General features: G+C 36.9%; 1 protein-coding gene across 4 annotated transcripts; it reads right to left on the bottom strand.

Moving 5' to 3' along the window:
• Nucleotides 1-40221: 40221 nt before the first annotated feature.
• On the bottom strand, nucleotides 40222-102227 carry LOC131077829 (E3 ubiquitin-protein ligase At1g63170). Of its 4 annotated transcripts, none has more exons than XM_058015400.2 (7): nucleotides 101982-102227; nucleotides 100692-100860; nucleotides 100566-100614; nucleotides 99781-100401; nucleotides 41603-41728; nucleotides 41102-41408; nucleotides 40222-40997 (listed from the first exon to the last, which is right to left on the bottom strand). In XM_058015400.2, exons 2-7 carry the CDS (start codon nucleotides 100789-100791, stop codon nucleotides 40797-40799), a joined length of 1404 nt encoding a protein of 467 aa, XP_057871383.1. In that variant the 5' UTR covers nucleotides 100792-100860; nucleotides 101982-102227; the 3' UTR covers nucleotides 40222-40796. The 4 variants fall into 4 exon arrangements, with proteins under 4 accessions (XP_057871383.1, XP_057871384.1, XP_057871387.1 ...); XM_058015401.2 differs by lacking the exon at nucleotides 101982-102227 and adding an exon at nucleotides 101564-101917; XM_058015404.2 differs by lacking the exon at nucleotides 101982-102227 and having other exon boundaries at nucleotides 100717-100854.
• Nucleotides 102228-144179: the final 41952 nt, after the last annotated feature.

The following is a 144179-nucleotide window of genomic DNA, read 5'->3' as shown; positions in this document are numbered from 1 at the left end:
TTCAAAAAAAATCCATCAGGTTGTTCAATGTATACTTCCTCTTCAAGATCTCCATTCAAAAATGCACATTTAATATCCATTTGATAAACTTTGTAGTTCTTGTGTGCTGCAAAAGCCAAAAATAATCTGACTGCCTCAATTCTAGCTACCGGTGCAAAGGTTTCATTGTAATCAACTCCTTCTTTCTAAGAATATCCCTTACATACTAGTCTTGCTTTATTTCTGACAACCTTACCATCTTCATTAAGTTTTTTTCTAAATACCCATTTGGGTCCAATTACATTTTTATCTTTAGGCCGGGGAACTAATGTCCAAGTGTTGTTTTTCTCAACTTGTTCTAATTCTTCTTCCATAGCTTTAATCCAAAATTTATCTTCACATGCCTCATTAACAGATGATGGTTCAATTTGAGAAATAAGACATGCCTCTACATTTTTCAATCTTCCTCTTGTCATAACTCCTTTAAACTTATTTCCAATTATCTGATCTTCAGAATGATTCAGTCTTACATATCGGGGTGTCTTGGTTTATTGTTGTTCCTCAATTACTGTGGAATCCTCAGATGATACCGGGGTAACTGGATCTTCATTCTGTATTGGTGGATTCAGAGTAGGTTCATTTATCAAAAAATTTGTTGCCGGTTCAAAGTCTATATACCTTGAAGTTCCTCTGAATTGTTCATCAATCTTTACATTTGAACTTTCAACAATTTTCTACAATCTTTTGTTGAAACATCTATATGCTTTTCTCTTAGATGAATAACCAAGAAATATTCCTTCATCACTTCTAGGATCAAATTTGCCAATATACTCATCTCTTCTGATATAACATTTACTTTCAAAAATTCTAAAATACTTAAAAGTAGGAGTATTACCAAACCATAGTTCATGAGGGGTCTTACCGGGTTCACCTTTGATGTGAACTTTGTTAAATGTATAGACCGTTGTACTGACTGATTCTCTCCAATATACATGTGGTAGGTTTTCTTCTGATAACAAACTTCTTGCTGCATCCAAGATAGTTCTGTTTTTCCTTTCAACAACTCTATTCTGTTGTGGTGTCTGAGGTGCTGATAGCTGTCTTCTGATTCCATTTACTTCACAGAATATATTAAATTCCTTAGATGTAAATTCACCTCCTTGATCTGATCTTAAACATTTGATTTTCTCGTCGGTTTCATTTTCTACCATTGCTTTGAATAGTTTGAACTTTCCAAGTGCTTCTAATTTTTCTCTGAGAAAAGTAACCCAACACATTCTAGAATAGTCATCAATGATTAGCATGAAATATCTATCACCTTGTAAGATTTTAGTTCTAGCTGGACCACATAAATCAGTGTGAATTAAATCAAGAGCATTATTGGATTTTTCTGGAATACTTTTGAAACTAGCTCTAACTTGTTTTCCAAATTAACATTCCTTACATACTGTATTCTGAGGTTTGACAATTTTAGGTAAATCTCTAAGTGCATTAGTAGTACTGATCTTTACCATGCAATCATAGTTTACATGACAGAGTCTCTTATGCCATAACCAACTTTCATCTATATGTGCAATTAAGCATGTCTTTTCATTGTTATTTAAATGAAAGATATTACCTCTAGTCTGATTACCGGTTGCAATTTCCAAACCAGTTCTATTCATGATTTAGCATTTTCTATTTTTAAATTGTAACTGAAATCCTTTCTCAACTAATTGACCAACACTCAAAAGATTATGCTTTAATCCTTCAACATAGTAGACATTGTCAGTGTTATGCTTACCATCAAGAGATATTGTACCCTTACCTTTGATTGAACAAGCTTTGTCATCTCCAAATCTCACTAAGCCTCCATTGTATTCTTCAAAGTTCAAGAATTTACCTATGTCTCCTGTCATATGATGTGAGCATCCTGAATCAATGATCCATTCATCCTTTACTTCAACTTTAGCTGCCAGGGCCTGTACTATCGGTTGAGCAGTAGGTGCCAGTTGATCTTCTGTTATAGCAACAAAAACCCATTCATTGTCTATTGGATCCTCATCAGAATCATTAGTCACACCTTCATTACCAATGTAACAAGATTTGTCTTTATTCTTCTTAAATCTGTATCTCTGATATTCAGGGTTAGGCTTGTATGTTCTTCTAGCTTCTTCTCTTAGTCTAGCATGTCTATCAGGGCATCTTGAAGCCATATGACCAATCTTATTGCAGTTAAAACATTTAAAGGGTGCTTTACCTTCATACTTACTTCCAACTGGACCTTTAGGCATTTTCCTTGCAAATAGTGCTTCAAGTTCTTCAAGTTCTTCATTTTCTTTTCTACTTTCTTCAAGTTCTCTTGCATAAAAGGCTTTCCAAACAGATTTGTCAAATGATGGAGTAGATGATGTTGATGCTTTAAAGGCCAAATCTATCTTTATAGTAGCAACAGGACCAAATTCTTCAATTTCAAAAGTTGAAAGTTTCCCAATCAATGTATCCCTAGTAACTGATGTATTAGGCATTGTTCTTAACTCATTTATAGCAATGACTTTCATTTTATATGTCGGTGGCAATCCTCTTAAAACTTTTGAAACAATTTCATCCTCACTTAAGGTTCCTCCACAACATTTAATTCCCAAAACAATTTCATTTACTCTTTCCATAAAAGCATAAATCCTTTCATCTTCTTCCATTTTAAGATGTTCATACCTGACTCGGAAGCTTTCAAGTTTTGCAATTTCAACTGTGGAATCTCCTTCATTCAGTATTTCCAAATGATCCTAAATAGCTTTAGTAGTAGACCTATCTGATAGTCCCATGATTTGTTGATCTGATAATGCGCTCAAAAGTGCTTCTCTTTCTTTGAAATCATTTTCCTCATCTTTTGTCAAGTTAGTTAGACTGGGTTGACCTTGTACAGTAGTGTTAGTGAACAGATTTGTCTTTTCTTAACATGATCAATTTTAAAGATTGTCGCCTTCTTTTAAAGACAAGTGTTTCACTAAATAGTTGGGTAAGTGTTGTATAAATCACTTCCCTTTGAATTTTCCGTAGGTACAGCTCCCTATTTCAGTTATTCAAGGAATTATTTTAATTAATTTAATTTGAGTAGTAGCTTTTGGAGCATGGTAGGGGGAGTGGGGTTTCATGTATAACCAAAGTTATCACTACAACTAGAACAACATAGTCATTTCTCATAAACATGATTTCTTTTAGAACCATTACATAAGAATTTCATTACATAAATCACATCATCATTTACATTCTTGTTGCAATTATTATCCATGAACAATCTAAAGAAGCATCCTCATCCATGCAAGAAGAATCCAAAACTAGTAACATCCCAATGGTTTAAAATCACCAACCACCCGACCATGTGGAACCAAAGGAACCACCCCCCATGCTAGGAGATGACACAAGGTCCCAACACACACTCTACATCTAGGCTGACACTTAAAACCAAAGAGACTAACCAATACAAGGACACTCAAGCAAGAACCAATCACAAGATAGCACAAATAGAAAACTCCCAGAGGCACACAAATCATCAAGGCATAAATACATCTCAAGAAAAGGACACATGTAGGAGTGGAGTGTCATCAAATGCTATCCTCCCCCATAATATTGCCAAAACACAACTCTTCACGACATAACCCCGATAGACATGTGGAGCCATTTCTACCCAGGAGAGAATCAAGGGAGATTTGACTTACCGTCTTCACGACCTTCTCATGCTTATCCTAAAACATCCTACCTAGGAATCAACCATGATGCTCAAACTATTAATTATCTTGTTTAAATGAGATCTAATTACCCATTCCAATTAATTCATTTTTAATGTTATCAATTTTTTAAAACAAAGGAAAACCCCCATGTGCCCTGGCAGTCTAGACTTCATGAGATGTGGATAAGTATTATGGTTTGGAATTAAATGATACAATTTGTATTCTTGATGAGCCATGTTAAAAGGAAATGGTATAAATATTATGATAATGGTATTAGACTTAAATGATGTCTTAAAATAATGCATTAAGTGGAAGAAATGTTATACCTTGGTAGGATGTATGAGTATGAGTGATATTGGAAGGTATATTAGGACATGTTTATGTTTGGTGATTAAAGTTTTTGGAAGTGTAGTATCATACATCATAGACAGTGATCTAATAGTAGGATTAAAATATTATAATGCTTGGGATGTAGTTGAATGTTCCTTATGAAAATAGTGTATGGATGTTCTTAATTAGTGAATTACAAATCTTATTAATGGAAATTTCTAGTAAGTGTATGGATAGATGGTAAAATGAATGCTTGTCTTTAGAAAAGGATTAGAATGTATCATGTGTTATGGTTTAAGATTATATCTCCATTTGGTGGATGCTATTAGTTGTTATGGAATTAGGATATTGTATCTTAGTTTGTGTTGAGATGAATTTGTGTAGTTACTTAATTTGTAATAAGATTATTGTTGGTTAATTGATATAGTGTAAGAGATTTTAGGAGTATTAAATGAGCTATGGGTTAAATGTTTAGGAAGACTTTGTGATTATTGCCTTATGTACTTTAGGAATCATGATGAAGTAATAGGCATGCTAGGAGTATAGAATCATAAATGATTATATGGAAGGTAATTGTAAATAGAAATTATGTTAATGCAATGTAAGGGTTAATCTTGGTATGTAAATGGTGATGTTTATAGTTAAAGGTTGGTTAATGGTAATAGGAACATTTGGACTTGGTGTATAAAATGAACCTAAGAGAAAAATAGAAATAGTTATGCATTGAAAGATAGAATCTCATATTAAATGAAAGATTAAGTAGGTTGTATACCATGAGTGTTAGGTATCGATATGTTATACCTGTGCATGTATAATGATTAAGATTATGAGGTATTGATCTGGAAGAAAGTAAATGCTTATTTCTTATGTAGGTAGATTAAGTAATGGCGTTGAGATACCCTAGGGAGTTAGTAATAATGATTTATTGTATTCCGCTTGCGTAATTGTTTGAATAGCTTGAGTGAATTATTCTATGTTCATAACATTTAAATGGTGTTTGTGTGCTCGCTTCATTGCTTAAGTGATGTTATGTATTGTATTGTTAATAAAAAAAAATTAAATTAGTGTGTATTTAGCTATATTTCACTGGGGTATTTTGGCGGGCATTACAACTCTTTCCAAGCCTTTGCGGATGTTTCTCAAGGTTTCCCCTGCTCATTTATTGCTCATAGTTAACATTTTGATCTGATAGAGAGTGTTTTGACACCATTCCAATGGCAAGGGCGCCTGGATTTTGGGGTTTTCATGCCCTCTTTGACTGCAACAATATTGTTTCCCATCCTATGGATTTGCTCCATCACGCAACAATCAGATCTTCCATCTCATTCTTATTCTTTACTCCAGTTGTAACCCAACCCTAGTCAGTTAGTTTTTGAATTCATGCTCAATCAGAGTTATGCCTAATCTATAAAGGCAAAATTGTAACACTTTTTTAGGGTCCTTCCCCCTTTAATTCTGATATAGATTTTATGTTCTCATGTTTTTGTGATTGTGCCTTACCTCTACATCAATAAAATCTTCTTTACCTCCTTTTCTAATTCAAATTCCTTGTGCAAATTATCATGCCTTGTATTTGAATGTGTTCTTTCGCTATTTTCCAAATCATATGACTGTATTAATATCTCGTGAATGTTGTTTTTTGTGAATCTATCTTTTCCTTTGAACATCTTATGAATCCTAATCTTCTTGTGTATCTTTGTGAACTGATAAAGAAATCTATGTATTTTTTTAGTATTCTTATTGATATCTTGTGTAGTTATAGGCATAGGAAGACCAACTTTGATCTTGGTGCATCACCTCCTTTTACATTATGCATCTCTTTCTCCCTTTTCCTCTGCAAGCGGTTAGATTAGGTTTATGAGTAAGTTTTCTAAGTTTTGGGTTGGTTCAACACTGCACCCTAATTGGAAAGGAAGTCGACCTTCTCTTGAGATTCAACCTCACATGTGCAAGGTCCCACACTAGGAGGTTTTTTCCATTTTTCACAAGGTTGTTGGACAGTAGTGTTCAACAAGGGTGCAAAATTTTGTGACTATAATTTTTGGCATGCCCAATGTGACCATTTCAACTATTTCAATTCAAATTATATTGTTGCTTGCTAATATTTTGTGTGTGTATCAACAATTTTTGCCTTTAGAGGCAACATTTTCACATACCTAGTGACTCTGAGAAGAAATCTATTGATTGAGTAGTCCTATGCCCAAGCCAAGATGAATATTTGGTGTGTTCTTAGCTCATAAAGCCTTTGAGAGGCATCCTTCAAGCACATGGTGACTCTGAATTCAAATCAGGGCAGCTTTGTTGTTCTCAATTTCAGCATGGCCAAAATCGTGAGGCAACCCTACGAAACTAGTTCGTTTTGTACCTCACGCCCTCCGGGAGAACTTTACCGACTCTGTCGGTTAGCTCCTTTAGCTTCTCGCTTTTCATTTTTATTATTTTTAAGTTCTAGTAGATTTGTAGTTTTAACTGCAGGTCGGACTTTAAAGTCCGACCAGCAGGGTTTTTCCTTTTGAAGAAATTGCACATCGAAAATGAAAGTCTGATGTGCAATGTTTTGATTATGCCCCTATCGATCGGACTTTAAAGTCCAACCTGCAAGTAGTCCTTCTCTTGCAGATCAGACTTTAAAGTCTGACCTGCAGGGTCTTTGCATCTGCATCTGCACATCGGACTTTAAAGTCCAATGTGCAGGTTGATTTGGCAGTAGCATGCATGTCGAACTTTAAAGTCCAACTTGCAAGAGGATTAGTCATGAAAGTCAGACTTTAAATTCTGACATGCACGGCATGCTTAACCATTAATGACGGCATTAATGGTTAATTTTGGGGTTATTTATTAATTTTTTGAGGATTTTTTTCCTCATTTCATTTTGTGATCTTCTCCTCCATGCATGCCCTCCTGCTCCTCTCCTCGTGATTTCGATCTTGATCACCTCGCCAGTCATCTGATTTTCTTCGGCCGCGTGGATTGAGGTAGGTTTTTTATGCTTTCGGGCATTTCCTTTTGCTTCGTCGTTCATATTTTCTCCCGCATCTTTCTTTTGAGTTTTCATTTGTTGGAGCACATCAGATTTTAAAATCCAATTGCTCCTAACCTTCCCCTCGAGGTCAAGGGCACATCAGACTTTAATGTCTGATTGCCCTTTGATCTTTTTGTTTATTTTCCTACATCTTCCCTCGCCTACGTGTCAGGTTTCAAATCTTGACATGCAGGTGAAGGAAAACATCTTCGCATATCGAACGTTAAAGTCTGATATGCGAGAGATGCCCTCTTGCTAACAAGTCAGGTTTTAAAACCCAACGTGTTAGCAGGAGGGTTAGACCTCACATATCGAACTTTAAAGTCCCATATGTGAGGTGAGTTTGTTCGATTGATATGTCGGGTTTTAAAACCCGACATGTCAATCGGTTATCCTTCCCCAGCACATCAGACTTTAAAGTCTGATGCGCTTGTCTTTTGAATGGTTTTTTACTTGCACATCAAACTTTAAAGTTTGATGTGCTAATGAATTTTTCTCAATTTGCACTTCGGACTTTAAAGTTTGATGTGTCGATAGCTTTTCCCCAACTTGCACATCAGACTTAATTTAAAGTTCGATATGTAAGGAAGATGTTTTACTCCTGCACACTGGACTTTAAAGTCCGATGTGCAAATTTTGACTCCTAATGTGCGGGTCGGAATTTTTTCCCCAACCTGCCAGTTTTAACAATTTTGCTCCCAAGCCTGTTTTGTTTCCGATTTTTCAATTCGGTTGATAAAATTTGGTTTTAGTGATGATCATAACTATCAAAGAAGATGATACTCAGCGTTGAATACAGTAATTTGCAAATGTCAAGGCCCCCTCATGACAAATCAGAGCCTTCTTCGAGTCAGTTGGAATCGTCACTGGGTAAATCATCAGCAAAGAAGATGAAGTACAAGTATGATAAATACTTGAATATGTACTCGGAGAGCTCAGTAGATTCAAACATCAAGGAGATCAAAGATACAGAAATTGGTCATGTTAATATGCAGGAGTTTATTGAACGAGTTGAGAAAGCTCCTTCTCGCCTAACAAACTTGATCAGATCTGAGCTGCATAAATATGCTTCCTTCCCAGTTGCAGCTCATGATCCAGATTTTGTACTTGCAGTGGCGGATCACTTTGATCCAAATACAAGACAGGTTAAGCATGTTGATCAAAATGTGGTCATGACTTTGGACAATGTTTTCTTCAACAGTGTTTCCAAAGGTTCACCGGTCGAAGAAGTGGCCGACATTTCTCAAGAAAGTGCCCAAGAGTACTATGAGAAAAATGAGGTAAAATGAGAGAAAGTAATTAATACAGTGTACCTCTTTGCTGCTAGAAATTCTACAACTTCACGATGGCCTAAATATTTCCATAGAAGTGACTTCAATGAGGATTACAATGATATGGTCACCATGTTGGCACGGGTGAAGGGTTTAAAGGATTCTCACTAATTTCAAATCTGGATGTGCTATTATACAAATATAATCAGAAAAGGAGTTGCTAAGATTGATTGGGGTGAGCAGATCAGTGATGCACTCTGTGTGCAATTGAAGGAGGTCAAAGTGACATTGATTTTCTATATGACCTCTTACCTGATATATGCAGTTGCTTCCATGAAGAATTATCCAGGTTTTTCTACCAAAGGTGATAGGAGATTAGTACCTATCTAGGAATACTATGATCAACTTAGAATCAAAAATAAAGGGAGCCATTTTAGAAAATTCAAGGATGCTTTCTTTGTTGTGTGAAAGTGCATGTTTGATAAAGGCCTGCAGAAGAAAAGATTATCAGAGGCTGCATATAACAAGGTGTCTCATTTTGGATGCGGTTTTCTTCAGTTTCCAACATTCACTTACATCCAGATAGGATGTTTCTCGGGTGAACCTTTCATTTTACCAAGGTATCCTTCTGACAAGATCATCCTCATGGAGTTATCTCGGCAACTGATCTATGTGCACAAAAATAAATCGCATGAACATAAGACCGGATTGAAGTTCCCAGAATCTATTGGCAGGTACCCAGTTTTAACTAGCCCCAAGGCCAAGAACATGGAGGAAGAGATGAGATGGAACACTATGAGAAGGTTCAAAGCACGAAATAATTTTGATTTTCGTCACATGAAGAATAAGCCCAAAAGAAACTACACCCATGTTCTTAGGTTTGAGGATATATGGGCGGATTGTTAAGATGAAGAAGACATAAGAAGAATGGATTTTAGCCATCTTACCCTAGAGCAGATTGAAAATCTGGATTTGGAAAAAATCAAAATGACCATGGAGGACATTGATGACATAGTACACTCGTTCTATTATGAAAAGAAGATTATTGACTCTCCACTTCCATCAGTGCAATGGATGAAAAAGGAGAGTAAGTCTATCACTCAAAGAATCTCCCCCATTTTGGCAAATACCAATGCATTGTTGTTGAAAAAGAATCTTAGAATGAAACAGCTTCCTGCTAATTCTCAGGATGATGATAATAGTGATGGCCCGGTTGGTAAGATAGCTACGGCTGAAACAAGAAACAAGAGCTTAGAAGATCCATAAGTGCCATCCTCAGCCCCTATAACGCAATCTAAGGGGAAAGGACCCAAAATCAAGTTCACAATTAAAGGGTCCAAAAAAGATGAATTGTCTTCAGCAGTGCAGGAGACAGTCACAAAGGAGCTAGAACAGCAGCCTGCTAGAGAGACTAAGAAAGAAAAGGAGCCGGAAGAAGGTGAAATTCCTCATCAAGAGCAAGCACAGGATGAAGAACAAGCACATCATGGTGAAATTAATGTCCCTGCCACCTCATAGGCACTGACCCATCCAAAAGTTGTTATTCATTCTATTGAAACTGACTCAGATCAAGAGGATGAGGGATTTGATGATGAGGAGTTAGATTTTGACATGTCACAGTCAGAAGCTGCTCAACAATTTTTCACATTATCTAATTTTTCCAGTTTGGATGATATTCCTTCAACCACTATTGAATCTTCAATGTTGGATTTTCCTAAAGCTATGGAGAAAGCATTTGCGAAACAATAGATGATGACTTTACCTTCTAGGGCGGTCATAACAGAAATTCCACCTCTGGTAAGTACTGAAATTATTTCCACTACACCTTCCACTCTCCCCTTTGTGGTTGTAATTGAAGAGATGTCAACAGCCACAGCTGTTACTACATCACCAAGCATATCGTTGGATACTTCAGCATTGATACCAATAACAGCATCTACAAACGCTGCAAGTTCAAGTCGGTTTGCTCTTGAAATACCGAGTGATACTCAACAAGAAGCCACTACTCCACCCACCAATCTAGAATTACCACCTTGGATGGAGGCAGTGGCACCCAAGAGGAAGAAACATGTAATTTTTCCTGATGAGTTTGATTTTGAGCAGTTGGTCCCTCCAAAGCCCAAAGGAACAAAGAAGCCAAAGATTGTCTCTTGGGTGTTAATAGATCCAGCTACTAAAAGGAAATATGTTGAGGTCATGGTACCGCCGTCAGATAAGAGTAAAGATAATATACAACTTGAAGACTATACCATGCAAATTGTAGAGCTAGGAGTAGAGATGCATGAGAGTGTTAAGATGGATTCTCAAATGTCTTTTAAGTCTTTGTTACGGAGGTTTGATCAAGAGAGGGATGAGAAGATTAAATCAAAATAGAAGTGTGAGAAATTGATCAATGTTCTTCTTAAAGTTACACAATCTTCCCAGGAAATTGAGCCCATAGGTTCCTCAATGGACACTGAAGCTCTTAAGAAAGTTGAACAGGTGGGAGCCAAGGGTCGAGTGGTGGATGAATGGATTGCATGGTTGAAATCAGAAGGGTCTCATCTTCTAGGTTCAACAATTGGGTTATTGGCCGATTTTGAAGTAATCCAAAGTCGCATGCAAAGTGTCAAGACTTCATTATCTCAAGAAATTGAAGATATTGAGAAGAGTACAACCCTTTGGAGAAAAATGGAGGACTTTAGAATAGACATCCTTGTTGAAAATAAAGTGGTTCCCACAAGAGAAAAATATATCCAAATCTTGTCACTATTGTCTCACAAGAAAGAGACAATAAGATTTATGATTGCAAAGTTGGATCAAGAAAGGAAGGAAGGTGGTGATGAGATTGATCTCATTTCTGCCAGAATTGTTGGCCTTCCTTGTTATCTATATGATGACAATCACAATCTCGTTACTAGTGACGCCATCACGCAAAAGTTTCTTTCTCTAATGGATCACTGTACGGAACACGATTTTTCTCTAAGTGCATTTGATAAGTTACTGGAGATTCAAGTCAGTTTTGAGGTCCTTGCATCCATGCTGAAAGATGGAAAAAAGAAATATGTGAAGGTTGAAGATGTAATTTCTCATGTTCGTGTGATCACAGATTCTACCCCAATGTTGGACAAAGCGGAGATGGAGGCCATCCTGACTAAGTTCAAAGAATTCCACAAATCAAACAAGGAGGAGAAAGATGAATAAAGTGTCCCCTTTTGACATTTTCTTTTCATGTAGCTGCATTGTTAGATGTTGCAAGTTTTCTCACAACTGCATAATTTCTTTATGTTGTAGTTGTAGTCAAGTGGGACTGTGCAAATGAATTAGTCAATTGTGCCCACATTTTTCTCCACTCTTTTCATATATAAGAAGGACCCTCATTTTAATATTTTTATCTTTAATTATACTAAGCAAAACTCTGCCGAATTTTTGCCTCAACTAAGACTTTGAGCTTTTGTTGTGAAGATTTGATCAAGCAAATAAAGAAAGCAATTTTATTTGATCTCAAACTTTGTGTTGTGTCAAAAATTATTTATATGAGTTAATGTTCTTATGTTCATTACTTATATATGTTTTTGAATTCCTTGATATCGGAGATATTGTTAAGTGGGTAAAAGAGCTCTCGAATTGTGAAAGTAGACTTTGTGCTCCTTGAATATTTGGGAAATTTTCTATTGTTAAGTAATTAGTGGTAGGATTTGTATTGTTATTGTTTCTTGTAGTTTTAAGGATTGAGGAATTACACTTGAAGACTTTGAGCTGCAAGTTGAATTCCTTACCCATTGTGATAATTAGTTTAAGTTAGTGTTACATTCAAGAAAGACTTTGTGCTTCTTGCTTGTAAAATTTGGTACAGTTTGTTGGATTAATTCGTTCATTTCTTTAAGTAACACAAGTGATAGGTAAATTGTAACAAAGTGGAAGGATAATACATAGACTCTGAAAAAAAAGAGTTATATGCCCGAAACTAACCTATAGATTTTAATTTATTTTTAATTAGAGAAGAAATTTCAAAGGGAACCTCCCCTTGATGAGAGGAGAGATTAATTTCTCAACATAGTTGTGTGTGAATTATATATTTTTATCATTGGTAGGCTAGTGACAAAATATTCACCCAACGATTTTTTGGCGACTCTGCTGGGGAGCGACGTGCAACCGGTATTTTCCTTTTGGGTTGCAATGTGCTTTTCATTGTAATATCCATTTTGTTGATTTTCTCAAAAATCCTAATCTAGCTGATCGAAGTTACACTCGTGGGCAATGATTAGCAGGAGTTGTTGATCCTACTTTTCAATTGTTGCAGCAACATAACTTTCCTTTTGTGGCACCTCCACGAATGTGTTCTCCTTTGCAGCGGACAGAAAATTTTCCTCCTTCTACACGGTGATCTCCTATACCAAGTGAGGCGTCAAGTTTGCAAGTCTTATTTGTTCCACTTGCAAGTCATTGTGTAATAACACCATATAATCCATTAAGGATGGCTACTGTTGGCCCTTGGGGTACCTCTTTTGGTCCATTGAGATTGATTGCACCTTTACATAAACTTCCCAAAGGCACGCGGAAAAATTTTCTTAAGTTTTTAGGGGATGGTTCACAACACCTGGACGAACGGATTGTTGCCTTCTACATCGCATGTGGGGTCCTAGGTGTTGATCATGAAGATGTTTCAATGAGATTGTTTATTGAGACTTTGCATGCAACCACTGCTGATTGGTTTTATCATCTTCCAAACAATTGTATCACAAATTGGGCAACTCTCAGAACATTGTTTGAGGCAAGGTTCGAGTCTGCCGAAGATGACCATGCATTATTAGCACAGTTAACTCAAATGAAAAAAGAACCTCAGGAACCTATGCATGAGTTCGTAGCAAAGTTCAATAGATTGCACAATCGCATTCCATTTGCTTCACAACCCACCGCTGGAAATTTGAAATGCTTCTTTATCAACGCTCAATTGCCAGAGGTGAGATTTCTTTTGTAAAGGAATAATCCTACAGATTTGGTCGCTACATAAAAGATGGCCATATCGGTCAAATATGATCTTATCCTCACCGGTAAGATAAGGAGAGATCCTAACAAGGTTGGGAATAATCAAATTGATTATTCATCTTTTTCTTCAATGAACTATGTTGATCCCATGATACAAAAGCTAGCAAATGAGTTATTAGCGCTTAAGAAGAAAATTTCCTCACAAGAAAATACTTCTTATCGTGATGTCCCAAGAAGGACTTATCCAAATCATGCTTCCAATTATGCCATGTGTAATCAAAATAAATTGCCTCCCACTCCAAAAAGGCTTGCGTTGGAAGTAGTGCCCCAAAATTCAGCTAAAGGTTATTATGAAGCTGAACAGAATGATTTTCCCCCTTTTGGTGAAGAAGATGTCAATTTGCAATATCAAGAAGATGATGTAGAGTTGTCTAGCAACTCTAATATCAGGTTTATGCAATATCAAGAAGACGATACGCCAGACGCACGTGATGGGGATGTCTTTGCAGTATTCACCCGTTCGCAAGCACAAGCAGCTTAGCCACCTGTCAATGCAGAGAGTGATGATTCTATTCAAACCAAGGATTTTCAATATTTGCCAGTTACTATTGCTAAGCGTGGGACTCCCGTACCAAATCCCTCAAAAGACAACTCTATCTCGAAGGACGTCGTGAAGGATAAAAGTGTAAGTGCTTCTTCGACTGCTGTCAATTTTTCTGCACCTATTAATTCTTCTACATTTGCATCGAAGACTAGTGCACTTAATGTTTTAAGTTCTCAAAATAAGAACCCAAATCAATCTTTGATGAATTCTTTTCAGTCATTTGATATCTTAGACCATGTTAGGAAAACCAAAATACAAATGTCTGAGGTTGAATTTTTGAGATCTAATCCAGATCAATTTGACTGTTTGGTCAAGTTTGTTAAAGAAAAAGATGCTACTCCTAGTAATCTTCCCAAGTCTAACTTACTTCAAAACAACTTAGTGACTTCCCCTTCTCCTATACAAAAGATAGAACCATTCTATATCTATTTGTTGATAAATGGTTATAAGCTTAGTAATTGTGTAATCAATTCAGGGGCATCTGATAATGTTATGTTGTAGCGTCGTAAATTGTACGCACTTGCTAAAGTGGTACAATTTCACACCTAGTTTAGCACCCGCCTTGGCGCATTTTGCATTTTACATTGCATTTCCCCTTTAGCACTTAATTAATTAAATTAATTAGGTCTAGGGTTCTATTTTATCATCTCCCACATCATAAAGTTGGGCCCTTTCATTAAAGTGTGCCCCTTTCATTTTATTCTTCCAATACATCATTTAATCTAAAACCCTAATTAGGTCCTATTTTGAACTTTAAGGCCTGATTTCGGGGGTCAAAACATCTTGAAATCAGCTGTAACTTCGGGATTCTCTCTAAAATCATCATATCCGACGGCCCTGAAAATTTGGTGAAAAGTTGTCGGGACCATGGCGCTCGGAGAGGACCATGGCGCCCGGAGTGCACATGGTCCCGGACATTTTTCCCGAAATTTTAGGAGCGCAATCCAATCATAAAATAAAGCTTAACCCCAAGAAATTGGTGGGAGGTTCAATCTTTAGGTTGGCCAAAAGTTGAAATTAAGACCTAGGGTTTCCTATATAAGAGCTCTCTTTCTTCATTTGAAAGGATCCGGATTTTTGGTTTCAAGGGACCTTTTATGTAGCGAAAGAGCATATCTTTGGAGACTTCAACAACATTCAACATCCATCCATCAAGCATTCATCAATTTCATTCATCCATTTAGGGCTTTGAAGACATTGAAGAGCAATAGGGGATTACCGACTGAAGATTGGCTTGTACCCCTCCCTTGGGGTTGGGTATGATTTCATGTTGTTTTCATGTCTTTGCATAAGCCTCATTGTATCATTTGTATTCATGCTTTAGATCACTTTTCATCTTGATTTGGAGCATTTACATTATCATTTACAAGCAATTAGGGTTTACTTTCTAGGTTGCTCTAGTTTGCTTACTTTCATTTTAGGATCTTGCACACACACAAGGTCTGCACACACAACTTTTACTATACAACTTGGCTATTCGTGGAGGTGGAAATCACCAAAGCGGGGGTTTGACTAAGGCAAAACCCTATATATCCGCCTACAACCCTTTTCAGATATAAGTGCAGATTTCCGAATTCGAAGGACGCCGCAAGTTGCAGATCCGACGGAAGCAGACTGAGACGGGACAACACACCAAATTACAGAGCAGAAACCTAGGACAGGGGCGTGGGGTGCCCTAGTCCTGACAAGACAGGGGCGCTAGGTGCCCTGGTCCCTAGGACAGGGGTGCTGGGCGCCCTGGTCCCTCAAACAACAGCAGTTTTCAGCACTTTTCGACAGCTTTCAGGTTGCCAAAACGAGCAGTTTCAGGTGCAGAATCAGGTCAGTGGCGCATGCGCCCCGTCCCGAACATTTCCACTCAGATTTTAACCCCAGGTACACATCTGCATTCTCCTTTTATCCTTGTGTTTACATCTTTTCATCACTTAATCTCAATCTTGCAATCTTGTTACTAGTTCATACTTGCACTCTAGGGCTAGTAGTTGAACTTGTATCATTTTATATATCATTTGCAACAAAGGAATAGAAATCCTAATAGGTAGCCCGTGGCTCTCTCTTCCACAAAAAGAAGTAGCCAATTGTGTGATACCTCTAGGCTCTTTCGTATTCCACAAGTGTGTGATTGAAAGTGAGATTAGGGCATGTTTGCTTAGTGTCACTTTTTCCCTCACACATTTTGGTGAACCCGACATGAACTCCAATCTTCTCTAATTCTGATTTATGTTTTCAAATTTATATTTACAAGTTTTAATTTCTTGCAAGATTCAAAAATTTAGAGGAAATTTTTGCTAAAACCCTAATTTTTCAATTCAAAGTTGAACTTGTGGATAGCTTAATTGGGATCAATCTGATTTAGGAACTCATTTGAATCATAAATTTCATTTTCTAAATCTACATTATAAGTGCTTGCATTAAACATTTCCTTCTATTTTGCATGTCTTATCATTTGAAAGAGGAAAATTGTTGTCATGATGCATTCATTTCATAGATGCGATAATGGGTTAGCTTCCCTTGTTTCAATTTTTCCTTCTCCTAAAGAACCTCCCCCCATATATAACAACATTTTAGTGCCTAAAAGAGTTGCTACCAATCCCTTTGAGACTCTCCCATGCTCTAAGGATGAAGACTTTAAGAGTGACCTTGACAATTCTCCTAAAATGTGCCCTTCCTATTTAGCTATCCTAGAGGAAGAGAATGATATCATAAACACCTTTCTTAATGTTACTTCACCTTCCCTACATGATGCCTCTCTAAGTGAAAAGGTATTGATGGACATTGACTTATTTTCTCCTAAAGTTGGTCCTTTCAATGGGGGCATGTTAGTGCAACAAGAGGTTATGAACACTTCTTTCAAAGATCTCCTTCCTAAGCATGAATCTTTGGAGAAATATGTTCATGTTCCTCCTAAAAAACACTCCCTTCATGAGGATCCTTTTGTGCAAGAAGATGACATTATCCCTACATTTCCTAGTGATGGCATTTCCTTTTCCAACAAAATTCCCACTAGAGATGATGAATTAATGATAAATGCTTACCCTTCTCCTAAAGTTTGTCTTACCCATAAGCATCCCTTAGAGAAAGAAGATGAAATAATAAGCAATTTCCTTAACTCTCTCTCCCCCAAAGATCATATTGAACATATTTTGAGGAAAGAGGATGAGTTTAACACATCTATTGATCCTCTCCCTCCTAAGGATGAGGAATTAATAAACAATGTTATCTCCTCTCCCGAAATTGACAATACTTCAAACATTCCTTTCAACCACTTCACTACTTGGGATGAACCATTAGAAGAAGGTGTAGATTATTCTCTGCCCCATGAGAGAACCCTAGCCAAAGGGGATGAAATCAAGATTGAAAACTCCCTTGATAGTTTCTCACCTTCCTTGAATCTCAATTATTCTCCCTCTCCTCAACTTGGTTCTACTCATAAGGAAACCCTAGTTCAAGGCAAGATGGTTAACATCTCTTTCAAAGATCTCCCTCTCAAGAGTGAGACTTTAGAGAGTAATGTTGATCCTTCTCCTAGAGAGTTTATTCCCCATGTAGATCCTTTGATGATAGAGGATGATATGACCTTTCCTAGTATTACTCTTTCTACTAGAACATCAATGCCTACCCCTTGTCTCTCTCCTAAAATTGATTTAATCTGTGATAAGATTTTAGTGCAAGAGAAGACTATCAATAATTCTTCCAACACTTTTGTTCATTCCTCTAAACCATCCTCAGTCAATTTGATACGTGTGAATGAAACACCTAACAAACCTCTCTTCACTGTCCAAGGTGCTTGTCCTTCTCAAAATTCTCAACCTTTAAATAAGCCTATCTTAGTGGTTCAAGGTGGTCATACTAATGATTCTTTTTGCACTCCTAAGAAACCTATTATTACTGTGCAAGGAGGTTATTCTACTAAGATCCCTTATGAGTATGCTAAGCAACTGACTAGAGAGAGTTATAATGCGGTTGCTCATACCTATAATACTAGAAATAATAGGCAGCCTAATCCTCCTCTTGTTACTCTAGTTTCTATTCCTAATCCTCAACCAATTCTTCCGCAAGCTCCACGTATTTCACAAGTTCTTGGTAAGGAATATGATCTCATAGAACAACTTAAAGTTACCCCTGCTAAGATACCCCTTTGGGATTTGATCCAAACTTCTTCCGCTCATCATGGAATGTGACAAGATGCCTTGAAATATTTGAATGTTCCTCCACCTAATACATCTAGTAATATAGTATCTTTGGTTAACTCTGTGATGAATCCTAAAGCTCAAATTGTGTTTACTCAAGATGAGTTGCCTACTAGTGAAATTCAACATCAATATGATCCCTTGATGATTGTGGTTATCATAAATGACACTGCTATAAGACGAACACTGGTAAATAATGGTTCTGGCCTTAATGTGAGTAGCATTAATCTATTGCATAAGATGAATGTGGATACATCCCTTATTGAGCCGGACTCTCATCCCATTCGAGGCTTTGATAATGTGGCTAAGTCTTCATTAGGTATTATCACCTTACCCATCACAGTGGGACCTGTTACTTTGCCTACTCCTATCCATGTTATGTCGGGAAATCTAACATACAATTTGTTATTAGGGAGACCTTGGATTCACAGTATGCAAGTTGTCCCCTCTACATTGCATAAACAAGTTAAATTTATTTATAATAATAAGACATATACCTTAATAGGTGATACTAATTTTCAAGCTTGTTTGCAAACATCTACTTCCAAAGGGAGTTCTTCTAAGCCTTCCTCTTCTAGTGATGACTCGTTAAACAAGATACCTATGGACGAATCATCATCCTCTGATAATCAAAATTCTTTGGATGAGCCTAAAGTTCCTGAAGAAGATTCTTCTCAACTTGAATCTACACATGAGAAGGCTTTTGATCCTGAGAAGGTTCTCGCAGAAGATGATTGGGGATCTCTTGATTTTAATCCCACCTTTGTAGGTGAGTATAGGGTTCCTCCTAGAGAGCTTAAAGTTAAAAAGAAGGAAGAAACTAGAGATCAATCAGTCTTACCTGAACCTATGAGCAATAATTTTGTGGCCGCTCCTCAAACTTCTTCTCCCCACACCTCTAATTCTGAAGAATTTGATTCTTTGTCTTATGAAAAACCACCTTTTCTTTCTGAAATGGCTAATCGTTATGGTCATGGTTTTCACATTTTGGCTAAGAGTGGCTATAGTGGAAATGGTTGTGGCACAAATGAACAAGGAATTAAAGTTCCTTTAGAACATAACATGCATGAATATTCATTTGGACTTGGATATAATCTTTCTAAGCCCACCAAAGCATCTCAAAGACCATCTCTCAATGTGAATGCTATATTTAGTAGTGATGATGATCTCACTTCAACTAAATCATCTTCTACTTCTATCAACTCTCATTCCCCTCATAAGGAAATCTTGGCGATGAACAAATCTCTTTATGAATCCCCTCAAATTTCTAAATCCACTTGTGAATCTTTATCTCCTATTCATCATAAAGTCCTTTCCTCCAGGGATAAGGCTCTAATAAATTGCACTCATCCCTCTTCTAAGATTTCTTGTGACTTTTCTTCTTCAATTTTTATCATTTTATACATGTTTTTGATCTCACTTATAGTTGAGCATTTAGCATGTCATATTCAAATACCTCATTCAATCTGTCATGTCTTTAAATAACATTAATGGCTATTATGTTGCTCATCATTATGTGACATTGGTAGCTCATTTACTGGGGGCTCATTGTCATTCATGATGGTACAATTTCAAGTGCAATCATATTTTTGAAGCAACATAATAGCCTAATTTTTCTATGTTATCTCTTGTTCCTATGGGGACAAGAGTGATTTCATACATCTCCTCCTTTTATGGTTAAAATTTCCCTTTGGGGTAATAGTGTGGAAATATTGATCATCTTTTCTTTAGAATCCTCTTTTCCTAGATATGGGAGAAGATGTGTATTCTCTTTCTTATCCTACCCACTTCTTGTGAGGAGCATTTTGCATACACTAATGTCTTGCTTGCATGAACTCATGTGAGTATGTAGTATATTTTGCTTATGTCTAAATCTCTCCCTAGAAGATTGTGTAAGTGCCTCTCATTGTCCTTATCCTTTGGAGGCAATGATCTTTCCTTATTTTTATCTAAGGATCCACTTTTTCCTATTTCGTGGATGGTGTGAACTTTATTACTTGATGTTATTCCTTGTATGCATTTGTTGTTGTTTGTTCAAGGATTCTCTCTTACAAGAGGTGTAAGTCCTTGACTACAACCTCTTTTGCACTTGGTAAAATACATCCATAATGAATTCACTCTCCCAATTGGGTTAAAAGAGAGCGTCATCCTTCATTAAGAATCACTTTCACCTCGCAAAAGAAGGAAGTATTGCATTCTTATTCTCTTCTTTGTCTTATTCTAGAAGATGTTATATTTGTCTAAGACAATTCCTCTCGGGGATAGGTGTCTTTTGTACAAAGATCTCTTCTCCTCTAAGGATCTCCTTTACACATACTACAAGAAATCCCTTTTCAACTATCTTATCCTTGCTTAAAGAGTGCAAAACTCTCTTGCTTGGATCTATGACATTGTTGCATTTTTGGGGTATCTTCTTTTGTGATGAAGGTAGGTATCCTTGTTCTACTTTGCTTATGACATAAACATTACACTTTTTGAGCAATGGGTCATTCTCGGAACCAGAGCACAGACTCTTAGAGCGAGATGCCTCCATTTTTCTTTTATGCAAGGTGATTATTCTCAGAACCAGAGCACAGACTCTTAGAGCGAGATGTCACGCTTTTGTACTATACATATACAGGTTGTAGCATACTCGGGCATAGACTCCTATGAGGTGCTTCTAACCTCCCTTACACACACATGCACGAGGTTGAGTGGAACTAGCGGCATAAGGCTAGACTTTCTCACTCTCCTCCCTTACATGGATCACCTAGACAGACTCTAGGGGCTAGTTTTCCATGTCCTTTTTCCCATGGATCACCTAGACAAGATCTAGGGGCAAGAAGTCCATGTTTTCTCTCTCACTATTCTTTTCATGGATCACCAATGTGTGTATTCATGCTTTTTTCCTTTCTTTTCTTCTCTTTGCATTTTGTTTCCATTTACATCCTTCATCCTGTGTTAGAGAACTCTCAAATCCTCACACTCTTTGTTGTGTTGGAATTGAGATTTAGTCCTCTTTCTTACCAAATGATTCTCCATTAGTTTTTGATCTCATATCAAATCTTCTTGTGAGCATTTGTCATCAATATTCTTTAACAATTCGAAGTGGTAAACATGATACCCTGTTTCAACTCACTAAAATTAGCAAGCCGAAACAAGGGGGGGCATATAGCTACCCTCAAATTTTCATCACCTTCCTTAGTAAGCATTAGGTGATTTTGTGATCTAACGTGTGTTTTGTAGGGTGCGGTTCCTAACTGTGTACTGCAGATGCCGCTGGGGGCTTTGTTCGACAGACTTATGGATATATCCTTTTTCAAATAATGTTTAATTTTCTGTACTTTAGCTTGCATATGCACGTAGTACTCATATGACCGCTAAAGTGGGGGCTAAATGTAGCGTCGTAAATTGTACGCACTTGCTAAAGTGGTACAATTTCACACCTAGTTTAGCACCTGCCTTGGCGCATTTTGCATTTTGCATTGCATTTCCCCTTTAGCACTTAATTAATTAAATTAATTAGGTCTAGGGTTCTATTTTATCATCTCCCACATCATAAAGTTGGGCCCTTTCATTAAAGTGTGCCCCTTTCATTTTATTCTTCCAATACATCATTTAATCTAAAACCCTAATTAGGTCCTATTTTGAACTTTAAGGCTTGATTTCAGGGGTCAAAACATCTTGAAATCAGCTGTAACTTCGGGATTCTCTCTAAAATCATCATATCCGACGGTCCTGAAAATTTGGTGAAAAGTTGTCGGGACCATGGCGCCCAGAGAGGACCATGGCGCCCGGAGTGCACATGGTCCCGGACATTTTTCCCGAAATTTTAGGAGTGCAATCCAATCATAAAATAAAGCTTAACCCCAAGAAATTGGTGGGAGGTTCAATCTCTAGGTCGGCCAAAAGTTGAAATTAAGACCTAGGGTTTCCTATATAAGAGCTCTCTTTCTTCATTTGAAAGGATCTGAATTTTTGGTTTCAAGGGACCTTCTATGCAGCGAAAGAGAAGATCTTTGGAGACTTCAACAACATTCAACATCCATCCATCAAGCATTCATCAATTTCATTCATCCATTTAGGGCTTTGAAGACATTGAAGAGCAATAGGGGATTACCGACTGAAGATTGGCTTGTACCCCTCCCTTGGGGTTGGGTATGATTTCATGTTGTTTTCATGTCTTTGCATAAGCCTCATTGTATCATTTGTATTCATGCTTTAGATCACTTTGCATCTTGATTTGGAGCATTTACATTATCATTTACAAGCAATTAGGGTTTACTTTCTAGGTTGCTCTAGTTTGCTTACTTTCATTTTAGGATCTTGCACACACACAAGGTCTGCACACACAACTTTTACTATACAACTTGGCTATTCGTGGAGGTGGAAATCACCAAAGCGGGGGTTTGACTAAGGTAAAACCCTATATAGCCGCCTACAACCCTTTTCAGATATAAGTGCAGATTTCTGAATTCGAAGGACGCCGCAAGTTGCAGATCCGACGGAAGCAGACTGAGATGGGGCAACACACCAAATTGTAGAGTAGAAACCTAGGACAGGGGCGTGGGGTGCCCTGGTCCTGACAGGATAGGGGTGCTAGGCGCCTTGGTCCCTAGGACAGGGCCGCTGGGCACCCTGGTCTCTAGGACAGGGGCGTTGGGCGCCCTGGTCCCTCAGACAACAGCACTTTTCAGCACTTTTCGACAGCTTTCAGGTTGCCAAAACGAGCAGTTTCAGGTGCAGAATCAGGTCAGTGGCGCATGTGCCCCGTCCCGAACATTTCCACTCAGATTTTAACCCCAGGTACACATCTGCATTCTCCTTTTATCCTTGTGTTTACAGCTTTTCATCACTTAATCTCAATCTTGCAATCTTGTTACTAGTTCATACTTGCACTCTAGGGCTAGTAGTTGAACTTGTATCATTTTATCTATCATTTGCAACAAAGGAATAGAAATCCTAATATGTAGCCTGTGGCTCTCTCTTCTACAAAAAGAAGTAGCCAATTGTGTGATACCTCTAGGCTCTTTCGTATTCCACAAGTGTGTGATTGAAAGTGAGATTAGGGCATGTTTGCTTAGTGTCACTTTTTCCCTCACACATATGCCATCAAACATTGCCAATACCCTTGGTTTAACTTTGACCAAAACATTTGGAAGATGTTTCTCTATGGATAACAAGCAAGTCCCCTTGATAGGGCAGATCAAGGATGCACAATTTTCTTTTATTGCATTCCCAGAAAAGAAGATTAAGATGACGGTATCGGTAGTCGATGTGTCGGCTTCCTATGGCCTATTGTTGGGGAGAAATTTTTGTAGAGATGTGGGAGGAGAGTTAAACATGGATATGACTAAAGCTCATATTCCTATTAAGGGATTTATCCAAAAGTTACTTCTGGAAAAAGAATCAAAATACACCGTTGTCAAGTCTGATGACCAACGGGCTCAGATTCTTTTTGATTCGTCAGGTATGGGTAATTATTTCCTGCATGTTGATGATGGGTTAGAGGTTGTTCCTGAGATTGAAGATCTCATTCCACTCAACGAGGTTCCAGTTGATTGTGAGAGTATTGTTACGGAATCAAAAGGATATTCTAATTCACAACAAGAAATTATTGATTTTGATACTATCAGCATTGGTAGTTCAGATGATGTTTGGATGCTAGAATTTGATGGCAGTTATTCTTCTACTGGATTAGGAGTCAGTGTTATTTTAGTTTCTCCTGATGGAAATTTTTTCCCTTTCTCCTTCAAATTGTAGTTTGACAACACAAATAACACTGCAAAATATGAATCTCTTCTTTTGGGGATGAATGTTGCCCAAAAGAAGGGGATTAAAAATTTACATGCTCAAGGAGATGCTGAGTTGATAGTTTGTCATGTCAGGAACATATACCAGACATGGAGCGATAGGCTACGGCATTATCGTAACCTTGTATGGGATCTAATAGAGGCATTTGATGCTTTTGATATATCTGTTGTTTCTCATGAATTTAATGACAGGGCAGACTTATTAGCAGTATCAGCAACCTTTTTGGTTCCTCACTGAGATTTTTCAGGATCAACATACATTGTTGAATTGGTCTTTCGACCAAGTGTTCCTGACAACTCTGATCATTGGCAAGTGTTTAATGACGATCATCGTGTAATTAATTTCTTGCAAATGGTTGACAATTTTGATGATCTGCATTTTGAAGGTAGTCATTGCCCTTCAAATGATGCAAGTGAAAGTATTGATACAGAAATAGGAGAGAAATTTCTGCAATTGAAAGGAAACAAGATCCCTAAGGGTCTAGTTTCTTTAGAAAAGCTTTTTGACAAGCATGACCGCTATGTAAAAAAACAACAAAAATCATCTGCAGGCTCAATGGAATATGAGCAAGTAAATATCAGAACTGAAGTCAATCCAAAGATGATCAACATTGGAAAGTGGTGTTCACAAGAAGAAAGGCAGAAATTTGTTGCATTATTGCAGCAATATGTTGACGTCTTGGTCTACTCCTATGAAGATCTAAAGTCTTTTCACCCTGAAGAGATCTGTCACGACATTCCATTAAAGTCAGGTATCACGCCTTTCCGTCAGAAGCAAAGGCAATACAACCCAAAGATCTCTGATACTATCTTTGTTGAAGTTCAAAAGATGTTGAAAGCAAGGATAATCTTCCCCATTCACCATTCTTCTTGGATAGCCAATATTGTACCTGTACGTAAGAAGAATGGTGAGATCCGGATATGTGTTGATTTTCAGAATTTGAATCAGTCATCCTTAAAAGATAACTACCCTTTATCTGTCCTGGGTCATGTCCTACAAGTTGTTACTAGATCATAGATGATGTCCATGTTGGACGGATTTTCGGGTTACAACCAAGTGGAGGTTCTTGAACAAGATCAACACAAAACTGCATTTACCACACCTTGGGGCACTTTTGCATATCACAGAATGCCTTTTGGGTTGATAAATGCAGGAGCGAATTTCCAACTTGCAATGGACTTGGCCTTCTGAAGTTTCCTTGGTAAGTCCATTGTAGTCTATTTGGACGATTTGACTATTTATTCTAGGAAACGTCAAGATCATTTCTATCATTTGCAACAAGTATTGGGGAAGTGTCGTCAGCATGGAATTTCCCTCAATCCAAAGAAATTTGTTTTTGAGGTCACCGAAGGTAAGTTACTTGGGCATATTGTTTCAAAAGAAGGTATAAAAATTGATGTTGAAAGAGTAAAAGCTATTTGTGATCTTTCTATGCCAACAAGTAAGACTATTGTCCACTCTTTCTTCGGCAAAGTAAATTTCTTATGAATATTTATTCCAGACTTTGCCGAACAAACTCGTCACATAGTTCACATGATGAAAGGTAATTATCTTTTCAAGTGGACTCATGAAGGAAAGAAAGCTTTCCATCATATCAAGGAGGTCATGGCAAATGCCCCAGTCTTGGTATGCCCTGATTATACCAAAGAGTTTATCATGTATAGCTATGCATCAGATCATACCTGTTCGGCCATACTGATGCTAAAAAATAATGAAGGTGTAGAATCACCCATTGCATTCATGAGATATCTGCTAAAAGCTCATGAATTGAAGTACTCAGAAATGGAGAAGCATGCTTTTGTCATGGTTAAAGCGGTGAAACATTTCAGGTTTTATATTCTAAATTCACATGTCATCGCTCTTGTTCCTAATGTTGTTGTCAAGTCAATTTTAAAGCAACAATAGTTTGGAACTAAAAGGGGCAACTAGGTTGCTAAGATTCAGGAATATGACATGGAAATCAAGCCCACTAAGTTGGTTCGTGGAAAAGGTCTATGTTAGTTGATGGCTGACAAAAAATCAATTGATGAAGTGGTGATGGAAAATGAAGGTATGAATCAAGATCTTCCCAAGGTTCTATTTGTCAGCACCACCGATGAGTGGTATTCTGACTTGGCATATCTCTTAACATATGGAGATTGTCCTGAGCACTTGCCACGTAATGAAAGGCGAAATCTGAAGCTTAAAGCGGTGGTTTTTGTCCTATGGGACAATGGTTTGTATAAGAAAGGTTTAGATGATAATTTCCTGCGCTATGTGGACAAACAACAACAAGTAAGATTACTTCAAGCTTTTCATGATCTTGCTTGTGGTGGACATTTTTCTGCCCCTGTCACTGCACACAAAATCTTGCATGCTAGATACTATTGGCCAACATTTTTTAAGGATGTATACATTTGGGTTCGCAAATGTGAGCAATGTCACCAATTTGTGGGTAAGCATACGCTAGTTGCACTCCCTCTTAGGACAGTCATAATTGAAGAGCCCTTTTAACAGTGGGGATTGGATTTCATTGGACCTGTCAATCCAACATCTAGTGTGGGTCACATATAAATTCTCACAGCGACGGATTACTTCACTAAGTGGGTGGAGGCAATTCCAACAAAGCAAGCTACTTCGGTAGTGGTTTGTCAATTTTTGAAGGAAAACATCATTTCAAGGTTTGGTGTTCCTCATAAGGTAGTAACTGATAATGCTTCATGTTTTTCATCTTATGAGATCATTGACTTTTGCTTAGATTATGGTATTACCCTTTCTCACTCATCCGACCATTATCCGCAAGGAAATGGTCAGGACAAGTCAAGCAACAAGAATTTGGTTACTATTATGAGGGAGCTTGTTGATGAGAGACAACGGACTTGGCATAAATCTCTTTATGATGCGCTATGGGTGCATCATATAACTCCAAAAAGAGTGATTGGTATGTCACCTTTTCAACTTTTGTATGAGTTGAATGTCAAGTTTCTTATCACTGTGGAACTTCCAGCATTGAAGCTCGCCAAACCCGTTGAGGATGAAACCTATCAAGATTCGCTTGATAAGTGGATTATGTTTCTTTCTCAGTTGGAAGAAACAAGAGCAGAAGTGGTCGATAGGATTGTTGCACACCAAAGCCAAGTGAAGGTATTATTTGATAAGAAAACAACTTCTCATGAGTTCTCAGTTGGTGATCAAGTCTTGTTATGGGACAAGAGGAGGGAACCAAAGGGTTTGCATGAAAGTTTAACTCCTTATGGAGAGGACCATTCACAATTCATGAAATATGTGGTGAGCATAGCTACTTACTTGCATATGTGGATGGTACCCCATTCTCGCTACCTCACAGTGGAGAACATTTGAAGCTCTTTACTCAATGAAGAGCAATGTAAAAGGATGTTGTACTTATTGTAAAATTTGTATAGTTTTTTTCTTTTTAGTCTTTTTTGTCGCCTGACTCTATAGCCCAATGGATACAGACACTCAAAGTTCTGGATTCTACAAGATTCAAGTGGTGCAGCTTGCTCCCCAGTCATTGGCAACTTTGTTGTCCTCAATTTCAGTGCAGCCAAAATCGTGAGGCAACCCTACGAAACTGGTCCATTTCATACCTCACGCCCTCCGGGAGAACTTGACTGACTTCATTGGTTAGCTCCTTTAGCTTCTCGCTTTTTGTTTTTATTGTTTTTAAGTTCTTTTCGATTTGCAGTTTTACCTGCAGGTCGGACTTTAAAGTCCAACCTGCAGGGTTTTTCCTTTTGAAGGAATTGCACAATGGACTTTAAAGTCAGATGTGCAATGTTTTGATTCTGCCCCTACATATCGGACTTTAAAGTCCAACCTGCAGGGTCTTTGCATCTGCACATCGGACTTTAAAGTCCAATGTGTAGGTTGATTTGGCAGTAGCATGCATGTCGAACTTCAAAGTCCAACTTGCAAGAGGATTAGTCATGCAAGTCGGACTTTAAAGTCCGACATGCACAGCGTGCTTAACCATTAATGATGTCATTAATGGTTAATTTTGGGGTTATTTATTAATTTTTGAGGATTTTTTTCCACATTTCCTTTTGTGATCTTCTCCTCCACGCATGCCCTCCTGCTCCTCTCCTCACGATTTCAATCTCGATCACCTTGCTAGTCATCTAATTTTCTTCGGTCGCATGTATTGAGGTAGGTTTTTTATGCTTTCGGGAATTTCCTTTTGCTTTGTCGTTCATATTTTCTCATGCGTCTTTATTTTGGGTTTTCATTTGTTGGAGCACATCGGATTTTAAAATCTGATTGCTCCTAACCTTCCCCTCGAGGTCAAGGGCACATCAGACTTTAATGTCTGATTACCCTTTGATCTTTTTGTTTATTTTCCTACCTCCTCCCTCGCCTGTGTGTCGGGTTTCAAATCCCGACATGCAGGTGAAGGCAAACATCTTCGCATATCAGACTTGAAAGTCCGATATGCGGGAGATGCCCTCTTGCAAACAAGTTAGGTTTTAAAACCCGGCATGTTAGCAGGAGGGTTAGACCTCACATATCGGACTTTAAAGTCCGATATGTGAGGTGAGTTTGTTCGATTGACATGTCGGGTTTTAAAACCTGACATATTAATCGGTTATCCTTCCCCAGCACATCGGACTTTAAAGTCTAATGCGCTTGTCTTTTGAATGGTTTTTTACTTGCGCATCAAACTTTAAAGTTCGATGTGCTAATGAATTTTTCTCAATTTGCACATCGGACTCTATAGTCCGATGTGCCGATAGTTTTTCTCCAACTTGCACATCGTACTTTCAAGTTTGATATGCAAGGAATATTTTTTACTTCTGCACATCGGACTTTAAAGTCTGATGTGCAAATTTTGACTCCTAAGGTGCAAGTCGGACTTTTTTCCCTGACCTACCTGTTTTAACAGTTTAGCTCCCAAGCATGTTCTGAGTCCGATTTTTCGATTCGGTTGATAAAATTTGGTTTTAGTGATGATGATAACTGTCAAAGAAGCTAATCCACAGTGTTGAATGCAATAATTTTTAAATGTCAAGACCCCCTCACGACAAATCAGAGTCTTCATCGAGTCAGTTGGAATCTTCACCGGGTAAATCATCAGCAAAGAAGATGAAGTACAAGTATGATAAAAACTTGAATATGTACCCAAAGAGCTCAGTAGATTCAAACATCAAGGAGATCAAAGATATAGAAATTGGTCATGTTAATATGTAGGATTTTATTGATTGAGTTGAGAAAGCTCCTTCTCGCCTAACAAACTTGATCAGATCTGAGTTGCATAAATATGCTTCCTTCCCAGCTGCAACTCATGATCCAGATTTTGTACTTGCAGTGGTGGATCACTTCGATCCAAATACAAGACAGGTTAAGGATGTTGATCAAAATGTGGTCATGAATTTGGACAGTGTTTTCTTCAATAGTGTTTTCAAAGGTTCACTAGTCGAAGAAGTGGCCGACATTTCTCAAGAAAGTGCTCAGAAGTACTATGAGAAAAATGAGGTAAAATGCAAGAAAGTAATTAGTACAGTGTACCTCTCTGCTGCTAGAAATTCTACCACTTCATGATGGACTAAATATTTCCATAGAAGTGACTTCAATGAGGAGTACAATGATATGGTCACCATGTTGGCATGGGTGAAGGGTTTAAAGGATTCTCATTACTTTCAAAACTGGATGTGCTATTATATGAATATAATCAAAAAAGGAGCTGCTAAGATTGATTGGGGTGAGCAGATTAGTGATGCACTCTCTGCACAGTTGAAGGAGGTCAAAGTGACATTGAAATTCTATATGACTTCTTACGTAATATATGTAGCTGCTTCCATGAAGCAATATCCAGGTTTATCTACCAAAGGTGACAGGAGATTAGTACTTGTCTAGGAATACTATGATCAACTCACAATCAAAAATCAAGGGAGCCATTTTAGAAGATTCAACGATGCTTTCTTTGTTGTGTGGAAGTGCATGTTTGATAAAGGCCTGCAGAAGAAAAGATTATCAGAGGCTACATATAACAGGGTGTCTCATTTTGGATGTGTTTTTCCTCAGTTTCCAACATTCACTTACATCCTGATAGGATGTTTCTCCGGTGAACCTTTCATTTTACCAAGGTATCCTTCTGACAAGATCATCCTCATGGAGTTATGTCGGCAACTGGTCTATGTGCATAAAAAGCAATCGCAAGCACATAAGCTCGGATTGAAGTTCCCAAAATCTATTGGCAGGTACTCAGTTTTAACTAACCCCAAGGCCAAGAACATGGAGGAAGAGATGCAATGGAACACAATGAGAAGGTTCAAAGCACGAAATAATTTTGATTTTCGTGGCATGAAGAGTAAGCTCAAAAGAAACTACGCCCATGTTTTTAGGTGTGAGGATGTATAGGCGGATTTCCAGGATGAAGAAGACATAAGAAGAATGGATTCCAATCATCTTACCCTAGAGCAAATTGAAAATCTGGATTTGGCAAAAATCACAATGACCATGGAGGACACTGATGACATAGTAGACTCAGTCTATTATGAAAAGAAGATTGTTGACTCTCCACTTCCATCGGTGCAATGGTCGAAAAAGGAGAGTAAGTCTATCAAACAAAGAATCTCCCGCATTTTGGCAAATACCAATGCATGGTTGTTGAAAAAGAATCTTAGAATGAAGCAGCTTCCTGCTAGTTCTGAAGATGACAATAATAGTGATGGCCCGGTTGGTAAGACAGTTATGGTTGAAACAAGAACCAAGAGCAGAGCAGATCCACAAGCCCCATCCTCGGCCCATGTAACGCAATCTAAGGGGAAAGGACCCAAAATCAAGCTCACATTTAAAGGGTCCAAAGAAGGTGAATCGTCTTCAGCAGCACAGGAGGCAGTCACAAAGGAGCCAGAACAGCAGCCTGCTAAAGAGATTGAGAAAGAAAAGGAGCCAAAAGAAGGTGAAATTCCTCATCAAGAGGAAAACCAGGATGAAGAGCCAGCACATCATGGCGAAATTAATGTCCCTACCACCTCATAAGCACCGACCCATCCAAAAGTTGTTATTCATTCTATTGAAACTGACTCAGATCAAGAGGATGAGGGATTTGATGATGAGGAGTTAGATTTGGACATGTCACGGTCAGAAACTGCTCAACAATTTTTCACATTATCCAAGTTTTCCAGTTTGGATGATATTCCTTCAACCACTATTGAATCTTCAATGTTGGATTTTCTTGAAGATATGGAGCAAGCATTTGTGGAACAGCAGATGATGACTTTACCTTCTACGGTGATCATAACAGAAATTTCACCTCTGGTAAGTACTAAAATTATTTCCACTGCACCTTCCACTCTCCCCTCTATGGTTGTAACTGAAGAGGTGTCAGCAACAGCAGTTGTTACTACATCAGCAGGCATATCACTGGATACTTCAGCATTGATACCAATAACAGCATCTAAAAACGTTGCAAGTTCGAGTCAGTTTGCTCCTAAAATACCAAGTGATACTCAGCAAGAAGCCACTACTCCACCCGCCAATCCAGAATTACCACCTTGGATGGAGGCAATGGCACCGAAGAGGAAGAAACAGATAATTTCGCCTGATGAGTTTGATTTTGAGCAATTGGTCCCTCCAAAGCCCAAAGGAACAAAGAAGTTGAAGACTGTCTCTCTGGTGTTAGTAGATCCGGCTACTAAAAGGAAATATGTTGAGGTCATGGTACCGTCATCAAATAAGAGTAAAGATAATATACAACCTGAAGACTATACCATGCAAACTATAGAGCTGGTAGTAGAGACACATGAGAGTGTTGAGATGGATTTGCAAACGGCTTTTAACTCTTTGTTATGGAGGTTTGATCAAGAGAGGGATGAAAAGAATGAATTAAAACAGAAGTGCGAGCAATTAACCAATGTTCTTCTTAAAGTTACACAATCTTCCCAGGAAATTGAGCCCATAGGTTCCTCAATGGACACTAAAGCTCTTAAGAAGAACAGGTGGGAGCCAAGGGTCGAGTGGTGGACGAATGGATTGCACAGTTGAAATCAAAAGGGTCTCATCTTCTAGGTTCAACAATTGGTTTATTGGCCGATTTTGAAGTAATCCAAAGTCACATGCAAAGTATCAAGACTTCATTATCTCAAGAAATTGAAAATATTGAGAAGAGTACAACCCTTTGAAGCAAAATGGAGGACTTCAGAATAGACATCCTTGTTGAAAATAAAGTGGTTCCCACGAGAGAAATATATATCCAAATATTGTCACTATTGTCTCACAAGAAAGAGACAATAAGATTGATGATTGCAGAGTTAGATCGAGAAAGGAAGGAAGGTGATGGTGAGATTTATCTCATTTCTGTCAAAATTGCTGACCTCCCTTGTTATCTATATGATGACAATCACAATCTTGTTACTAGTGACTCCATCACGCAAGAGTTTCTTTCTCTAATGGATCACTGTACAGAAACGGATTTCTCTCTAATTGCATTTGATAAGTTATTGGAGATTCAAGTCAGTGTTGAGGTCCTTGCATCCATGCTGAAAGATGGAAAAAAGAAATATGTGAAGGCTGAAGATGCAATTTCTCGTGTTCGTGTGATCACAGATTCTACCCCAATGTTGAAAAAAGCAGAGATGGAGGCCATCTTGACTAAGTTCGAAGAATTCCACAAATCAAATGAGGAGGAGAAAGATGAATAAAGTATTGCCTTTTGACATTTTCTTTTCATGTAGTTGCATTGTTAGATGCTGCAAGTTTTCTCGCAACTCCATAATTTCTTTATATTGTAGTTGTAGTCAAGTGGGACTGTGCAAATGAATTAGTCAATTGTGCCCACATTTTTCTCCACTCTTTTCATATATAAGAAGGACCCTCATTTTAATATTTTTATCTTTAATTATACTAAGCAAAACTCTACCAAATTTTTGCCTCAACTAAGACTTTGAGCTTTTGTTGTGAAGATTTGATCAAGCAAATAAAGAAAGCAATTTTATTTGATCTCAAACTTTGTGTTGTGTCAAAAATCATTTATATGAGTTAATGTTCTTATGTTCATTACTTATATATGTTTTTGAATTCCTTGATATCGGAGATATTGTTAAGTGGGTAAAAAAGCTCTCGAATTGTGAAAGTAGACTTTGTGCTCCTTGAATATTTGGGAAATTTTCTATTGTTAAGTAATTAGTGGTAGGCTTTGTATTGTTATTGTTGCTTGTAGTTTTAAGGATTGAGGAATTACACTTGAAGACTTTGAGCTGCAAGTTGAATTCCTTACCCATTGTGATAATTAGTTTAAGTTAGTGTTACATTCAAGAAAGACTTTGTGCTTCTTGCTTGTAAAATTTGGTACAATTTGTTGGATTAATTCGTTCATTTCTTTAAGTATCACAAGTGATAGGGAAATTGTAACAAAGGCTACTTGAAAAACAAGAAAATTACCTTGGTTTTCAATTCCAGCTTCTTTGTTCTTCAGCATCTGGTTAGTTTGCTCTCCCTTGAGGGTTTCGACTTGAACAACTATCACATTATGGGAGAAAATCTCAACCATAATGAGCCCACCAGTTGTGATAGTTGGAAGTGTTAAAGGAAAATTTGGAGAAGGTTGCATAAATATGGCTTCACTGATTATATGGAGAAATTGCATGGGAGCAAGAAGTCTGTTTCCCGTGGTTTCGCCAAGGGTTGGAAAAATAACAGAGTTGCTCTGTTTGGGTAGACCTGGAGAGTGGATGAAGATTTGGTGGCTGAGGTGACCGGTTTGCAGAAGGACGGCATCAATTTTTACAAAGACCGTAAGTTCTCGGTGGAAGCCATCAAAAATTTTCCCAAGAACGAAGAAGAAAGGGCTCTCCTTGCCAAAAAGGATAATACTTCCTATTATCTCCCTAACCAAGTAAAATCCTTTTGGCAGAAAATGTTGAAACTGTTAATGGAGTATCTTACCGTTGATGGTAGGTTTTCGAAAGTCTATAATTACCACTTTGTTATTCTTAATCACTTTTGCCATTGCTCTAAGATATCTCTGCCCTTCTATTTGGCCTCCTCCCTTAATGATAGTCTGGCTGACCATGCTAAGAAACCTAATTCCTACCCCATTGCTCACCAAGGTCTTATTTTGTTAATATATGAGCATCTTAAGGGTAAAGTTAAGGCTAATAAGGATGATCCCTTTGTGGAGAATGCCCATATTTCTGAGGATTATGACGATTCTGACTTTGATGGGGATTCTTCCAATCTTCCTCCTAAAAAGAAATTAGGGTTAGTAAAAAGGCTGAAGAAGATACTGAAGAGAAGGTTGTTTCTGAGCAGGAGCAAGAGAAGGAGTTGGAAGAAGAGGCAGAGAATGAGCAGGAGAAGGAGGTTGAGGGTGAGGAAGGAGAGAAGGATAATGAGCAGAGAGAAGAGGATATTGAAGAGTCAGAGGCGAAGGAGAATCCCTATGATTCGGACAACAGGGATGATGTTCAGCAAAATATGGAGGGCAACCCTAGGTCTGAGGATTCTGCCCAAGACATGGAGAATGCGGATTCAATTCTAAATGCTGCTAGAAACAGCACTCTGGAAATGTTCAATTGGTGGTTGATAACATTACCAGCATTCAGGAAAAATAGCGAGAGCTGGATTTCAAAATTGATAATTTGATTAAGGATATCAGCATTAAAGGAAAAGAGGAAACTGCGGAGGATAATAGTGAAGCAGAGGATGAAAAAGAAATTCCGAACTGGTCGGAAGGTGAGACTATAAAGGGAGATTTGAAGCACCTGGAGGATGTGGTTAAGGACTCTCAAAGAAAAGGGTGAGTCTGATAATGATCTGATAAACAATCGGATTCAAAAAATTGAGAGTGCTCTGAGGAAATTCATGGAGCATAGCTTGGCTGTGTTGAAGGTGTCTTCTCATAACATGAATGTGTCGGTTGCTTGCCTGGAGAAGGATAAGCAAAATAAAGACACTATGATTGTTGATGACAAGTCGGCTTCTAGATCTACTCAACATTCTTCCAGACGCAGAACTAGGTAAAATGCAAAAGAGCTGGAGCTGAAGACCAAAGGTAATCAACAGGTGCAGGAAAATAAAGACCTGAAATAGGCAGCAAATGCGATGATGATGCTTGTCAGTGATGCGGAAGAGACCATAAATATTTTCACCTGAAATGTAATTATTTTTTCGGTATGCCAGTCTCTCGCTGGCCTTTTGTTGTTCTTTACTCTCGCTGTTGTCTTTTGTGTTGTTCTTTTGCAGCCTTTCTCTCTTTGTTCTGTCCTCTCTAGTTTCTCTATTGCTTTTCTTTTCGATATGTAAGTGGGTTTCAAGTCCCTTAAAACCTAATTTTCCTTAATCAAAAACAAAGTGGAGGGAGAATACATAGACTCTAAAAAAAGAGAGTTATATGCCCAAAACTAACCCACAGATTTTAATTTCTTGTTAATTAGAGAAGAAAATTCAAAGGGAACTTCCCCTTGATGAGAGGAGAGATAAATTTCTCAACATAGCTGTGTGTGAATTATATATTTTGTCATTGGTAAGCTAGTGACAAAATATTCACCCAACAAGCTTAATGGTATGTTTTCAAGACTTAGCAAAGCAGACCTATCTATCCTTCAATCATTTCATTGAATCAATCTTGCCTCCTTAGATGCTTTATAATGATTATATATCAAGGGTGTACATTTTATTCACCCCCATTTTATGGAAATGCAAGTTGTTATTCCCCTCCTTACCAACAAGATCAAACTAGAATTGCTCCTAGTTTCAACCCAAACAAATTTGCTCCTGCAATAGGTGGGTACTTTCCTAATTCTTGCCACCAACCCACCCATACGCAACCTTCTTTTTAGCCCAATTGTCTCCCAAATGATGAAAGAGCGAAAATTGCAGAAATCAAAAACCTATTGCTAGAGTACTCCAAGCAGATGGATGAGATTAAGAGGCAAAAACAATTTGATTTGCAACAAGAGGAGCTAACCTATCAAGCCTATCTTCATGGGCAGGAAATGGAATCCCAAAGACAACAAAATGAGGAGTTCCTTGCAAGGCAATTGGCCTCTACTAGGAAGGAAGAAATAAAGCAACTAGCATCCATTGAGATGTGGCCAAAGAAAGTTAAAATGGATGCACGAGTTAAAATAACATGGTCTTTCCACCTACCATAAGATCAACATAATCCACTCACCAACATAAGTGCTCCAAAAGAACAGATCCAATCATAAAATTCAAAAAATTATATCCGATACAATAAGTCAATCTTACAAGATATCTCAATCTACAAACAACATACAACCTTGAATCAGATTTACCACACCTTCATCTCCTTTTGTATAAGCAATTCACTGGAAGCATAAAGTCGTGTCCCACTTGTGAGACATTTAAAAAAACAAGTAATAGGATGCAAAAATCATTGAACGCCCTTGAATGAATCTTTTTCTACAAATAAAAGACCTCCACTTGAAAGTATAGCACTTGTCACATGCCAAGTAAGGTTCAAAGAAGACCAAAGGGGTTCAAATGAATATTATGTAACGTTTTTAGTTAAAATGCATAAAAACACCTTTGATCAAATGTACCTTTGAATAAAGAGCCTTCAATTAGAAGGCCCTTCCTCCTTTTGGTCACCCATATTTAAAAAAAACTGTGTCGACTCAATGCATGTTTATTATTTAATTTTATATTCATTTTCTTGTTTTCTAGAGTACATAAGTTTTTTACGAAACATAAAGGTTGAGCATGCTCAACGCACATAGGAAAATAGAAAAGGTTATTTAAAAAAAATGAATACATCAAAAAAATGATCAATATGTTGCTTAATGTGAATTAAAAATAGTATTATAAAAATGAAAAAAATAAAAGATATGTTTATACATAATTTAAGTGAGTGTTTTAAAAAATTAATATGTCAAAGGCAAAAAAAAAATTACTCAGCTAAAAATTTCAAATTAAACAAAAGAAAAAAATATGAGTGTCTTTAAAATCTACAAATGAAATCTCAAAAATGCTAGTAATTCACACCATCTTCAAATTCTTAGTAGTTTATTTACAGTAGTGAAGAAAAAAAAAGGTAAAAATGTTGAACTAAGTGTCTCACTTAGATCAAAAAGTGGAACAGAGTTATGTTTCCACCCGTATATGATGACAACGCATGCTTATAAGAAAGTTGTATACACAATTACAAAGGCTAACAATATTAATTTTTAAAATTATACAAAGTTGAATTGTGATGGTCAAAATGCAATTTAAATGGTTAAGAATCTTACTTACAATTTACAATGCTGAAACTAAACTTATCAATGTATATATCATTTTTTAAAGAGATGGTTGAAAGACAGAGGTTGAGATGGAAAACAATGACACTCAAATACTATTGATTCTTTGGCAAAGCTTGTAAGTACTAATAAGTTTATGTTTGCAAAGATGCCTTAGGTATATCATTTTCTTATGCCGAGTCCAGAGGCGAGGCATCTCTGCAATCTCTCGGAACTGTAAACTCGAACTTGACCGAAGCTAGCAAAGTCTTGGCAGACTCTGCAGAGCCTGTAAGACTCGATAGACTCGCCAAGTCTCGAGCCCAGGACTCTGCTACCCAGTCAAGGTAAAAAGTCACAATTTTAAAAAAAACACATTGAAGAATTTGTTATCGCTGGTCGTATAAACTCTTCCCTGGTTGCCATTATATTTTTGTTGAGTGGTATTTGAAGACATTGGCTGATCGTGAACCTACAAACAAATCATGGTTGCAATGAAGTGCGATTATGGAGTTTGTGTAGCAGTAGGGTCATGGGAGCCAAGGATATTCTTTGTTGATAAAATCATTATATATATATATATATATATATATATATATATCTTTGTTGATAAAAAGATTATATATTGGTCAATGATATTCTCGTGACTATAATCAGTCTCCAAGTCTGCTGCACCTTATATCAAGTCACAGACTTTTGTACTTGTTTTGTGTGAAATTTGCCTATATGTGCACATTATATTGAATATCAAAAGTGTTGTTGTAAACATTCATTTTCAACATCGTAACCTGGAACAAACACCATGTTTTGTTCATCTATTATGAGGAGTTTTCGCTGGTGCATTTGTTGTCTGATATATCTTCGTATTAAGGGCGACATTTAGTTTTATTCATTCTATGCTTTGAATGGCAGTGTGTTAAAAGGGATTATTGTTACATCTACTCATTCTGATTCTATAATATCTATTAGGGTTGAAATTAAGGCATCTCTTTTATGACAAGAATCACTATAGTTGATATTTAGCAAAGCATTGTTGTTAATAACACTTCGGATATGAATGCCCAAGTGTCATAGTGAATGTCAATTTGGACTTTGCAATGAACACACTATAGACTGGCAAATCAACAAACGTAAACATATCATGCAAACCATTTGACAAAATTACCAGCAGCAGGGTAGTTGAAAAGTGAAAAAAAATGAATCAAATAGCGTGGTCTCTTACAATGGTATAACTGCCGCTGAACCTGCCAGCCAGTGGAGTTGAGTGTTGAACTTGAGTTGCAAGACAATTTGCAAAGCATTTAAACTTAGTAGATGGAGAACATGGGTTCTTTCTCAAAAGATTTCAATGATTCAAGTGTGTCCAGGTGAGGAACTTCCATAAAGAGAATTTAGTTGGACGAACTGGAATCGTGTGGCAATAGAATTGGAGTCCGTGCAATTTCCAGACGTGTTATTTCTTTCAGCTAAAAGTTTGTGTTTATACTTTGATTCAGCTAAAAGTTTGTGTTTATACTTATGTTCAAAGTAGCTTCTATTTTCATTAGATTATTGAATCTTTAAAGTTTATTTACTGAAGGGTACATAAAACAAGTTTTAAGTCCTTAAAAATCTCTGAATTTCTTGGGTTTTTCAATTTGTCAAGTACGAGTTCGAGTCAAAAATCAGCTTGCCGAGTCCAGAATGTTGTAGCTTTAACATGCTTTCCATTTGTAGAAACAAAACCTCATGAGGTATTTTTTAGAGAATATGGATGAGCTTGTTTCTAGTTCATATAAAGTATGATCTTAGGCTAGTAAACAACTACAAGATTAGTAGCAATGAACTATAATAAGTTACATGGTACCTCTGCAGCCACAAGCCATAGATAGTGTTCGGTTGTAGCGTGAAAAGATGTACACAGTTCAAGTGTAAATGGTCCACAACCCTTGACCAAATGTAAACGACGACTTATTATATACAGTGATTATTCTTGTGGTGAAGTTATGTTTGATATAATGTGTGATATGTTGATGTCATCGTATTGCCAATTTTTGGTTGTGTGACTATTGATATTCCATGCGACATTTTGACAATTAGATGGTTGACTTTGCATGATGATTGTAACAGTTCATCGCTTAGCAAAAAATCACTTGCATGCCTAATATGTTGCATTAATCACGTCGAATTAATGATGCACTTAGCAGAATTTGCATTAACAATACTATTTACAGCAGTAGTTAAAAGTCTAATCAAATTTCAATCAAATGCAAAAATTGCTTGTGTACGTCCATCAAGTATCCATGACCCATATTGCACTAATGGTACAATCAGCAGAATTCACAACATTAGTGCCACCTGCAGTAATCAGTGACTAATAGTAAAGGATAACATTCAAGCTAAATAGCAATCAGCACTGTTATGTAAGGAATTTTCTTTATTAGTTGTTCGGGAGAAAAATGCTTCTTTCATTCTGAAGTTCTCACTTCCAAGATGAAACTTTTTTTAACTCTGTTGTTAAACTCACTACACTGTATAGATCAAAATATTGCATCCCAAAGTGGTTTGAGGTTCCCTAGGCACATATTACGACAGTTGCAACCATAATTCTCCAATAAATAGTCACATGTAAATGCACAGCTCCGTGTCAATGTGCATGTTGAGTTTGATGCTCCCCACTTCACAAAAAACTAAACTTGGCCAAAACTCAGCAAAAAGGCTGATCCAAATCAAGTCTTTTAACTGCAAATAGGAGTTTTAGCAGCCGAATCAGATACTTCAACTCGAAGAGTCTTGCCGAGAGTTGGTAAATCTTGGATAATCAATCCATTTTGACTCGTTGCAAATTTTATGACCAATCCGAAGAGTCTCAAAATTGAAGATTCTCAACACTATGCTCCATACACCCCGTAGCCTCACATCCATGCAACAATTGGCATTCTGTACTTTACCAATCTTATATAAAATATCATAATCAGAATCATAGAAAGTTGGATACAAAGTCAATATCCAATTTTGCATCATTCTAAAAGTAAGCACAAAAACCATAATGAATATTAACATGAGAAATATGATATAATAATAGAGAACCTACGAAAATATGCAGTACATAGAGAAACCAATTTCAGATAATAATACTTTAGAGAAAAACTCAGAACGAGGAAAAATCACGAATACAGCATTGTTGGCCTAAACAATAAATTTGAATGCAGAATTTTGTAAACAAAAAAAACAGATAATGTCTATCCAAATTACACACAGCATCTTACTAAATACTGCACACGATTTCAAAAATTTCAAAAACTATTGACACGCTAGCTTGCACTCTGGAAATATATAACCTTTAGAATTTGTCTAACGGCCTTATATGGCCACCGTTAATTGACCCCAATTAGTCATGGCTTGGATTGCACAAACTTTTGAAACTGCTGCGTGGTTGCAGTTTAACTGTTAAATTTCTTCATGTGGTACCCTGCAAATCAGATCCATATGCTGCACCTTCCCGATAGTGAAACAGTGGACCTTTTGTATTTCAATTGCACTTTTCCTATTAGCAGCTGAAAACAATGCTGGTCTTTCTTACAAGATTTTTGGTAATTCCTTCCTAAGTGTTTTAGTTGTAGGCCATCTGCCTACAACATGGCCAAAATATGTTGGATATGACTAGAAAACAGTCAAAATTGATGATTATGTCCTGGATTTTTAACCCGTCTGTACAACATAAAATTTAAGTAACTAGTTCTCCCTGATTCACTCTACCTCAATCCAATATTTATCCATTTCCATTCTGTCTTATATCTCCAACAGATTCTGATGCTGATTCACTGGATTCTCCAATTTCATGTTTGCAAAGAGGACAAGATGCATTTATTTTCAACCACTTGTCAACACATTCAACATGAAAGTAGTGTGTGCAGGGCAACTCTCTCAGATCCTCATCATCCTTATATTTGCCCAAGCAAATACAACACATCTGCATTTTGACGATAGGAACACATGAGCAGTTCTTGGTCTACAATTTTTACTACAAAAAATTAAGTTCAATTTATATTTCCAATTACATAAAATAGCACATACCGCATCTTCGCCCGAAACAGACCTTTCTTTCTCAGTACCAACTGCTATAATGCCACCCTCACCTGAACTCTCTGAGTGATTTTCGCTGTCATCTTTGCTTCCATTTCCTTCAGTTGACTTTTTTGCTTTGAACTTATATTTTGGCAAAGCACCAATTATTTCAGGTGCAGCTCCTCTTGTTTGGGTCTGATCCTCCCGAAGTCCAAGGAGAGATATGATACAGGGTAAGCAGCAGCATATTGTTGCACATAAAATGAAAGGCATAGCATAACCAATACAGCTTAATGTAAGAAATACAATACACAGCCTGCACAGAATCCACAAAATCTAGGTTGTAAGAAGCTTTACAACAGCTTCAGTGGCTTTTAAATTAGTCCATTAGCAGTTAAAATTAACATAGATTTGGTTCTTGTGAAGAGATGTAATTAAATATACAGAAAGGTAATTAAATATACAGAAAACACATACTACATAAGTAGAATTTTGAAGAGCTATTCTTGCCTGTAAAGATTTGGAGCATCACTTGAGGACGAATGACCACCAAATATCCACACATTACCAACAACAAACCAAACAGCAAAGAAGCAATCCAATGCCATTTTGAACCGTTCTACAAATACATTAAGCCTGCAACATCACAAGGGAATATCAGAGATATATGATGTTTTATCTGCCTTTAAATATTGAGAGATGCTTTTAGATTTTCACACAGCCCTTTGATCTCCAAATAATACATTAGATCTTTGCAGACAGTAAGAAAAGTTGACACAGTCTTTGAAATGATCCAGTCAATTCACAAAACATTTATCTGAATTTGATCAAACATTAGAACAAATTCAGCCTAGACATGAAAAATCCTGATCACAAAAGAAGATGTATAACTATAAATCATAACATTCTAATTAAGCAGTCGCGATGCAAACAGAACATCCATAACCCTTCATGTGCTACACACCCAAACCCTGTGAGGACCACCACTGCCAGACCCTGGCAGAGAAGGTGAATTAGTTATCCATAGATAGTATGCTTCTGGATAATCGTACAGTTCGAGAAAAAGCAAACAGAAGTGGACCCATCTCAAATCAATTAAACCATGTCTGTAAATGTGAGGTACATGTTAAATGGAGTTACATTTAAACTACCCTTCAATGTGAAAGAAAGACACAAACATATAGATGACCAAACTAATGACTGATTAAATAATTACATTACAGAAATAATACAGCTGAAGTTAATTCATCTATGCATACAACTGAAGTGCTGAATTCACCATCTCTACTCAAAATAAAAATACATAAACAGTGTTTTGTATCAATATAGATGAGATCCTGGATCCGTCAAATAGGTAGCTTATAAGATAAACAAAAATATCGAATGGTTATGGGAAACAAATGTGATGCATAGTTAAGTAAAGGTAGCGCTGGGAAGATTAGCCAACACGTCCACAGGATCCTCAATTATTATTTCTCCTAAAACACAAACACTAGTTGGTAAGGCTTCTAGCATAGATCAATGCACAATGTACACAGGATACCTACCACGTCTAGTACTAAATACCAAGACCCTATCGGTACCCTGAAATCTTGCAATGAGGATAGAGTTTTCCTAGGGCAGCTTCCAACTCATGTATTTGCTGAGATGTCTAAAAATAGAAAATATATTACTTTGGTGCCAAAACTTACTTCTAATGCTAACAAGTATCTGTAGAACACCTGATATTCGGCTAATATTGGATGTGATTGCAAGGAACTTATGTTGCACTACAAATGGTTAATAAAATGAAAAAGTGACCAGTTAAGTTATAAATTATTAGCATAGGCAAAACTTTCCATCTTCATAAACTGGCAAAATATTTGAACTCTCTATAATGAAAAAGGCCCATAATCCCATATTTAAATCAAACAAATAACATATCAAATGTATGCTTATTGATAAGTATGTCCTTCACAGATCACCAATCACAGATCACCAAATAATTGGCAAGCAGCTTGAATATGAAGCTGACTATAGCATAATAGCATAGGGTGAACTGATATGTAGAAAATTCAAGCTATGTAATATTCAAGAGCTTAATAACACAAACCATAAACAGTAGCCAGGGTAAAGTACAATTAGAGAAAGCACTCTTAAGCCTGATAAGAAGGACACCTAAAAGGTCAACCATATAATCAAAGGTTCAAAAAAGGGCCCATAATACAAGTCATTTTACATCTAGAAAACACAATGAAAAATTCCAGCTAATCAGAAAATGAGTACTTTTCTTGGTTATTTCATAATCATCTTATAACAAAAACGATTGGGAATCTCAAGAATGAATATAGTAGACAATAAGACATTAATAAGTATTTACCGATTAGGGTTCGGGTAGTGGTAACACATTGCCACAGTAACAGAGGAGTCCCAGTTAGAAACCCAAGGACACGCTGGCCCAGATTATGGTAAAAAATGGAGGAACCACTTGGATGAAGTGTGAGCTAGTGATGGAAGTGGAAAACAATTCTAAAAAAAAAGTTGTTCATGTTTGCCCTAGGTTCACCCAACCCATTAAATTCAAAACAAAAGATTGTATTTACCTTGCTCTAGTAACAATCATTTTGGGCCCTTTACGTAGCCAAAGCTTCCAAACACCAACAAATTTGATCCAAATGTCCATTTCAACAGAGCAAATATCTTCTTTCCTATATGACTTCCTGCTATTAATAATTTAATACTACTCGCTGTGCTTAGAATTAGAATGGAAAAAAAAAAAAAAAAAGAACAAAGAATTCGAACAGAAGGCAATTTTATAGATAGCACTTAAAACAGCATCTGGGAGGTATCCCAAAAGAGATTGGACAGACAAAATGATCTAGAAAGGAGGTAAAATTTCTCCCAAGACTCATTAGTTGAATGTACTCAGCAGGTATTGACCGAGCTTCTCACCCAGAAACTCATAGATACTCACACATTGATGAGAAGAACTCATCAACTGCATAAAAAATATCAAGCATAGCTTGAAAATCCCTCATTTTTTAAACTTTTCTGCTTATTATTGTTGTATTTAGCCCTTGTAACACATTCTAATCATTTTTTAGTTGCCTTCAAGTAATCACTGACGACTTTGAAGAATTTCTTAACTGGAATTCCAAGGTATGTGATCAGGCTTTTTGTTTGTTTTAGGCTTTTCTTGTTTCTTTTGTCTATTTTTCTATTTCTTACTAAAAAAATCGGATCCTATTTAACAATAGAAATGTCAGATTTAACCTAATCCAATCAAGGAGTTTAATTAAAACATATTTTAGTGTTGAGGTTATTTTTATCAGTTGAGAACATTGAGGAGGCATATACAAGGTTATTGAAGAGTCGGACCAATTTGGAGCATCCAAGAGAGGAACATGGTTTTTGTACACAACTTTAAAAAACAGAGTTTTGGCTCACATTGGCAGGCTCGCCCCTGTTGATAGTTTGGTCACCCTAACAAAAGCTTGGTTTGTTGAATTTTGATGATCAGATATGTAAGCAATTAGATATGTTAATTGGGTGCTCACCTACATATTGTCTATTCATTGATTGTATGTGTTCATCAATTCAATTATATATGTGTTGGTGGAGTCCCTTCATTAAGGGTCACCACTTTTGGTCCAATAATTATATTATGTTATTATATAACATAATTATATTTATATTATTGCATCATAATAATATAATATAATCTTCAATAATATAAAATAATTATATTATATTATATTAAATAATCTCAATAATAATAATAATAATATTAATATAATTATTATGTCATAATAATTATATTATCACAAATATTATCCCAATATAATAATTATAATACCTATCAATATAATTATTATATCACAATAATTATCACAACCTTTATGTTATCTATGTCAGCCTGTAGGAATCTGATCAACACTTCATCTTCCTCAGACTGGAAGTGATAACCGACGTTGCCAATCTCCAACACTCCCTCTCAACTAGGGAGGATACTTCCAGCTACACAAAACATATCACCTCATAGTGATGTTGACCACAATGGCTACATCCATATGTGGAAAGGAAAGATATCACCTTGATATCAACCATCATGACTCATCCATAGATATCACCTCACGTGATATCAACCATCACGGCTTATCCACGGATATCACCTCACGTGACATCCACCTTAGATATCTCCTCATGTAATATCCACCATTATGGCTTATCCATGGATATCACTTCACATGATATCCACCATTATGGTATATCTAAAGATATCACTACATGGCATGTCCACCGATTTCACGTCACATGAAATCCACCATGAATATCTCCTTTATGTAATATCCACCATTATGGCTTATCCATGGATATCACGTCTCATGATATCCACCATTATGGCATATCCATAGATATTACTACTAGAGATATAAACCATTATGACATATCCATAGATATCACGTCTCATGATATCCATCATAATGGTATGATCAATCAATATCATAAGATCGTCACCTTACGATAATGATCAAATGTACAAGTGTTCAATATTGAGAGATCGTCACCTCACAATAATGTTCACAGGGGCTCATCAAGCATTGAACCAAAATTGTCATGGAGTCGCACACATGACATCCACCATGAACCATATCAAAGGGTGTAGATAAGAGCTTTCTCCTTAAGTCTCTCTCAAAGAGAAATGCAATCACAAGAGTTTACACTTTAACATGTTTTGAAAAGAAGAATAAATTAGTGAATAGCATACCTTTCCACCATGTCTCTAACATAGTGATACTTGATCTCCACATGCTTTGACCTTTCATGAAATACCAGGTTGGAGTCTGCATCAATCTTGGTGTATTCCAAACTCACCAAGTATTCATCTATCTAGGAATATCATGACTTCCAGCCTACATAAATGGGACTCCATCTCATGAATCATAGTCTTTTGATTGATCACTAGAGAAACCATCTTGGCATGGTCCACTCCCTCTGAACCAATATAAACAAGATCCTCGGATATCAATAGAAGCACATCCTCTTAGTTGCTCCCTCTGTTACGGAAGCATCCCCTGCTCACATGGTCCCATTCATGGAAGATATCTTGCTTTAGGAGACTATTGTCATAAGATCAAGTGATGTCCACCATTGATCTACTGTCATAAGATCACACCCTAGGCAAGAATATGATCATCTTGGGATTTAGAACAAAATCCCCTTTCAGTATGCTCCCTCTCACTGAGAGAGCCCTCTTGTCTCAATCTTAAGAATTATGAGCAACAAAGAAACAAATCTCTCAACAAGACATCCAGGCGCATTTACAATTGTCCTTGAGATCATAGTTGCCACTGCCACGGCCACTGACCTTGACTATGCATCTACAGTTCAAGATTTCAGGTTCTTTCACAAACGATGTACTCTTCATTGCAAATTAATTCAACACTTTCATTGGCACTAAATTCAACAGTTTCTTCACTTGGTCCACAAAGTTCGCCAATGTCAGGGGCAACGATATGCACTTGGTCCATAATGACTGTAATATTAGTCAAATCTGATTCTTTGTCACTCATCGTCTCCTTGTCAGTGCCCCCACCGGTTATGGGCTGATGTTGATTGTCAGTCAGAGCAATCAATGTCGGCTTGTCGCTGCCGCCATCAGTTATGTCATCCATCATCGTCTCTTGGTCGCCGCCCCCTCCAGTTCTGGGTTGGGCCTCATTGACGATAATATTTTTACCGTCTAACTCTTTGTTGTTCATAGCCTTGACGAGCCATCATTGCCTCCTCATCGCTGAAGGTCACGAAGCCGAACTCAAGGATCTGGCCAAACCGGCTAAAAGCATCACGAAGGTTGTGATCATCGATGACCCGAGCAAGCGTCGCGATAGCACTCGAGGTCGCGGAATGGAGACTAGCAATGAGGCGATGAGCCAGAGGCTTCACCATTTGATGGATATCGCCCACCCACACTCGAGCATGCTATCCATCCTTGACTTGTGCATTTACCAATGTTGGTGCATACGAGCCGTATTCATGAAGACTCGCCCAAAATAAAAATCACGGAGGCTACGTTAAACTCCCAATCTTCAAAAGATACATTCTTCATGTCAGAAAACAAGGCAATGACAACATTCCTAGATGAGCTCGGCCCAGGAGAATACAGGCGCTATTCATCTGTTATCGGAATATATGCATCATCACAACATCAACAAGAAGTATCAACCGATAACACAGTCCCAGATGGAATGAATATGGAAGTGACTTCCTTTTCTTCTCTAAACACCCCCAATAAATGTAGCGATGCCAATAATGGGAGAGATGAGCCATCTCTGTGAATATATTACAAATGCGAAGGCAACAACAATAATGGAGAACCTCCAGAATTTGTAAACTCCCATTCACGAATAAAATAACCCATATCCATACTGATAATGAAACTTACAAATGTCCCCAGCAAAATCATTAACTCTGACTGATATTGGGTCATCCTTCTACAATACTAGGTTGCTTGACCATGTGGTGTTTCGTCCAGGCATGGTCAAGATTTCTGAGCATTTTCGTTCTCCAGTGTGCCTTCAGACACTTCGCCCATCCATGATGCTCACATCTATTGCCAGCTTTCTTCCGACCAGGGTTTCGACAGATACATGTCTGCCAACAGGAGATAATAGTTAGTTTCCATATACCATGCACTCCCAAGGCTTCTGTTCTGTTTGCTTTCTTCCGTTGCTGTGAAGGAAACTTACATCTCTGATCAAATTTCGAAACCCGCTCTGATACCATGTTGAATTTTGATGATCAGATATGTAAGCAATTAGATATGTTAATTGGGTGTTCACCTACATATTGTCTATTCATTCATTGTATGTGTTCATCAATTCAATTATGTATATGTTGGTGGTGTCCCTTCACTAAGTGTCACCACTTTTGGTCCAATAATTATATTATGTTATTATATAACATAATTATATTATTATATTATTGTATCATAATAATATAATATAATCTTCAATAATATAAGATAATTATATTATATAATCTCAATAATAATAATAATAATATTAATATAATTATTATGTCATAATAATTATATTATCACAAATATTATCCCAATATAATAATTATAATGCCTATCAATATAATTATTATATCACAATAATTATCACAACCTTTATGTTATCTATGTCAGCCTGTAGGAATCTGATCAACACTTCATCTTCCTCATACTGGAAGTGATAACCGGCGCTGCCAATCTCCAACATGGTTGCCCAGGCAAACAGTACTAGCAAGAGAGGTGAATACAAACAATATAAAACTAGAAAGAATTATAAATATATTTCAACTTCCTGAGGTCAAAGATCTTGATTTACATTACTTGGGAAGTTCAAGCATTTACTTGGGCGATTTACTTGGGTTAACCTTCATGGAAAGAAAAATTATGCAGGTTCAACCATTGTTGGAACAAACCATTGAGGCAGAGCAATTTGTGGACAGATGGAATCACTCTCATCACTTGTAGAAGTGTTGTAAGGATTCGATTTAAGCTGAAGTTCATTCATATTGATTGTACCCGATTGGTTATAGTAGATTCTGGAGAGTATTTACTCATCCAACCGAAGTTTTTCCCCTTTTTGGGTTTCTCTAGACCAAATTTTGTGTTTTATTTCAATTTCTAGACTTACTTTTTCTTTAATTTTGCTACTGTATTTCTTGTTTAGCATTCAATTGAAAGATGCTCTGAGTAGCTAACCTTAGAAAGCCATAATTGGTGAGCCGTTTTCAAATATCTAGAGCAGTTACAGATCAGATTTGCATCAGAACAGATTTGGAAGCCCTCTAGGTGATATTAAATCACATTTTTAGTGGGATTTTACCCACTACATGATCTAGTGGCAGTGGAGATTTCAGAGGACTTGAACCCATGATTGGAAACTGCTGGTAAAATCATGCACAAAGAAGAATGGGACATTAAAAAGAAAGAGATATGGATGAGGCTAAACAGATATTAAAAAAATTAAAGGTAGATGTGATTTCCCATCATATGGGAAAAATGAATATAGTTGAAAATGTGTCAATGGCCATAACTCAAAAATTGGGTATTCAAGAGACCCCAAAAGTGGAAGAAGTGGGGCCCAAGGTTACATGTGAGCATGGTGAGACATCAAACAGCAATAAGTCACTTTTGTTGAAAGTCAAGGCCAACATAGAGATCCAACCATGGGACATGAGAGTGGAAGAGATATGGATGAGGCTGAAGCAAGATTTGAGAAAATAGAGGTGGATGTCGTTGTAATTTTCCCATCATATGGAGAAAATGAATATATTTTAAAGTGTGTTGACGGTCATAACTCAAAAATTGGGTATTCAAGATACCCCAAAAGCGGAAGAAGTGGGACCCAAGGTTACATATGAACATGTGAGACTTCAAACAGCGATAAGTCACTTTTGTTCAAAGTGAAGGCTACATAGAGTTCCAACCAAAGGACATGAGGTTGGAAGAGATATGGATGAGGCTGAAGAGAGATTGAAAAATTAGAGGCGGATGTTGTTGTGATTTCCCATCGTATGGAGAAAATGGATATGTTTTAAAGTGTGTTAACCGTTGTAACTCAAATATTGGGTATTCAAGAGACCCCAGAAGTGGAAGAAACGGAATACAAGTTTACATATGAGCATGGTGAGACCTCAAACAGCAATAACTTAATTTAGTTCAAAGCAAAAGCCAACATACAGATCCAACCGTTCAATGGACAAGCAATTGCAGTAAAGATAGATCAATGGGCTTCTCAAATGAAGGTATATTTTAACTAAAATAAATAAATTCCCCTTAGCAATTTTTTTTTCTCATTTGAAGTTATTTGGTCATGCATTATAATGGTATGAAGCAAATATAACTTCCTTGCGATTGAGGAAAGCCTGACCCATTTCAAAATGGGAAGATTTAAAAGAGTTGTTGAAGAAGCACTTCTACCCTATATGCTACAAAGAGGGAAAAAAAATCAGTGGCATCATTTCCATCAATGATGAGGACAAGGTGTTATAAAGTATACCCATGAATTCCAAAAGAAAATGGTTCAGCTAGGAGTAGATGTGATGGAAAGAGATATGCTGATGAAGTGTCTTGGAGGCTTATTCAAATATCTTCATATGGCTGTATTAATGGCCAAACCTCAAAATCTCAATGAGAGAAGTGCAGAGGCCCATTAATTGTAGATTAATAAAAACAAATCCAACTCACCCAAGGAAAAACATCAGGACCAGAGAGAGGGGTAGCAGGCAAAGGATTCACAAAAGGGGAAAAAAATGCTAAGGCAAGAAATCTGCTAACAGTAGTATGAAAAACAGTGATAAAGGCAAAGAAAAACGATATTACAAATATCGTGAAAAGGAGAGTCATAATGAAGATGCCAGCTAGAAATTATAACCGGAGTTTCACCCATTTAAAAAAAATAAAAAAGAACAAAGGTGCTGCAACTTGACAAATGGATAAAGAGATTGAGTATACCTTGGACACAAATGAACAACCATGCAGAAGAAGGCAAACATGGTTGTGATGAAGCTCAATATGAGGACAAGACTACCAGGCCTTTTTCATGTGAAATTTAAGCTGAAAATTTGAAAAATTGATGCTCTTTTTGATACTCATGTTCTCAAGAAAAATTATTTTTTCATAATATAGTGCAAGAAACTGGGTTGGAAACAAGGAAGCACCCAAAACCACAGTCCACTGTTTGGCTTAAACAAGGTGTAGAAATTTTGGTCAAAATAAAATGCAAAATCAAATTGCATATTTGGTGGAATTCAAGGATGAGGTAACCATGGATGTTGTATTGTTAGATGCAAGTGGGATCATTCTTGGTAGCCCTTATCTCTATGAATGGGATACAATTTTCTATTGCAGATTGAACAAATATCAATTAAAGGAAAATGTAGAAGACATGATGGTAAATTTGTAGGGAAATCTAAGGTATCCATGGCGAGTGCTGCCCAAGCAAGACAATTAATAAATGCTACAAGAAAAACTGCTGATAAATGATGTGGGGAAAAAAGCAGAAATAGTGGTGCAGACTAAAATAATGTGGACTACATCTAGGCAAGAGAAAGAGGGAAATACACGTATTGCCAAATTGTGCACATCCAAACATAGGATCATATTGCCAAAACATTTTAGAGGCCAATGAAATAAAAGATCAGCTGTGAGACTTTTTGGAACGAGGAGTTATACTACCTTGCATTTCACCATGTAGTTCTCTGATTGTGGTGGTGCCAAAGAAAGATGGAATGCTGCACATGTGCATTGACTACAAAGCACTAAATAAAATTACAGTTAAATCACTCCAATTTGCCACACATTTTGCCACACTAATGATTAATTAGATCAGCTTCAACATGCCAAATATTTTATAAAATCAGATTTATGGTCTACATATCTCCAAGTAAGATTCATGAAGACAATATTTGGATAACAATGTTCAAGAGTAGGCGAGGATTATTTGAATGGCTAGTGCTTCTGTTTGGATTGTGTTAACAAAGAGGTCATATGTGCACTCCTTGATGGCTGTCTCATATAGTTTACTTAAATGACATTCTTGTTTTCAGTCAAATATTTGAAGGGCATTTTAACCAATTGTAGAAGATATTTAAAATTTTATTGGAGCAAGCTATAATTAATTGGTTAAACATGTGTATTTGTTAGAAAGAGTTTTGTTTATCTTGGACATATAATTAGTGATTGTGTACCTGAGATTGACCTTGAAAAAGTTTGAGGCTATTGTAAATCAGTCCAAGCCTGCAAATGTAACCGAGACAAGGAGCTTTGTTGGGGCAGCTCAATACTTGCATAAGTTTGTAAAATCATTTTCTTGCATGGCAACTCTGTTGCATTTTGTTACTGGTATTGAGAAGAATTTTAAATGGAGGAATGTACATCAGTAACTCACCCATTTTAACATTACCCATTTTGCAACTTCCTTTTAAGGTGGAAATGGATGCTAGCAATTACAATATCTCCAAGTAAGATTCATGAAGACAATATTTGGATAACAATGTTCAAGAGTAGGCAAGGATTATTTGAATGGCTAGTGCTTCTGTTTGGATTGTGTTAACAAATGAGGTCATATGTGCACTCCTTGATGGCTGTCTCATATAGTTTACTTAAATGACATTCTTGTTTTCAGTCAAATATTTGAAGGGCATTTTAACCATTTGTAGAAGATATTTAAAATTTTATTGGAGCAAGCTACAATTAATTGTTTAAACATGTGTATTTGTTAGAAAGAGTTTTGTTTATCTTGGACATATAATTAGTGATTGTGTACCTGAGATTGACCTTAAAAAAGTTTGAGGCTATTGTAAATCAGTCCAAGCCTGCAAATGTAACCGAGACAAGGAGCTTTGTTGGGGCAGCTCAATACTTGCATAAGTTTGTAAAATCATTTTCTTGCATGGCAACTCTGTTGCATTTGTTACTGGTATTGGGAAGAATTTTAAATGGAGGAAAGTACATCGGTAACTCACCCATTTTAACATTACCCATTTTGCAACTTCCTTTTAAGGTGGAAATGGATGCTAGCAATGACACTATAGGGGCTGTTTTCTTGCAAAATGCAAGATCAATCTGTTATCATTCAAATTATTCCACGAGTCCATTCTTAGATGTTGCACTTCTGAGAAAGAGTTATATGCATTGGTGCAAGCAATTAAAAAGTGGAAATATCATTTCTTGGGCAAGGAAACCATAGTGCATAGAGATCATCAACCACTTCAATATCTTCAAGCTTAAATGAATCTACAACAGGTGAGGCACAACAAGTGGACAGACTTCATACAACAATTCCACTTTGTTATTAAATACAAGAAAGGTATAACCAATAACTTATTGATTTATTAGTCACCAATGGTTTCAGCTATTTCTACTTTATCTCTTATTGAACCATTTGGGGAAGAGAATTGTGCAAAGAATTATGAACATGGTGCAGATTTGTGCATTTCAAAAGAGAGAAGATTGGTGTTTTCAAGAGAAGCATATGCTTCTGGAGCAACCGGTCACTTTAGGGTTATGAAAACAGTTTCCAAATTCCAGAAAGTATGTGTACAGGCCCTATATTAGAAAGATGTGACAAAATATGTTTGTACTTAAAAAATTATGCAGTGTAAGTTATGTTCGATAATCAGAAATTAGGACTGTATCAGCCACTTCCAGTCCCAACTCGTCAATGGGAATGCATTTCAATAAATTTTGTTGGAGGGTTACCTACGACCTGGAACGGACACAGACACAATTATTTGGTTGTGGGTGACCAACAAATCACCATATTATAATTTAGTGATTTGTCAGATGATAACTTAGTGATTTGTCAAATGTCAATACAAAATAAAAATAACAATCAAATATTCAATCATTTTCATATTGATCTTCATCAAGAGCATCAAAGTCAACATTTGATTCAACTTCATTTGAACCAGAATAAACTGCAATGCCACTCCCACTAGCCATGTCATATGCAAAAGTTGCTTCATCTATGGAGACTTCAGCAAGCTACGTAATCGTAGCATATAAATCGGCACACTCATGAGTTAGATCCCAATTCCTCAAAACCCCCTCATTGTAATTAGGTCTCTTATGTGACAAGACGCAAGTTGAAGTGCACAAAGACCAAATTGTCAACATATTTGCACCCAATTGGTTGCATGTAATAGAGAGGATAAAGAAGTATGTACTCCAATTCCACTTAGCTGAAGAACTCGCGGCCTATTGAATTTGCATACAACATTTACAATTACAAAACAAAAATTATAATCTATAGCAACGAAAGAAAAATGGTGCATACTTGAGAGAGAATTTTTATGTCAGAAGGCAGCAAATAAAAAGATGCATACTTGAGAGAGAATTTTTATGTCAAGAGGCAGCAAATGAATATTTAATAGCCTTTGCCATGTACATACTACAACTCATGTGCATCTTTTCTATACTTGTCTCAAAGAGTACAAACATCATGATTCTTTAATGATATGAAGTAGTTAAACTCACTCAAGACAAACCTTTGCATACTACATTTGGAAATATTCTTTTACCCAATAGCAACCTCTAGTATCTCTGCGCTATAGTATTTTGAAGACAGAGAAAATGCTAGGATTTGCAAAGGCGTGGCCATCTTGTTACAACAGTCAATAATGATCTTTTGCACTCTTTTGAAATATGTGCAAGTATGCTCCTTGGCTTCTATTATGGTCCTTATTTTTTGAACCATCGAGTCCATGTCATCACAAATTTTACCCAAACATAGATGATTTGTATCAACATACCTAGTCATGCCAATAACAAGCTCAATGAAACTCAAAACATATTCCATGCATACCCATGTTACCCAAATTTGGGCTCTCCATATTGATTGCCTTCATACACTCAAAATAATGTCGATGACCATAGCACTCAAGACCTCTCACACCCTCACAAGTCTCAAAACAATTGTGTGATGCAAATTGAGTCTTGCCAACCTAATTTGGTCTAAAAAAAACAAATCAAAATATTAAAAAGTAGATTACATTTATATTAGGATTCAACTACATAGTTTTTGAATCAAACTCATAGATCCATATTTTATGTGTTGTTCACACGAACCCATCTCTCATGAGAATGAATGGTCCACTAAGTTCTCATTACATCTGAGCAATGATTAAAGGGTGACGCATCAAGACTTCCCAAAAAGTCACCCATCCCAATACTACTCCGACTCCTATGCACTTAGCCATGAAGTTTGCCCCATGATCAGCCCACTTAGTTTGCACCACATTTACAAAACCTTCAACAAGTATTGTGCCTATAGAGCCCTTTAGCACATCCATTAACAAGTGGGAGATACTTTTTCACAATGTCATATTATGATATTTATATCAAAATTCAACGTCGTAGTTTTTGGGTCAAACTCATTGACTCATATATCATCGATAAGCTGTTCACACAAACCAATCTCTCATGAGAATAAATGGTCCACCTAGGACTCACTGCATCTAAGTGTGATAGGTTGACCAGAAGGCACAACACTTGTTGAAGGTTTTGCGAATGGGGTAGCAAATTAAGTTCGCTTGATCATGGGGAAAACTTCGAGATTACGCACTCAAGAGTCAAAGTAGTACTAAGATGGGTGACCTCCCAACAAATCCCAATCCTTCAACCCTATGAACATCGCCTAGATGCAATGAGTGCTAAGTGGACCATTCATTCTCATAATAGTTGGCATGAACCACTACTCATGAAATCTAGATCAATGAGTTTGACTCGGAACTATGCAATTGAATCCTAATATAAATATCATAATTTGGTATGCTACGAAAAATACCTCCCACTTGTCAAGTAGATGACAAATCAAATTTTGTACAACTTGAGTTGAAGAGCGGTCACAAGTTCAAATCCCACAAGGGGGTAGGGTATGTACACCTTATCGGCTTCGGCCTATTACCAATCAAAAAAAAAAATCAAAGAAGTGCCAATCAAGGCACTAACAATTATCAACGTACTACCAACCAAGGGAACAACAACAATCAAGGGAGCAACAATCAAGGGAGTAATACCAACACTCCACCTCCCCAATATCGAAGAACCTATACACCATTGGGACAAACCCTGGAATCTGCACTTTGAGAACTATTGGCAAAGAAACTCATCATATTGAGAACTATTAGCAAACAAACTCACAAATCAAATTTTTAAAATATAAAAAAAAAATTATTGTCAACAATTCCAAGTTGGAGAAAGTCCTAAAAATGGCTTGTGACATGATGATTTGTCACAAACATTTGAATTTCCTCGACCTTCGTGTAGATTTCTATGGCCCACTCAATCTTTTGCAATATCAAGTTGGAGTGGACAGCACATGTCCAAAAAACATGCCCATATGTACTCTCCACTACTGAACCAACTGTCCTACAATTTTTAATGTTCGTTAAGACATAACAATTTTGGGGCCCACCATTTCAATGGATAGTATGAGGATATTGTCTATTGCCTTCAAAAACATCACTCCCTTTAGGGGACACTAGTATGACATTGATTAGTGGTCTACTTTTCCAATCTTATTGCCCATGAAAAATGATAGTCACTCTTGTTTCAAGCATGTATCCTTGATTTCTTGCAATTATGCCTTTATGAAAGCTTTCTCCTTGGCCGATAAGGTGTTGCACACATTTTCATACCAAAAGACTAATATAATGAACAAGTGCATTGGTAATTGTCATCACCATATATCCCCACTAATATGGTGATCTAACAAGGTTGAAAAGAAACCCATTTCCATAAATGCAACAAACAATGCTCTCATCGACAACCTCCCTTGCCTCATTCTTGAAGGTTTTTGTCAACGGGCCTCAATCACAAGAAACAAAGGGTTCTCTTCTCAAGAAGATGGTGGTACAAAAGGATGTGAGCCAACTAGTTGTGTTAAGACAGTACAGGGTTTTTGCTATCCTTTCTTGGAAAAAGAATGTATATTTTCCTTGATCTATTACTTACAATATCGATGTCCTCTTGTTCTGACATATCCCATTATTAGTTGCTTTGACAACCCTTTTGTATTTGTCCCTTGACAAACTTTCACTCAACTATACGATCTCTTATACTCATTTCCACATTGGCTACAATGCCAACAATAACCCCCGCCACCAAGAAGTTGTTCAATCATGATTGTATGACACCAATGAGGTGACAATACATTGATTTAAATAAGCTCTCCACATGTGGAGCAACTAAATCTAAAACTACCAACCATTCTATATGAACATAACAAAAAAGAAAAATTACAAATTTACAACCTTGTAACTTAAAGAAAACAAAAAAAAAACGCCATTATAACCCACAACATCGTGTATAAAAAGGTCTTCAAAAATATTTTAAAATTTTCAAGAAAAAAACTTGAAAAAACTGAAAATTTTTGAACAAATTCTTTAAAACTTGAAAAAAGTTACAAGATCACTCACCTTTGACAAATAAATCTTCCTCGTGCAAAACGTCTCCTCTTGGTGTAGGTTTTTCTCTCTCATAGCCTTCACCTTTGAAGAAAAATGCAGCAACCTTCAAAAAACAACAATAGCAGGTTTGGAGGCAAAAATGATGTCTTGCTCACTTGTGATTAAGAAATGAGCCAAAAGGGTGTCTTGCTCACTTGTGTTCAAGCATTTGATCTTGGATGAGGAAGAGAAATCAGTTTTACCATCATGGAAGAGCTCAATCCAAGACCACTAGAGTATGGGACCATTGGAGGAGCTTGAGCTAGATCTAGTACTTCAGAAGGAGGAAATGCAAACAAGCAAAAGACTACATAAAAACCTAGTTGGTTGTGCTGAAAGATCAACTTTCATCCAAAGCAAAATGGTATTTCCAAAGATGTTGGAAAGAAATTTTCACATCTTTTAGGTCTCTAAGCTTTTGTACACCAAAAGCCTCTAATTGGGGAGGAGTGATCCAAAAATGTAATCCTATTTTCAACTACAAGGACAATTTCTGTCATTCCCTCTGGTCGCAGCAGTATTAGAACCCTAATCACAGCGGTCCCAAACCCTAGACGCAGCAGTTCTAAACCTAGTCACAGATTTATAGGCATGAGTGATTAAATAATGCAAGGGGCTGACCAGGATAAAGGTAATTAAGATTTGAAATAATCAATTATAAGGAGCAATTAATAAATGAAACCAGAAATTTGGGCCAACCCTCTAGTTCAAGCACACAAAATTGAAGGAGAAAATTATAGAATTAAAATAACTTGTTATGATAGCCGACCTAGGCTATTTGAGCACCCAAAATTGAAGGGTAAGTATTTTTTAAGGATTTCACTGTCTCCCGGATTGTCCTTATTTTGCCAAAAATCATACTTGCTATGTTTTTTTAGCAAGTGTCATCTTGATGAATAATGATGAACAATAAATACCCAATAGATACTGAAGGGGGGCGTGAATCAGTATGGACAAAAACTTCTTCAACAATTTAAACTGCAAAGACTACACTAACTGGCAAACAGTATCACCGATCTAAATCAAGGCACTACCAGTAAAACATAGTATGACTGTGAAAGACATAAACCGGTAACATCTAGATCTTCTCAAAACCTAATATCTCATCTCAACTTCACCCATATGCTTAAGCAAGTAATACATCAGAAATACAATAACCATTGGATCAGCTTGCATTACCGCTTAACAGAAAACACTAAAACATCACATGAAAAAGCATCACACATAACACACTGATTTTTCACGTGGAAACCCAACTGGGAAAAACCACAGTGGGGATGAAAACCCACAAGTTGTTCTTGAACTCTTCTGAAGTTCGCTCTGTTAGGAGCCTAGTCCGGTTAAAAACTTTACAACTGGTTCTGCTAGGAACCAATCCTGCTAGGGATCACCCGGTTAAGGGATGGCTAAATACCCGGTTAGAGGTTAAACCCTGTTAAAGGTTACCTTGTAAGAGGATTTCAAGAACTCAATGATTTCGACTCACCCTGTTAAAGGATTTACAAAAAGCCTGTTAAAGCTACCCGGTAAAGGGATTTTCCAACTGCTGAAATGGTTAGAAGTCAACAGGTAATACATTGATCAGATAACAGCACTTAATGCCAAGGCAAATCCGCTTCAGTTCCTTTACATCTGCAATCACACTCTGCAAATCTCTACTCACTTCTTCGGTCTGGCAAGAATCACCCCACATACATTCATTTGCCAACAACTTCAAATGAGAATCATCATCAACCTTATAGACAACAATTAGGTCAGTAGCCAAAACCTAAAACCCTAAGCATCTAGGTTAACAATACAGTCGGTCCAATCCTGACCGTTCAAACACATTACATGGAGTAAAACAATTTTGAACAAATCTCAAGACGTTCTCCATCGTTCGTTCTTCATCGCTTCTGGAAGTTGATAACCCATCACGCGCTCTCCACTGTTTACTAAGATTTTGCACATTCCCGAGGTAGATAGAATCAATCTTCTTCATGCAAGATCCTCAAGGAAATTCTTCACGCGCACAAGGCTAACGTGGCAACACAATCTAATCTTCATTTCAATGCTAACTCATCACAAGATGTCGTCGATCGAATCACACAGACTTGGAATACATCAACCGGAAACCCTGAAGCTGAGACTACCAACCAGTAGTCATATCAAATGAAACCCCAATACAAACTTTGCATATACCGGTTCACATTCCAACATACCGGTTCACCTTTTCGCATATACCGATTTGAGGAGTAGCATCCTTCAACACACCAATCCTAAAAAGATTTGACAATGCAATACCTAACTGTTGTGGAGCAAATACCTTTAGTTCACCTCTTGAAGGGGTAGCACCCCTAATTCACCTCTTAAATAGGTAAATGTAGCCTTCGGTAGAGGCTTGCTGAATATATCTGCTAATTGCTCTTTACTGGAAACATGTTCCAATACAACCTCTTTGTTCTGAACTTTCTCCCTCAAGAAATGATACTTGAGCTCGAAGTGCTTGGTTCTAGCATGCAATACCGGATTATTGGAAATATTAATTGCACTTGTGTTATCACAAAATATACTTACCAATTCAGAAACAGGGACTTTGAAACCACTTAATACATGTTTCATCCAAATTGTCTGAGTGCAATTCATAAATGCTGCTACATATTCTGCTTCTGCTGTGGACTAAGAGATACAACTCTGCTTTTTGCTCATCCATGAGACTAGTCTACCACCAAGAAAGAATGCATCACCGGTTGTGCTCTTCCGGTCATCCACATTACCAGCCTAATCGGCATCGGTAAATACTTTGAGATTGAAATCATTATTGTATGGAAACCACAATCCATAATCTATAGTTCCCTTCAGATGTCTAAGAATCCGCTTGACTGCTACCAAGTGGGATTCTCTTGGACTTTTCTGAAAACGTGCAGCAATGCCCATTGCATGTGCAATGTCCGATCTGTTGTGTACTACATAGTGCAACTTACCAATCATTGACCAGTATTCCTTCTCATTCACCAACGCTGAGTCATCTTCTTTTGACAATTTACAACCAGTCATAATCGGTGTACCAGCCGTTTGCTGTCTTCCATGCCAAAGGTCTTCAACACCTCTTTGACATACTTGGACTGAGTGATAAAGATACCATCTTTCATTTGTTGAATCTGTAGTCCAATGAAGAACTTAATCTCTCCAATTAGTGACATCTCAAATTCCTTCTTCATTTCATCTGCAAATGCATGGCTCATCTTGTCATCTCCACCAAAAATTATGTCATCAACAAACACTTCACAAATCAGAATCTGATCTCCTTCTGTTTTCAGATAGATATTGTTGTCTTCACTTGTTTTTTAAAATCCAATCTTCACAAGATGGAAGTGTAAACGTTCATACCATGCTCTAGGTGTTTGCTTCAATCCATACAAGGCTTTATGTAGCCTACATACCATATCACTGTCTTCTGATAGGGCAAACCCATCTCGTTGCTCTATATACACTTCCTCTTCAAGTATTCCATTCAGGAATGCAGATTTCACATCCGTCTGATACACTTTGAATCCCTTGAAGGCTGCATATGCAAGTAGCAGCTACTGGAGCAAAGGTTTCTCCATAGTCTTCTCCTTCTTCTTGAGCATATCCCTTACATACCAATCTTGCTTTGTTTCTTACCACTGTGCCATCTTCATTCAACTTGTTTCTAAGAACCCATTTGGTGCCAATAACATTTTTGTGCTCAGGTCTGGGTACCAAAGACCATGTACCATTCTTTTCTATTTGGTCAAGTTCCTGTTGATGTGTATTTTGTACACGACCAAACACAGAATAAAATACCCAGAGGTATCTTATCCTCTCTTGAATAAAGTTTTCAAATGCTGAAGATATCGCAAAAAGGATCGATCGGAGAAACTTCAAGGTTCTGTTATGTAGGTTCTCTACTCATGGATAAGCTCTTTGCGGTACGATGTGATTTTGCTGGAATCACAAGGGGACTTACACTTGATGACTGAACGTCTGATTCGCTTTGAATATTACTGGAACACAGGATTTCACTGTTGGTATTTTGGTATGGTTTTGTCATTGATGTCAACACCTACTTTGGAGATCCAGCAACATTCATCGGCAAGCAGTAATCTGTGCAACAGTTATTGGTATATGATCAACCGGCACGATATAATGTTCACCGGTACCTGGAATGACATGGAAGACACTTGGTAATGTCGAAGACATCATGTGGACACTTTATTTTGAAGTACTAATCATTGATATATTCTTATTTGCATATTTGCTTTTACCGGCAAATAGGTCCAGGTTATCTAGGGTTACACCGACAGGTCTATCTTTTCTAGATCAGCATGGCACGCTATGGAGATGATTTATTATTGTTATAAATGCATTAAGCCGACATCTTTTATTGGTTATTGCATCGGATATTATATTATTTGTAAAATGTTTTTATTGTAATATCTTGTAGAGCCGACCTACTAAAATTGGTCTTAGGGTATGGTATAAATGTAAGATCTTATTTGTAAGATCAAGTGTGGAATGCGAAAAAGATTTGAGTAAAGGTATATGCGAGATCAAGCAGAGGCATACACGAAGACATCATCTGAAAGAGAAGTTAGGTTTTTGTAGAAGCATATCAGCATTACACCGGTACTGAATTCAGCATATGAAGATGCGATTTTGTACAATACATTCTTATTGGATTTAACCATCCAACTGCAATCAGTGTGACTCCCATTTGTGAGTGAACAGTGAGCTCTAGGTTGTTGGCCTTTCTGCATGTGCAGACCCCTCTTTGTACACTTACTATCTGCAGTAGTATCATCTAATTGTGGGTAAGGTTTCCCACCGTGGTTTTTCCCCTTACAGGGTTTCCACGTACAAATATTGGTGTCATGTGTTGTGGATGACTTTGTGTATATGTTTCATGCATTAATTCTTACCGGTATGGCAATTTACTATTAACACTATCTACCGGCATACTTAACTAGTTTACCGGTATTAAGCATTAAGTTGGTTAATAAGTTTTTGGTTTGAATTTATTAGACAACTGATTCACACCCCCCCCTCTCAGTTGTCTCTGAGACCTAACAATTGGTATCAGAGCTTAGTTCTCTTTTTGCATAAGTTTAACAACTTGAGGAGATCCAATGTCTACTAATTATTTCAGAAAGGATAGTCCTAAACTTGATGGAACCAACTATGGGATATGGAAGATCAGAATGGAGACACATCTGAATTGCATTGGTAAAGACATCTGGGAAGTTACTAAGAATGGTTATACTGCTGCTGTAGCTGGTCAGACTGCTCCAACTACTTTAGCTAAAGATGAAGAAAATGATTGCAAAGCAAGAGAAGCACTCTTGAGCGCATTATCAGATCAACAAATCATGGGATTATTAGATAGGTCTACTGCTAAAGCTATTTGGGATCATTTGGAAACACTGAATGAAGGAGATTCCACAGTCAAAATTGCAAAACTTGAAAGCTTCCGAGTCAGGTATGAACATCTGAAAATGGAAGAAAATGAAAGGATTTATGTTTTTATGGAAAGAGTAAATGAAATTGTTTTGGGTATCAAATGTTGTGGAGGAACCTTGAGTGAGGATGAGATTGTTTCAAAAATCTTAAGAGGTTTGCCACTGGCATATAAAATGAAGGTTACTGCTATAAATGAGTTGAGAACAATGCCTAATACATCAGTAACTAAGGATACATTGATTGGAAACTTTCAGCTTTTGAAATTGAAGAATTTGGTCCTGTTGCTACTATAAAAACTGATTTGGCCTTCAAAGCATCAACATCATCTGCTCCATCTTTTGACAAATCAGACTGGAGAGCCTTTTATGCAAGAGAACTTGAAGAAACCAGGAAGGATAATGAAGAGCTTGAAGAACTTGAAGCACTATTTGCAAGAAAAATGCCAAAAAGCCCAATTGGAAGTAAGTATGAAGGTAAAGCACCCTTTAAATGTTTTAACTGCAATAAGATTGGTCATATGGCTTCAAGATGCCCTGATAGACATGCTAGACTAAGAGAAGAAGCTAGAAGAACATACAAACCTAATCCTGAATATCAAAGATACATATTTAAGAAAAACAAAGATAAATCTTGTTACATTGCTGATGAAGGTGTGACTGATGATTCTAATGAGGATCCAGCAGACAATGGATGGGTCTCTGTTGCTATAACAGAAGATCAACCGGCACCTATTGCTCAACTGGTAGAACAAGCCCTAGCAGCTAAAGTTGAATCAAAGGATGAATGGATTATTGACTCAGGATGCTCACATCACATGGCTGGAAACAAAGGTAAATTCTTGAACTTTCAAGAATACAATGGAGGTTTAGTAAGATTTGGAGATGACAAAACCTGTTCAATCAAAGGTAAGGGTTCAATATCTCTTGATGGTAAACATAACACTGACAATGTCTACTATGTTGAAGGATTAAAACATAATCTTTTAAGTGTTGGTCAATTAGTTGAAAAAGGTTTTCAGTTACAATTTAAAAATAGAAAATGCAAAATCATGAATAGAACTGGTTTGGAAATTGCAACCGGTAATCAGACTAGAGGTAATATCTTTCATTTGAATAACAGTGAAAAGGCATGCTTAATTGCACATATAGATGAAAGTTGGTTATGGCATAAAAGACTATGTCATGTAAATTTTGATTGCATGGTAAAAATCAGTACTTCTAAGGTAGTTAGAGATCTACCTAAAATTGTGAAACCTCAAAATACAATTTGCAAGGAATGTCAATTTGGAAAACAAGTTAGAGCTAGTTTCAAAAGTATTCCAGAAAAATCCAATAATGCTCTTGATTTAATTCACACTGATTTATGTGGTCCAGCTAGAACTAAAAGCTGACAAGGTGATAGATATTTCATGCTAATTATTGATGATTATTCTAGAATGTGTTGGGTTACTTTTCTCAAAAAAAAATCAGAAGCACTTGGGAAGTTCAAACTATTCAAAGCAATGGTTGAAAATGAAACCGGTAAGAAAATCAAATGTTTAAGATCAGATCAAGGAGGAAAATTCACATATAAAGATTTTAATACATTCTATGAAGTGAATGGAATCAAAAGACAGTTATCAGCACCTCAGACACCACAACAGAATGGAGTTGTTGAAAGGAAAAACAGAACTATCTTGGATGCAGCAAGAAGTATGTTATCAGAAGCAAATCTACCACATGTGTACTGGAGAGAGGCAGTAAGCACTGCTGTCTGTGCATTCAACAAAGTTCACATCAAAGGTGAAACCGGTAAGACCCCTCATGAACTATGGTTTGGTAATATTCCTACTCTTAAGTACTTCAGAATTTTTGGAAGTAAATGTTATATTAGAAGAGATGAGTATATTGGCAAGTTTGATCCTAGAAGTGATGAAGGAATATTTCTTGGTTATTCATCTAAGAGCAAGGCATATAGATGTTTTAATAAAAGATTACAAAAAATTGTTGAGAGTACAAATGTAAAGATTGATGAACAATTCAGAGGAACTTCAAGATATATAGACTCTGAACCGAAAACAAAAATTATGACAAATGAACCTACAATAAATCCACCGGTACATAATGATGATCCAGTTACTCCGGTATCATCAGAGGATTCCACAGTAATTGAAGAACAACAACAGACTAAGACACCCCGGTATGTAAGACTAAATCATTCTGAAGATCAGATAATTGGAAGCAAATTTAAAGGAGTTATGACAAGAGGAAGATTGGCAAATGAAGAGGTATGTCTTATTTCTCAAATTGAACCATTAACTATCAATGAGGCATGTGAAGATAAATTTTGGATTAAAGCTATGGAAGAAGAATTAGGACAAATTGAGAAAAATAATACTTGGACATTAGTTCCCCGGCCTAAAAATAAAAATGTAATTGGAACCAAATAGGTATTTAGAAACAAACTTAATGAAGATGGTAAGGTTGTCAGAAATAAAGCAAGACTAGTGTGTAAGGGATATTCTCAGAAAGAAAGAGTTGATTACAATGAAACCTTTGCACCGGTAGCCAGAATTGAGGCAGTTAGATTATTCTTGGCTTTTGCAGCTCACAAGGATTACAAAGTTTATCAAATGGATATTAAATGTGCATTTTTGAATGGGGATCTTGAAGAGGAAGTCTATATTGAACAACCTGATGGATTTTCTTTGACAGATGACAATGATATGGTTTGCAGATTAAGAAAAGCTCTGTATGGATTAAAACAAGCCCCAAGAGCTTGGTATGCAAGATTGGATAAGTATCTTTTAAAGATTGGTTTTACTAAAGGAAATGCAAACAGCAATTTATATTACAAAGTAACTAATGATGACATCTTGATTATTGAAGTATTTGTTGATGATATAATCTTTGGAGGAGAAGATGAATTATGCAAAGAATTTTCTCTTGAAATGCAGCAAGAATTTGAAATGTCTATGATTGGAGAAATAAAATTCTTTTTAGGATTGCAGATTTTACAGACTGATAAAGGTATATTTTTGAGTCAATCTAAGTACTTGAAAGAACTACTTAAGAAATTTGGGATGGAGAACTCTAAACCGGTAAGCACACCTATGACTACAAATGACAAATTATCTCAAAGGGATGAATCTACACCTGTTAATCCAACTAGATACAAATCTATGATAGGAGGTTTACTGTATTTGACACAAACCAGACCTGATATTATAAATGCAGTATGTATAGTTTCTAGATTTCAGAGTAATCCTAAGGAAAATCATGAATCAGCAGTGAAAAGGATTTTCCGGTACTTACAAGGAATAGCAAATCTTGGATTATGGTATCCTAAAGATGAAAATTTTGATCTATGTGCATATATAGATGCAAATTGGGCAGGAGATGTGGATGATAGAAAAAGCACCACTGGAGGAGCATTCTTTCTTGGAAAAAGATTAGTTTCTTGGTTGAGTAAGAAACAGAGTTGTACATCTTTATCAACAGCAGAATCAGAATATGTTGCAGCAGCAACAAACTGTACACAGGTACTTTGGCTTAAGCAAATGTTGAAAGACATAAAGGTAAAATGCAAGGAACCTATTACTATATACTATGATACCACTGCAGCAATTGATATATCTAAAAATCCGGTATTACATTCTAAAACAAAACATGTTTCTATCAAACTGAATTTTCTAAGAGAAAAAGTTGAAAAAAAAGAGATAAAACTGGTTTATGTGAATACTAAAGAACAGCTTGCAGATATTTTCACAAAACCTTTGCCTAAGGAAACTTTTGAGTATCTCAGAGATCAGCTCGGAGTCATACCACCACCGGTAGAGACTTAGACAGTTGATGATTGTCATCAACCGGCAGAATTAAATGGACAATTCTTTAATTCCAGTATTTGATGAGGAAGCTACTTCTCAAGGGGAGTAGTTGGTATATTGAATTGGTTGGTATTTTGTATGAACTTGACCTTTTGTGACTTTGGCATTTGATGTCAAAGGGGGAGAGATATCTATGGAAAAACACATTATCCTTTTGGAAAGAAAAAGAGATTTTAAGCGAAAGTTTTTTTTGAAAGATTGGTATTGTTACTCCCAGGGGGAGAAATGAAGATTGTTGGTTTTTGTATTTGGCATTTCTGTTTTGGCACTTTGATGGTTTTTCCATCTTGTGTTGCCATCAATGCCAAAGGGGGAGATTGTTGGTATTTTGGTATGATTTTGTCATTGATGTCAACACCTACTTTGGAGATCCAGCAACATTCACCGGCAAGTAGTAATTTGTGCAACAGTTACTGGTATATGATCAACCGGCAGGATATAATGTTCACCGGTACCTGGAATGACATGGAAGACACTTGGTAATGTCGAAGACATCATGTGGACACTTTATTTTGAAGTACTAATCATTGATATATTCTTATTTGCATATTTGCTTTTACCGGCAAATAGGTCCAGGTTATCTAGGGTTACACCGGCAGGTCTATCTTTTCCAGATCAGCATGGCACGCTATGGGGTTGATTTATTATTGTTATAAATGCATTAAGACGACATCTTTTATCGATTATTGCATCGGATATTATATTATTTGTAAAATGTTTTTATTGTAATATCTTGTAGAGCCGACCTACTAAAATTGGTCTTAGGGTATGGTATAAATGTAAGATCTTATTTGTAAGATCAAGTGTGGAATGCGAAAAAGATTTGAGTGAAGGTATATGCGAGATCAAGCAGAGGCATACACGAAGACATCATCTGAAGGTGAAGTTAGGTTTTTGTAGAAGCATATCAGCATTACACCGGTACTGAATTCAGCATATGAAGATGCGATTTTGTACAGTACATTCTTATTGGATTTAGCCATCCAACTGTAGTCAGTGTGACTCCCATTTGTGATTGAGCAGTGAGCTCTAGGCTGTTGGCCTTTTTGCATGTGCAGACCCCTCTTTGTACACTTACTATCTGCAGTAGTATCATCTGATTGTGGGTAAGGTTTCCCACCGTGGTTTTTCCCCTTACAGGGTTTCCATGTACAAATATTGGTGTCATGTGTTGTGGATGACTTTGTGTTTATGTTTCATGCATTAATTCTTACCGGTATGGCAATTTACTGTTAACACTACCTACCGGCATACTTAACTGGTTTACCGGTATTAAGCATTAAGTTGGTTAATAAGTTTTTGGTTTGAATTTATTAGACAACTGATTCACCCCCCCCCCCCCCTCTCAATTGTCTCTGGGACCTAACATTCACTAGTCTAGATTTTGAAAAAAAAAAGGGAAAAGGATGAGGGCAAGGAAAGGATCTAATTCTGACACTAAGAATGTAGGAGCAATGAATGACCTTTGATGAAATTCTAACCAAGTCTTGTTTTGACATCCCGGGACCATCTCCACAAGGTTAGTGCGATCTTCGGAGGAAAGCTTTATGATGTTCAGACCATTGCTACAGGCATAGATACCATCAAGCTGATGCATGTCAATGAAGAAGCGACAATTGAAGTTAAGCTTAAGCTGAATGATTCCAGTTGACTGCAGAAGGCAAGTCTGCAATCAACAAACTGCTAGTAGTATGGATATACGAATTTCACCATCAATCAAACACATTTCTTCCGCTCATCTAATAACATGAAATCAAATCTGAGAAGTATAGAGACCATGGAAATTGTTGAATCGACCCATAGATTTCACCATTTCTTCAATGAAGTTTACAAGTCTTTTACAACAACATCTTGGCAACAATCTTTGCCTTCTCTTCTTATTCTACTCTAACTGCTATTCTATTTGCTATTAATCATTAGCTATTCTAACGTCTATGAACTAACTATTAACCTTTTAGCTATTAATGACTAACTATTAGCCTTTACAAATGAGGAGCCAGGGCTTATATAGCGCCCTCAATACAATTCAATGGCTCAGATCAATGGCCGAGATTTTACAAGGAAAACCCTAATTAGGGTTTGTTACAACCAACTCAATTCTGGCCAATGAAATAATTGCATTATTTGGACACATGTCTTCTCTGGAATATTTGACCAATGGACAACCGGGGTAGGTACATCGAAGTTAGTGCCATCTCTGATGAGTCAGGTACATTGAATCTGGACACGCTGAGGTGGACCAATCCAACTGGAGGAGTGATGACTGGAATGCCACCTTGTCTGACACTTGCAACTTGGTAGATATTCAATTTGATGATGTTGAGAAGCTGACTTTAATTAACTTTTCTGAAACTGTCTGCTTCTTCAACGAACCCTTGCTTTAACTTCCTTTGTCTTCGATGTGCAGGATAGATGGTGTACCTTTCCTTCGAATGCTGGACTAGAAGAGGTCGTCCCTGATGATTCTGGCCTGTAGAAGGCTGTCCTTGATGATGCTGGGCTGGAGAAGGTCGTCCTTGTTGATACCGGACTGGAGAAGGTTGTCCTTGTCTTGCCCTGGTCCCCTTTTAACTGCAAAACAAACAAAAAGATGATTAAGGACACATAATAAATTCATTTCAACATAGCATTTTATACCTTAAATCATCAACAAGAAGACATCAAAATTAAGTTTGTTCAAGAGTCTTTCCAGGGACAAGCCCTATGAGAATTCACCCTGGACCCTCTGGAAGGGTCAGGAGCGAATTTTGCATTCCTGGCCAATTTAGACCTCTTTTCAACATTACCTCACAATTAGCTCCTCGCCTGGCCCAAACAAGGTGAAAAATAGTAGTTTCAAAGGATTTCACCCTAGACCCTCTGGAAGGGTCAGGAGCGAATTTTGCATCTTTGGACAAATTCCATCATGTCTCTAATCCAAAATACCTTCCAAGGCAAGCGTACACTATTCTTTTCTCCACCAAGGCCTAGGAATCCATTTCTTGATCATCATTTTGAGCAATTTAGGTGATACTGGGAATTTCGCCCTGGACCCTTTGGAAGGGTCAGGAGCGAAATTCCTTCTTTAGGCTTCATTTTACACTTCCTTCACCTCAATTCATCTTGCAAGGCTTAAATAACATCATTTCAACCTCAACTACGCCTTAGGACTCCTAGTCTTGACTTGACACAAGGAGGAAATAGGTAGATGAAGAATTTCGCTCTGGACCCTTTGGAAGGGTCAGGAGCGAAATTCACCTTTTAGCTCAAAATTCACACTTTTGAAGGTCAAACATCTTTCCAAGGCATTCCAAATAGCTTTTCTCTCACCTTTGTTTAGGCCTGACTTCACTCAAATCTTGAGGAAAAGGTGGTTTTAGGGTTTTTCGCTCTGGACCCTTTGGAAGGGTCAGGAGCGAATTTTTTGCTTGTAGCTCACTTCTCCATCATTTCAACTTCAAATCACTTCACAAGTCAAGGAAACACTTCTCTTCTCTCATCCAGCTCCAGTTTGACTTAATTTTGCAAGGAGAAAAAGGTGATTGAAGAATTTTCGCCCTAGACCCTTTGGAAGGGTCAGGAGCGAATTTCTTCCTTTAGCCCAAAATCATCATTTCTGGAGACAACAATCAACTCAAGGGCAATCTCAAGGGCATCTTTCACCTTGGCCTAGGCATGGTTTAGCACAAATTTGAAAGGAATATGTGAATTTTAGGATTTTTGCTCTGGACCCTTTGGAAGGGTCAAAAGCGAAAATCTTATTTTAGTCTTATTTCCTCATCTTTTCAAATCCAATCCACCTCCAAGACCAAGGACACATCACCTCACTCCTATCTAGGCCATAAAAACCAAAAACTTGACTTGATTTGCAAGGAAAAAAGGGTGATCCTAGGAATTTCGCTCTGGACCCTTTGGAAGGGTCAAGAGCGAAATTCTCATTTTGGCTTCAAAATTTGCATTCTTGGTGACTAAAATCCACTCTAAGGCAATCCAAATGACTTCTCTCACCCTTGTCCAAGTTTGACTTTGCTCAAATTTTGGAAGAAAAGATGGTTTTTAAGATTTTCGCTCTGGACCCTTTGGAAGGGTCAGGAGCGAAAATCACTTTTTAGGCTTATTCCTCCATCAAACTTGATAATTATTGACCATTCAAGGACATGCCTAAAGACACCTCTAATCTTGACCCAGACTAGATTTGGCATAAATTTGAGGGAAAAGATAGGTTTTGAGAAAATTCGCTCTGAACCCTTTGGAAGGGTCAGGAGCGAAAATCTCATCCTTGACCAAAAATCATCATTCTTTCAACTTGAAACTTCATTACAAGGTAAAATCTCATCTCTCTTCACCCTAGGAACAAGGTTTTAAGCCTAAGAAAGGTCAAAAAGTAGGCTTGTAAGGAATTTCGCCCTGGACCCTTTGGAAGGGTCAGGAGCGAAAATTCCTTCCTTGGCTAAAACCCTCATTCCTCAATGCTATCAAACACTCTCAAAGGCAAGATCATGTCCATTTTCCTTCTCATTATGCCTTGGACATCAGATTTTAGCCAAACAGGGAAAGAAATGCATCTTAGAGAGATTTTCGCTCTGGACCCTTTGGAAGGGTCAGGAGCGAAAATCTTGACTTGGGCTAGATTTTTTCATTTCTCCCTTTCAAAACAACCTCAAGAGGCAAAGACAAGCTACTTCACTTCCATCCACGCCATAAAAAACCAAGGACTTGACCTCCTTCAATGCAAAAATAAGAGTTTTTAGGAATCTCGCTCTGGACCCTTTGGAAGGGTCAGGAGCGAAATTCATCTTTTGGTCCAAAATCCTTCACATTTCAATGCTTCCAAACATTTCCAAAGGCTACAAGATGTCCATCCTTCCTTTCAAGATACCCTGCAAATCAAAATTTAGTCAATCTTCAAACTTTTCAAACTTCAAACCACTTCAAGAAGCAAACTTAGATTATTTTCCACCTGAGGAAGAAGGTTTCAAGGTCAAACAAGGTAACAAATGAGGTTTATGATGAATTTCGCTCTGGACCCTTTGGAAGGGTCAGGAGCGAAATTTACATTCTTGGCTCGATTCACCCTCAAACTGGCTTGACTTTGTTCTAGGTTAGATCCTTGATTCATTCTTGGAGCAAAACCAAGCTTAAAAAAGACCTAGAAAGAAACCCATCTACTGACTCATCTTAGCTCTAGCAGAGCCTGCTATCCATTGATCCCTCTGGCAACACTCATCATGCAAAGGCTAACAGGCAAAACCCTAAAAGACCTAGAAAAACAAACCCCAGAAAGCAACAAAAGCAGGGGTCCCCATTTGCAATGGGGCGATGTGTGAATACATCACAACAGTTCCTCTTCCATAGCCTTAATCCAATCTTCATCTTTGTGTGCCTCTTTAAATGTTTTGGGCTCAAATTCAGAAATCGTGCAAGAATTCTCTCTAGCTTTTCTTCTTGTAAGTATTCCTGCATCCTTATCCCCTATGATCTGCTTTGGATCATGATGCAGCTTTACATACCTAGGAATGATCTTAACTGATTCCTCTTGTTTTTCCTCTTCATCCTCATCTTCATCAGCATCTATAGGTGTAGGAGCACTGTTACTTGTACTTGGTTGTTTTGCAACCGGTTCCCAGAAGGTTACATCCGGTTCATCTATCGCTCGCTCACTGTCGGTTTCCTCAGGTTTCTCAGAGGTTTCATCAACTCTAACATTGATACTTTCAACAATTCTCTAAGTCCTATTATTAAAACACTTGAGAGCTTTGCTCTTCGTGGAATACCCTAGGAATATTCCCTCATCACATTTTGCATCAAACTTGCTCTGGTATTCACTTCTCTTGATATATCACTTGCTACCAAACACTCTAAAGTAGCTTACTATTGGAGTCTTACCAGTCCAATACTCATAAGGAGTTTTATCCTTACCTTTCTTCATGAGTACCCGGTTCATAGTGTAGACTGCAGTGCTCATCGCTTCTCTCCAAAAAGTGTGAGCAACCTTCCCTTGAATCAACATCGTTCTGGTAGCTTCAACTACAATCCAGTTGTTCCTTTCTGCTAGGCCATTCTGCTTTGGAGTCCGAGGGGCAGACAGTTGCCTCTTGATGCCATTCTCTTCACAGTACTTATTGAATTCTCCAGAAGTGAACTCACCTCCTTGGTCGGTTCTAAGGCATTTGATTCTTTTACCGCTTTCCGTTTCAACTAGTGCTCTGAAGGCTTTAAACTTTCCAAAAGCTTCAGACTTGTCTTTCAAGAATGTGACCCACATCATTCTTGAGCAATCATCAGTAAGAATCATAAAGTACCTATCTCCCTGAACACTCCTAGTTTTCATAGGACCACACAAATCAGTATGTACAAGATCAAGTAAATTATCTGCTGTGAAAGATTTACCTTTGAAGGTTGAGGAAGACATTTTCCCCAGTTGACATTCTCTGCACAAAGGATTCTCCGGTTTGTTCAGCACAGGCAATCCTCTAACTGCCTTGATCTTACTAGCCTTCACAATATTATCAAAATTTACATGGTAGAGTCTCCTATGCCATATCGAACTGTCATCAAACATAGCCATTAGACATTGACTGATATTTGTATTTAACTGAAATAAGTTACCTTTGGTCTGCATACCGGTGGCCATCAGTTCAACACTCTTTCCTTTTATTTTGCATACTCCATCTTTGAATTCCAGAGTGAGCCCTTTATCATTCAGCTGGGCAACACTCAGAAGGTTATGCCTGAGACCTTCTACCCAATACACATTATCAGCACTGCTTTTTCCATTTAGAGAGATGGACCCTTTTCCTTTTACCATACATGGTGCATCATTACCAAATCGAACTACACCTCCATCATACTCTTCCAGAGACAGAAACTTTCTCCGGTCACTAGTCATGTGGTGAGAACATCCACTATCAATAATCCACTCATTAGAATTATCAAAGCGGGAGACAAGAGCCTTCTTGTCTGACACATCTTCCTTAACGGCTACAAACACTATGTCTTCGCTTTCTTCATCTTCTGATTCATCATCAGTGACACCTTCATTGACTGCAACAAGGCAGTTTCCGCTATTTCCTCCTTTGAACTTTTTAAACTTCTCCAGTTTGTCCTTATTATCATTGTTGGGACAGTTGACAGCAATGTGTCCTATCCTATTGCAAGAAAAACATTTCAAAGGGAGCTTACCTTTGTATTTTCCAATTCCCTTAGGAAGTCTCTTGGCAAGAAGAGCTTCAAATTCCATCAAGATCTCCTCATCATCCATATCCCTGCTTTGTCTAGGTTCACAACTGGTACCAACCTCTTTTCCCTTTCTGGATAATGCAGCAAATGCTCTAAAGGCTGAATCAGTCTTCTGAACACTGCCATCATAACTGTTTAGCTCATATGCGGTCAACTTAGCAATGATGGAGTCAAGGGATGCCTTTGTCTTGTCAATAGATCTCAACTCCTGAATAGCAGTAACCCTTATTGCATAGACCGGTAATAAGGATCTCAAAACTTTGCTAACAATGGTGGAATCATCCATTGTACCTCCTGCACTCTTGATGTCTCCAACAACAGTTTTAATTCTTATTCCATATTGTTGAATGGTCTCTCCTTCAACCATTCGCATGTCTTCAAATTTTCCTCTAAGGCTTTCTTCCTTAGTCTGCTTCACATGCTCATCACCGCCATAGATAGACTCCAGAGTATCCCATACATCTTTGGGATTGTCTTTATCCTGAACATCTATAAACTCAATATCAGATAGACTGCTGATAAGAGCTTCCATGACTTGCTCATTCTCCTGAATTTCTCTTCTTTGATCATCGGTGAGAGTACCGATAAGGACAACATAAGTATTCTCAACATAGTTCCAATGTTGAGCACCCATGCTTTTAATGTATATCTTCATTTTATCCTTCCATATCTTAAAGTTATCTCTGTTGAACTTAGGACCTTCCCTCTTCATCATTAGAATAGGATCTTTTCCTCAAGCAATTAAGCTTATAGCACAGAGGACCTGGAGGATGCTTTGATACCAATTGATGAATAATGATGAACAGTAAATACCCAATAGATACTGAGAGGGGGGGGTGAATCGGTATGGACAAAAACTTCTTCAACAATTTAAACTGCAAAGACTGCACTAACTGGCAAACAGTATCACCGATCTAAATCAAGGCACTACCGGTAAAACACAGTATGACTGTGAAAGGCATAAACCGGTAACATCTAGATCTTCTCAAAACCTAATTTCTCATCTAAACTTCACCCATATGCTTAAGCAAGTAATACATCAGAAATACAATAACCATTAGATCAGCTTGCATTAACGCTTAACAGAAAACACTAAAACATCACATGAAAAAGCATCACACATAACACACTGATTTTTCACGTGGAAACCCAACTGGGAAAAACCACGGTGGGGATGAATACCCACAAGTTGTTCTTGAACTCTACTAAAGTTCGCTTTATTAGGAGCCTAATCTGGTTAAAGACTTTACAACTGGTTCTGCTAGGAACCGATCCTGCTAGGGATCACCTAGTTAAGGGATGGCTAAATACCCGGTTAGAGGTTAAACCCTGTTAAAGGTTACCTTGTAAGAGGATTTCAAGAACTCAATGATTTTGAGTCACCCTGTTAAAGGATTTACAAAAAGCCTGTTAAAGCTACCCGATAAGGGATTTGCCAACTACTGAAATGGTTAGAAGTCAACAAGTAATACACTGATCTGATAACAGCACTTAATGCCAAGGCAGATCCGTTTCAGTTCCTTTACATCTGCAATCACACTCTACAAATCTCTACTCACTTCTTCGGTCTAGCAAGAATCACCTCACATACATTCATTTGCCAACAACTTCAAATGAGAATCATCATCGACCTTATAGACAACAATTAGGTCGGTAGCCAAAACCTAAAACCCTAAGCATCTAGGTTAACAATACAGTCAGTCCAATCCTGACCGTTCAAACACATTACATAGAGTAAAACAATTTTGAACAAATCTCAAGACGTTCTCCATCGTTCGTTCTTCACTGCTTCTGGAAGCTGATAACCCATCATGCGCTCTCCACCGTTTACTAAGATTTTGCACATTCATGAGGTAGATAGAATCAATCTTCTTCACGCAAGATCCTCAAGGAAATTCTTCACGCGCACAAGGCTAACGTGGCAACACGATCTAATCTTCATTTCAATGCTAACTCATCACAGGATGTAGTCGGTCGAATCACACAGACTTGAAATACATCAACCGGAAACCCTGAAGCTGAGAAAACCAACCGGTAGTCATATCAAATGAAACCCCAATACAAACTTTGCATATACCGGTTCACATTCCAACATACCGGTTCATACCATCATACCAATTCACTTGCCAGTTTGCTTACTTCAATATACCGATTCATACTTCAGCATATTGACATCAATGACAACATACAATCCCATCATGTCATCAAACTCTGCACATATGCCAACACATCTTGTCTTGTTTTACCCTAATCTTATCATTCTGAAATACTTACTATTTATATTAAGTCTATTCTTGGCAAGTTCATCAACACGCAAGGCTCCTGGCACTGAAGACTGAGCATTCCTAAACATATCTAAATCCGGAAAGTTTGAAGAAGCAAGCTAATTGATGGAAAAATGGTTGTGTGCGGAAATCATTCCAAAAGTGTAAAGCGTTGAAAATCCTCTAAGTCCAGTAGAGAAATCCACTTCGACTCCAAATATGACATCCTAATACGGAAGTGGGCAAATGGCTAAGTTTGGGTAGATAACCAAGCGACGTTTCTTCACCCATCAAAGTTCCAGTCCAAGAAGTTGAGAGCCAAAAGAGTGTCATGGAGGATTATTACTTCATGACTAAATTCCATGACATAGCCATTTTGGTGCCCAAGAGAAAGCATGGGTGCTAAAGAGGGTTGCTGGAGAAATTCTCCTCCACCCCCATTTTGTCCTTCACATTGCCAAAATAGCACCCAAGGTAATTGAGGAGCGCTAAAACTTGGTGATGGAGGAATTTTCCTCCACACCACAAATTCCTGCACCATGGCATTTTGGCACCCAATCAAAGGTTGGAGCACTAGACAAGGGAGGTAGTGGCATTTCTTCCAAGGCATTGAATTCCTCCATGATTGTGTTTTAGTGCCCAAATGTAGTTGAGAGCACTATAAGGAGGTCATGGAAAAGCTAAAAATTTGAAAATTCCTCCACTGTGCCAAATTAGTGCCCAAGTCAGGTGTGGGGCACTAGAATGAGGGTGCCAAAAAAAGGTTGACCAAGGAAAGATTCCTCCTCAAACAAGAAGTTTCACCCAAGTATGAGGAGTAGCGCCAAAATGAAGAAGGGAAGGAATTTCCTTCCAAATTAAAATTCCTCCTCATGATGAATTCCACGCCCAAGATTGAAGGATGAATTCCAAGGCACAGAACTTTGAAGACAAGGATAAGAATGAAAAGAAAATTCCCCTCAAGAAAAAATTTGAAAAATCCTCTTTCGGCCATGAAAATTCATCTGAATTTCAAGGTAATGACAAATTTGGCTAAATGAGAGAACTTTCTCTCTCTTGGACCGTGGAACTCAAAATTGAAAAAATTCCTTAGGAAAAGTGAAAAATTGACCATGTGTTAGAAATTCCTTCCTTCAAGACAGAATTCTTGGAAAATGTGAAATTTGGCCAAAGATTGAAGAAAGTCCTTCCTTGGGGAAGAAATGTGCCCAAGGTAAAAAATTTCAAGGCACAAGGAAAATTGACTAAGTAAGAAGATTTTCTCTCTCCAGAACTCAGAAACAAGACAAAATTCCTTAGGCATGGAAAATGGTCAGTGGTCAGGAAAATCTTCCTTCATGACGAAGTGTGCACAAAAATTTTCCTTAAGGACAAAATTCTCTCTTCAAGAATTTTCCCTCTCCAATAATTCCAGATGTGTAGGATTCCTACAGGAGCGAATAAATTTGTTAAAATTCTTCAAAGGTAGGAAAATCTTCCAAAATGTCTTTCGTGGGCTCGAAATGTAAAGATTCTTATAAAGGATGAGTTCTTCCAAGGTAGGAAAATCTTCCAAAATGTCTTTCGTGGGCTCGGAATGTAGAGATTCTTATAAAGGATGAGTTGGCGACATGCAACGAGAATATTCCATATTAATGAAGCACAACTAGTAAAATTATAAATGACGACAAAGTCCATTTGCATGGCGAGAATCTATTGAGTACATGAAGGCATAGTGGTGTATTGATTGTTGGAATATTTGACCAAGGCAGCGGCTAATTTATTGCATGGCAGTCATCGTACTTAATGCAGTGGTGGAGCATCTTTTGCATATAACTGATTTTGGAGGTGATCATGCAACACATTGGACAAATTTGAATGTGGCGGTGCATTTAATGCACAGTGGACGCCATTTTTGGCAGAATGTAATTAATGGTTAATGGGCATGATGTGTTATTAAAGTTTATTCCCAACTTGTTGCATCGTGTGTGTGGAATCTTTTGGGATAAACCCTAATTAGGGTTTGCATGTAATCAAGGCTGGAGGCCTATATAAGGGGGTGACTCCATTTGTAAAGAGGGGAGTTTGTATGAAATTGTTGCAATAAGTTTTTTGACAAAGTTGCATGGAAACGAATACAAATACAAATACGGATACAGTATCGGAAACAAATACGGCCATTTTTTAAGACCCCCAATATGGATACGGCTGGATACGTCATTCATAAAAAACACATACACATATATTTAACACAACTTTCTAAGTTATTCGAGGAGATCTTCATTACTTCAAAAGCAATATAGTCACATTATTGCTACATAAATAATGATAAGTTGATTTAACATTTTACAATATGCAAAAATAGTAGAGTTGCATGGGAAGATAACCCAAAAAATGGGTCACTGAAATACAAAAACATTTCATTTGTCTTTCTCATTTGGTGTAGATTTTGTTTATACAATTTTATTTTTTTTAAATGCATGAATGAAGTTTTTTAAAATTAAATTTAGGAAGATTTACGTCAAATTTTAAAACAATCAGATCACATAGTATCTAGCATGATTGGAAATCAAGGTTTTTTGTGCACGTGCGGGTACAGTATTCTACGTGTATTCGAGCTATATGGGATACGGACCAAATTTGTGCTAAGTTTGATTGTGGATAGTCGTTTGGATTGCGTCATTTTGGATATTCAAATGCACTTTCTTGATGTGAAAATCCTTCAACATCCTTGGAAGACTGCACCAGTTCTTGTGGAGTTGTAGTTAATCCTGGCAAAGCAAAACTTGGTTTATTTGGAATTCGTCCACTAAAGCACTATCTATTGATGTCACTGCCCTTAGGAGTAGATTTAGATCCTTCTAACCCTTTCCCTTTTAAATTTCAGTTCATTCCAGTTCAATTCATTCGAAGTAGAAGCATCACAGAATTGCTATATCCGATGATGAAGTTCCAGCCACAGCAAAGAATTGAAAGAATGATTCAAACGTAAGTCCCCTTGGATTACCAGCAAACATCTGCCACACGAGCCTATATCCACATAAAGTCGCTAGTACGCAGTTGGAACCTTGGAGTCAATGTATGATCTTCCTGCAATCTTAGCATACGTTTGATTTTGATCAACAGAGAATAAGGTGACCGTTGGGAAACTTAATCTATGTTGGTGTGGTCGCAAAACACATGTCAGTAGGTAGAGGATCTCTTGGGCAATCACCTTATCCTATCTTCCCTATGGTTAAATTTCCCCAATAATTTAGAGATATCTTATGATTAAGTTTATGTTCCTAACCCTAGTACAAAAGATCTATTTTATGGATTACGTTTTCAATGAGCTTAAAGTTGTGATTTTAAGGCAAAACTCAAGCATTTACAAAAGGGGACATTACAATTTCAATCCAATTTAGTCAAGGAATTCGTTTCCAGTATGTTTTAGTGTTGGAGTCATTTTTGTCAATTGAGGAGGCATGTACTTCAAGAATCTACTTAAGAGAGTTTGGCAACCCATTATTTGGGGGAAAGGTACTCTTGTTTACCGTCATAGAAAGAGAAACTATGTAAGTTCAGCCATTGTTGGAATAGGGCATTGAGGTAAAGCTACTTGTGGATGGATGATCACTCTTGTCACTTGTAGGAGAGTTGTAAAGATCAGATTTAAGCCAGCATTCCTTCATATTGATTGTATTTGACAAGTTACAATGATTCTACATAAAATTTACTCATCCAAGTGGAATTTTTCCCTTTTTGGATTTTTTCAAACCAAATCTCATTATAGTTGCATCATCGTCACTACAAAGTATTTTGCTTCTTTCTATACTTCATATTGCTTTGATTTTGGTATTGTGTTTCTTAATTTTGCATTTCACTTGAAGGATGTTCCAAGTAGCTTGCATTAGAAATCCATAATTGGTGAATTATTTTGAAATATCTAAAGCATTTTACAAATCACTTTCTTTGCTAGGGTTCAAAATTTTAAAAGTCAATGTACATAAACTTCTGGATGATGGTAAAAATGTTAGAGAGTCAAAATCCAGAAATCTATGCACATTGCTATCACTGATTGTGGAAATTTCAAGTTGTTAATGTTATAAGTCAATTGTTTATTAATTATTACTTTTTGCAAGGTTATCCAAGTTTTAAGTAGAGTTGCCGGAAACTCCTTTGTCCCTCCCCGGGAACGCGTTTCTCCATATCCGTTCCCGTTTCTGAAACGGATATGTATCCAATACAGCCCAGATACACATCGAATATTGTACCCACACATGCCCAAAAATACTTGATTTCCAACCATGCTAAATACTAATGTGATTTGGTTTTTAAACAAAACTGACGTAAATCTTCCTAAATTTAATTTTTAAAAACTTCATTAACGCATTTAAAAAAAAATGGTATTAACAAAACCTACACCAAATGAGAAAGACAAATGAAATGTTTTTCTATTTCACTGACCCATTTTTTGGGTTATCTTCCAATGCAACTCTTCTATTTTTGCATATTGTAAAATGTTAAATCTACTTATCATTATTTATGTAGCAATTATGTGTCTATATTTCTTTTGAAGTAATGAAAATCTCCTCGAATAACTAAGAAACTTGTGTTAAATATATGTGTATGTGTTTTTTATGAATGACATGTCCAGCCGTATCCATATTGGGGGTCTTAAAAAATAGCCGTATCCAAATCCGATACCGTATCCGTGTCCATGCAACTTTGGTTTTAAGTAATGTAGAGATGGTGTCCTCATTAGTCGCGGTAGTAATAATACCTAGGAAACTACTTGGAAGCATAGGAAACTGGATTTGAATTAACAAAAGATGGTATGCAGTCAGCGTGGTTTTCAATTGAGAGGAACATCAATTACCTCAACTAAGCCAATCTGAGTTCTAGCCAAGTCCCGAACAAATTCGTTGAGATCAAGCTTTTGCTTCTTTTCTAAAATGATAGAAAAGAAGCAAAAGCTTGATCTCAACGAGTCGCACACTAAGCCCCGGAAAGTATACCTATAGTTAAAAGAGAAAATCCTAGACCAATGGCACGATAACTCAATTGGTCTAATTGGTTAGTAAATAACCATTTACGATAATTTATAAATGAAAGGCCGAAAGTATGCTTCAATTCCTTTTTTTCTTGGTCATGTGAATTCCCATTTTTATTACATGAATCCCTAATTGAGATGTGCGATTGCATGTTTTCGTGGAACATGAAAGTACAAAAAGATAAAGATAAAAAAATAGAATGGAGCTGAGGTCCATACAATTGCAATCAATTCTCCCCCTTATTCAGATACTGATCTTTCTAGTCAATTGCATTCATAGCACTTCTCTGTTCCTCACTATAATTCTAGAATACAAACTTCACTTGAAATTATTGCTTGGAACCAGGGATAGTTGCTACTTATTTTTTATATCATAACAGCATACCACTCCATGTTGCAAGGTGTGCATATTGGGAGTCATAGTTCAATGCATTGACTGTAATTAAGAAATGGTTCAAGGTGCCCACCCCACAAGACTAAAGTGTGCCTCATTGGAGGTATCTGTGAAAAATAATAAGGCCATAGTAGAAAATCAATTAAGAATTTAAAGCAAAAATGACTGCACAATTCTGTCTAATGGGTAGAGGATCTCAAGAACCATATATTGATCAAATTTTTTAATGCTTTTGTTGGCTAGTTGGTATTTCTTTGAAGTCTGTTGATGCATCCCACAAAGTGAAAAATATTAACAGACTTTGTGAAATAAGTTGAAGGAGGTGGGCATGTTAGTGGGTGTCAAAAATATCATCCATGCTGTGACCGACATTGCAGTAGGATACATAGCAACAAGGAGACTTTTTAAGCAGAGGCACGCTGCCATTTTGGGGAGCCCTGAAATCATCCACTAAATTGATCTTCTACCTGACAACATTTAGAAGATTGGATGGATAAAAACTATGGCACTTAACAGAAAAGATAATGTCAAAAATACACATATGACAAATACACACATACAAGCACCCTTGGGTGCATAACTTGATGAGAGAGCTACCAAAGGAAAGGGGCTGATGCATTTGAACGTCAAACGAATTCACCATGTCTCTTAAGAAAATGTTTGTAAGCCATTTGTGGTTGTAATCTCCATATTTGAAAAGAGGAAAATGGTCATGAAAACCCTTTTTAATGATGTGTAGGCCAAGGGAAAAAATGAAATCCTAAAGGTAATTTAGAAATTATTGACTACAAACTTACAAAGTAATCACTCCATTAGCTTGTAAGTGTTTAAACTTAATAATTTTAATTAGAGTTTTTATTTATTGTTATAGATCAAATTTTGTATTAATTTTAGTATTAAATATTCACCATTTTGTTTCGAGTGACTAAACCTTTACCCAAGATTCTATGCTTGATGGATTTGGGGGGTTGAACTGAATGGATAATCTGTTTGAAGCCATCGATGAGAGCAAGGAAACCATCCAACATTACCATAGGGAAAAAAATTAAAAACAAGAAACCATTTCATGCACAATTGATTGTATGTGGAACACCACCACCAAAACATAGATGGTGCAGACTATCATGTAGAAACAATTTTTTACTCCTAATCAATTGAATCGAGTGATGATGTTATAGATGACTTGACTACAATGCATTAAGAGGATGACCACAGACAGAACACTTATGAAATGCAATTCTTTGTGAGTTGTAGAATTACAAGGGTGATGAGGTAATACTGTTTTTCATCTCTATGCATTTGAAAGAGAATGACCCAACAGCTAGGGAAAAAATATAGTCTTTTAAAAGTTCAATCATAGTCTCATCAACTATAGTAAGCACAACCCTAGTTTACTTACAAAATTTTAAGTGTCTCCCTTTGAAGATTTGTGAGGGAATATTATGGTGCAAAAGCACCAAATCTTCATTGCCTAACCATTCACATTTTGTCCTAGACTTACAGCGCTTTTGGGTGTGAGCACAATAGAAGCATATTTGAGGCCATTTGCATGAAGAAATGCAATCATTTAACCCAAAAGCATCCCAATGACATCATTTTTGTGTAATATGATCTTCATCTTCGCACAAAAAAGGTGGAGAGGAAGGAAGCTTATGATATGATTGACTTGATTGAGATTGATCCATATTCTGATTGAATTGTCAAGGATGTAGACCCATGTTTATTGTTGAGTGTAATGTCCCCTTGTTGAAATATAATTTATTAAAAAAATAAAAAATAAATTAAAATATAAAAGAATAAAAATAAAAATTAATATAATTAAAATTTAGTTAAGTTTAATGAATGGTCAAAAGGCATGAAATGAAAAGTTGCGACCCTCTCAAACATAAGATATAAAAGGGAGAGGAGAACTTCATTTGGGAAAAACAAAAAACAAAAAAAGAAAAAAGGAAGAAAGAAAGGAGCAAAGTTATTAAGGAAGCATTAATGGGAAGAGGATAAGGAAGTGACTCTTTCAAAGAGGCAGCAATGATGAAAGGTTGTGACCCTTTTGAAGGGTGGTACTTGTGAAAGGTTATGACCATTAAGAAGAGGTGTGACTCTCCCTCACATTGGAGGAAATAAAGTGAAGAAGTTTTCATTTGAGAATAAAGGATCCATGAATAGAACAAAATATTTGAAGCATTAAAAGCAGATTTAGGAGCAGACCTAAATCAGAACTATAAGAAAATATGGAAGAATGATATTAACATTTATCAAAGAGATCAGAACACAAATACAAATCTGCAAACAATAATAAAGCAGGAAAAAAAAGAGGAAACATTAATTCAATAATCAAAGAATCAGACCTGATGGAATAGAAAGGATTCGCATACACACACATATATATCTGAGTATAGGCAGCAGATCAGATTGATATAAACAGCAGACTTGTGCATTTAAAGAGGGAAACAACATCGAATTGAATCTGTCCAAATTACCACAGCAGTCTGAAAACACATAACATGCAACAATTCTACAAGTATATTGGGCAAGATTTAGTGTCCTCCCAAGAGGAGACATTACAAGTGGTATTAGAGCATGTTCCTGTCCACCTGAGGGAAATTAGTTAATGCAATTAAGTCAACAAGCTTTAAGGGCTACCAAAAGAGAGGAAGAAACCCAATTACGTGATATAGAGGCAATGTTCGACAGTGAAACAAAAAAAATCCAAGTAAGAAAACAAGGCATGATGAGAAAGATCTTAAAAGCATCTAAGCAGGACAAGGGACAATAAACAAATGGAGCTTTGTGGAGAAGCCAATCTAGTAATTATGGCACCCTTACATGCCCAAGATCAATGAGACATATTAAGAAAATGTTTGAAGCGTATTGAAGATAATTTATGACACATCAATGAGCATACAAGAGCAGAAAGATTGGGGTTAGGCCCACTTTTTAACTCCAAATGGATTAGGAGCAGAAGGATTGGGGTCAGGCCCACTTTCTGACTCGGAATGGAATAGGAGCAAAAGGATTAGGCCCACTTTTTCACTCGGAATGGATTAGGAGTAGAAGGATTGGTGTTAGGCCCACTTTCTGGCTCAAATTGGAATAGGAGCCAGAAGGATTGGGTTAGGCCCACTTTCTGACTCAAATTGGAATAGGAGCAGAAAGATTGGGGTTAGGCCCACTTTCTTGCTAGAAACGGATTAGGAGCAAGGATTAGGGTTAGGCCCACTTTTTGACTTGAAATCGATTAGGAGCAGAAGAATTGGGGTTAGGCGCACTTTTTTACTCAAAATGGATTAAGAGCAGAAGGATTGGGGTTAGGCCCACTTTCTGGCTCAAATAGAAAGATAGGGTTAGACCTACTAAAGGGATCTAACAACATATGTTTTGTTTGTATACTCCATGACTGCATATATTCATGCGTATGCTCTGTGTTTGTGTATATTCATGTGTATACTTCATGTTTTTGTGTATGCTTTGTGTTTGGTTCATACTTAATATGTTCTAGAGATATGAATAACTAGAAAGATATAAGTTGCATTTGAGGTCATCGATGTGTGTCATCTTAATATATGTTAAGATCACCAATGCTTTAACACAAAGAGATATCCATAGTATGGTGCAAGCCTTGGGTCAACCAAATTAAAGAAAAAATACCAATCTCCAATGGTTGATTTATTCAGTTCTTAAAAACCTACATTGCGTGTCATCTTAATATATGTTAAGATCACCAATGCTTTAACACAGAGATATCCATAGTATGGTGCAAGCCTTGGGTCAACCAAATTAAAGAAGAAATACCAATCTCAAATGGTTGATTTATTCAGTTCTTAAAAACCTACATTGCTCAAGGACAAGCAATTTTGGGAAGGGCGGACTGTAATGTCCCCTTGTTGAAATAGAATTTATTAATAAATAATAATAATAAATTAAAATACAAACGGATAAAAATTAAAATTAATATAATTAAAATTTAGTTAAGTTTAATGAATGGTCAAAAGGCATGAAATGAAAAGTTGTGAGCCCCTCAAACATGAGATATAAAAGGGAGAGAGGAGAACTTCATTAGGGAAAAAAGAAGGAAAAAAGAAAGAAAGAAGGGAGCAAAGTCATTAAAAAAGCATTAATGGGAAGAAGATAAGGAAGTGACTCTTTCAAAGGGGCAGCAACGATGAAAGGTTGTGACCCTTTTGAAGGATGGTACTTGTGAAATGTTATGACCATTAAGAAGAGGTGTGACTCTCCCTCAAATTGGAGGATATACAGTGAAGAAATTTTCATTTGAGAATGAAAGATCCATGGAATGAAACAAAATATCTGAAGCATTAAAACCAGGTTTAGGAGCAGACCTAAATCAGAACTATAAGAAAATCAGGAAGAATGATATGAACATTTATCAAAAAAATCAGAACACAAATACAAATCTGCAAACAATAATAAAGCAGGCACCAAAGGAAAAGAAGAAGAAACATTAAACCAATAATCAGAGAAACAACCTGATGGAATAGAAAGGATTCTCATACAGACACATATATATCTGAGTATAGGCAGCAGATCAGATTGATATAAACAGCAGACTTGTGCATTTAAAGAGGGAAGCAACATCGAATTGAATCTGTCCAAATAACCACAGCAGACTGAAAATGCATACCCTGCAATAATTCTTCAAGTAAATTGGGCAAGATTTAGTGTCCTTCCAAAAGGGGACACTACATTGAGACAGCTAAATTTGAGAGAGGCAGCAGAAAGAGCAACAAAAACAGAAAACGTAGATGGAAATGAAAGCTTCAAGAGAAATTTTACAAGATAATATGTTTGACGATGAATTTATTCCCAAGGAAGAATCTTTACCATCCAATTTGAGCAAGCAGCACAGGAGAAGCTTTAGTTAAAGGAGAAAATTGTAAAATATTTTATGGATTTGTAATCTTTTATGATGACGGACAATTATGATGTGAATTGTACTTGTTTCCATGCAATCTAAATTCACACTTTAATCCTTTTTAATGGCATTTTGAACATTATTTAAGTTTAATTTATAAATTTATATTTTTTTAATTATTTCACATTTTGCCAAATCCTGAGTTTTAATGACTGTAGGTCCCCTTGATTACATGCTATAGAATTTTTTGAGCAATCAACTGTCATGTTCCATCCATAATTCATCTTGTGTACATTCATATTTATGTATGAAATGTTTGGTCATAATGACCAATGATCCCTATTTGTTGTTATATCTCCTCACAATTTATTTATAAAGAATTATCTTGATTATATTTATTGTTTAATAATCAGTAGTTGATTATATTATACACTAATTTAAATAATAAGTATTTATATGAGATTCCTATGATAATTAATAAATGAATATTAACCAAGTGATAATTAATAAATGAATATAAATCAAGTGATATTTACTAAATGAATATTAATCAAGTTTCCTAAGCAACTAACCAACACCAAAAGAGTCACGATCATGTGAAAACAAGCAACGATAAGAGGACGTGACTTTCAATAAAGTCATGTCTCTCCCCAAAGGCAGCGTAGCCTTCTCGCCATTTTAAATATGAGACCCGATACTTCTCACAGGACGGGTAAAAGAGAAAAGAACAGTAGTGGGAATCGCTGAAGCTAAAAGAAGGGAACCATGGAAAATAGAAGAGACACGGACACTCAGACATATCAGAACATTACTATCTGAAGAGGGAAAGATTATTACTGCAGGAGAGACCCAGTTAGAGAGTGATGTTCAGCAAACAGTATAACCTCTACCAACTCGGCCATTATTGCATTAAAACTAAGGTATGTTCAGATGTTAGAAATAAATATTTACTGAGCAAGATGTTGTTACTTTACTGTGCATACCTGAATGAAGATAATGTAAATTCTATTGAATGGTATCTCTCTTAATCCACCAGAAAATGAATTAGCCATAAGGAAACAAGTATGTAATAAGAATCATATCAGACTGTAACTGCTGATGATATAGTGACTGGTTTACTAATGCACTTTCATTTCATAAGTAATGAATAAGTTTTATTTGTGCATCTTGTGAGGGATGGATAGAGGTGTAATCCAATGGCAACGAGGGGCTCACAAGTGGTTATAAGGACCCTTGGAGTCAAGGAGTCAGATTGCACCCTCTATGCCAAACCCACAAGGTAAGACTTGTATGTGTAATGGACTTGAAGGGCAAGCCACATGAGCCACCAAGTCTAGCAAGGAGGTTAGAAGCAACCATTCCTTGGGCTTGGTAGACAACAGACCCGTGCAACCCTCTCATGTTCCAACTACCCAACTCTATCTACTTGAATAGATTAGATCTAATTATAATAATGGAATATGTATGTAGGTGTTTGCTTTCTTGGGTTCAAGTTGTTCTCCCAAGGCTACATTCTTCCAATACAAGGTAAGTCACAATCTTTACTTTTAATTTATACACTACTGTTAATAATTAGAAATAACAGTTATAATTCGTATGATAGAGTTAAGATCATAAGTTGTTTCGTATATTCATTAAAAGGAACTTTAATTAAATACATTAGATAGCATTTGTCTCCTCATTAATCATTTTTTAATTCAATTTATAAATGTATTAAAATAGAAAAAATCATTGCTAACAAACCTATACCAAGTAGGGGACCAGGACATTACATCAACTTTGGATGGGCAGTTTAGGTGTATGAGCAACATAAACTTCACCATTGGATTGGAGGTTGTTTTCCAATGTCAAACAATGGATAACCAGCATGGATGTATGAACTAGATGTAATGTCCCCTTTTATGACACCCTTGGTCCATCAGTAAGAACCAATCAGAGATATGTTCTATGGACCAGCGCTGCCTCAATTGATCAAGAGAAGACGATGGAATCATGAAGTATGAAGTGTCTTGTCCGAAGTTCCTTGCCTTCTCTTCCTCTCTCTTCCCCGGAACTCCGGAACCCCAAGGTTCTGAAGTTCCTTTCCTTCTCTTCCTCTCTCTTTCCCGGAACTCCGGAACCATGAGGTTACAAAGTTCCCTTCCTTGGTCTCCTGTTCTCTTGCCCCAGAACTCCGGAACCCCGAAGTTCCCAAGTTGCTAGTCTTCCCAACTTCGGTGACCCAAGTCTCCGAAGTTCCCCCAACTTCGGTGACACGGGTCTCCAAAGTTCCCCCAACTTCGGTGACCCAGGTCTCCGAAGTTGCTAAGTCTTCTCTTCCTCAACCCCGAAGTTCCCAGGTTCCCAAGTCTTCCCAACTTCAGGTCTCCAAAGTTTCCCCAACTTTGGTGACCCAGGTCCCCGAAGTTTTCCAAACTCCTTCTGGCTTGCAACACTTTTGGATGGCGTGATCGACACTCAAAGCTTTAAATGCTCTGACGACTTTTGTGACTTGTGCGCCTTCTTTTGTGAAGCCATAGGGGTGCATTTAATGTTTTTGGCAAGATTTCCATCAAGAGAGGTACGGGGCCATGCTTGTTGTAATGACTTATGTCATGTCTGTATACCCTGACTTTGGAAGGTCAGTCAATCCACCCTTCTCAGGGTTGCCTTTTGTGGGTATGGTTAGGTCGCTTGCATGTACAGAAGTCAAGTGCATGAACTTCCCTGCACTCCCAGACTGATAGACAGGGGTCATGATCACTCTTGTAACCATTTTTCTATATAAAGGTTGTTAAGCCTCATTGTAAAGGGTTCTCTCCCTGCTGGCTTGAGCTATTTTGTGCTCTCTCACTTCTCTTGTATTATTTTGTACTTTGCAACTGTAAGTTGGCCATTGGCCTTATAATTAATTGAAATCACCATTCCTACCTTCTTTCAACTTATGTATGTTGTGTATGTTTTCTTACCTTCTTCATAGGTGTATGTTTTGTTGCTCTTCTCTCATTTATGTTGTGTTAACTTATTTCTGAGTGCGACTTGTGGGAAACCTTCTCCCCTCTTGGCATTCAGCAAATTCTAACCTTCATACATGCATTGGGGTCACTCATACAATTGAAGTTTGTGCATCTCCTGGGTTTTTTAGTTGATTCTTTGAGTCATTTCGGGTAGGGAGAGGAACAATCTCTTCTTGGTGCATACCCTCCTTTTATTTCAAGCAATTCTCTCTTCCCTTTACCTCTACAAGTTGTTAGGATAGGCTTAGGAGTGAGTTTTGAAGTGTTGAGTTGGTTCAACACCTGCACCTGGATTGAGAAGGAAGTCGGTCTTCCCCGGAGATTCAACCCCTTGCGCAAGGTCCCACACTTCGGGGTTGTTTCCATGTTTCACAAGGTTGCTGAGTTGATAGCTCACCAAGGGTGCGAACTTTTGTGATAACAGGTACATTACACTAGTGGACCTTTAATAGCAAGCTGTGGGTTCTACTCCAGTGATCAGAGAAAGTAAATCCTTTTCCATAAACATTTGTTACTGCTGTCATGTTCTTCACAATCTCAGCACAATTAATTGGCTTTTTTGATAATTCTGGCTAGAAGGTGAATCTTAAAAAAAACTTGAGTGTTTCCCATATCTGCCAGGCCTTTTCAATAATTACGATGTGTCATGGATGAGCTCATATCTATTGTATCAGTTCTAGCCATGTGGTGTTGTTCCTTCACTGTATAACAAAATTCTTGTGATGTTCAAATTTGTTTTGTGGGCAACTTAGGGTTAAAAATTATGATTGGCTGATCCATTCAGATAAAAATGTCACCCCAAACTCGACAATTTTCAAAACCCTATAATGGACAATGAACTGCTTTTAACAGTTTTTACTTAAATTTTGTTTTTTCCTGTTTATTGCTGTCTTTTTTGAGCCTTGGCAGACATGGCTAGACTCAATGAGCACTCAACAAGTTTAATAGGCAAGGTTTCAAATTTAGCCATCTCACCTTTATTACTGCAGTTGAGGGGACTTTGAAGTTATAATTTGCAGAAATCAAGCATTAAAATTCACATTACAGCAATAATTTTCTTGTGCAACGAGTTACTTCATTCCTGACAAGATAAAATTGTATTGATGCACCTTGCAATTGATGCTTGTCCTTCAGACCACTTTGAAGTTGTCAAATAGTACCATAGTTGAGATATTGAAACAACATTAACTGTGATCTCTATAGTTTGGATAAAATTAAAATATGACTAGTTAAGTGCATTTTGCCTCTTGGAACTATTTAAGCCCTTACTACCTTAATTAGACACCTAAATAAGTGCTACTTATTTATTAAGAATAGCTACAACATATTTAACCAGTGCATACCAAAGACATGCCCCTGGGGTTTTAGCTCGTCGTTGGAAACAGGAGTATGTTTCAAAGCTTGGGAACAAGGACAGAACATCTTAAACCCATCCCCCAAAAAAGCAGAAAACAAAGACATCCCTTCCATTTCGAGGACATTCTAGGGGATGTCCTCCCGTTAGGGAACACCAAGAAGATGTCCAGTCATCCCTGAAAACTAGTACTTTAAAAAAACAGCAAAAAATAGACCACTGTGGCCAAGGGCTCAAAATATTTTGCCTATTTTTGCCTCAAAAAGAAAGCAATGAATGGAGATCTAGCTTTATAGCTTTAATTTAGCTGCAATTTTAGCCATCTTGTTTTTTCCAGTCTCGCTCCTTGTTTGTTTAATTTTTTATATATAATCTGTCATTTGTGTTGGGATCAAATCAATTTAGTAAATAAAGATGATAATTGTCATTAATTGGTATTTTATGCATATGATGTGTAGGTGTTTGGTCCAACATCAGGTATTGATAATTCTTGTTACTTAAATTTTGAAAATGTAAAAATACTTTTATATATTGTTAAATTGTTTCAGTACTCATCCCCCCATGCCCAAAACTCAGGGAAGAAAAGTATTTAAACCTGATATATTATGTTTACATACATTAATATACATATTTATCTAAATGATGTAATAAGGGACCTTTTGATTTGAATGAGTTATTAATTTTAACAAGTACAATCACTACAAAATATGTAAACTATGCCCTCGCTATAGAATCTGTAAACTATCACATTGTACCTCTTCTTGAAGAATTTTTTGAATGGCAGCTCCCACTGTCTTCTGCAAACCTTAGTGTGGCAAGTACAGATGGAAATGGGGGAAAAACGAATCTGAGTTGGGAGAATTGGTCATAAAAGGAGCACAAATCCATGGAAAACAATGTATGCAAGACAAGTCAGAATTAGGCCCCCCGTTGTTTGAAAATCAAGCACCTGTGGCACCTTGTCACACCTTAAAAACAAGGCCTTGTGAGTAATATTTAAAAGATATCTGACAAGAATGTGTCGAATGCGACAGGAAACTCAAATGTAAAACAGCTGCTGGAGGTTTTGGAGATTCTCATTGATGCAAACAAAGAGAATGTTATGGTTATGGCTCCCCAGATGTGTCACCTTAACATTAGTTTATGTAGTATGTGCAGGTGAGCTCCCGTCCTAATGCTGGGAAAGGAATGCTTTGTCAGGAAGATAAGTTCTCTACTAAAGGATTAGTCTGTAAGTGCAATACCTTATGGCATAACATATTCATGGATTTCCAAAATGCTGGTCAAAGAAGATTAAAGGAAGGATAGAAGTATATCCTTGCACACAAAGATTTTTGTGCCATTGTGTCAAACAATAGAGGATAGGTCCTTCATTTTGGAGAATGGACCATTGTTTTTGGATTAAAATGTTTTGTTGGTCAAGCACGGTTCCCTGACATTAATCCAATGTCTGAAACTTTTACATTTACACAGATAAGGGTTTTGATTCCATATCTCCCCCTATAGTTCTGGATGGATGCATGCTTCCAAAGTATAAGGAACAACATGTTAAGTAGATTGTTGGCAATTGATCCTAAAACGGATGGATTGATTCATGCAACTTCAGCAAGAATACAGGTGGAAATGAATATTTCAAAAGGCTTACCTGATGAAATATGGCTCAGAGTTGAAGACAAGATATGCAAACAGGTGTTAGATTATTAAAATATTTCATTAAGCTGCTGAAAGTGCTTTCAACTAGGGTATATTGCATCTGAATGCATAATGGAAAAAACCAAAAACTCAAAAAAGACGAAATAGTAGCATGGTGCAAGATTTTCACACTATAAATGAAACACTCTGCTTCAGATACCCCTGTTAGTCTAGAGGACTCCTTGTCGGATGGCTCTCAATGTAGTTGGATGGTTGATGAATTTAAAAAGTAATTGTCTCAAGAGGATCAAACAGAAAAGACTAATCATTTGCATTCTAATTTGCAGACATTATCAAATCTTCTCTTATGCTAGGCATGCAGGATGTAATTTTTGTGCCCTAGATCAGTAATCAGATTTATATGTTTTAATTATGACCTAGTTTGTTAATCAGATTTGTAACATTTTAGTAAACCATAATTCAGTAAACTCAGAAATTAAGGAAGTAAACAAGAGACAAATACAAATACCCTGGGAAAACCTCCAAGGAGGAAAAACCCAGCATTAAAGACCCACAGGTCAGATTATATATTCTCCCTTAATAGCACGATTACAATACTTAGCTTCCCTTTCAAATCTGATCCCTTTTGTATGACAGATCTGCACTTCTAAGCTCTTCAAGTCTGCACCAAAACGGTCTATGTCCTCTTGGGCAAATTCGCACATTCATAGACAAGTTCGCACAATCCTTGCGTAAATTCGCACCTTTTACTTGCAGAGCTAATTCGCTGAATACATGAAAGATGAGTGAATTGTGTTTGCAAGATGACTTTATTTATATGAGTCCTTGGCCTTTATTGATATCCAAGTCGGCCTCCTTCTTTTGGCGCCAATATATTATTGTGGCGTGGAGTATTTAGGGAGGCGTGGAAGTATAGGGTTGGGCTTAATCTTGGGGGCACGTTACCCCTTTAGGATAGGGCCCAGTCCTAAATGGGTTCGTTCGGATGTTGCCTTAAGGCAATCCGAACCCATATTTACCTAGTTACAAACAACACTCCCTCTTAACTAGGGAAGAAGAGAATACATAATCTGAACCTTTAGAGTTCCATCTAGCACACAAGCATAGAATAGATCTAGCACACAAGCATAGAATTACATCTTCCACCTAGCACACAAGCATAGGATGGTTCTAGCACACAAGCATAGAAAGTGTAATACACAAGTGGGTCTTTACATAATTACAATTTTCCATCTAGCACACAAGCATAGATTGGACACAATTCATTCTTGCACACAAGCAAAGAATGATCAAAGTGTTGCAGATAGAGTCACTGAGATTGGAGCTCCCTCTCAATCAGGGTTCCGTTTTCCACAATACCAAGTCTGTCTTTGAAGTATTCGAACTTCACTCTGGATAAGGGTTTGGTAAGGATGTCCGCAACCTGTTCATCCGTGCTAATGTACTTTAGTTGAATGGCGCCTCTTTGCACCATATCCCAAATGAAGTGATAGTGCGTTTCCACATGTTTGGACCGGTCATGGAATACAAGATTTACTGACATCTTTATGCAGCTTTGATTATCACAATGAATGGTGGTAGGACCACTAATTTGACCAAATATTCCAACGAGGAGTTTGCGAAGCCACACTGCTTCTCTGGATGCAACAGATGCTGCAATGTACTCAGCTTCTGCAGTGCTCAATGCTACGGAAGATTGCTTTCTACATGCCCAAGAGATCACTGCAGAACCCAAGTTGAAGCAGATACCCGAAGTACTTTTCCTGTCCTTGACACTTCCTGCCCAATCTAAATCTGAATAGCCTTCCAAGAAGATTGAAGTGTTAAGCGAATACTTCAGCCCATAACCAATGGTGCCACGCATGTATCTTATGATGTGCTTGGCAGCCACCGGGTGAACAAGTTTAGGCAAGCTCATGAACTGACTGAGGGCATTCACAGCATAACAGATATCTGGCCTTGTATTGACTAGATACATTAATGATCCAATCAGCTACCTGGACTTAGATGGATCTGCAAAATCAAAGTTAACTGCAGAAACACTTATCTTCTTTAAGTTAGATTCCATAGGAGTATGCATGGGCTTACAATCCATCATTCTAAATCTTTTCAGAATATCAATAGTATATTTTCCTTGACTTAGAAAAATTTCATTGGATTTTTGCCATACTTCTAACCCTAGGAAGTAATGCATTAGTCCTAAATCCTTCATTTCAAATTCTGAGGCTAATTCTTTCTTACATCTTATGATTAATTTATTTTCACCAGTGAGAAATAAATCATCCACATACAAAACCAAAATAAGCATATCATCATTATAAACCTTTAAGTAAATGTTAGCATCAGCATCATTCTTACGAAATCCTAAGCTTAGTAAGTACTTATCAATTCTTTCATACCAAGCCCAAGGAGCCTGTTTGAGCCCATATAAGGCTTTCTTCAACCTGCAAACATGAGAATCTCTTTTATGGATTACATAACCTTCTGGTTGCTCAATATAGACTTCCTCCTGAATAACACCATTGAGGAAGGTTGTCTTAACGTCCATTTGATGCAGTTCCCAACCTTTGGCTGCAGCAATAGCTATTATAGATCTAATAGAAGTATATCTAGCAACAGGAGCAAAAGTTTCTTCATAATCTATTCCTTCCTTTTGAGAAAAACCACGAGCTACAAACCTAGCTTTGTATTTTTCAATACTACCATCAACATTATGCTTAATTTTAAACAACCATTTAGAGGAAACAATAGACTTACCTTTGGGTTTGGGTACAATGTCCCAGACATCATTCTTAATGATAGACCCATACCCTTCATCCATGCCTAATTTCCAAGCATGATGGGACATAGCTTCTTCGACATGTGGGGTTCAGACTCAATGATATTACACATCACAGAAATGTAGTTGGCGTGGTTTTGGAGTCTCCTGCTATCTCTAAAGGTTCCTCTGGGAGCAGCAAATCCTTCAGCATCTTGAATCGTGTTTCTAACCCAAAGTGGTCTCTTCTTGCAAACCACAATATCCTGAGGTATATCGGTAGAGACCATGGGTTCTGATGGGTCAATCTGAACTTCCTGATTCGGAAGGTCAGTGGACTCCTCCTGTATCTCAGGGTTAGCATCAACTATTGAATCTTGATTTTCAACCACCATATCATTATTGTGAGATAATGAACCTTTAGATCTTTTGAAAGCAATATCTTCTTCAAAAGTTACATCTCTACTTACCTCAACATACCTTTGACCTGAGATGTAGATCCTGAAGGCTTTGGAAGATTCATTGTATCCCACTAGGATGCCTTTCTTTCCAGAGGGATCCAACTTCGTTTGTTTTTCTTTAGGCACATGAACATACACTGGGCTCCTGAATATCCTTAGGTGGTTGATGTCGGGTTCGATTCCTGTAAAGGCTTCTTCAGGAGTTACATTCTTTAGAGCACGATGAGGACATCTATTCTGAATGTAAACTGTTGTTTTGGATGCTTCCGCCCATAGAAAAGGTTGCAGGTCTTGATCATGAATCATGGCTCTTGCAGCTTCAACAACGGTCCTGTTCTTTCTTTCAACAACTCCATTTTGCTGAGGATTGTAGGGAACACAGAACTACCTCTTAATTCCTGCCTTAACACAAAAGTCATAGAAACTACCTAAGGTGTATTCACCTCCATTGTCAGACCTTAAACATTTAATTCGATTTCTTGTAGTGTTTTCAACTAAGGCTTTGAATTCTTTAAATCTGTTTAGGACTTCTTCAGACTCTTTAGATTTAAGAAAGTAGATCCATGTTTTCCTAGAGAAATCATCTATGAAGATAACAAATACAAGAAACCGCTAGGAGATGCTACAGACATAGGACCACATAAATCTGAATGAATAAGTTCTAACTTTTCTTTAGCCCTATTATCGCTTTTATGAAAAGGATTCTTTACATTCTTACCCATTGCACAACCTTTACAAGCATCATCATGAGATAAACTAAGTTTAGGCATACCTTTAACCATTTTACCAAGAGTGGGAAGAGCTTGAAAGTGTAGATCTCTAAGTCTTCTATGCCATAGCTTGCATGATTCAAGGGCCTCATGGATGAGAGCTTGAATTGGATTAGCTGCAAGCTTATATAAACTATCACATCTATTTCCAATAACACGAGCAGTTTTGAAATTAGATTTCTTAGACCAAGCGAGTACTTTCCCTTCAGAAAATGCTATTTGCAAACCCTTATCTTCTAAGGCAGAAATGGAAATAAGATTTCTTTTAATACCAGGTACAAAGAGAATATCACAGAGTTGTAAGGAAATACCAAAATCTAGTTTTAAAGAGGTAGTCCCAAAACCTTTTACCGAGTATCGAGCATCATCACCGATTACCACATGAAGGTTGGTGTCCTTTTCAATCAGATCTGAAAGATGCTCACGAAAACCTGAGATGTGTCTAGAGGCACCACTGTCAAGTATCCATGTATTACTGTCCGTAGGAACATTGCTGGATAGAGCAGAGATAAGAAGATAATCCTCACTTTGTTCGGCAACTTCATTTAAATTAACTTTCCTTTCCTTCGGATCATTTCGACAATCTCTGGAATAGTGACCATACTTATCACATCTGAAGCAACGAATGAGAGAGGAATCTCTTGACTTCTTCCTTGGATCATAGGAGGAGAATCTAAAATCTTTGCTTCTCTTTTCTTTCTTCCAATGTCCACCTTTCCTAGATTTAGCTAAGAGAACATGATTATCTTTGTGAGAGTTCTTGAGTTTTCCTCTTACCTCAATTCGAGATTCCTCTTCGATGCAATCAGATTGAAGACGCTCAAAGTTGGGACGATCGGCTCTTCCACCAATGCTATGAATGAATGGTTCCCATTCATCAAGTAGACCATTTAATGCAATCATAACAAGATCTTTATCCGAGATTTGGCAATCGAGAGTACTTAGCTTGTCCTTTAGTTCATTGATCTTCATGAAGTAGTCTATGATTGAGTCTTCTTCTTTCATTTTCATGTGAAGAAGCTATTGTCTTAGAGCAAGAGCCCTGCTGAGGTTGTTGACTTCATACATCCCTTCCAAGTGTTTGATCATTTCCCTGACAGACGCAAATTTTGATATGACAGTGACAAGATGATTCTTGACGGATTCAATTATGATCTTCCTAGCCTTGAGGGAGTCTTTCTTGAACTGCTTCAGCTCTTCTTCATCTTCTGGAGGGGACAGCCTTTCTTCTTCTACAAATTTCAGCAGATCATTCTCTTCAAGGATCAATAGAATACGGACTTTCCAAGCAGCAAAATCAAGGGCTCCATCAAGTCTATCTTCAGCCCTCAAACCTGACATTTTAATCTGAAAACAAACAGCAGCTATATGCAACAAATGATTTACTAAAATCTGAAGTTAGTGACACCTTAGCTCTGATACCATGTAATTTTTGTGCCCTAGATCAGTAATCAGATTTATATGTTTTAATTATGACCTAGTTTGTTATCAGATTTGTAACATTTTAGTAAACCATAATTCAGTAAACTCAGAAATGAAGGAAGTAAACAAGAGACAAATACAAATACCCTCGGAAAACCTCCAAGGAGGAAAAACCCAGCATTAAAGACCCACAGGTCAGATTATATATTCTCCCTTAATAGCACAATTACAATACTTAGCTTCCCTTTCAGATCTGATCCCTTTTGTATGACAGATCTGCACTTCTAAGCTCTTCAAGTCTGCACCAAAACGGTCTATGTCCTCTTGGACAAATTCGCACAATCATAGACAAGTTCGCACAATCCTTGTGTAAATTCACACCTTTTACTTGCAGAGCTAATTCGCTGAATACATGAAAGATGAGTGAATTGTGTTTGCAAGATGACTTTATTTATATGAGTCCTTGGCCTTTATTGATATCCAAGTCGGCCTCCTTCTTTTGGCGCCAATTTATTATTGTGGCGTAGAGTATTTAGGGAGGCGTGGAAGTATAGGGCTGGGCTTAATCTTGGGGGCACGTTACCCCTTTAGGATAGGGCCCAGTCCTAAATGGGTTTGCATGTTGCCTTAAGGCAATCCAAACCCATATTTACCTAGTTACAAACAACACAGGAGGAGGCCTTATTAAAAAAAAAGAAAAAATATATATCTGGGTAGCAAGAAAACAGAAGGCTCTAAGAGTGTTAAAAATGTTAGTAATGTTATAGAAACAAAAAGTAAATCTCCAATATTTGTGAGACCACAGATGCCCACATCTCCCCACTTCAGATACAAGAATGAGGCCTGGAATGAAGAATTATCACAGGCAGAGGAAGGGTGTATCAGTGAAAACCTTCCGGAATCTTTAATAGACACAAGAATTCAACCTCCTTCAGCTTCAACTGCTTATTCAGAATTTGAAGAAGAAGAGGAAGAGGAAACGATAAGTTGGACAAAAGTTAATAAAAGAAAAGCTCCTGCTTGGAGCTAGACTTAAGGGCACGTGGTTCTCCAGTCACACATGGAAAAAGAAAAGGCATTAGACTTTTCATGAGCAAAAGACATAATAGGTATGGAATTGGCTTACAATAGAAGTCAACACCATTAGAAATACGTAAATGTTTCTTCCCTCCTGATGAGCCGAATGGAAGACTCAAAATGTCGATGATATAAAGATATAAACAGCTTGGTCCAGAGAACTAACATGCAACAATTCAAATACAGCTTCAAAACTCCTAACATAAGAAATGGTTGCTCATTTTCAACATTGCAGAAGCACACTCTTTCATATTTGTCTAATATGAATGGCAAAAAAGTACAACAAGTTTATCAAAAATATCAAGATATTACTTAGTAGATGTCATTGCATATGTGGGGGAAAGCATGGCCCTTCCAATATGATGAGAAATCATGTAGTTTTAATTATCTTCTTATATATTAATATAACTATTTGAGTTATGCACATTCATAATCTTGGAATAAATCTCTTTTGATACTCAAACTAAATATGTTAAGCATAGGGTACAAAACATATATATATTTGTCATTATTTCTCAACGGAATTTCCATCCCTTAGTTGCCTAAACCAATCATTCATTCAGACATCTGACAAATCTGAAAGTCACAGGAGAAGATTAAATTTGTAAAGGCAGAAGCCATCAAACCCCTGAGAAACCTCAAGGCTAGTAACATATTGACTCGATTCACAATAATTTCAAACTCTTGAATATCCATAGTAAATTCCAAAGCATTCCCAAATCATGAGTAATCTGCTATTAGATACAGAATGGTGACTAATTGTTAGGAAACAAAAAGAACCTTCTAATACCAATCCAATTGAAGTCATGTACAAGTTATAACAATTTTGCTTACAAGCTTAACATAATTCAACCCAATAAATACAAGCAAGATAGCAAGCCAAAAATACAAGATAATTTTATATCTTCATCCTCCTTGGCATATTTGATGCATGTAACCTTAAGAATAACTAGTCCAGGTCTAAAAAATAAAGATTCCAAACGCTGCAAGAATGCAACTTTTTATAAATCAATTGTCAATTTCAATCCAATGAGAAAAAATTATTTATTTTTCTAAGTTGCAAAATGCACTCCAATAATTGAATAATAGAGGTCAAGACAAAACAATGCTAAGAAATGCTTTCAATACCTTGGATTCGTTGAAGTTGTGTCTCGATTGCTTCTTAATGACTGAGATCTGCCATGGACCTCTTCCTCCCCTGAAGCTTGAGGCAGTGATACTGCTGTATAAGAGGCATTTTGTGAAAGAGGAGGACTAGAACGGGAAGCAATGGATGAGGGTGACGGGTCTTGATCTGGCATGCGTATATACCGATGCCTATAGCGCCAATATAAAAGAGGAAGTGTGGCAAGACATCCTGAAGCATAACCTACAACCCAAACAGATAATGGGGCTTGGGGATTCTCATTCCTTGACAGCGACAAAACAATAATAGAAGCTATTATCTGACTAACTGTTATGGTAAGCTCAAAGGATATCCAAAGACCCGAATTCAATGGGCTTGCTCTTTGTCGACGACCATAATTTCGCAAATCACCAGCTCTAGGAAAAGAGGCATTCCTCACAGATGAAGATGAAGGAACTGGCCAAGATGGGGCCTGCGTGCTTGTGGATGGTGTTTCCTGTTCTGCAACAGTTGCCACATCCCCTTGACGAGACACCGAAACGGTGGCATTACCAGTGCTAACATTCAAAACAATGTGCTCTTGATCCGATCGCTCCGATGTGTGTTCCATGAGCAAAGGACACCTGTCACTATGACTGTCAGAACCCAAAACTGTGGAGCCAGCAGCCATGGAAATTGTCCACTGCGTTTAAAAACACACAGAAGCCAGGAAAAGCGGAAGCAATTCCACTTCTCAAAGCTTCTATGTTTGTAAGATTATTTCTATTTATGTTTCTTTTCTGAGTACCTGTGATTTTTACTTCTGCCAAAGCCCAAGTCTGGATATAGAGGATAAACTGTACAGGTTGACGTCAACTTTCAGAAAAGTGTATAAACTTCACCACTCAACATACTCACAGAAACATGAATTTACCATTTTCTACATATAGCTCACACACCGGCCTGGATTTTGAATTGTACTTTTTATGCATTCCCACGCTTCCTTTTCCCAGAAAAAGAGAGCCACCAAGCATTGTAGACAATGGCAAATGACACGCACTCTTCTGACTGAATCAAATATCCCATTGACAGCAAGCCCTAATCTGTGTGAATATCAGTAAAAAATTAATTAATATGCCTTTTGAAATTTAGTCATTTTCCTCAAAACTGTTGCCTGAATTGCCAAAAACTAAAACCTATTCACTTTCATATGTTTATTTATAAAGAATCAAGTAGCCAAAAAACATCAAAATTCTCACTTGTCACTGGAAGCGATCCAGTTTATAAGAAAAAAGACAGGTAAAGCACTTAAAACAGAACCCTAATTTGAAAATTACTCTTCTTGAACAACACCACTACAAATGCAAAAACAAAGACGGCCTATTCGTAAAAAGAATTTAACCTCAAAAAATAACGTAAATTGCAAACAAAATAGTATAAACCTCAAAGTATAAACCAGCAAAGCCTTCAAAACCACGCACACAAAATAGTATAAACATCCCCTGCTACTAAAACCCTTGATTTAGGCCTCTCTACCCTATATTTTCCGTACAACCGATCGCTTCTGTAAGCTCCTGGAATTTCAGAGAATATGCCTGAACATTTAAATGTTTACACGTATCTGGCATCGATGAGATTAAAAAGAGCTCATATTAACCTAATTAACCGTACACTTCATAACGCTACGTTGACTTTGATAAATGGAGAATTAATAAACATTTCCGATGATTTTCAATGTGCAGAGTACTATACTTGCTTAATTTGCCAGATAAACAGACCAGATATTACCAATGGACAACACAAAACCTGAAAAACGCCCGATCAAACGTCTACAACTTCAAACCTATTCGGAAATAGCTCAAAATACAGATAAAGCTAGCACTGTCCCGTCAAATAACGCATTAAAGGCTCAAACATCTACGGTTCTTCGCCACATGGAAACCGCACAATACCGACTGAAACAGCAGGCCAACGTATCTGCTTCTCTTAAACACAAAAGACCGCAACATGCATCGATTTTCCACGCAGAAGACGTCAAATGCTGGACAGATTCAAACTCAAAAATCGACAATTTAACGCAAGTATTTTCTCAGTTACTAAAATATTATTACTGCCTCACATACTTGGAAATCATCAACAGAGTTCAACGGTTTTTTTTCTTAAAAAGTCTTACAATTTTTGCTGCAAAAAAATCAGAATAATTTGAGGTGTTTTTACAGAGTACCTGAAAATTATTACAATTGGCTGCAGATTCGCCCATTTTTTCAATTGTGGAGCAGATTTAAGAGGGTTTGGAAGGCTTCCACGACCGCCATTGTTTTGTCCTTTGCATTTTAATCCATGGATTGTCGATCCTCTTGGTCGCCAAAAGAGACGAAAGGACGAAAGAATGAAAACGACACAAAGCAAACTGGCTATAGAAGCCGATTATTTTACGGCCGTACAGCTGTCGGTCGCGGAATATATTTGAACGAGCTCCCTATTTATTTTACATTCTCTCTGTGTTTCACTTCTTGACACGAACTTAAAATACGAACCTTTTTTGGGCCAGAAAAATTTAGCGGAGGTAAAAAATAATAATTAAATGAGGAATTTTCTGGGATTAATAAAAATGGTAGGTTCCGTGTCATTTCGTATTTGAAAAAACTTTTTAGCCTTTTTCATGTTCTAAGATATGTATTAATGCTTTTATTTTAATTATATATTAGAATATTTATTTTTAGAGAAATATATGTCAATAGATATTTCAAATTGAAATTATTATTCTTTTCAAATATGAATTATATAAATGTTGAAATGAAATAAGAACAAAGATATTGGTTATACATATCTTAAAAAATTGTCAACCTAAATATATAGAAATGTGAAGAAAGGACATTAGATGTTCAAAGCATGACAAGTATTAAATTTAAATTTAAAATAATTTAAGGTTTAATTAAGTAAAACAAATTTGATTTGATTAATAAATTTTCAATATTTGTGAAAAGCTTGGTGTGAGTATTGAATTACATCAAGATACAAGGCATTCAAGTTTATAAAAGGGTATTGTGGATGTCAAAGTGTGATCCATGTATGTATTCCTTTTGAGATCATTATATGTGTATAGTTAATTATGTCAAATTACATCAAGATATAAGACATCCAATTTTAGAAAAGAGCATTGTGGATGTCAAAATGTGATCTGCGTGCGTACTCCAATTGGGATCATTATATGTGTATAGTTTTTTTGTTGTTTTTTTTAGATAATAATTCTACTATGTATGGGCATGGTATGTAGGAACATGACCCAACTCAGTTGGCCCCTCTATTTGTTTGTTAGGCATCATGGGGTTTTGCCTCCTCCATAGGCGTAGTGATCTTGTGCTCTATATTCCTAGAACGCCTCCTACCCTTGACCAATAAAGAGAAGAACACAAAATAAACATTTGTTTGAAATGGTATTAATTGATAAAGAAACAAAGAAGAACATGAAGGTACTGAAAGCCCTCCTGATAGTGTCTCTCACAATTGCTTTAAGATGATCTCAGAAAACATAGCGGTGACAAAGTGGAAACCCCCCCCCCCAATCCTCCTAATTGGATAGAGAAAAGAATTGTTGAAAGTTGGAAGCTCCCCCAAGAGTTTGAAATCTTCGACAACAGTGTCAAAAACAAAAGGAGATTGACCAAATGGTCAACCCCAAAATTACACTGGTATAAACTGAACTTTGATGGTTTCGCCCAAAATGCCTGCCAAGCGAGGGGTAGAATCATCCGCGACCACTTGGGGAGCACTGTGGAAGCCTATGCAGGCAATCTAAAGAACAATACTGTCACTCAAGCGGAGGGAATGGCCCTCCTATGGGGTCTGAAAATTGCCAATTTCATAGGAATTAAACAACTGGAAATTGAAGGAGACTCACAGATTATTGTGGAAACGATGAAGGGGAGATCTATAGCTGGTTGGAGAGTGGAGTCCATTTTGAGGGATGTCAGGATCCTCCTGGCCAATCCGGATGGCTTCACCATCTGACATGTCTTTAGAGAAGGGAATGAGGCTGCCGACTCCATGGCGATGGTGGGAAGGCTGCAGAACGGCTTACGATGTTGGAGGGACCCCATTCTGTTGTCGGTAACCACCAAGGTGATCTTGGAGAGGGAAAAAACCTATGTCCAAGGAGGAATCTATTTATCCGTTTTCAGATGAAGAGAACCAACTTTCAAATTTTAAGTCGGGATGGGAATCCCGCCCATTATGATCCCAAGTTGCCACATAGCCATGATAGGCCTTGTCACCACCCTCACAAGGGATATATTTATGATGTCAGTATAGATATCAGGAATAATCATTCCCTAATTATTACCTGGATGGAGCCAATTGGTGGCGATAAAGGTGATAGAAGGGAAAGGTCAAATCACACTAGCTCGATTGAAGGTTCGCATGTTCCTAGTAGATTTCCTAATCTTGATATCTACTCAGACATAAGAGATAATAATCACCCCGATTATTACGTGCTCTTATCTCAAGTTTGGCACTTTGTTTTAGCCCTGCCTCGGCTCTGAGTTTTTGCTAGAAGGTCTCACATTTACTCTATTAAGCTAGAGGAATTGAAAATGGGGGGGGACAAGCTCAGACTGGAACCTGATAAAGTTGATGAGTTTAGAGCTAAGTCAGCAGTGTGGTTCATCTGCTCGGAGGGCGGCATTGATAAATTCATGGAAAGTATGAGGGGAACAATGAAAGACTTTCCAAGCAATTTGTGAATTCTTGGGAAGACAAATTCGAAATTAATGAAGAGTTCATAGCTTAGGCGATGGGTCTTTCTATGGAGGGGAGGAAATGGAAAAAGCAGAGCCGTATTGCGGATACCACTAGCCTAAAACAATTCTTCCGCGAGGGCGAAAACCCAGTTAAGAGGGCAGGCAGATTCAACCGGGAGGAGCTCCCTTCCCCGTGGGATGAGGTTTGTGACATTGTGATGAATTATTTCACATTGGAGGGAAGGTATGGTATCTTCTATTACTACCATCTCCCTTTCCTTAACCATTTGAGAAATAAGGACTATATTTCTATTTCGTTTTTCTTGTTGCATTCTCTGGATGTTAATGTTAAGGATATTATCGAGGCTAAGAAAAAAGGGTAAAGATTTCCCTATCCTCCACTAAGGCCTCATTCTTCACCTATACAACTTCCACCTCGCTCTTTGCCTGCCCCATTCTATCTTCATCCAAAATGTGACTAATAATAGTAGTTCGACCTACCCTACTGCTAAAAATGATGCTAGCCCCCCTCGGCTCCCGAAAATTGGCTCTTGTAGCAAGAAAAATAAAAAGCACTCCCCTGAAGAGGTCAGAACTCCTAAGAAAGTCAGAATCCAGGAGATTGATTTTAACATGGATATCATCGACGAGGCCAATACCCCCCGCCGCTCAAGTAGACTTGCCTCTAAACCCTCGGAAAAATCTCTAAGAGACCCCTCCTCTTCGCATGACATTAGAAATTCTAACCCAACTGATAATGTGGTTTTGCTCCACCATAAACCGACCCCTCACTCTATCAGTTCCACCCAGGCTTCCAAAAGCCCCACATCTTCAAAGAGTCTGGAGCCTACAAATTCTTCCTCCCCGATATTCAGACTGGAAAAATGATGGTTGTGGAGGAGGCGAGTAGCATAAAAGAGGAGGAGGATAACAACCTGGCGGATCTAGAGAAAAAAGTGGTGGCCCTTTCTGTTAATGTGCAGGATACCACTAGCAGACCGGAGGCGACGGAATCCAAAATGCATGATGTTTCTAAATTCGCATTGAATGTGATGCATTGCTCGACTACCACTCTGTACCTCATGCAGGAAAGTGCGTCCAAGGGTAAAGGCAAGGATGATGAGGACTACAAGGCCCTGATCAAATTCCTCACCAAGGAATGGGCAAGAAAGCTCCTCCCCAAGAGGAGCCATGGGAAAAAGAAGTAATTTCTCTAAATGTTGTGGAAAGCTAGTTTTTTGTCTACGTTTAGTAGCCTACGGGCTGATAGCATTAGCCTATGTTTTAATTTGAATTTCTATGTTTATTGCCCTGAGTGGCATATGTCTAAAACTCTGTTTATTACTGCTTTATACCTGCTAAACTTACGTAGAATGATAATAGTTTTTGATAGAGGTAAAAGGTTGTAACTCTGCTGATTATATGCGGACAGTGGTTCTGCCACTGTTCTCCTTGTTGTTCCTATGGGTCAGCCCCCTTGTTTTTTGGTTGCTTCTAATATAAAAAACATGAAGATTTATATGTTAAGATAATATTAATGAATTACAATATTTAAATTACTTTGATTTTTGTAAGAAGGTCGTCTCCTTAATTTAATATTATAAATCAAAGAAAAGACGAGGCAAAAGTAATAAATAAAATAAAAACAAAAACATAAGATATGTATGACGTAATTCTATATGTACGTGTCTTTATATTTTGAATGTTAAATGTTGAGAAGAGGTTATGAACAAAATAAAATGCAAACCAATGAATTTAGACACCTTTAATTGAAAAGTTGATAGATCTAATGTAATACTAATAATTACGTCAAAGGCGTATTATGTACTCACATATGGATGCAAAAAAGTTTGTCAATAAAAACTAGAAGCATTTAATTTGACGTTTTTGTGACACTCAAATGCATGAAAAATATATATATACTCCTCCCATTCACTCAATTAAATAATTTAATTATTTAATGCTAATTATATCTTAATTTCCCACCTCTCAACTACCACTCACCCTGTCATATCCCGAATATCCTGTCACCTGTCACTAAAAATTTGGAGGATATTGCTAAGGCCTTCGATCATACCAGCTCTCCTAAGCCGGTGGTGGAACTTGACATGGATGATGAGACTATCCAGATTGGTAGTGGTGAAGCTACTCCGGTTGGTGGTGTTGCCAAGAGGACTAGGGCGAGTGTCAAGAAAGTTGTGGCTGCTTCTGCAAAGGATCTCCCAAATCTCAGGGATAACATCAAAGAACTGCATGGGATTAGCAACACCTTGGATAATGCCCTGAAAAAAATCAATTAGTTTTTCTTCTGGGGTCTGGCCGGTTTTGCTGGCTTTGTGGGGCTTTCACTGGTTTTCTTTGGTTTTCCAGCTGGCTTTTCGGTGGCCTGTTCCTTTTTGTTTCTTGTTTCTTTTTCTGTTAAAGCTTGAATTGTAAAGGGTTTCGAGGCCCCTTCAAAACATGTTTTTACCTTAATCAAAAACTACCACTCACCCTAAGTTTAACTAATCAATCAATTTGTCTATCTCCATCATGCAAACATGCAATCAGTTAACTTCATGATTATCTCAATCTAATATATTAATTATGAAAATAAGAAATAATATAAAATAACTAGCATGCCTATATTTAAAAAAAGATCTATGTAAAAAATGTCAAGAGGTATCAAATTTCAAAATATGAAACATTATAAAATAAGAAAGGCGTTAATTTTTATTAATGTCTCTAAAGCTAATATTGATATATTTGCTTCACTTGAGTGAACAATTAAAAGTTAATTTTTCACTTTTGCTATGACATTTTTAAATGATCTATGTTAATTTTTGAAGTAATTGTGGTACAAACAAAAAACTTTTATATATAACTCTTGTACTAGGGAAAGGAAGAATGACGAAAAGAAAATAGCATTGGTAGAAGATAGAGTAATCAAAAGCCCTAAAAAGCTGCATAAATAATTCCTCGTTAAGTGCCCTTGATAAAGTATTAAATTATTATGATTAAAGAAAACATTTAAAAGAAATGGTTTAGCATAAGGACATGAATGAGAAAGGTGCCTAAAACAATCAATATGTTCAAGCAATTGTAATTGCTAAAATTTAATGCAAACTTTATTATGATTTATTTGTATATATGTAGTTATAATACTCTGCCCTTATTGTATATGCATCAATTAATCCACCTAAAATCCAAAATCTAATAGAAATTATACACTTAAAACATAGTAAACATTTTCGATTACACTAGATATGAACTTTTTCAATAAAAAATAGATTTGTACAATCTAAATGGATATGAAACTTTCATTATCTTCCTTTCCAATACAAAATAATTTTAAGAAGAAACCTAAAAAAAAATTCTTTAGATAAAAAAACAAATTTCCATCACTGAAGAAATTATAATTGGCCTTCATAAAGACTATATGCAGGGTAAAAAGACAATAAAGACATCCCATGTCTATGAATAGTGCAGGCATTTATGCAAGCTTTCATTATTACAAAGAACAAAACAAAACAAAGGGCTTATCATATAGGAAGGATAAAAAATTTGCATCTATCATTTTTAAGAATAAAGAAGCATTCTTCATGTTGTTTGAACATTGAGTTGTTTTAGATCAATCTATAATCTTTGGAATGATGAATCTATAAAGAATGATCTCCTCGTAGCTCACATTTATTCTACAGTAAAGCATGGAATAAGAAGAATTGAAAGAGAATACAAAAATCCATGATTTTTAGTTTGAAATTGGAAAGAAGAACGAATAAAGTGATGATTGCAAATCTTCTTGTGTGGGCTTTCTATGAGAAAAGGAATAAACAAGGAAATGCCACAAGTTAGTAAAAATGAAAGCCTCTTGACCAAATGACAAAAGGAAAAAACATGTTTCTTTAAGGGCTTATGTTCATGAATCGTGGTGGAAAAACAAAACACTCGAATTTCTTTCAAATAATGTACTCCACCTGCAAAACTCAATCATGAACATGTCGTGAAACTATCTAATTTATAACTGCAAAGCAAAATGTAAGACACAATTCTAGCCATGACCAATTTATAAAACTTTAGTGTTATAAAATTCATGCAATAGCCATGATTATGGTCAACTCTTGAAGAGAATTCAATGTGATCAAATCAAAATACAAAATGTATGCTTCTACTTGTAATACCCAACATAGTGTCACACACTCGAGAAGTTATTTAAAAAAAATGGTAGTTTTCACTTTTTAAGATTCTATTCATAACACACCTAATGAATTTCTTCAAATTGCTAATGCCTCCTTGCGCTAGTTAAATTATTTACAGATCAAGAATAGATGATATTGATGATATTGCCATGATTTCCTTCCCCACTCGGTTTAAATAGAATTTTACCTGATAGTATTTCTATTTTATTTTTTTTAAAGCGTTTAAAGATTTTTGTTCTAAAACAAAAAAACATTGCCTTTATAAAATATAATAGAATTTCTATTTTATTATTTTTAAAACAAAAAACATTGCCTTTATAAAATGTAATAATGAAAATACCAATAAAAAGATAATAACCAAACTGAAATCTATTTTGCTTTGTTTTTATTGATGGAGGGTTTTTCATCCATTTGTGACTATATTTTACACCTCTCAACATAAAAATATTATAATAATAATAATTTGGTAGTATAAAAATATTTAGCGTAATTATGTCGAGAGATGCATTGCACTCACGTATGGATGTCAAAATGTCTATTAATAAAAACTAAAAGCACTTAATTTGGCGTGCTTGTGGGTGTCAATGAAATTAAATTAAATAATTAAAATTAAGTGCTCATCATTTAAACTCGATTTCCATAATAAATTAAATAACTTAAATTAAGTGTTGATCATTTAAACTTGATTTTTATAATAAATTAAATGACTTAAATTAAGTGGAGATCATTTAAAATCAATTTCCATAATAGACTCTTACTTAGAGAGACCTTTTTGAAAAATGAAAACCATAATATAATAAATTCTAAGCTAATTATAATTTAAGAGTTGTTTAAGAGTTAAAAAAATTAAATTTAATAACTTAACTTAAATTAAATAACTTAGATTAAATTAAATTAAATAACTTCGATGAATTAAATTAAATAAGTAAAATGATTTAAACTCGATTTCTATAATAAACTCATACTTCAAAAAGATCTTTTTTTGGAAAATGGAAACCATAACATAATAAATTTTAAGCTAATTTAAATGTAATAATTGTTTAAAAAATTAAAAATTAATTTAAATAACATAAAGTGGAGGTCATTTAAACTCTATTTCCATAATAAACTCTAACATGATCAATTTTAAGCTTGTAGACACCTAAAATTATTCTTTAATTAAATAAATATTTAATTATTTTATCCTAATGTCTTCTAAAAAGGGTAAAATTTTATTCAGTAAAGAAAGAGATACAAAGACAGAAGGACCAAACGCCCAAAAGAGAAAAAGTTGAAGGGCCAAACGCCCAAAAGGGTTGTGCAATTCAACATCTAAGATAAGTCTAGAGACAATTGCTCCCTATCCATAATGTTTCAACCTTGCATATGCTCAGAAGCCCATTTAGCCAAACAATCAGCAACTCCATTCCACTCCATAGGGGTGGGACTAAAAGTAACAGAATCCAAGGAGCCACCTAACCACAAAATTTGTCTAATAACCACAGCTAAGTGCCAACTAACATCATATGATTGTTGTTTAGTTAACAAAGTCACCACCACCTAAGAATCTGATTCACAAATATTCCTCCTCCAGCCAAGAGTACAACTACATTTCACGACATGCAAAATGACAAGAGCCTGGACATTAAATTATTGGTATGAAGACCCTTATAAACTGAATATCTCCAGAGCTATCACGACCTACACCACCAATTCTAGCATGACCAAGATTCCCTCAAGATGAGCCATCAATGTTAATTTTCAAGACTCCCAAAGGAGGAGGGGACCAATGAACCTCTTGATTTATCTTTCGTAAAGGATATCAACATCTATTTCTCATGATCGATTTAGCACACTTCCTTCCAGAAGAAGGAACACCACCAGGAACTGGAAAAGAAAAATTGTGTCGATTACAAATATCAACATCCACAGAATCTACACCTCCAAGAAAATCACACTTAGCCAAGACAATTTCACTTAAGAGAATGAAGAATTTCCCCCCATAGATGTTGAATAGCCATCCTAACATCATGAAAAATCTAACAATTCCTTTGCAACCAAATACGCCAGATAATTAAAGTGGGACCAAGAACCCAAGCAACCTAAAGAAAATAAGTCTTAACAAGGGGCTTACCCCATCGCTCCCAAAATTCAGCCAAAGAGGAGACGTGCCAACAGGTCTGATTCCAAATAACCCACCAAAAGTGCCAAATTGTCCTAGAGAAATAGCACTAAAAGAAGAGGTGAGACACACACTCGTCACTCTTGCTACACAAAACACATATAAGAGGGAGCATGAAAGCCACACTTGCATAAATTATCCCAAGACAACGATTTTGAACCAATAGCCACATGAAAAAGTTGTATTTAGGTCAAAATAATTTACTCCACACATGTTTATCAGGGCACTTCAACTCCTCCAAACATCTATCGAACAAGCTCCAAGTACCCAATAGCAACAAAGTACTTACTAGATGAGTCACTGCCCCAGGCAAGAACATCCTGCCCCTCAAAGGAGTTGCACTTGAGAGAAGAAAAAATATGAGACAACTCCTTTTGAGCCTCCTCTAATCCACCTAGTGGCCATTCAAAGGAATCAACCAAACCTAAATCCTGAATCGTCTTATAGTGCTCAACCCTATCCCAAACCCACTGCAATCAAACTACCATAGAGAGGTTGAAGGTGTAGGTATATAGAAAGGATAGGAGGATAGCCATCCCAAGAATACCTCCAAAAGTGAGCATCAAAGCCCTTATTACATATCCAAAAAAGATCTCTCTAAATCAGTTGAGCCCCAATTTTCAAAGTATGCCAAATCAAAGACCCCCTTTTGTCCAAATGATAATGAGGAACATCTAGAGAGTTAACACCTTTTAAATACTTATGTATGATGGTGTGAGACAAAACTTTATTTTGAGAGGTACACAAGCACCAATATAATTTAGTAGCAAGAACTTGCCCATTCAAGATGGTTGAATGAAGACCAAGACCCCCTCCTTCTTTGGCTTACACACAAACTCCCACTTAACTAAGCTCTACTTAGGAGAATGCAAATTACCACTCCAAAGGAATTGACGTGAGAAATTATCAAATTCCTTAAGAAAATACACGAGGGTCTCTTGGACCAAACACATGTAGATAGGAAGAGCCTAGATCACATATTGAAGAAGAATCGCCTTCACAACAGTGGATAGCCACTTATGAGTCCAATGATTAACCTTCCAACACAACTTATCCAACAAATCCTACCAATAAGGTCTAGGCAACCAATAGAAAGAGGGATGCCCAGATAAAGAAAAGGAAGAGAGCCAACCTGAAACCTTAAAACATTGGCCATCCTTCTCTAAATAGCCTCAAGAGTATTAAAAAAATAGATAGAGGATTTATGCTCATTGATTTATGACCTAAAGTAGCTAAATAAATATCTAAAGTTCGTTTAAAATATTCTGCTTCTTGAAGTCGAGCAACCCCCAAAAGAGCAGTATCATCCACAAATTGAAGATGAGAAATCGTATGTAGCCCATTACCCCAGCTCCAACCCTGAATCAAGCCTTGAGAAACTTGAGACTTACTAAATTTGCCCAAGCCCTTTTCCATAAGAATAAACAAATAGGGAGAGAGAGGATCCCCCTATCGAAGACCCCTAAAAGCTCCAAATAACTCAAAAGGCTCACCATTGATAATAATAGAGAAGGAAGCATAAGTAACGCAACTCATCGTCCAACTGACCCAATCCTGACTAAAACCAAAAGAAATGAGGAGTTTTTGCAAAAAGCTTCACTTAACTCTATCGTAAGCTTTGGCCATATCCAACTTGATGAACATAGATTTCTCCTTAGACACAATCATAGAGTGAATGTCTTCAGAAGCAACCACCACCCCATCCAAAATTTGTCTGCCTACCACAAACCCCCTTGCTTGTCTGAGATCAAAGTCGAGAGCCAAATTTTGAGCCTCACAGTAATTAGTTTTGTAATAATTTTGTACACTGCATTACACAAAGCAATGGGCCTAAAAAACCAGCTGATTAACACCTTCCTTTTTAGGAATAAGAACAAGGGAAGTGGAATTCAAGGCCTGAAGCATTTGTCTATTAATGTGAGATTATCAAATCACCTCCAACAAATTCAAATTAACAATATTCCAAATTTCTTCAAATAATTCAACACGAAACCCATCTGGACTAGGAGCTTTACCCTTACGCATCCCAAAAACAACCTCCTCCAATTTAGACAGAGAGACTAGACGCATGAGGGACTAATTCATTGATTATCATATTCTCCTCATATGCACAAGAGGCGAGTCTTCAAAAAAGAGAGCAGAATAGTAATGAGTAGCCTCCCTAGATAGAGCATGCAGAGAAGACTACTAGATGCCCTCTAAATTTACCAAAGAAGAAATAAAACTCCTATTCCAATGAGCTTACATTGAATTATGAAAAAGGATGTGTTCTTGTCACCTTCCTGAAGCCAATCAATCTTGGCCTTTTGCTTCCAAAAAATCTCCTCACGAAGTTCCCACTCCTCCAACTCCCTTACAACATGAGACTTTGCTCTACCCAAATCCTTAGATAAACCAAGGTCCTGAATTTGGCTAGTGATAACATCAAGGCGTGCATGAGAAACCCTCTTCCTAGCATGAAGGTTATCAAAGCACAACCTATTCCATCTCTTAAGCTGAAATTTCTTAGAAAAGGAATACATAGCATTAGCATAGGTAAGGCCACCATCATGCCATCATTGGACCATTAAGTCATGAAGGGAAGAGCCACGAAGCCACATAAGTTGAAACTTAAAAGGAGGATTCTTAGGAACTATAACAAAAGTAGCCGATAATTTAATTGGCCAATAATTGAAACCTCACCAATCTAAAATTTTAGAGCTAGTAATTAAACTGCCTCCCACCCAATAGCAAGAAATGAGAAATCTATCTAACCATTATGAAATAGCTTCATCTCCACATATTCTATTATTCCAAGTGAAGACCCCATTAGATGGTTTGATATTAATTAAATTCACGAGATCCACATTCTCATGAAAGAGATCAGAGGAAGGACCCAACCTAGGCAGTCCTCCCCTTTTCGCCTCCAAACTTAACACTGAGTTGAAATCACCAGCTACAACCCAAGGGAGGAGATAAGCACATGATCTAACATGCCATGTATGAGACCAAAGAAGAGCTTTGCCATGAAGATCAATCGAGGCATACACATTAGTAACCAAATAATTTATCCAGATTCCAAACTAGAAGCAACTATAGAAAGCGAAGAATGGATAGAGATCCACCAAAGAGGAACAATCTTTCTTGGGTCCCAAAAGAGAGCCAAACCTCCATAACAATCTAGGGAACCAATGCACTAACACTGTTCAAAGCACCAGATACTAGAAGCATAGCGAAGCATGGAATTAATAGAAAGCTTAGTCTCCTTAATATAGAAGATATCCAGAGAATGACTACAACCAAATTATGAATAGATTTTTGTTGAGGGATTCTATTCAACCCCCTAACATTCCAAGAGAGAAAAATCATGGAAGAGATTGGGAAAAGTGAGCATCAATGGGCTTGACAAACCCAGATTCCACCAATAATTCCCCAGCCAATTGGATCCTCTCTTGAGTCTTTTTACAACCACCTTTCGATGAATTTTCAAAAGGGCCTTTCTTGTAGACCCAAAGCCTGAGAAGCCCCTCTTCCTTTCCCAGATGCCAACACCTCCTTAGCCAAACATGCCAAAACAATATCATCCTGCAAACTAGCGGATTCACCTGAATCTCTCAAAGAAGGACCATTAGGAGACACTCCCCACTCCTACACATCAAGTTGACCCATAATAGTAGATCCCCATGCTTGCACAATATCCACACCCATAACTATAGCTCTATAATAAACATCCACTAGAACCCCTTCTTCCAAAGCCAAAGAATCCAACACATCAAATCGGTTAAAACCCTCATTAGTCTACCTATCCCTATAAGATCTCTTTTGCCCTCTCCCCTTAGCTCGAGGTTTAGTGGGCATAAAACCTGTTAGGGTTTCAAGCAGATCCGAAGCAAATATGAACTAACAATTATATGCAGATCTAAATACAAAAGATAAAGGAATAAAACAAGACATAGATAACACAGAGATTTAACGTGGTTCACCCAGAATGGGTTACGTCCACCATACACAATTGTCCAATCTTTCTTATTATCCAGCAAAAAATAGTACATAAACCTCATAATGCCTTAAGCATCCCAGCCGCTTATAACATGCATTTTTAGGGAAACAAACAAAGTCGGCCTTTTTAGGGTTTTATTACAATGTCGATTTTCATCAACAAAAAACGTCCAAAAAAAATTTCTCGAGGGCTGCCACCCCTGAACCCCCGCAGCGGGCTACCACCCACGTTCCCGGGGCCCAGCTCAGCCCCGGACCCTAGCAAGAATACGTGTTGAGTGTATAGTACTTTGGATCAATCACCACATATCAAAAAAACCATCCTTATCAATACCCCCACCATTATAGGGAGCCTCTTTCATAAAGGATTTCCATGTGTCCCCTTTATTCACCTTCGAAGTCGAGGGAGAAGGAGAACCCCTAGCAACTTTATTAACCTTAGGGAACTGATGCTAAAGGTGTCCATACTCATGACAAAAGTGACACTAAAAATGAAGAGACTCATAATCCAACTGCTAAGCCCAATCCTAATGTCTTCTACTGATTAAATAAATAAAATATATATTTAATTAATCCATTAGCTTCTTCCACTAATAATTAAATGAATATTATTTATTTATTTAATTAATTCACTAAGCCTCTTCTTTCTAATTCAAATAAATATTATTTATTTATTTAATTAATTAATGTACCTTTTTTTCTTATCCACATGACGATATGTCTCCCTAATTTACCTACTCCTTGATCTTAGCCCTTCATTTCAATTTAGTCTCTTAATCATATTCACCCTTATCCTTCACCCTTCCACCTCTTAATCTCATCCCTTCATCTTTACCTATCCACCCAATCTTTTTGAATCTATTTTAACCAATGTGATCATGGCCATTCATAATCCCACCTCTTAATCTAAACCCTTCATTTTTTGGATGATCTATATAAAAGAGGCTTCCTCCCCTTAGTTTCCATAAAACATACCTTGAGCATAGCTACATTCTACCAAAATCATTCTAGCATACATCATCACACCACATATGTTCTTCTTTGAGCTCTTGTGCAAGTGCAACATAAATCTAAGAGAAATAACATCATAATACAAGATCATGGAGGAGAGGAGAACAATGGAGACAAGCCTATTGGACATGTGAAAGGTATACTTTGTTTGATTTAATTAGTATTTGCATGTTTGATAGATTCTTCATTGATGTTTTGTTAAATTAGTTTATGAATCTAGGTTAGATGTTGGATCTTGTTATGGTTTACAAATAGATTCAAATTCAACATAAACAAAGCTAATTAAAAATTAATTACTATTTAAGAATTAAAATTTTAAATTAAATTGTACATATCTTTGCAGTATATTTAGAACAACAAACCCCCCTAAAGTTTCTAGGGTATGGAATTTTGTTTTAGATTACGGAAATATGATTGTGAACAAATTATCTTGGGATATAGCATATGGTAGCAAAGCCTTGTTCTGGATTGACTCTTGGGGAGGATATGAAGCTTTGGAAAGACTCCCCATTTCCACTAGAGCTAAAGATATATTGGAAAATATATGGGGAGTGTATGTTAAAGATTACATTGAATTCCCCAAAGGAGATCCCGCTCTAGGATGGCAGTGGAAAAGCCTAAATAATGTGCCACTCCCAGACAGAGAGAAACAGGTTTTGAGAGATATTTTATCCTCTAGGAACATCACCATCAAGAAATGGGAGGATAGATTAATTTGGGTAGGTTCTAACACAGGCGATTACAAAGTCAAAGAAGGGTACTCAGAACATATTAAAGCGCAACAATGGGAAAGAACAAAGCTTTTGATCCATCTTTGTGGGATAAAGAGTGTCTACCAAATGCAGGTATGTTTCTATGGTCTACACTCCAAAAAAGAATATTAACATCAGAAAGGTTCAAGGAATTAGGATATGAAGACCCATCTAGGTGCCCCTTGTGCAAACATGATGAAGAAACAATTAACCACTTGCTCCTGAATTGCTCCTACTCATCAGAATGCTAGAATAGGCTTAAAGCCAAGTTACATTAGGAAACAACATTCTCAAATGATCTTTTAAAAGTAATGAAGAGCTGGTCAGAACTATGTAAAGGCAATTTGTATAAATCCATTTGGAAGATAACCCCCTCTATCTATGTATGATAATTATGGAAAGAAAGGAACCACAAACTATTCTGGGACAAAAATATGGATGTCATCAACCTCTTTAATAAGGTGGAAGCGGCTATAGTAGAAACTATGAATAATAGGTTAAGGCAGGATAGTCTAGAGAACATAACTTTCTCTACCTGGGATAGTAGGATAAGGAATGGCTGGTATGGCCTAACAATTCCTCCATAATATGGGAAAGGAGTTAAGGATAGCAAGAGACAGAGGGAGAAAAGTGTATGGTCCATACCAGAATCGGGATGACACAAATTGAATTTTGATGGTGCGTCTCGAGGTAACCCTGGTAGTGCATGCATAGGGTGTATTATACACAACTAGGAAGGCAAAATCTGCACTAAATTGGCAAGCCCAATAGATAGGACTACTAATAACATGGCTGAAATAGAGGCTATCATTGAAGGCCTTTTACTTAGTAAAGAAATGGAGATTAAAAAACTGGCTATTGAGGGTGACTCACAAATATTCATCAATGCATTAAGGACAAGACAAACCTCGCATTAGAAACTTAACTCTAAACTTGGTAGAGCTTTATAACTACTAAATCTTTTTGAAGAATTTACAATTAACCATATTTATAGGGAAGGCAATGTTGAAGCAAATAAGTTAGCTAATTAGGGAGCAGATGGTGACTTTATCAAGGTCATAGCTAAATAATACCATAGCAAGCGGGTTAAGGGGAAGTTAGCCTTTTAACAATTATTTTTGAATTCAAAATCTCAGAATATTCCTTCATTGGCGGGCTATGCTTGTCTTATCTTCTATCGTAATTTAATTCTAGTTGGGTTTAATTTTGACTTATTATTTTATTATCTTAATGGGACTTCCAAAAATCATTTAAAGATGGTTATCCTTCGTGATTTATTATTTCTTGGTACTGGCAGTATTTAGTATTAATTAGATAAGACCTACTCACTCATGCAAAAGCACGCAAGTTGAGGCGTGTAAGCCTTTTCTAGGAATCAATATCATGTTTTATGGTAGTTTCTAGATACACCTCTCTTTTTTATAGAACAGTGTAGATCGTAGCTTCTCACAAAAGGAAAATGGAGGTTAATTTGAAGCTCATATCTGTCAACGATAATAGGCTAATGGCTTTCAAAGGTGTTGTCAAATCAGAAAGGTGGAATGGAATTCTACTGGATTTAGACAATTTATCGGTTAGGGCTGTGCAGGAGATAATGAGCGAGGATTTATTCAACTACGAACAGACCTACCGGGTAAATTGCAACATCTTTGCTACTTTTTTCTATAGGAATCCCTAAGGAGAATGTCAAACTACTAACCATGAACGTGTTTAAGGATTAATTTTTGGGTAATTTAGATTTGGTAGTAGATAGTGTGGATGATATCCTTACCATACCCTTTCCAAAGGATTATGGTGTTGAGGTTGACCTGGCTAAGAGGGCTAATATCAAAAGAAGGTTGATTCTTGCATTCAGGGACCAAGAGGTATTTGAGCAGAGAAAGCAGAACATAGTAAGGAACACAAAATTTCTGCTTAAATGGTTGCATTTGAAGGCAACGAAAGGAAACAAATGGTGGGTAGAATACCTCATGGCAGAAGGTTTCCAACCTCCACCAGATTTGGAGGAAATAGAAGTGGAAAGGGTTCAAGTCATTCTGCATGTCATCGTTAAGGCAAGCTAGGTTAAAAAGGCGAAGCCTAATCAGTCACATGAAGCTAGCTCACCATCCTCCGCAATGGATTGTGACTATGTGGACTGCAGTATTTTAGAATAATCTAGTTTTAAGACTTAGTTTATAATCTGGTCTTCGGCCATAGTTTTACATTGAAACAATATGTATATATAGAAACAGATAATATCTTCAGACTTTATGGATAGAAAGATCTGGGGTGCAGTTTAAATACTTTGGTTACGGTTTTATGACAATTTATAACAAAGCTTACTATGAATATAAGTATTATATGGTTAAGTATTTCCTGCGTTTCCTTGGTCTTTCTATTTAATTTTCTTTGAATTTGGCAACATGAATAAATGGTTGTTTGCAAAGGTGTAATTGACTAGAATTGTAAATAGCTAGTTGCATAAATCTTCATATGGACAACGCTTAAGTTAGGGTTTTTGTGTAAACGAGATTTCTCTACATCTGGTTATTAGCTTGGTCTATTTGTAACAAGTTGCTTTTTTATTGGATTCTGTGTGGACTTATGGGCTAGATTCATGTATGAAATTTACTATTTGAGAGGTTTCTTATTGTCATATCAGATTTCAATTGCTTAGGATTGATGGGTAGGATCTTGGTAGAATATAATCTAATAACCTAACTAAATTCTCTATAAATAATGCTCAATGATAGCTGGATGTTATGGTAGTATTTTCTGAGCACATTTTTAGACGATGATTATTTAGAATGGCAATTGCATAGCTTTACCTCATTATGAATGATTTTGGAAAGGAATATGTTCTTTTTCTGAGTATCTACAGGTAATAGTCAGAAGATAGTTAACAGTTAAGGATGGAAACATAAATTAGCAGATGGTGGTAAGAAATACAGGGAGTTGGTCAAGTAAGTTTGCTTACCGCTTATTTTCTTTTCGGCTTCAACCTATTACCAAAAGAAAAAATAAATAAATTAAATTAATTAAATTAAATAAATTAAATAACTTAAATGAATTAAGTTAAATTAAGTAAAATGATTTAAACTCGATTTCTACAATAAACTCTTACTTCAGATAGACCCTTTTTTAAAAATGGAAACCGTAACATAATAAACTTTAAGATAATTAAAATTTAATAATTTTTAAGACTTAAAAAATAAATTAAATGACTTAAATTAAAATAAATTAAACTAAATAACTTAAAGTAAATTAAATGAATTAAATAAAAATAAATTAAACTCAACAACTTAAAGTAAATTTAATTTAATTAAATAGCTCAAATGAATTAATTTAAATAAGCAAAATTAAATTAAATTAAATAACTAAAATGTTTTGAAGACATGCATTTTCATTGTTTCATTGTTGTTATTTATCTTTTAGCTTCTTCCAGTTGATAAATTAGTTATATTTGAATATGGATCCAATATGTAGTGCATGGTCCAAACAACTTATACTTAGTCCAATCAACTTGCATGGTACATATATTTATTTTATGAAAATTGCAAGTTTTCCTTACTAATATTACTCCTAACTAGAAGAGAAAGTATACATTGCATAATTTGCAGATTTTCCTTATTTATAATACTCTTAATTAGAAGAGGAAGTATACTTTATTGACGACTTGCACAAACAATCTGATTTGGAATAGGCATTGCATGCATTCCTTCCTTTTGATCTGTCAGCTTATAGTTGTGTTATTTAAGAGGAATGATGATATGGCAAAAGAGTAAGGCAGCGTGGAGACTTTTTAGAGGAAGTGGAGGAAAGAAAAGGACAATGTTCACATGTAAATTTTAAGGTACATAGCTCAATATATTTGTCATTTCTTATGAATGTTCATTGTAAAATCGTATTCCACTTTAATGCCCACACAATAAGATGTCTAGGAAAATAAATGATGTTGGCATTATGATGTATTTTTTATGACCGATGAAATGGTTGTCATTGTTGGCAACATCAACTTCTGAGTCTCTATAGTCCATCGGTAAAGGAGTAAAGGGTAACCGGTGAAGAACAAGAGTCCTTATTCCTATCGGCAGTGAGTAGACTGGTATACAGGGGTTAACTGACTAAGCAGTGAGTGGACTGATATACAGGGCTAACCAGACAAGTAGAAAGTAGAGCGGTATACAGTAGGTAACCGGTTAGGTAGAATTGGACCGGTACATAGGCGACAACCATCAATACAGGAGTCTCAACTGAGAGACTTAGAAACATCTAGTTGAACATGCAGTCTTCCCTATTCAACCGACGAGCTTTTCAGCATGAACAATTGTCTTGACCGATATTCCCGGAATGATTTTTGGAGAGCAATTTGAGGCGTGATAATAAATTTTTGAATCCAATTTTTGGAGGGAAAGTTGGCGCCAAAACAAAAGGCTAATATATTCACATCATTCATTATGATTATTATGATTAGGAGTATGAGAAAAAGATTTGTGTAAATGTTAACAACGCGAACAAAATACAGTGCAGTAGACAGAGGTATGAATCGATGAAGCCGACACCGATCAAAAGAACAAAGCATGCAAAGTGGATCTATGAGACAGAGGTAGTATCATCAAACAGATCAATCATCTTTGTTGCCTTCTAACAATTGCAACATTGTAAATCCCTTAACAGGGTGAACCTTAACCGGTTCTTTATGTAAAATCTCTTAATCAAGTCACTTTAGATATGAAGTTGTAAAATCCTCTAGCAAGGTGAATTTTAATAGGTTCTAAGGTATTCATAACCAGATACCAGTCACTTCTAACAGGGTGATGTTCTCATAAAGAACTGGTTGTAATCTCTTAACAGGGCACTCTTTTTCACTACAGTAAAAGAGATTGTGGGTTATCCCCATCATGGTTTTCTCCCTCTAAGCTATGGTTTCCACGTATAATTGCTAGTGTTATGTGATGCTTATTTGTGCATGCAAAACTCTTTTCTTTGATGTTCACTGCTTTCATGATTAATGCAATGTTTAAGTTAATTTGGAAGGATAGTTGCAGACCGATCAGTTTGAAAGTTTGAATTGTGAATAAACTATTTTGACTGATTCACCCCCCTCTCAATCACCGGTTAATACTAACATTTGGTATCATATCCTAGGTCCTTTGAAGAAAAGCTTGACAGCTTGAGGAAAAAGATCATGGAAGAATACCGGTATCAGAAGCAGATTGATGAAGCTAATGAAATGATTGCTCAGCTGAAAGAAAGATTGAGAAAATCACTTGCTAAAAGGAAGGAACTAGCTCTACAACTAAATGAGAGTCAGGATATCATAGATCAACTCTCTGAACAAAGTGGATCTGAAGAAGCAAAAGAAGCAGTCTTAGAACTGATGGAAAATAACAAGAAGTTGACTGAAGAAATCACATATCTAAAAATAGAGCATGAAAGTCAGGACCTGAGAATGAATGAAATACTAGAAGCCAACAAGATAGCAGATGAAAGAAAAAGAGATGCAAAAGAAGTTTTGTCAAAAGCTGAAAAAGACAAACAACTTAATGAAGAAGCCCTAAGAGAAAATGATGCAATCATCATTGAAAAATATGAAGAAATCCAAATTCTCACTTAGGAGAATGAAGCCATGCATGAGCATCTGCATGAAAAAGCAGAGGAAAAGGAGAAGATGATGAAAGAGATTGAACAACTCAAAAATGACTTGAAAGTTGCAAATGAGAGAAATGAAAAGTTGAGAAAATTTAATGAAAGCTCTCAGAAGATAGATCTCTGAGAAGATAGATGAACAATTAAAATCTCAAAGGAGAAAAAAGGAGACAACCGGTCTTGTTTACTCCGATACAGGTCCTATAGAAACTGGATAATCATCTAAATCCAAAAGGACGAAGGATGATAAAAAGAACAAATCGGGAATGAAAGGTATGGAGTTTTTTAAATCTTCTTGCAATTATTGTGGTAAACCGATTCATAAGTCTAATGTTTGTAGAAATCAACTGGTCAGTCAAAAGAAATCTTTCACCTTTGATGGTTATTGCTATAACTATCACAAGTATGGACATACTGCTTATGAGTGTAGATCTCAATCTAGGAGCATGTCTAGTAGAAGAAGCTTTAATGGATATTGCTTTACATGCAATAAATATGGACACAAAGCTAAAGAATGCATGTTCAAGACAAATGCATCAATATCACCATCCAAACTGGTTAGCCCTAGTAGAAAGAGTAATCAGTTCAATGCCACCTATTTCCCTTGTGGCAATTTTGGTCATGGTGCAGCAAATTGCAGAATGAGAATGGGTCTGAGAAATAATGTAGGATCATGGAAGACAACTGATATGGCATATTTCAATTGCCATAAGATTGGTCACTTAGCCAGAGAATGCAAGAACTGATCCTATAATCGGTCTGAAGACAGGAACCAGTTTGGCAAGAAGAAAGGGCAAAATGACTTGGAAGGAAAGAAGACAATTGAAGAGGTGAGGAATGAAATGAAAAAGACATGGACTAAGAAGGAAGAAAGCAAAGAAGGAGAGAATCATTCTGAAACTAAGTCATCATCCATCGGTGATGACAATTCCTATTGAAACTAAGCATACTGATGCTCAAGGGGAGCACATATGGTAAGATCATTATTGAATCCCCTCGAGCAATATGAGGTTATGTCTATATGCATAGTTTAGATGCATAAAAGTTTGTTTAAAGCTCTTATTTGGTAAATATTTTGAGGGTTAGTGTAAATGTTGTTTGTGTACTGGTATTGATAACAAGCAACCGGTAAGAAGTAAATCGGTGTACCTTAAGTTGTAAATGATCAAAACCAGCCATTGTATTGCAGCACCGATAAACCTTAATGAATAAATAAAGAAATGAAAATACATTTCATTTACCTTTCTTTCTTGCAAACATTCTTGAGCTCTCGTGCAACCCAAGGTGATCAAAATCTTGCTAGCACTATTTGTGCGAAGTGATCAAGCAATGTGATAGTGGTAATTGGAAACCCTAGAGGAGAAGGTATTCAAACCCTGTTTTTGAAAAAAATGTTTGAAGTTCATCATGGAAACTTCTGTGTCGACTCTTGTGTTGGTTGAAGCAATTAAAGAACCACAACCCAAGTTCAAGTTGCATCCTATGAAGGCTGGAGAGATCGACATGACCGGTGCCCTATCATTTGTGCCCTTCGGTGTGTTACTGGTTGAAGATATTCGCTCCTTCATCCATTGCAAGCTTGAAGAACTTGGAGATAAATTGATTCGAAATGAATTCAAAGGGTTTTGTGATCATGATCTATTGAAGGCAAAACATTTACATCTGAAGACCAAGGGTTTGTCGAATGTTGTTGATTTTCCCGATCAATTTCATGTCGATTGGGTCAAGTATGTACTAAGCAGAGTGCATGATCAATTTCTATGGCTGGAAGCTGAAGCACCAATCAAAATCACAAAGGATGTGATCCAAAGAGTAACAGGGTTTAATGCAACCAATGAAGCACTAACCCTAAGGACAATATCAACCAATGAAGTCACTCGGTTAACTCAATCCTGGTGTGACAGGAGTGCAATGACAATCACTCACATTGAGGGCGCATAAGTGAGGTTTGTTTTTGCAGTGATGGGATACAAGATTTATCAATCAAGTTGCATGAACAATGTGTCGAGCGGTGCTATCCATGCAGCCCATTGAATCATCAAGGAGGATGCTACATACGATATCTGTGAGATGATCAAAAGTCAATTCCTAGTGAACATGGATTGAATTAAGAAGGACAAAAAGAAATCATTCAAGTATGGTTCATTATTGGTATGCATATTCTTCTATGTGTAAAATTTCTTTCCCGATAAGGGCTATGTAGTGTGGTCTAAAGATAAACCTATCATGGTTTAGATAGGCGAAATGATTAGAGATTTAGGCGATAAGTTTGGAGAAACAATGTGGGGTTATTTTAAACAATCCCAAACCAGAATGCACAAAAGAGAGAGAATCCCAATTGGTATAGTTCAAAAGTACAAGGACAACATTTGTTTTCTTGTTGACACCGATTGTTGCATTATTCAAGTGGTTCAACCTAGAACCTTTTGGGTACCTGCTATGGGTTATGAGGTCGGTGCAGACATTACTAAAGTATATGCAAACATGTTACTGTCTAAATCGGTAGACATGAAAGCAAATAGATTTGGAACTTGTGAGGAGGCAAGCTCCAAAATAAAAAGGGAACAAAACAGGACCAAGGTGCAACTACCCTTGACAAAGGGAAAGGTAAAGACAAAGAGTCTATTGGAGGTTTTGAGGTTTTCACAGATGATGATATCATAGGTAATGTTGTATTAGATTCCTGATCTGACAAAGGATATTGAGCAACCAGTCAAACACAAATCAACTGTTGAAACTTTTGATATTGATGTTACATCGGTAAAGGGAGCCGATAAAACTAAGCATCCCAGTGAAGATGAAGTCATAATTGAAGATATACCTTATGAAGATAAACCTCATAGAACTTTGGTAACAATAAATCCTACTAATAATGAACCTCTTTTGTCAAAAAAGGTGCAGAGAAGGGAAATCCAAAGGTGATAAATTCATCAATACCATCTATTGAAGAATCAGAGAAGAAGGAGGGCGAGGAGAAGGAAGAAAAATAGAAGGAAGCAGAAAAGAAGGAAGAAGAGATGAAGGAAATAGAGGAGACCAAGGAATTGAAATAACACAAGAAGAAAGAGGATTCTTTATCCGATCAACTTGAAGATGGTAACAAAATAGTGGTGAACACTCCTCCGGTAAAGAGGAAGTTAGATTTAGAAAAGGAGAGTTAAAAGAAGAAAGATAAACTCACCACTGCAACCAACTCCGAGGTTAAGGCTGAAGAAAAGGAAGAAGAAACATAGGAGGAAGAAAAGGAAGACTCTATAATTGACATAAAGAAGATGACCCCCAAACAATTAATGAAATTTTATGAAAAATCGAAACTTCAAGCTGAAAAGGCAAAACTTAGAGAAAAGAAAAAGAAGACCAAAATTCTTAATACTGCAAAGACCATTCTGTCTGATCTCATTCCTAACATTGTTGTTAATGACAATGCACCCATCACTAATCAGTTGGGCACTCTTGTCAAAGCAATTGGTTCAGAGGCAACCGATCTGGAGAAGGTTGTACTTAGACAGTATGAAACAAGGAGAGGTGAAAAATTAATGGAACACATATCAATTGGAAAAGTTTCTCTCTCCACCAGCACTGAGGAGGTCAAATCTATACTACAGGAAGTTGGCCAATTATTGGTCAAGTCATCAAGCTTCACCAATTTAATCAGAGATCTTGAAGATAAAAGAGCTCAGACTCAAAGGGAAATCCAAGATTTGATAGGTTCTTTTGATCCTCTTACAAGCTCTGCGGCGACCTTTAGTGGAAAGGTCAAACAGTTAACTCATGAAATAAAAAAGTCAAAAGAGGAAGATGATAAACGATCTCTTAATCTATTAGAGATGCAATGCTACCTTGTACCCATCATTGATTTCATGCAAAGGAATGTCAAAGAAGTAGAAATCCTCATAAGTGCACCTGACTGTAAGACAATAGATGATATGCAGGATTTTGTTACAATTTTGCATGGACACTTCAACACCATGAAACAGGTGAAGCCTTCATGGAAATCCTCTTTGCAAGCTGCTAAGGAAAATTTTAAAGACATTTTTGCTTTTACTTTCATGAATTCTTTTGTATATTTTTTGCCATTGATGTCAAAAGGGGGAGTTTGTATATACATGAGGCACATAAACAGGGGATTGGAACCGACACATGCATGACTATTTTGCAGTATTTGCCACCAATGCCAAAGGGGGAGTTTGTTGGTATTATGATGCATTTTGTATGACCGATGAAATGGTTGTCATTGTTGGCAACATCAGCTTCTAAGTCTCTACAGTCCATCGGTAAAGGAGTAAAGAGTAACCGATGAAGAACAAGAGTCCTTATTCCTATCGGCAGTGAGTAGATCTGTATACAAGGGTTAACCTTCTAAGCAATGAGTAGACCAATATACACGGGTTAATCGACCAAGTAGAATGTAGACTGGTATACAGGTGGTAACCGGTTAGGCAGAATTGGACCGATACATAGGCAACAACCGACAATATAGGAGTCTCAATCGACAGACTTAGAAACATCCAGTTGAACAGGCAATCTTCCCTATTCAACCAACGAGCTTTTCGGCATGAACGGTTGTCTTGACCGATATTCCCTGAATGATTTTTGGAGAGCAATTTGAGGCGCGATAACAGATTTTTGAATGCAATTTTTGGAGGGAAAGTTGGCGCCAGAACTAAAGGCTAATATATTCACATCATTCATTATGATTATTATGATTGGGAGTATGAGAAAAAGATCTGTGTGAATGTTAACAAGGTGAACAAAATAGAGTGCAATAGATAGAGGTATGAATCGGTGAAGACGACACTGATCAGAAGATCAAAGCATGTAAAGTGGATCTATGAGACAGAGGTAGTGTCATCAGACAAATCAATCATCTTTGTTGCCTTCTAACAATTGCAACATTATAAATCCCTTAGTAGGGTGAACCTTAACCGGTTCTTTATGTAAAATCTCTTAACCGAGTCACTTCAAATATGAATTTGTAAAATCCTCTAGAAAAGTGAACTTTAATAGGTTCTAAGGTATTCTTAACTGGATACCAGTCACTTCTAACAGGGTGATGTTCTCAGAAAGAACTTGTTGTAAGCTCTTAACAGGGCATTCTTTTTCACTGCAGTAAAAGAGATTGTGAGTTACCCCACTGTGGTTTTCTCCCTCTAACTGAGGGTTTCCATGTATAATTGATAGTGTTATGTGATGCTTATTTGTGCATGCAAAACTCTTTTCTTTGATGTTCTCTGCTTTCATGATCAATGCAATGTTTAAGTTAATTTGGAAGGATAGTTGCAGACCGATCAGTTTGAAAGTTTGAATTGTGAATAAATTGTTTTGACTGATTCACCCCCCTCTCAGTCATCGGTTAATACTAACAAATGATACCAAAGATGATTTAATATTATTTTTAGATAGCACTTTTGTTTTCATTCTCTTTTGTTTAATGAACTACATAGCAAACAACCTCATTTTAGAGGTAATTCATGTTCATTCAATTTGATTATAAATTATTATTTACATTCATTGATTTGTATCACCATATTGTTAGGGTTCCCACAGATACTAAGAGGGGGGGGGGGTGAATCAGTATCTGACCGGTAATGTAATTTTCTTAATATAAAACATGCAGAACATAAAGTAACAGTATACCGGTATGCAAGAATTAATGTAATTAACAGAATCAAAAGCATCCACATGAAAAGAGCACCATAACACAAGATGTTTAACAAGGAAACCCGGTGTGGGAAAAATATCGGTGGGATTTGTGACCCACAATATTCACTTATTGGCCAATAAGAGAATATTACTTACAATAGGGACCTGCACATGCAGGAAGGCCAACTGCCTAAAGCACACTGCTCAGTAAGAAGTCACACTGACTTACAATGAGGATTATAAAAATCCAATATTCTGTACTGCTTTACAATAGCATCTTCAATGCCAGATTCAGTACCGGTTCTTGCTCTGTTCTTTACATATACCCTTGACCTATAATTCGCACATTAGGTCTGCCTAATAATTTTCTTTATGCTTCCTATACATCTCTTACAAATGTCTACAATGATCTCTTTTATATACAAGAGTCATTTTACAAATTTGCCAAGTCAGCTTACAATAATAAACAAAATATTACATATCAAAAATCCTGTTGGCCTCTGTGCCGGTATACATTTTTTCTTCTATGCCAGTGTAGAGTGGTCTTGCTGATGTCCGTGCACTGTCTTGCTTGAATAATGCTTTGTCGGTGCCATAGGATTGCAAGGTTGCTTGTAATGCTTTGCCGGTATAATTTCTTGCCAGTAGAATGTCTTGCCAGTGCCATAGGATTGCAAGGTTGCTTGTAATTCTTTGCCGGTATAATGTCTTGCCAGTGCCATAGGATTGCAAGGTTGCCTGTGTAATGCTTTGCTGGTATAATGTCTTGCCGGTGCCATAGGATTGCAAGGTTGCCATCAATGACAAAACCTTCAATCACACACAATGTCTCATTGGAATGTCCATATGCCAACAATCTCCGCCTTTGGCATTGATGGCAACACTCATGAGAAATTTCAAAAAGATATCCAAAAATGTGTAGACCAAAAATGTTACCAAAAATGTTTACCAAAAATGTGAGAGCTCCCCCCGAGCATGTAATTCCTATGTTTTGAATTTTCTCATCCTACTACTCCCCCTTTGGCATCAATGACAAAGGTTGTCAAGATGTCAGTAGAGTTTGTAGGTTCAGCTGTCCATATCCTCAACCTTGTAGCTGGGTAGTTATTATCTGAAAAAGATCTCCCAAAATTAAGTTTATACCATCCATAAACTTCTTACTCTCTTTTATTGTTGTCTCAGTTCTTTTTACTGTACTGGTGAGATACTGCAAATGCTCTGTTGTTGTTCTTCAATTACTGTGGATTCCTCTGATGATACCGGAGTAACTGGATCATCATTCTGTACCAGTGGATTTGTTGTAGGTTCATTTGTCATAATTTTTGTTACCAGTTCAGAGTCTATATACCTTGAAGTTCCTCTGAATTGTTCATCAATCTTTACATTTGTACTCTCAACAATTTTCTGTAATCTTTTATTAAAACATCTATATGCTTTACTCTTAGATGAATAACCAAGAAATATTTCTTCATCACTTCTAGGATCAAACTTGCCAATATACTCATCTCTTCTTATATAACATTTACTTCCAAAAATTCTAAAATACTTAAGAGTAGGAGTATTACCAAACCATAGTTCATGAGGGGTCTTACCAGTTTCACCTTTGATGTGAACTTTGTTGAATGTATAGACAGCAGTGCTTACTGCCTCTCTCTAGTACACATGTGGTAGATTTGCTTCTAATAACATACTTCTTGCTGCATCCAAAATAGTTTTGTTTTTTCTTTCAACAACTCCATTCTGTTGTGGTGTCCGAGGTGCTGATAACTGTCTTTTGATTCCATTTACTTCACAGAATGTATTAAAATCTTTAGATGTGAATTCTCCTCCTTGATCTGATCTTAAACATTTAATCTCTTTTTCTTACTCAACCAAGAAACTAATCTCTTTCCAAGAAAGAATGCTCCTCCAGTGGTGCTTTTTCTATCATCCACATCTCCTGCCCAATTTGCATCTGTGTATGCATATATATCAAAATTTTCATCTTTAGGATACCATAATCCAAGATTTGTTGTGCCTTGTAAGTACCGAAAAATCCTTTTTACTGCTGATTCATGATTTTCCATCTTTACCGGTGTCAAGATCTTCCTCAAGCTGTTAGGCTTCTGAAAATAGAGGACCAAGCTCTGTTAAAGCATAGAGGAATTAGGAGATGAAGAAATTAAAAACATGTATAAGACTGTTATATGTGACAATTCCGGAAATGTAAAACCTGAATATAAAGTTGTTGAAACCCTAGGATTCACTGAAATCCTCTGCATTCCTGAATTTCCCAAGGAAGTGATTAGGATAGCTTTAAGCAGGGTACATGGTTCATTCTTTTGGCTTGATTTAGTTCACAAAATTACAAAGGAAGCTGTGAAAGCAGTAATAGGGTTACCTTCCACCGGTAATAGACCCGACAAGACTAAGAAGGTCTCCAATGACCTAGTAATGAACTTAACTGGTGCAACATTAGACAAAAGGTCTCTAAGGGTTAATGATGTGACCGATATAAATGTTAGATTTGTTAGCATGATTTTAGGGTACAAAGCAACTCATGCAAATAGACTTAACTCAGTTTCCAGTTTATGCATTAAGAGTGCTCATGATATGGTAAAAGAAAATGTGAAAATTGATGTATGTGAATGGTTAAAAGATGAGTTGATTGACAACTTAAGAAAAATCAAGAAGGATAAGAAAGGAACTTTTAGATTTGGAAATTTACTTGTATGCTTAATGCTACATATAACCAAACAGGTTCCCAGTATAGGCAACAAAGATTTTGGATTTGACATACTGGTAGGAAAACAATTATCAGACTTATTCAACAACATGGGTGAAAACAAGGAAAAGAATATCAATGAGTATTTTCAAGCACTAAAGGTCAGAATGAACAAAAGAATCAGACTATCACAGGAAATTGTCAACAAATACAAGGATGATATATGTTTTGTAATTAAAAAGGATGAGATCTTGCAGTCATCCCAAGAACAATTTGGGTAATAGAGATGGGTTATGAGACCGATGATCATATCATTGAAACTTATGCTAAAGCACTTCTGGAAGCACCCAGGGAACCAAAGGAAGAAGTATTTGGTAGTGCTGAGACCATAGAAAGTCAAATTCAATCAAAGAAAAGAGTGAAGAAGGTAGAAGCATTTGTGAGAAAAGGATCCAGACAAGCAAAAGCCATAAAGGAAGATGTATTAAAGAAAACCGGCATAACTGAAGATGAGTTGGCAGCCCAACAACCTGAAGCTCATCTATCACCGGTAGGTACTTCCTCAGAAGGAGATATGCCAGCAACTTTCAAAAGAGTTGTTAGGAAAAGAGACCCCTCACCGGCAACCACTCCTTCACCTAGAAGGACAAGGCAGAAGCAACAAGCTGTGAGATCTCCAGTCAGAAAGGTCACACCTAAAAAGAAGCTGACCCCTAAGAAAAAGAAAAAGACAACAACTGACTTGACACCTCTAGAAATTTTGTTAAATGAGATCACAGAGGAAGAAAAACAAGAAGAATATAGGAATCCCAAGCCTATTAAGGTATATCAGAAGGACAAAGGGAAAGGTAAAGTTGGTGGACCACCAAGTATTAAGGTTAGAGACAACTTACCTCGCATCTCCACCAATTGGTATCAGAGCATAGTCCTCTTTTTGCAGAAGTTTAACAACTTGAGGAGAGAAATCTATGGAAAAACGCATTATCTTTTTGGGGAGAGATTTTGAAAAACACATTTAAGGAGAGATTGGTATTGAAAATAAATCTTTGGATAAACACATGTTACTCCTAGGGGGAGAAATTGAGATTGTTGGTTTTTGTACTTGGCATTTCTGTTTTGGCACTTTGATGGTTTTTCCATCTTGTGTTGCCATCAATGCCAAAGGGGGAGATTGTTGGTATTTTGGTATGGTTTTGTCATTGATGTCAACACCTACTAAATACACTTACTTTGGAGATCCAGCAACATTCACCGGCAAACAGTAAACTGTGCAACAGTTACCGGTATATGGTTAACCAGCAGGATATAATGTTCACCAGCACCTGCAATAACATGGAAGACACTTGGTAATGTCGAAGACATCATGTGGACACTTTATTTTGAAGTAATAATCATTGGTATATTCTTATTTGCATATTTGCTTTTACCGGCAAATAGGTCCAGGTTATCTAGGGTTACACCGGCAGGTTTATCTTTTCCAGATCAGCATGGCACACTATGGAGATGATTTATTATTGTTGTAAATGCATTAACCCGACATGTTCAATCGGTTATTGCATCGGATATTGTATTGTTTGTAAAATGTTTTTATTGTAATATCTTGTAGAGCCGACCTAGTAAAATTGGTCTTAGGGTATGGTATAAATGTAAGATCTTATTTGAAAGATCAAGTGTGGAATGCGAAAAAGATTTAAGGAAGGGTATATGCGATATCAAGCAGGGATATACACGAAGACATCATTTGAAGGTGAAGTAAGGTTTTTGTAGAAGCATATCAGCATTACACCGGTACTGAATCCAGCATATGAAGATGCTATTTTGTGTAGTACATTCTCATTGGATTTAACCATCCAACTATAGTCAGTGTGACTCCCATTTGTGATTGAGCAGTGAGCTCTACGCTGTTGGCCTTTCTGCATGTGTAGACCCCTTTTTGTACACTTACTATCTGCAGTAGTATCATCTGATTGTGGGTAAGGTTTCCCACCGTGGTTTTTCCCCTTATAGGGTTTCCATGTACAAATATTGGTGTCATGTGTTGTGGATGACTTTGTGCTTATGTTTCATGCATTAATTCTTACCGGTACAACAATTTTCTGTTAACACTGTTTACCAGCATACTTAACTGATTTACCGATATTAAGCATTAAGTTGGTTAATAAGTTTTTGGTTTGAATTTATTTGACAACTGATTCACCCCCCCCCCTCTCAGTTGTCTCCGGGACCTACACATATTGGACATGTCATAAATAAGATCATTTAGTATTGATCAAAGCATTTCCATTTTCTCTAATAATTGTTCATGGTCATCACAATTTACCAAAGATTATTTTTGGAATTAACTATCCATGTTTCAGATCACTCAATAATCCATCATCTTTAACATGCCACAATTTTTTTTATAAAAAAATAAAATAAAATAATTTCTACCATTTACTTGCAAATAATTTTTGCTATGTGTTGATCTTATATTAATATCTCCCCCTCCTTTTAGCCTCAACGTCATTAATGCTTTATTTTCTTAAAATATACAATCTATGTAGCTCTTGAATTGAAATTTAATCAAGTGGAAGAAGACCAAAACTCTAGAATATTCAATTACAGATTCTCAATGAGAATTGACCAATAAACTTTTGGTTATTTAAGTTAAACCAAGTTACACAATGATCGCTAGAAGATCATGTTTTATGTTCTTAAATCTACCATGATGCAATATTTTGGCTATTTACAACATAATGAGTTACAATTTGAAATAAATTGTTACCAAGGATAAAGATTTTAGAAAGAGATTACTTCATTTTGGCATTGATTGAAACATAATGGATGCAAAAGTGTTAATCAATAAAAACTAAAAGCATTTAATTTGACATGTTTGCGACACTTAAATGCATGAAAAATGAAGAATATATATATATATATATATATATATATATATATATATATATATATATATATATATATATATATATATATATATATATATATATATATATATTTTCTTCTTTTTTTTTCTCCTCTCTTGCACTCAATTATATAATTTTTTATTATTTAATGATAATTATACATTCACTTCTACCTCTCAACTACCACTTGATCAATTAATTCTATCTCCATCATGCAATCAATTAACTTCATAGTAGTCTATCTCCATCATATCTTAATAATAATTTAATATTAACTACAATATCATAATATAATAATAAATTTTTAATTTTTTTTTAAGGTATAATAATAATTTATTATAATATAATAATATAATAATTTTAAAGTGGAATAATTAGCATATTTGACATCGTTTGTGTACTTTACCTATATTCCTCTAAAAATAGGTATGTTAGTTATTAGATTGTGTGATAATAGGTGTTGCAAACATGTTAATACTTTTTCATGTTTAATTAAGTAAAGTTTCAAATATGCTTATATTTAAAAAAATAAAATAATTAACTAAAAAATATTTAAGTAAATAAATGAAGGACAATAATGAAAAAAATTACAAGTATATATATTAACTTATATAATTCATACTTTGTACATTCTGGATTAATACACTACTCAATCCATTTAATGATACATCAATCCACACCATTAATAATCATTTGAATCAAGAATAAACAACACAGATACTATAATACAAATGTCAAATTTTTGTACTTATAAATCAAGAAATATAAACCTATATTTATAAATCGTGAAACTTACAAAGGATATATTGTTATGTTGTATCAAAATGCTTGAGAAAATCAACACCTAAAAAACTTCCTTTAAATCTTTGTACAAAAATTGTATCTACATGTGCATCATTTGTAAAAAAATTCCACAAGTGGAGATGGATATAGATACTTACCTATAAGACATGCAATTGCTAACAAACTTACCTCTCATAGTTGTATTCGGTATAATAAAAATGCAGTTAATGTTGGAGTAATTATGACACTTTATCTAATTATTTAATTAATTAGGTCCTTTAATTACTTTCTCACTTAAGCTAAACTTAGGTGCTTCTTTTACTTTTGTTTAATTAGGCTAACAATACTTTGATTTGTCTCATTGTGCCAGCTAATTTAATCTTACATTAGGGTTTTGCATCTAGGGTTTCATTCATCCTTTTATAAGGATTCATTCATTCATTTTAATCACATATTTTTTGTGCAAGCAATACCAAATTCTCAAGTTGTGTTGAGCATATTGTTCCCTCTTGATCTCTCCTATGTGAGAGGTGTTTTGCTTGTAAATGATTCTTGGATCTAGTGGTTGTATCATCAACTTCTACAATTAATTTTTTTTTTATTGACTTTTATCCTTAGATCCCTTATATTTGTGTTTTGCAAAAAACCACCACAATTGGAAATGGATATAGAAACTTTCCTATAAGAGGTAGAGGTAATTCTAATTTTGTTATCCTCATAAAATCCCTAGACTAATAGTTACACCAATCAATGCCCTTATTTGATCACTCATATTTGTGTTATGCTTTTTTCTTTATACACTAAAAATGAAAGCATTCAAAGAGTTTATTTTTGGTGTTTTGTGAGTGTTGGGACCTTCCAAAAAATTTAAAAATTGAAGAGAACATGAGGAGAAAATTGATTGCAGCACTCAGAAATACACCTGCAAATTCTTCCCAAGTAGATGAATAACTTTAGACCCTCTGATTGTTATGAGGAATCACCTTGGGATCATTTTCACATGTTATTGATGAGTGTCCATGACCATTTTCAACTTCCAAGATTTAGATCTGATGAGTTTTTTATGTACCCATTTTGGGGGTTCAAAGAAGGTTTGTTGATTGCACATTGTTGTGTCTTTCAGAGTAGCCATTTTTCAAAGGTTAATATTTTGCTACTAGCTAAATGTCATGTCAAGCCAATAATTTATTGTGATTCTCCATATCTCAATGTACCCCTTTGTCAGTTTTTAGAGCCCCATGACTCTGTTTGATATTTTTCCTAGGTCAAAACCAAATGCAATTTATTCATATTTGTTATCAGAACAATGTTGAGACTGCCAAAGTGACCCCACATCTTGATTTTTATTTCATGAACTAATGAATTGTATGTTAAAAGGACTGGTCCCCGTGATTCTTTGTATATTCATATGCTCTTCGTTTGGTTTCAACTCCCCATCTCTTCATTTGATACTTTTTCAAAGCCAAAACTAAACTGACTTTGCAGAGGTTGTCATCAACATTTCCAGAAAGTTTCAGAGAGCCCAAGTTTGACCATTAATATTTTAAACATGTGATTCCATTAAAGCAAGACCCCTTGGCACACATACTCATTGTTCCTTAGTGAATCAATTTCCCCAATGGCAAATTCTGAGATCAAGATTTGGTATTTTTTCAAAGTAGTGATTGGAGAGGTCTCAGTCGGGTTCAACATGTGCATTGTTAGAAAATGTTTTAGTTAGCAAAATTGAGCATTAAAATTTTGTGACTAGGGCCACTTCAAACAAATCCCTTTGGAAAAGTATTTTCAGAGGTATAGGTGAATATTATTGCTCAGTCACATGGTCTACAGGTGAAGGCTTGTATGCTATTTAATTGTTTCACGATTAATCACGAGCTAGATTTGGTGTCTTAGAAAAAGTAAAAAATTAAAAAAATGGAGAATGTCACGGGTCTTGGTATGGGCTCAGGAGTCTCCAGTTTTGATTTTGTCAAAATCCGAGTCTGTTGGGCATATTATTTTAAACTTCATATTTTGTTGCTACTAGCCCCAACAAGTTAGTTTACAAAGGAAGTACCCTAATTTTGAGAGCTTCTCAAAGTTCAATGACAAACCCACATTTGCATATTATTTTAAACTTCATATTTTGTTGCTACTAGCCCCAACAGGTTAGTTTACAAAGGAAGTACCCTAATTTTGAGAGCTTCTCAAAATTCAATGACAAACCCATGTTTTAAATAATTGTTTATGATCACTGGCAAGTTTTCACAGCTCCAAGATACCTGGTTGACCCATAGTGAAAGTACCTCAAAATGGCTACAGGAGAAATTATTTCATTGTCCATTTCTTTATGGTTTGTTGCAAATATTAAAAGTATTTTTAAATGCTTTTAAATTAACATTTTAAAGAAATTAAGTGAAAATAGAATGTAAGAGAATTTTATAAATTTCTACTTTATAAAATTTGTCCAAAATCAAATAATTTTAAGGTGAATATCTTTCACGCACATCTATGGAAGAAAGGTGAAGGGGATGAAAGAGTTGCGAGCTTGCGGGACTGCCTGCATACTCGCGAATAATAATGAGAGAACTCAAAATTAATGCGGGAGCACGAGGTTGTGAAAGAAAGCATCGATTTTTTAATAAAATTTGGTATACCTCACACACTTGTGGGAAACAAAGGAGGCAACCCACAAGCCTTGCGGGGATGTAGGGTAGCCTTAAGTGAATACAAAAGGAATTTAAGGATTATGAAAATGTGTGCAGATCTGTGGGGGGGTTCTTTGTCTACCATGCAAAAAGAGGAAAAAATTTAGGGTTTGTGTCACTATTCTTCTCCAAAGATTGTGATGAATATTACCACGCATCCAGAATTCCATAAGTCTAGTTTATGAAGGTTACTTTAAAACGAGATCAAGAGATTCCATATGGGGGCGTAGTAAAATGTCTTTCAAACAAAAAATGAAATTAGATTAGAGCCTTTGTTAAGTGCTTATGTGTTTTCCTATAAAGAGGATGAAAATGGAGACATATGTATATTGCATTAAATATTCCCAAAGTTTGAATCATGGAAATTTTATGTTGGATTGCTGCATCAAAATGCTGGAGAAAGGTATGAGGCCCAAACTTATTGTACATGCCACTCTTATCAATGGTTGTTGCAGAGAAACATTATGCTTTGTCATATTTAGAGCATTAAGATTGTGCAGGAGTCTTTTATTATGAGTTACAATGCATATGTATGGGATTTATTTATGAGAGTTTTGTTGCACGTTTTGTTGGGCAAATATATCAAGAATAAATACATGATTAGGCCCTCAATGACTGGGAATTTGGTTTGTATTGTTCAGTTTATAGTGGCAGATAGTGGTAGTGTTTGAGAGGGCAACGTACTGTGTTTGTGGCTTTCCAATGCCATCACAGTGATTACATATTTGAAGAATGATATGGGTTTGACCTACCAAGTGAAATACATCAAATTAAAAATTAAAAAAATCCAAAAGAAACTCTATTGTGAAGAGAAGGCTAAAACCATTTCTCTAGTTGCTTGAAAGGATCACTAACATATTTTACCGCTGTGGAGAGAGCTTGTGGCCGAAGATTCAAAGAGAAGATTGAGAGCAGATCAGTGGGAGATTCATTCAAACAAGAAAGAAGCTGAGGTGTTTCATATTAAGAAACGTAAGAAATATTGCAAATACAAATGTTTGATTAATTTTCAAGCATGGTGGAAACATTAATATTTGGGGGAAATTTCTTGAAGTTATCTTTTGAAGAGATAATTCATGTATAATTCTAAATGAGTGCAAGCACCACATGCAGTAAAAAACTATTTCCCCCAAGTGGAACAATGAAGTAAATTATTTTTACTTAGATAAAATACTTTCCAGGCAATTTGAGGGGAAAATGATGTTCTGTAAGTATTTTATTATGTGGAAGTGTTTGCATAGGATCAGGTTTAAAGAAAGTATGTATTTTTGTAGCCTAAGGTAAAGGTTGGTGTATGATTTGAATCCTCTTCAGATCAATGTTAAAATGTGCAGAAAAATGTGCGATAAATGTTTTCACCCAAATGTTAGATGTCATGGGAAGGGTGTTTCTACATTCACATGATTAAAAGTGCAAAGCAATTGTTTTTGTTAGTGTAAAATTGTTTCCCAAAAGGAAATTAGGTGAAAAAATAAATTGTTAAAGGTTCAAATTATTTTTCATTAATGGAAACTATTTTCATGGAATACTTTAAGGGGAATAAGGCAAAAGGTTATGTTGAAATTAAATGCCAAATGAGATATTATTTTCTAAAAGAGGGAAGATTCCAAGTAAATAATAGATTGCAACTAAAAACACATGTGGAATATTATTGGGAAAGGGACAGAGCTAGGGTAAATATTTTTTACCAAAACAATTGATTTTACCCATAAGGAATAAAATGCATGCGAAAATCTTTAATTTTCACCTAGGTGAAAATATGTTTGACAAAGAAAGAGAAGTAATTTTGAAAGAAAAATATAATTCACTGGCATGGATTTAAATGTGAAAGTGTAAAGGAGAAATATTTGTTGTATCGACTTAAGTTTTCACCTTAGAAATTGACCTAAAACTTGTTAGTCCATCATAAAAATATAAAAGCTACAGGAACTCAAGATTCAACCAATGAAACAACATGAAATAAAGAAAATAAAATGATTATACCTTCATGGATTATGTCTTATTGTGTCCTAACCCCATTGTTCTTAGTTGCAGATGATTTGTTCTTAAACAAACATTGGTAGCTTCCAAGATGGCAAGTGTGAAATGGACTGATAGATGATATGATATGCAAAAAAAACTATGCTATGAAAATGATTTATGCTAATTTTCTCAAAAACTCTAAAATGCTTAAACAAATGAACTCACAGATGAAAAGATTAAGACTCCTAGTTAACTATGAGATTAGCTATTAGTTTCAAAAATGGCTTAGGAGACCTCTATTTATAGATTTTTGAGTACATAAGCTTAGGTGGCAGAGATGAACGATCGTGATTAAATATTTCTTTTTGGATGGCTATGAGCAAGAGGCCGAATGTTGAGAGAAAGGGGGAAGGAGAAGACAAGTGTCACTCATCTCACCTTGACTAGGAGGAAAACTGAGAGAATCTAGGATTGGTTGGAGAATATTTAGGGATGGAGGGACACGTGGAGATGGACTAGGGTTAGGTGGACAAAACCTCCTCCAATAATATAGGAGTGTTGGAGCAAAAATAGGAAGGTTTCAAAGATTATGTGCACGTATATGTTTTATTCATGAATATGGGAGTTGGACATAAGTGGCTCATAAATGATTTATTTTTATTTATTTAAATTAGCCACATGATGGATGAGTTGGCAAAGGTGGAAATGAAGGATGAGTTGGAAAGTGGTAATTAAATAATTATGAAATTATTTAATAATGGAACTATAGGTTAGTGAATAGTGCACAAATATGATAAGGAATGATAATTAAATAATAAATATTTAATTATTTGGCTTAGAAGAAAAGAGGACAATGAATTAATTGATTACATGTTTCAACTCAATTAATTAATAGAAGAATATTAAATATTAATGAAATTGTATATGGTGAAAATGGATAGCAATAAACAACAATATTGAAAGACTAAAATGGATTCAACCACCAAACCCTAGCCTAACAATGAACAAAGATCCACCATAACATATGAAGATAACCTAAGACAATGCAAAATAACTCAAAATCACAAAGATTATACCATCACATGTCCAATAGGGTTTTGATCTCCATTCTTCCTATCTCCATTGATCTTGCTTGATATATTTGCTCTCAGATTTTAATATGCACAAGAGCTCAACAAAGAATGGAATGTGGTTGCAAGTGGAATTGTAGTGTAGCCAAGTACTCCAAAATCAGTTATTAGGATATGTCATTAGGCATTAGGCATTAGGGTTTGATAATGAAGAAAGCATCTCCTTAAATAGAAGACACAATAGAAAATGGAGGGTTAAGATTGAGAGGTGTAAAAAGAGAGGTCGGCTAGGATTAGAGGGTAGGTATAAGAAATACCAAAATAATGAAAGAGGTAGGTAGTGTAGGAAATAAGAGATGAATGACATGTGTCATGTGTAGAAAAGGTTAATGAATTAATTAAATAAATAAAGATTTATTTAATTAATAGAAGAAGTAGGGCAATTAAATAAATAAAATATTTATTTAATTTAGGAAAGGGATAATTTAAATAAATAAATGTATTTATTTAAATGAGAAATAAGGCTAGAAGAGGATAAATGAATTAATTAAATAAATAAAGATTTATTTAATTAATAGAAGAATTAGGCTTAGATAATTAAATAAATAAAATATTTATTTAATTAGACATGACAATTTTGGGTGTCTACATTTTGCCCCTCTTTGAGACAATGCGGCTTGTCGCGTTGTTTCAAAGAAGATAAGATGAACTGATACAGAGTTGCCCCAGGATGGGAATGATATGCCCCCTCGAGAGATTGGATGAAAAAGTCTGGAAAGATTGCAGACAATCTCTCGATAAGAAAGATGGGATAGAATGGACTGACTAGATAAAGTGACAAAGTCACGGGATGAGGAAGACTGACTCGGGAAATGAGGGCAAGGGCTAGGGTAGGCTATAAGATAGACCACGGGCAAAAGACATCCTCATTGTCATTCACACCCTTACGAGATCACAGTGCAGAGCGAGAAAAGAGCAGCAGCAGTCAGCAGTGATGGCATTCGTTCATAGATTCGACCGTGTCCGCCGATTCCAGCGACCAGCCGATGCAGGAGAGCCAGTAAGTACCCGAAAACCTCCTCGTACTTTCACGCATTTCAAGTTTTGTCATAAATGCATGTTTAGGAGCAATAAATGCGCTAGAAATAGGGTAGTTTAAAAGTGCAAAAACGTGCAACCGCGTCTGTGTCAGCGCCAGGCGCGTCTGTGTCCAACAGGCGCGTCTGTGTCGGGTCCAGGCGCGTCTGTGCTTGGAACCGCGTTTGTGTTGAATGCGGACGCGTTTGTGAAATATAGTAGCGTCTGTGCTTTTGAATAGCGTTTATGTCCTTCAGGGACGTCTGTGTTCCCTGGTCGCGTTTGTGTCTGGCATAGGTACGTTTGTGTTTAGAAAGCGCGTCTGTGTTCCAGAGGCGCGTTTATGCAGTCTATAAGCGCGTTTATGAGTTAAAAGCGCGTGTGTGTTGAAAAAGTGCGTTTATGTGTTTAAATGCATGGTTTTAGTCCTTTAGGTCAAATCGGCAGTTCTGTGATGAACATACGCTGTCGATTGGATAAGCTGCTGAGAGGATACACTCAAGCAGGTCCTCTAGGAAGATTAGGATAGATCAAGGCACTTTGTGATGAACAGGGAGCACCAGGATATGCAGCACTTTGTGATGAACAGGGAGTGCGAATGTGAGTGACACTTTGTGATGAACAGGGAATGTCACACTCGTAGTACTTTGTGATGAACAGGGAGCACTACTAGGATAAATAGCAACACTTTGTGATGAACAGTGAGTGTCACTAGGGTAGATAGCCATATGCATTTGGGTAGCGAGTAGCATTTTGTGATAAACAGTGAATGCCACGATAACTGACAAGATTGATTTGCTTGACTGCAGGAGTATTTGCCGATGTTGGAGTCACGGGAGAGATTCCCATCGACTCAGAGACTGCGACCAGAGTTGTCGATCCAGGACATGATTTCCATTGAGGAGATGGGTCTCACATATATGCTCTATGTGCCCGAGTTTCGGGCAAACATGGGGTTGCTGACTGCATTGGCCGAGAGATGGCACTCAGAGACGTGCACGTTTCACCTGCCGATGGGTGAGATGACAGTGACACTGGAGGATGTATACAGGATATTACATGTTCCCATTGATGGAGAGTTGATCCCCTACGACCGTGACGGTGACAGGGAGGCCTTGAGACGGGTCTTTCAGGATCCTGAGTTGGAGATGCGAGCAGGCCATGTAGCCTGGGACACCATGACTGCCACAGGATTAGCATTGCCGGCAGTTGTTGGGGGAGTTATCAGTGGATACCTGTGTCCAGACAGGGCCACACGAGGATTAGCAGTGGGCTGGGGAGGGGCCTTGGAGACGCTGATGGCAGAGCACACTAGGTATGCATGGGGGCCATGTGTCCTAGCACATTTGTACTATGAGCTGCATCAGTTTGTATACCACGGATCAGTGGGGCTGGGCTGCGGTGTGACTCTATTGCAGGTGTGGGCCTATGAGCACCTTCCAGTGACGAGGCCGATTCATTTCAGAGGTAGAGGACAGGGACAGAGTTTTGTTCATTTGTATGCCATGATCACATCCCAGCCTCGGATTGGGAGATTGGAGCACTGGAGGAGAGTCATTGATGACATTGATATGGTGATCTGGAGGCCGTACCTGGGGTGCGAGGAGTGGGGGGACGATGCACTGGAGCTGCCCTACACCTTCCGGAGAAGGTACCTGATTGGGCGGACGCCCTATATATTAGAGAGACAGCTGGTGGATAGGGTATGCAGGCAGTATGGCAGGATTCAGAGGATGCCGCGAGGCTCGGGCATGTATGCCCGTACAGTCAGAGATCAGGTGCAGTTTGGCCCACTGCTATCATATGATCAGGCAATGATGCAGCTAGCGGAGATGATGCCGATGCCATGGGACATGTGGCCAGAGGTAGATGATGCAGGGATGGACGCAGAGTACTCTGCGTACTGGGCAGAGCATCCATTTCCGAGGTTGACAGATCCGGCAGAGCCAGTGGATGGAGAGGGTGGAGGAGATGATGATGAGGGAGGAGGGGATGCAGGTAGGGGCCGGCGGAGGCGGAGGGGAGTGGTGGGAGAGAGACGGGTAGCACCTCGGAGGGAGGGAGGTCAGGAGAGAGCAGCTCCAGTGGTGAGAGGACGGGGTGGACTGCCCCTACAGGTGCCAGCAGCACAGGGTCCCAGAGAGGGACAGAGACAGGTGCAGCCAGAGGGACAGAGACAGGTACAGCCACAGGTACCTATACAGGCACAGGGACAGGTGCAGGCAGAGGCACAGGGACAGGCACCTGTAGAGGAGGAGCCACAGGCAGGGACGGAGAGCGGAGACTCCGAGGAGGATGAGGTGGTGAGGCTGCGGGAGATCTGCCAGGGCCAGGCAGATGAGATTGAGGATTTGGTTCGAGAGAGGAACCACCTCAGGATTAGGGTCCGAGATACAGAGCGGGAGAGGGATCAGGCCATCCAGAGATATACCGAGGCCGAGACAGCTCTGAGGGCAGGTAGGCGGGCAACAGAGGATGCAGGGGCAGGCTACGCCTATGTTTTGCGAGCGGGAGAGGAGATCGCCTACTGGAGGGATCTATATTATGCAGCCGTGCCAGCAGAGCAGCGGGCTAGGAGCTTCCAGAGGTCGTCGCGCACAGCGACGACTACGGGAGGGAGCCGCAGGAGACAGGCATCCAGCGGTGGGGTTATGGGGCCTCCACCACCACCAGAGGGACAGGGGGATCCAGGGGCAGGGCCATCTACAGCTCAGACTCCGTCGAGGCGAGGTGGCTCCGAGGGAGGGAGTTCCTCATAGCTATAGTGGGCTCCCATTGTATCAGTAGATGTATCATTGTTGTATTGTAGACACCTGCGGGTGATTCTTTTGTAGCCATATGATTCTTTTGACATCATTGGATTATGACACATTTGATTGATTATATATATGAGATGATTCATCTTTTGCGGCAGCTATATGCATGTGTACCTTATGTGATGAGATGTTCTTATGTGATGCATGTTTTATGATATGGATGCTTATATGATGCAATGCAATATACTTTTGTTCTTTTATGTTGTATATGTGATGCATGATGCGAATGAAAATGTATGTGATGCAAATGATTATTTACATAATGAAAATGTGAGATGTGCTAACATGTGTTGTATGCAAGATGTGATGCAATTATAATATCTATAT

Source organism: Cryptomeria japonica, chromosome 10 (genome assembly GCF_030272615.1).
Source record: "Cryptomeria japonica chromosome 10, Sugi_1.0, whole genome shotgun sequence".
Classification (NCBI taxonomy): domain Eukaryota; kingdom Viridiplantae; phylum Streptophyta; class Pinopsida; order Cupressales; family Cupressaceae; genus Cryptomeria; species Cryptomeria japonica.
Note: the sequence above shows the minus strand (reverse complement) of the source record. Positions and strands in the feature narration are given on the sequence as shown.

Coding starts and splice junctions, on each gene's coding strand:
- LOC131077829 (XM_058015400.2), bottom strand. CDS start 100,791: ATGCTTGGTGGCTCTCTTTTTCTGGGAAAAGGAAGCGTGGGAATGCAT. Junction 100,615..100,691: donor TGAGCTATATGTAGAAAATG/GTAAATTCATGT, acceptor CAACCTGTACAG/TTTATCCTCTATATCCAGAC. Junction 100,402..100,565: donor GGCAGAAGTAAAAATCACAG/GTACTCAGAAAA, acceptor TCATAGTGACAG/GTGTCCTTTGCTCATGGAAC.